General features: G+C 33.1%; 1 long non-coding RNA gene across 1 annotated transcript; it reads left to right on the plus strand.

The window, feature by feature from the left end:
* The first annotated feature begins 36,315 nt into the window (after positions 1 to 36,315).
* Positions 36,316 to 95,042, plus strand: LOC141564873 (uncharacterized). Its single transcript, XR_012488770.1, has 2 exons — positions 36,316 to 36,417; positions 94,775 to 95,042. It is a non-coding gene; the product is annotated as an uncharacterized LOC141564873 (long non-coding RNA).
* Positions 95,043 to 144,179: the final 49,137 nt, after the last annotated feature.

Consider the following 144,179-nt stretch of genomic DNA (forward strand, 5'->3'; position numbering starts at 1 on the left):
TTTATGTCATAGAAGGAATTTGGCAGGACTCATTATTACCTATTTTTTTCAAAGAGTTTACATAGTATTGAATTAATTGTTTTTTTAAAATATATGGTAAAATTCACTTATAAATCTATCTGACTCTGGGATTTTTTTCTTAGTGAGTTCATTAATGGGTTATTCAATTTCTATTTCTAAATGAGACCATTTAAGTAATTTATTTCCTCTTCTGTTAATCTCCTCAGTTTGCATTTTTGTAAATATTTATCCATTTAGGCAAAATAGTACCTAATTATTGCTATAATTTCTTTTTTTCTGTGGTGGTAAGTTTACTCTTTTCATTTTTATGCTGGTAATTTGTTTTTTTTTTTTTCTTTTTCTTTCCTTTTTCTAATCTAATTAAGCAAAGGTTTATCTATTTTGCCAAATTTTTCAAAAATCCATTCTTAGTTGTATTAATTAGCTCAGTTCATTTCAATTTTATTTATCTCTCTTTCAATTTTCTTTCCATCACACCCCACAATGCATGGGAGGAAAAAAGAAAAAGAAAGGAAATACATTTCTCTGAACAATTATGAGTTGTTAAATAAAATCCCTCAAACCCTCAAACACACACACACACACACACACACACACACACACACACACACACGTGTGTGTATTTATGTTTATTTCTGTACCTTAAATACCATCACCTATATGTAACTAAAAGCATGTTTCATTCCTGGGTCTCTGAAAAAAAAGAAATGAATATTAAACATCATATCATATAAATATGTATACATTGATATATGATATATAATTTACATAGTATATATTATCACACATAATAGCTAACTTAATATATATACTTTAATATATTTATTTTATTTATATACATGTATATTCTCATATTTATAAATTTTGAATGTGTTAAATTATATTTTGGTATTGAAATGAATAATTTAATAAATTTTTATGTATCCTACAAAACTGATCTATGAAATATGTATTCATAAAACTAAAGCCTGAGGGTATAGATACATTTATTTTAGTTTCTACTAGGACATAAGTTCCTTGATGGTAAGGGCGACCTTTATTCCCTTCAGAGTCTAGCAAACACAATGAATTGTATATTCTAGTCCTTCTAAATATGTATTGAATTAATTTTTATTTAGTATTTTCACATAGCAAGTTCTTAACATGTATGTGTATGCATATATGTGTATGAATGTATGCATGTATATATTAGGTCTCATTTGCAGTCAATTTTTCTTAAAAAGTAATTTCTTCCTTAGTAGGTCAATAGGTGAAACAAACCAATCTTTAACAAAAAACACCAACTCAGTTTTATTTACCAAAATGACTTTCCCTCTTAATAACCACTCATTTTTCTCAAATATATGTTTTTCTGAGCAAAGATCAAACATTTCTCTATATCTTGAATAGAAAAAAATTAAATTATTTAAAATACAACATAACAACACAACCATTGTTCTTTTTGGGGAAAAAATGAATTGTAAACATCAAATGTAGGAATTTGATGAGAAGGGTTTTCTACTCAACTTAATGAACTCATAATGTGCTAAGGCTTTGTTTTGAACTTTGATTGTATTTCATAGATTGGGATGAATCTGTAAACTCTAACTGCTATAGATGAGTGTGGGTCACCTCTTAATTTTAAGCTTATAAAATAGGAAATTGCCTTCAGAACTTTTTTTTTTTTTTTTTTTTTTTTTTTTTTTAAAGAGCATCTCAAAGTTCAACAAAACTAAAGCTTCCCTAATGCAGGTTACTTTGAAGCAGAAATAAAGCACAATTACATATGCTTTTACACATATAACCTGATAGAAGAGTTCCTTGAGTCTAACTAAAATAATTTAATTGTCTAGGAAGAAGAAACAAATACTGGGCTACACCACTGTCCGGGTTGCTATTCTAGCAGATTCAAATGGAAGAGTTTTGGATCTGGCCTTTTTAATGAGAGAACAGCAGTTTCTGGGCTTGCATTAATCATTAGATGAGGTCAGAAGATCATAGAGTCTAGCTTTCCAGTTGAGGACATAGAACCAATGTTTGTGAGTCTCTGCCTGCCCCCCCCTCTCTCTCACCTCCTCTATTCTATCATTTTCCCACTGGATGAGTAGAACTAGAAATCACATAAATTATTATTTGAGTTTCTTTTTTCTCTTACATGTGTGGCCACCCAAGGCCACCCTTATCTTCTGAGGTTTTCTTCCTCACCTCACTTGCCATACCTCTCAGATCCTACTTTCATGAGAGAGTTAAAATTCTGGCCATCTTAACTTTTCTTCTCTCCAAAATTCATCTTGATCGCTTGTAGTCCCTTAAACTGAGATTTCTAGAAACCAGTTCCAAATATATCTATCTATGTATGTGTGTTTGTATACATATATATGTGTATACAAATACACATACACATGCATATATATGTATAAATAGATGATTAATAGATGGATAGATAGCTCTATTAGAAGAGACAAAATATATAGAACACTAATAAGAAGATTTTTAATTTTTTTTGAAAATTGCTGTCATGGCAATGATCATAGTAATTATTAGTAGTAATGATGTTTATTTTTGGGTGGGCACATTTATAGGAGAAATTAGTATGATAGGAAGTATCAGAGAAAAAACAAGTTGAGGAGGTAAAAAAGAAGTGAGGTTATGAAGCATTTAGAGGGGATGAAATCAATGACATAAAGACTTATCAAATGATGAAAATCAAAGACATAAAGGACATAAAGACCTTAGATAGCCTCCTCATCCTCTGAGACTAGAAGAAAAGGAAAGGATCATTGAGAGCATAGAGACATTTTGTAACATGGAGGATAGGAAAAAGAGCTCATATTGGATAGCCTCAATCTTCGCAGGCAATTGGAATTTGAGACCATTTGCTAAGATAGCAAAAGGACTTTGAAGAGAAAAAGAATAATCAGTATGTCTCTTTACAGTCTTGCTTTTCCACAAAGAACAATATTGTCTTTGTCTTTTAATAAAGTCTCTCACTATCATGAACCTTACACTACCAAACAACTCTATACTAATAAAGGGCAAATTTTTCAGTGTTCCAAGGCCACTTAATACCCTCCTACTGCACTAAGTAGTTCTGTGGAAATTCTAGCACAGAAACTGCTTTTCTATCCCAGATGTACCTGAAATGAAGCTGGCAGGTGAATGGAAACACCTTCATTCACGTCTTCCACTCAATCCCCTATCTTCCAAAATTCTTGAATAATTCCAATCTTACAACTAGATAGAATGCATAGCTGCCCACACTGTCTGGTTTGAGGAATCCTAGGAAAGTTTCTAATAGATATAAGATCATAGAAATAATAATCCTAATTATCAAAATATTAATAACTAATCATAATAATAGCATTTATATAAGCACTTTAACTTTTGCAATACATTTTTCAAATATCTCTCTTTTTTAAAATCTTCACAATAACCGTGGGAGGAATATACTATTATTGTTCCCATTTTATAAATGAAGAACATGTAGGAGTAGTTAATTGACTTTGCCTAGGGTCACACAGCTATCATGTGAAGTCACATTCGAACTCAGGTCTATGGGATTACACTTACAGCCTTCTATCCTATATGCTACATAGTTACATTTTAAAAATTATTTCTACTTCTTTGTTTTCTCAATAGGGGATATGAAGCATTGAGAGATTACATGATTTGCTCAGTTTTCTAGTGACATAAGTATTGTTTGAATTCTCAATCCAATGTTCTTTTCATTTCACAGGACTGTTATTCTCTTCTACACATCTGTGCCACGGGATGCTCTAGAGTAATACCAGTTTTCATTTCCTTTTAGTTCTTTAGTGTTTTGTTCCTTTTGAGAGCCAATCTGTAGGCAGCAGCAATTTCTAGGACAAGACTTTTCCCGGAGTAGTTTTAGCAGCAATAAAATCAGTCATGTTGAAGGTCTTCTCATTCTATGCCTATTTACTAGTATATGGCAGAACTTCCTTCCCCATTTATTAGTGCAGCAGAAAACAAAATAATTAAACTAAGGAAGAGAGGAAGGAAAAGAGGGAGAAAAAAAGAAAGGATGGAGAGAGGGAGTGAAGGAAAGAGGGAAGGAGGGGAAGGGAAAAAGAATGAAAAGAAGGACAGAATAAAAAAGGGGAAAAGGGAAGGAAGAAGGGAGGAGAGGAAGGAATAAAAGGAGGAAGAGAGGGAGAGAAGGATGAAGCAAGGGAGGAAGGGGGAGAGGGAGAAGAGAGAAAGGAAGAAAAGAAGGAATAAAGGGAAGGAGAGAAGGGAAAAAGAGGAAGAGAAGGAAGAAGAAAGGGAAGGAGGCAGGAAGGAAGGAAGAAAGAAAAGAAGGAGAAAAGGAAGGGAAGAAGGGAGAGAGGCAGGAAGGAAGCTACATATAGCATCTAAGCTATATAGCATCTACCCACAGCTAGTGTCTTTAAATGAGAGAAGGTATAAAATCCTTCCCCAGGATTTATGACCTGGCCTTTCATGATCTGGCAGGTACAAAGCTACAGATGAGAGAGAAAAGGACAGAATAGGTGAGCATCTGTACTAGGACCCAATGGATGGTATTTTATTTTGATGGCTGGTATGTTTTTCAATCCATGTATTTGTGTACTCTAATGGCATAGCAGCCTTTCAGGAAAGACAATCATGGAAGTTAGTGTTGTGTCTTTTCCTTTCCTTTGGGCATCTTGATTTCTAAGTTATGTATTTTTAAATTAGTATTCAGAGGCTATCTCCCTCTCAGCCTCTTCTTCTGTAAGGATGTGCTTGGTAAGATTTTTTAGTGTAACAATATTGTGACACCAAAAATGTGTTTAAAGATTTGCAATTTGTGTAACATCATTGTAGGATCATAGATCTAAAGCTACAACAGATTTTAAAGACTGTCTAATCCAAATGCTTTATTTTACAAATGAAGAATATTTCCAACTGAGGCAGAAAGAGTTTAAATGACTTGCACAATGTCACAGAAATCATAACCATCAAAAGTGATATTTGAACATGGCTTCAATGCTATTCCCCTTATACCACAATGCAGTTCATAAAATACCATTGTCAGGAGTGGTAGGACATAGACTTTTGTGACAGACTGTCTGTGGCCTATTCATCCTTTATCTGATGTAGTTCTTTTATTTTAAAAAGTGTTTTTTTTTTATTTAAAACTTTAATAGAAAATTTTAAAAAGAAAAAATGAAAAAAAAAAAAGGGAAAAATTGTCCTGTACATCAAAATATGAGAGGATTCGAAACATGAAACAATAAAATGCCATTTCCAGCCCTTTTCATAATGGCTAGAAACTGGAAATTGAATGGATCAATTGGAGAATAGTTGGGTAAATTGTTGTATATGAATATTATGGAATATTATTGTTCTGTAAGAAATGACCAGTAGGGTAAATACAGAAAAACTTGGAGAGACTTACATGAACTGATGCTGAGTGAAATGAGCAGAACCAGGAGATCATTATACACTTCAACAATGATACTGAATGAGGATCAATTCTGATGGAGGTGGATATCTTTGGCAATGAGAAGATCCAATTCAGTTCCAATTGATTAGCGGATGAGCACAATCAGCTACACCCAGAGAAAGAACACTGGGAAATGATTGTGGACTGCTTGCATTTTTGTTTTTCTTCCCAGTTTATTTTTACCTTTCTAAATATGATTTTTTCTTGTGCAACAAGAGAACTGTATAAATATGCACACATATATTGTATTTAAGATATACTTTAACATGTTTAACATGCATGGACTGCCTGCCATCTAGAGGAGGGTTGGAGAGAAGGAAGGGAAAAGTTGGAACAGAAGTAATTGCAAGGACAATGTTGAAAAATACCCATGCATATGTTTGTTCTGTCAATAAAAAGCTATATAAAAAAATAAATTTGCCATTTCAAGAAGTCTCTCTCTCCTCTCTCTCTCTCTCTCTCTCTCTCTCTCTCTCTCTCTCTCCCTCTCTCTCTGTATATATATATATATATATATATATATATATATATATATATATATATATATATATATATATATATATATATATATATATATATATATGTAATTACCTCTATAATCATGCACATACATGCACATATATATTCATATATATCTATGTAAAGCTTTACTATGCTTTCTTGTCCTTTGTTTCTCTGGAGGTGGATTACATCTTTCTTCACTAAGTCAAGTTTTCCCATATTGTTCTAACTCCATGAAGTCATCATTTCCTATAGCACAGCAATTTTGCAATCGTATGCTATCTAGTTATTTTAAAGTCTAAAACAATATTGATTAATATGTCTGATATATAGTGTACTTTCCTAGTTTTCCTTTTTTGATTAAATCTATTTTAGCTTTCACTTTGTCTGAGATCAATGATTACTACCTTGCTTTTTTTCTAATAAATTCTACTCCTGATCATTATTGTTTTGTATATATTTTGTTTTTATTCCTGCTGACTCATCTGCTTTATTTATATCTGCTACCTATTATTGTTATTACTGAAGCTACCCTACAAAGGATCTCTCCTTTATCCTCTTCCCCAATCCTTTCCCTCCCTCTTCATCCCATTCCCATTGACCACCTTTCTATAACCCTCCCTTATCTTCTTCTTCCCTCCTCCTCTTATTTATAAATTTAGAAGACTTTTATACCTTTCTAGATAAATATGCATGATGTAATAGGATTACAAAACTACCAATTCTCCTCCCACATCTAATTTTTCTGTGACAGTTCTTCCAATTGTACACAACTTGTATGCCATAATTATTCTTTTTACCTTCCCCTATGCAGTTTTGCTTTTTGGAAATCACATCATATTCAGCTCTATCTCAATCTTTCTTTCAAACAACCAATCTTAGACAAACGGTTTACATTTCAACATATAAAACCTACTTTGTGCTTATTGTGTTCCCTCAAATTAGTCTTTGTGTTTACATTATATTTCTCTTGGGAATGATATGTCAAATTTTTTATTAAGTTTATGTCTTCTTGCAACAAAGTTCTGGATGTCTGGTAATTCACCACTTGTCTATTGTCTTTTTCATGCAGGATTTTGCTTAGCTTTGCTGGTTTTGACATTTGGGGCCTCAACACTAGGTCTTTTGCTATTTAATAAATAATATCCAAGACCTATGGTCTTTTAATATAGTTTCTGCAAGATGTTGTGTGATTCTAATTGTGGCTTTGCTATATCTGAATAGTTTTTTTTTTTCTTGTTGCTTATAATATTTACTCTTTGATCTGAGGGTATAGGAATTTGCTTATGATATTCCTGCAGGTTTTCTTCCTAGGATCTCTTTCAGAGAGTGATCTGTGATTTTTTTCTATTTCTCCATTTCCCTTTAGTTTTAAAACTTCAAGACAATGTTCTTTAATTATTTCTCATATTATTGTACCAAGATTCTTTTTTTAAATGATAGCTTTCAGGTATCTTGATTATTTTTGTGTTTTCTCTTCTTATTCTGTTTTTCAGGTTAATTGTTTTTCTCATTATCTTTTATTTTTTATTCTTTGTATTTTGTTTAACTGTTTTATTTCTTGATCTCTTATAACTTTGCTGGATTCCCCTAGCTCAATTTTAATTTTCAAGAAGTTATTTTCTTTCTCTAGCCCACAATGTCTATCTGTATCTCTTTCTCCCTATCTCTGCCTTTCTTTGTCTTTCTATCTGTCTCTTTCTCTGCCTAGCTGTCTCTTCTCTAGCCCTCAGTGTCTGTCTGTATCCCTATCTCTGCCTTTCTCTGTCTCCCTCTTTCTCTCTTTTTCCCATTCATTCATCTTGACCAATAAGAGAAATTTTATTGAAACTTAGAAATTGAACCTACATGAACTATTGCCACTATTATTGTGGTATAAGGGGAATGGAGTATATCACACAAGGCCCAAATTAAAGGGCAAAACTGTGATAATCAGCATGATGATCAGATTTTAAACCATTGTTGATAACAGTTAAGCAAAAGGACAAATAACGTTGACTCAAGTGAAAAAACTAATCATTCTTCTATAGTCATAACAAATGGTGAATTAGAATCACCTAATATCTCTATATCCAGAATTATACTCTGGATAACATGCAGACATACACAAAAAGAGGCAGCCTCATACTAGTTGATAAATAATATTACACAAGAGGAGAAGAGTCTCCATGTAAAATGTTTGACTTCCATCAAGGCTCAATTTATATGCCATTTTCAACAGAAAGGCTTTTCTAATTTTTCTAGTTATTAGTAATAGATACAAAAATTATTCCAGTTACACTTTTCTGTGTAAATATTATATTGCACAAATGGAATGTAAGGTCTTTGAGAGCAGGGACCCTCTTTAATTTAATTATCTAAGCCATTCAGCACCTAGTTTAGAGTTTTACTTGTTGTAAGCACTTGATAAAATATTATAAGATATAATTGTATGCAAGAGATGACAGTCAATCATCATCTTAACATATCCATGTTTGTGTGCATGTATGAGGTGAGAGACAAAGAGAGACAGAAAAAGAGAAAGACAGACACAGACAGAAAGTGGAGAGAGGGAGAGAAAGAGAGGGAGAAGAGGGAGAAGAAGAGGAGGGAAAGTGAGAGGGAGGAAGGGAGGGAGGAAGAAGTGTGTTTTAAAGATAGTACAAGTTACTTTTCTGTGTTTATTTTATAAAGTTTGAGGTTGTGAGCTGAGGTTTTTTTTTTATTGATATCAGAGAGTTTAAAGAGAATTTAGAACTATCTAGTTCAATAAGGTAATTTAACTTTCTTTTACAAATTTGGAAGCCAAGGCCCAGAATTGATTTACTCAATGTCAGTCCCCAGAATGTTGGACAACAGAGCCCCACTTTATTGCTATTTATGCTATATTATATTGCCTCGCAATCTTTTCTGAGGATCACTCCACCTGCTCAGTTGGTGCTTGCTTTGATCAGGGGGAAAAAAAAAAAACAGCTTTAATAAAAACTCTTTTTTTACTGCTGTTTCTTCAAGTAATGTTCCTTCATGACATCATTGATTTTGATTTGGAAATGACCTTAGAGGTTTTATATTTTCGTGGTTTATAGATGAGAAAACTGAAAGCCAAAAAGATGAAGTTACAGGTAGGTTACACAAGAAATAAAATTTCAAAGCCAGTATTTGAACCCAGGTCCTTTGACTACAAATCCATTGTAATATACTGCCTCTTGCCTTTGTCAAAGGTAACTTTAGCTCTGTTTTGTTGGTTATTCCTCAATACAGAACCTAAAGATTCATGGGAAGTATCACTTCTAAATTATGTTTAAAAGACTATAGAGATAGATGTGTCTTCCTGATTTACTAAGTCATCTACTTCCTTTTCCAGCTGAGCTAACTAACTTGTGGTTCTTGTCTCTTCTTCTAGAAAATATACATTAAACCACTGACCCTTGTCACATAAAGCAAGTCTAGCTGACATTGCACCAGCTTTGAGACAAGATAGGAGATTCAGGGTTAGTTAAAATTATCTCTGTGCTCAAATTATCCTAGGTTAGTACAGTCTTATGACTGAGAGTGCCTGGCAGATAACCTCTGTTAATGTCAGAGTTGATTTTTTTGGCATACTATTAAAGTCTAACAAGATCCAGAAATACTTTTTCCATAGTTATGTGAATGAATTATAAAAAAAAAAAAAAAGAAAAAGAAAATTAGGAGGCATTTTATAGGTAAATAAAAAGGAAAAAAAAAAAACAATAGCACTCTAGCTGTCTTCATCATTGCCATCATCATCTTCACCACCCTTATCATGATCACTATCTACATAATTGTTATTCTTATTAGGAACATTTGTTTTACCCTCTACTACCCCCTTGTCATAACAAAAATAGTTTAGAAATATTGAAGGGAGAGATTCTTCCTTTGGGATAGCTGTATATAATAAGAGGAGAGAGAGAGACAGAAAGACAGACAGAGACACACACACACACAGAGACAGAGAGAGAGAAGGGGGAAGGAGGAAAGGAGGGAGGGAGGGAGAGGGAAAAGGAGATACAGGAAGATACAGAGAGTCAAACAGAGACACACAAAGACAGAGACAAAGAGAATTAGAGTTATTGACAGAGAATATAATTAAATAATAGATATTCTTATATACCACATAGAGAAGTGTTATTCCTGCTCCTGGGGATCTTTCAATCAAAATAAATATTCTTTCAAAAAAAAAAAAAGACTGTTTAACATTGTATAGGAATTTTATTAGGATCCAAAACACATCTCATTCTGATACCTTATTTAGGCAAGGAGTATATGGATGTTCTTTATAGGATATGATAATTGACCACAAGTTTTGGTGATGTCTTATACTTCTGTTTTTGAATAGTGGACCAGCAAACTAAGGCTGTAGACTCCTTACTGGGCTGGCCATAGGATACTGAAATTTTTGAAAAAAATTACCTCTCAAATACCATTTGGTAACTTACAGGATATTTGTGATATATATATACTGTCACTGACTAAATCATAGGTCTTTAAATTATTGAAAAATATATTCATGACAAGAAAATATTTGACACAGTTTCACAGCCACTGATCATTTAACCATGACTGACCTTTATCTTCCCTAAAGAAAGTAGAGCAATTACAACGCTAAAAGTAGGCAAAAATAATACTTATTGGAGAATTTAAAATAGAAAAAATTGTGATAATAATGAACATTTTAATGAAAAATGTAATTTTGATAGTCACTTAATCCTCATTGTTGTTGGAAAGATTTTTATAGAAATTTCTCATTTTCTGAACTATATAAGACTTCAAATCTGGTCACATTAACAGGCTAATTTGCTGTCTAAGACCAACTAAGTACAGATATGTGCATTTACAGAAGGTTGATTATTAGGTGACTTTTTTATTATTATTTTGAGAGGGTAAGGACATGGAAATCATATACCATTAACAGAAAGATACGGATGACTTGTGCTCTCTATGCATAGAGAGACTACTAATACTGATAATATCATAGGTCCTTTAATATTTGTAACTTGGCTTGTTTTCAACTGCAAGGAAAAAACATATATCCTTTTTAGAATAAGTTGATCATGTCAGATCTCATCATCTTCCCACCTTCCACAGCCTCCTCACCCCTCTGATTGGAAAGCTGGAGAGTAGAACAAAGCCTTTCTTTTCAATAAAGAATATAGAATCTGCAATCTCACTTCAAATCACTTTGCATCTTCAGCTTTGTTTCATTTTCAACTCCCAGAACAAGATACCATCCCCACGCTACTCTCCTTTCCAACTTCATTTTGTTCATGGTCTTCAATATTGGATTAAAAACTCCTTGATGTCAGGGACTGTCTTTTCTTGTCTTTCTTGTATCCCCACTGCTTAGCAGTATATCTGACAGAGAGTAAACACTTAATAAATGTTTATTGAAATTGAAAAATTGAAATTGAATTAAAAGAACTTATTTGTTAACATTGTGGAAAGAAAACTGGGTCTTAGAGTAAGGAAAACCTGAATTTTAAACACTTAGTTACTAGTTTTGTGCTCTGCTGTAAGTACATCTTATCTTTGTCAGTCTGTTTCCTCATCTGTAAAATAAACAATAATAATAAACACTTTCCTCATAGGGCAAATGTAAGGATCATATAAAACTATTTCTTTAAAGTGTTTATAAACCTTAAAGCACCATGGAAAAGTTTATTTCATTTTTGTTAATATTTATTAAGTACAAGTCACAGTGGAATAGAAACCAGAAGATATAATTCTATATTTTTTTGACTTTTTGAAGTTCATAGATTAGCAATTATTTTTTCATATACAAAAGGAAATGGTTGCATTCTTTTCTCCTCATTTCTATTATTTTTTCTCTCATAAAATTCTATAATTATAACCAATGAGGTGCAGAATATGCAGATTTTATTAAGGAGTAAATATTTTTGTTTTAAGGAAAAAATTTTATCATACAGGAATTATAAGATTAGGTAGAGCATATATTTTTCTTACAATTACTTAACATGCATATTTGCATAGCTGTTGAGGAGCCATACTCCTCATGTATTTTCATAGAATAAGGCTAATGCTTTACTATATCACTTTCTAGTTACCAGATGCATCCTACAATTTAAAAAAAAATTGGTGATGATTTCAATGGGAATACATGTTTTTATTTTGGTTTTTCATTTTTTAATCTTTTCATCAATAACACTATCTCACTCGTATTTATTTCAAAATACCATAAGCAATAAGAATGAAGATAACTAAATTGGAAAAAAACAGCTATTGTTCTCCATAGAGTCGAAGAATAAGCCACTAGTTGAAAGAGCCACTATGAACAGATACACTAGGTATGTTCTGTTCTCCATGGATTAAAAAAAAAAAATAAAGGAAATATGAATCAATTGAGTATGTTTTCTTCATTAGTCCTCAAAGCATTAAAATAAGACACTATATAACTTTTTAAACTTACATATGCTTTTTATTTAGTAATCGATGGAGTCTCGTGTATTTCTACTTGAAATACCACCAAAGACTAGAAACAACTCAGAAAAGGAGCATTCATCTTAGTCCCAGTGAGTTTTAACAAAATCTGGTTGATATGTCATTCTAAAAAGCATAACTCTCTTTTAATTGGAATTTGAGATGTTCAGGAAATGAAGACAATGCTGACTCTAGAAGAATTTAGAGTCCTCAGAGAAGTGTTATGTGATTGTTAGCACAGTTTTTGGTGGTCTACATTTGACATATTAAAGAATACAAACTATAAAGATATTATAGATCACCTAGCTATATGTTTTCCTTACACAGATGAGGAAGGTCCCAGAGGAGATGAAGTGACTTGTTCCAAGTCCTATATTAAGTAGTAGAACCTGAACTAGAAGCAGGGATTTCCTACTTCCAGTTTACCATTTTTACTATTACATCATGCTTTCCCATCTTAATTCTAGTAGATAAGAATAATTCAATTCTTTATTAACCAAGATACTTGGTTGTCCAGAACACTCCATATTTTTACTCTCAGAAAAGAGCAATTTTAATGAAACTACAATTGTATTCTGAGCCAAAGATTTGCTGAAAACTTTATAAAGTAACCATACTTGAAAAATCTAAATATCATTAATAATGTTTGTTGTCTATGTAGGAACATTTAAATGCATTTTGGGGAACTAATTTTGGTTATAATCTCACAGGACATATATAAGTTCACTGAAAAAACACTATACATTTAAAATAGGAAGGACATATTTAACCAAATACAGCATTTAGTGGCTTCTGGATTTTTGAAACAAACTCTGACCTTCTGGGAATTAAATAAGTTAGCATACTCTTCCTGACAAATCACTCCTTTTAGAGAAAAAACCCTAATATGAGCTTGTTACAAGAAACCAAAGTTTCTTTGCTTTCCTTGCTCATCAAAGAGAATTTACAAAATAATTTATTCCCAAAATAAATAGAAATGATGTAGCAACATTAAAGTATAACTTCCTAGGAAAATAAATAAGGGGTTAAAGAGAGAAAACAAGGGGAGTAGAGCTTAGAAAACGGCCCTCAGGTTTCTACCAAAGCAAAATTATTGTGCTTTTTAAGATGATTGACGATATTTGAAGAATGTAAAAAAGACTCTTAGGCTCATGGTAAAATGCCATTCAACAACCAGCTACTCATAAATGCAAAAGTTCATCTCTTTCATCTCAGACTACTATCTATATAAGTTTAAATGATTTTTATAACAGGTTCTTTCTTCCTGCAATACCAAGACAAGAAAGCAAATAATCTCTTTGGTTACATAGTCTAAAAGACTTGACCACAATTATAAGAAGAAACGTTTTATAAAGACTTGTCTTTAGAAACAGCAAGGATGAGAGTTTGATTCTTCCCCTTTTGGCACTTGTCTCTGATGTGCCTGTAAGGAAGAATAGAGGCAATGAAGGGAGTGAGAGAAGGAATATGACAGAGGGAGATTAGGTATTTATCAGCCTATAGAGGGAATGCTTTAGTAGGCTGGCATAAGAAGTAGGGAGAAAATGTTTGCACTAACTCTTTTCAAGGCTCTCTGCAAGGCTGGAATAAACAGCTCTATATAATGCCCATGAGTTGAATAAATTTCCTGCATATAGATTAATAAGAACTTGGCCTTCAAGGGGAAAGCAATGTACTGAGCTTTAACCCAAGAAAAATGGAGCATGGTTTAATGAAAAGGGTCAGAGGAAGCACATCGTTTTTAATCTCAGATTTGCCATTTACTACCCATGTAAGCTAGGTTAAGTCACTTCACCAATATGGTCCTCAGTTTCCTCATCTATAAAATGAGAAGCTAGAACTTCATGCCATTTTTTGCACCATTTTAAGGTAATTTCCAGCTCCAAAATTACTATGAAATTACTATGACAAATCTTACTGGTAAATATTCATAAAAATTTTATGTCCATGAGTAAATCACTTAACCTGTCAGGTTCTTGTTCTATGGACCATATATCTTCATTGCTCTATATTTTGTTTGCATTTTTAAAAAGCATTTCTGGACTAGAAATAAGAAATGATTCAATTCTTAAGAAGAGGATTTATAAGGATTTCTAAAGACCCTTTCATCTCTCATGTGCTTCTATATGATAATCACATCTAAATTCATTGTCCTTAGCAGTACTACTCTTTTACACGTCAATGACAGACATGGATTTAGAAGTGTAGAGGAGAGATTGGAAACCATAACATAACAGTCTAAGTTATAAATGAACTGCTCAAAAAATTTTTATTGTGTCTACTATTTGTTGGCAACTGTTTTAGGTTGGAGGGGCACAAAATGAAAAAAAAAAAAGTTTTTTTTTTTCATAACCCTAGATTCTTCTGTATGAAGGCATATGTCACATAAGTGAATCCCAAATATATAGAAAGTAAATATTAGGTAATTTCTGAGATTCCTGGGACGGGAGGCCCAAAATGTTCAATAAATCTGAAAAAAAATTAGGAAATTATGCTTTTTTAAAAGCTTTTTTATTTTCAAAACATATGCATTGATAATTTTCCAACATTGACCATTTTCCCTCTTTTTTATTATTAAAGCTTTTTATTTTCAAAACACATGCATAGATAATTTTTCTTTTCTTTTCTTTTTTTTTTTTTTTTTTTTTTTTTTTCCTGAGGCTGGAGTTAAGTGACTTGCCCAGAGTCACACAGCTAGGAAATGCTAAGTGTCTGAGACCAGATTTGAACTGCGGGTCCTCCTGAATTCAAGGCTGGTGCTCTATCCACTGCGCCACTTAGCTGCCCCGATAATTTTTCAACACTGATCCTTGCATAACCTTGTGTTCCAAATGTTCTCCTCCCTGCCCCAAACTTCTTCCCCTGATGGCAAGTGATCCAATATATGTTATATATGTTAAAATATATGTTGTTCCAATATATGTAAACATATTTGTACAATTATCTTGTTGCCCAAGAAAGATCAGAACAAAAACGAAAGAAAATGAATAAGAAAACAAAATGCAAGTGTACAACAACAAAAAGAGTGGGAATGTTATGTTGTGATCTACAATCAGTTTCCACGGTCCTTTCTCTGGGTGTAAATGGCTCTCTTCATCACCTTATTACTGGCCTCAATCATCTCATTGTTAGAAAGAGTCACATTCATCAGAATTGATCATTGTATAATTTTGCTGTTGCCATGTACAATCATTTCACTCAACATCAGTTCATGTGAGTCTCTCCACACCTTTATGAAATCATTCTGATGGTTATTTCTTACAGAACAATAATATTCCATAACATTCATAGACCAGAACTTATTCAGCCATTCTCCAGCTGATGGGCATCCACTCAGTTTCCAGTTTCTTGCCACTACAAAAAGGGCTGCCACAAACATTTTGGCACATGTGGGTGGGTCCCTTTCCCTAGGATATAGATTTTGCTTAAGCTGAGCACAGAAAGTAAAAGAATTAGGTATCTAAGCATGGGTTTGTTTAGTACTAAGAAATACATGACCAAGAGATGGATTCTTCGCCATGGAGTGAATGAAGGAGGGTAATGAATAATGAATCTAGAAAGTAAGGTTTCAACAAGGTTTTTAAGATTTTTAAAGTTAAGCAAAGGGATTTGTATCTAATCCTATGGATAATAGGAGCTGTTGAGTCTTGTGAACAGAAGAATGATGAGTTAAACCTAATCTTAGATTTTGGCAATTGTATGGAAGATGCATTAGAAAAAGGAGAGACATGAGACAGAGAGATCAATTTAGGAATCTAAGATAATAATCCTGTTGAGTGATAATGAGACTCTGTAGTAGGGTGGCAGATATGTTAGTGGAAAAATGGAACCAATATGAGAGTTCTTGATGAGATAGGAGCAAACTTTGAATGTCTTATTAAAAGTGAATCTGGAAAAATTAATTTTATAATTATTTAATTAGTTGATAAGTAGAGGACACTTGGGTGGTAAGGGGAAGATGGGAGATGAAGAAAATGTATTTAATCTAAATTTTAAAGGAAACTAGGGAATATAGGAATTATATTGGGGGAAGGAAGAGAAATTCCATTTATGCATGAAGGTCAGTGCAAATATATTTAATCGGGAGACTGAATATTTTTTGGATAAAGATTCAACAAAGGAGACAAAGAAGGAGCTCTCAGAAAAGGACAAAGAATAGCAAAAAAATTACAAAAAAATTAAAGAAGAGAGAATATCCAGGAGGAGAGGGCAATCAGCACTGACAACAGCTATAGGAAGGCCAACAAGATTCAATAATAGGTATCTATGTTTTATTAGGTTTCATATTAAAAATATTTAAAGGTGTTCAATATTAAACATGCTGTAAAAATTAAAGTCCCTTTTAGCAGTAAAGAGTCAAAATTAAACATCCATTAAATGATTCATGAAAAAATTGGCAGGTATTGAGTTTCTTGTAAAATGTTGGAGTAAGATTCTTGTGATAAGGATTCAAAAGTAAGAGTATAAAAGGGTAATATAGAAATTAAATTATTCAAATACCTCACTGTAAGAAAATAACATAGAATTTGTATGTTTCATGAAAATAATAAGAAAAGCAAAACTTCTGTTTCTTTTCTCCATGTTTCACCTTCTCATTTCAAGGATAAGGGATGATAAAGGACATAAGATTTAAGAAACCCCTCTGTAGGCCTGAAAGACACTTATAGAAAGAAATAGAAACTGAGAGGTTAAGTAGGATATTTGGTAGAATAAACCCATAATTAAGAACTCAGTGCCAAGAGAAAACAAGTAGCAATAAGCCTGGAGGCTTCTTCTTCCTCTTTTTATTTTTTTCAAACTTTTTTTTTTGTTGTTATAGCTGAGGAACAGCAAGCCCAGAAGAAATAAACTTGATGCCTCCAAGAACTAGAATAGCTAAAAGCTGTCTATCATTCCCAAAGCTGTGAGAGACTGCAGGAGCTATCAGAACACTCAGTTCTTGGGGTGAATTCAACCCTAGAGATTTCTCTGTCTTAGAGAAAGGAAACAGACTAAGATTGCTAAAGGTCTGTGAGTATATCAGAGTTTGAACTAATAAATAAATTCAACAGTTAAAATAAAAAAGATAAAGTCCCAGTTTAAGCCTAGTTTTTATCTTAGTAAGTTTTGCTTTGAATCAGTCCTATTTACTAGACCCTTTTTATTTATTTTTAAATTCTGAAACTTTAATAAATTTGAGGTAATGTAGATCCTGACATATTCTGTGTCTTCTCATCTTGTATGATTCTTATGCATGCTTTTCCATAAATCTTGCCTGGTTATTCATCCACCAATATAAAAGTTAATTTCATCTAGTTCTTTTAAGTACAAGGGAGTTCTCCATCTAACATGCAACTTACGTGTTGCATATCCTGCCTACTTCCTTGTCAAATTTCTTTTCTCTTTGAAGACATCTTTTATACCACTTCTTTAATTCATTGATTCTTTTATTATAGATTCATAGATTTTGAATTAAAAGGACATGTGCGTGGTAGCTAAAATTTAAAGAAATTAAGCATTTGCCCAAAGTCACAATAAACAGTAAGTTACAAAATCACCAATTATTTTCACCCTTCTGTTTCAGCACCTTTCTGGATCCCACAGCAAGTTCTTGCTATCATTCTTTTAATGTTCAGTTTGTGATTCATTTATGGATTTAGCTCAGTTACCTTTCTATTCATTTATGGGTTTAGTTCAATTTCTGTCTTGTGAGAAAATTTTAATACATGGTTTAAACCTTGTGGCTGGAAAGTTGCACCACCTCTACTTGTAACTTAGTGACTCTTTGCTAAGCACCCAGGTTAGCCTAACCAGAAACCCAGTTAGAACTGAAGATTGATGCAGGGAGTTTTCTCACAATTATATATTTCAAGCAACTCATATGTCTTATCTGAAAACTGACCCCCATACTGATCAATCAGTTATTATTTTCTTGTTGCTTTGAATGAAGACAGACCACTTGGGAAGAGTGGGACATCTCTTTTCCCCTCCTGATTTCAGGAAATTGCAACCATTTGCTCTCCCCCTTCCTACCTGGAAAGTCTTTAATCTTTCCTTCAGGTAGAAATCAGATTACTTAATTTTACAAACTGGTTTATATTCTGTTGATTGTTTTCTTTTAACACATCAAAATCGGTCCCCCTTAGTAATTGGAATATTGTACCAAGGTGAAGAAATCCAGTTTAGATTTGTTTTGCAATTGGCCTGCATTACTTAATAAATCAATATGCCTGAAAACTAAAATCTGTGTTTCATCAGTCATTTCATCAATCTACATGCTACATATGCCAAAAGTTACTACTAAATCAGTGTCCAATGCTATTTCTAGAAACCATCTTTGACCATATGATCCCTTATGGATCCTCTGAATTTCTTGAATTCACCAGATTGCTTGAATATTCGTATTTTATAATAATCATTCTTCAAAGATCAGAAAAGAGTAAATATAAAGATACAGAAGCAGATATGTTCTCAGTTATATCTCCCCTATTCATCCCTCATGTAAGTACCCCAAAGCAAGTACTACATCATCCTAGCCACAAAAGAGAGGGATGGAGGAGTAAATTATTCCTTTTGAACACTAACTCTGTCCCATCTCAATAAACTATACATCAATTCTTCTAGAATTGTAACAAATTAGAAAACAACACAAAGTACCAGTCCATATGAATCACAGCCTCTCCTCACATTTTCTCATGCTTTCTTGGAATGGAACCACGCAAAGAATTTTTGCTTATATTTTCACAACAGTCCCTAATCTCCCATAGGCCAGTTCCCTATATTGACTGTGAAGGATTCAATTCCAAAACTGTGTTGATTCATTTGCCATTGGATAAGGATCACATGTTTAGGTTGTCAACAATTTAGTTAGTGTTTTATAGATAGCTAAAAAGAAAAATATTGTAGGATTTTGAATATGCTCTGCTAATTTTCTCTTTTAGTATGTCACTGCCTAAGGAAAAACATGGGTGGAGCACTTAGAACTAAAGTTGTTTTATAATTTTAAATATTTTAGGGGTTTCCATGCCCCAATAATTCATAATGCACTAGCCAGTTTACAAGTAAGGAGTCTTCCCATGGTTAATATAGACAGTGTTCACAACATATAGCCAATCACATAGATCAGAATTCAAGATCTTTCAGGAAATTAGATAGTGCCTTCAAAAATATGTCGCCATCTTTACATCTATGGGGATGGTATCAGAGTAGAACTTTTGTAAAGATCCTTCCAATATAGTGGGAGTTAGAGGATATTAATGTTATTGATAAAATGCAGAAAATTATTTGAGGAAAATGAGACCCAAAGAATTTAAATAATATATACAGAATTAATATTTTATAATGATTAATAATGATGTTTTAAAGAATATATTAATAAAAAGTAACTATAGAATATCTTCTCTGATAATCTAAAAACTCACCTGAGGAAGCATTGACTCATGGCAGCTATACAAATTATTGTTTGAAATCTAATGGTGATTTGGAGGAATGAATGAACAAACATATTTATTTTATTTTTTTTTATTTTATTTATAAATTTTTTGAAAGTATATATGCATGAGTAATTTTTTAATAACATTATCCCTTGTATTCATTTTTCCAAATTATTCCCTCCCTCTCTCTACTCCCTCCCCTAGATGACAGGCAATTCCATACATTTTACATGTGTTACAATATAACCTAGATACAATATATGTGTGTAAATACCATTTTCTTGTTGCACATTAAGTATTAGATTCCGAAGGTATAAGTAACCTGGGTAGATAGACAGTAGTGCTAACAGTTTACATTCATTCCCCAGTGTTCCTTCTCTGGGTGTAGTCATTTCTGTCCATCATTGATCAACTGGAAGTGAGTTGGATCTTCTTTATGTTGAAGATATCCACTTCCATCAGAATACCTCTTCATACAGCATTGAAGTGTACAGCGATCTTCTGGTTCTATTCATTTCACTCAGCATCAGTTGATGTAAGTCTCTCCAAGCCTCTCTGTATTCCTCCTGCTGCCATTTCTTACAGAACAATAATATTCCATAACCTTCATATACCATAATTTACCCAACCATTCTCCAATTGATGGGCATCCATTCAACTTCCAGTTTCTAGCCACTACAAAAAGAGCTGCCACAAACATTTTGGCACATACAGGTCCCTTTCCCCTCCTCAGTATTTCTTTGGGATATAAGCCCAGTAGTAGCACTGCTGGATCAAAGGGTATGCACAGTTTGATAACTTTTTGAGCATAGTTCCAAATTTCTCTCCAGAATGGTTGGATTCTTTCACAACTCCACCAACAATGCATCAATGTCACAGTTTTCCCACATCCCCTCCAACATTCATCATTATTTGTTTCTGTCATCTTAGCCAATCTGACAGGTGTGTAGTGGTATCTCAGAGTAGTCTTAATTTGCATTTCTCTGATCAATAGTGATTTGGAACACTCTTTCATATGAGTGGAAATAGTTTCAATTTCTTCCTCTGAGAATTGTCTGTTCATATCCTTCGACCATTTATCAATTGGAGAATGGTTTGATTTCTTATAAATTAGGGTCAGTTCTCTATATATTTTGGAAATGAGACCTTTGTCAGAACCTTTATTTTTAAAAATATTTTCTCAATTTGTTACTTCCCTTCTAATCTTGTTTGCATTAGTATTGTTTGTACAGAAACTTTTTAGTTTGATGTAATCAAAATCTTCTATTTTGTGATTAATAATGATCTCTAGTTCTCCTCTGGTCATAAATTCCTTCCTCCTCCACAGGTCTGAGAGGTAGACTATTTTCTGTTTCTCTAATTTATTTATAATCTCATTCTTTATGCCTAAATCATGGACCCATTTTGACCTTATCTTGGTATATGGTGTTAAGTGTGGGTCCATATCTAATTTCTGCCATATTAATTTCCAGTTTTCCCAACAGTTTTTTCCAAATAATGAATTTTTATCCCTAATGTTGGTATCTTTGGGTTGGTCAAAGATTAGATTGCTATAGATGTACCCTTTTTTGTCCTTTGTACCTAATCTGTTCCACTGATCGACTGGTCTATTCCTATCTAGCTAATACCAAATGGTTTTGGTGACTGCTGCTTTATAATATAGTTCTAGATCATGTACAGTTAGACCACCTTCCTCTGAGTTTTTTTTTTCATTAGTTCCCTTGCAATTCTCGACCTTTTATTCTTCCATATGAATTTTGTTGTTATTTTTTCTAGGTCATTAAAATAGTTTCTTGGGAGTCTGATTGGTATAGCACTAAATAAATAGATTAGTTTGGGGAGTATTATCATCTTTATTATATTCGCTCGACCTATCCAAGAGCACTGAATGTCTTTCCAATTATTTAAATCTGACTTTATTTTTGTGGCAAGTGTTTCATAATTTTTCCTCATATAATTCCTGACTATTCTTTGATAGATGGATTCCCAAATACTTTATACTCTCAATATTTGTTTGGAATGGAATTTCTCTTTGTATCTGTTGCTGTTGCATTTTGTTGGTGATATATAAAAATGCTGAGGATTTATGTGGATTTATTTTGTATCCTGCAATTTTGCTAAAATTCTGAATTATTTCTAATAGCTTTTTAGCAGAGTCTTTGGGGTTCTCTAAGTATACCATCATGTCATCTGCAAAGAGTGATAGTTTGATTTCCTCATTTCCTACTCTAATTCCTTGAATCTCTTTCTCGGCTCTTATTGCCGAGGCTAGCAACAAACACATTTATTAAGTCCTCATTATATTCCAGGAACTATATTTTAGAATGGGAATACAAATACAAAAATAAAGAAAAAGGAAAAAGGAAATCCTTGCCCTCACAAGCTCAAATTCTAAAAGATAAAAATTATCTTAATATCTCTTAGTTTAGTGTCCACTAAATATCTCTTCAGAATAGATCATAAGACCATAGAGACAAGCTAGTGCAATCCTAATTTTATCTGATGTTAAAAGTGAGGAAAGCAATTCATTCAAAATCCCATGAGTCATACATGTGAGAGGTGGAATTTTAACCCAAGATCTTTAATTTCAGATCTAGTATTCTTTCTATTATCTAAGTTATTAGGAATATGGTAGATAAATATGGTATGCTCATATAGGGGACAATCTTGAAATTGAAATGAAAATTAAAAAAAAAACAACTGTTAAGAATAGAAACATAACTGGAAAATTTTCAATCTTTTAATGTTCAAAAATGGTTCTCCACTAGGAGGACCTATTTGCTGAGAAGAAATTTCTTGTTGATGCCTTTATATGTTGGCTACTGCTGAGGTTTTTGGACATTCTTTCTTTTTTTTTTTTTCCTAAAGTCCTCAAATTATCAAATGCACCAGTTGCTAAATTGGTTTAAATTGGTTTGGAATTCTCGCTACAAGGAGTAGTTCAAACTACCAAGAGGACATTTAAATGTTTGGCCAGGGTTCTAGATGACAGTAAAATTAGTGATAAAATAAACAGCTTTAATGAAATTTTCATATCTCTATGCCAGGAGGAATGCTTTGATGTCTGCAGGTATTGCAAAATTAATATTTTTGCTTCCTGTAAGGACATTATTAACATCATTATTGTTTTTATTATTGTACATCACTACCATAATAATCATTATCTTTATTATTTATTTTCAGAAATAATATTCTGGCTAATGGGAACTCAGGGAGTTTGATGTAATCTCTGCCCAATGGTTTTGAATGTCATCTACAACAACAGACAAGCAAAAGACTTAATGATGGGGAAAATACACAGAATATAGTGAGAGCCAATGGGGATACATTGGGGGAAGGGCAGATAATAGCATGGAAGAAGGAAAAGTCACTTATAAAACTAATATTCCAGACAATTTACAATGAAATTTAATGACTGTCATGAATGTTAATTTTAAATTTTTGAGCATTTTACATACTTCTATATTTGAAACCTTAAGTTCATCTTTCATCTTTGACATGATCATGTACATCAAGTATCTGTAAATTTCTGAAGGAAATTAGTATATAACATAGTTGAAAAATTTGGAATAGTAAGAATTCATCCCTGGATAGACTTCAAGAATTTTAATGAATATCAATGAAGTTTAATTAATGTATATTAGGGAAAAGGCAGATGCAGTATTAATTTGCAATACTCTCAAATGGGTATATAGACTTTGCAGTGAATTGGGAAGGTACTAGGAGTTTTAACATACATTGCAAATCAATTCCTTCATTTTCTTGTGCTTCAAGTAGAATATGAAGTTTATAAATATATGTTTCTTGAGAAGAGGGACTTTTATTTTATCTTGTGCCCACAATGCTTAACACGGTATCATATGCATGGTAAACATGCTTGTCCAATTGATCTGAGTTGAATAGAACATAAAAACAGTGCTTACCTGTGCACTCATTTAATGGTGCTATATTCTCATATCCTCAATTAATAATCCCATTGAAAGTTGATGATAATTATGAAAAGTATCTAGTGATGAATGAGGTGAATTCCATCTGTATGTACCTTAAAAAATCAGCAAACAATGATGTATATTACATGCTTTTTCCATGACCAGTACAAAAATTCTATAGCAGTTTCAAGATGGAACTATTTATATTGATAAGTTTATCTTCCCATGTGTATGTCCTTAAATAAATGCTTTTATTGAAATTCATTCATTCATTCATAAACACCATGGCATTTTTAAAAAGCACTGAATGTAGAAAGCTGAATGAGGAGTCATAGGATCTTAATTTGAATCCGTGGTTCCCACACTTACTACCTGTCTAACGTGACTGTGTGTCACTATCTGATAAGGTTATCATTGAGCTCCTTCAAGTTGTGGCTCTTTGCAGGCAAAACAAATATACTTCAATATATCAAAAGATCTGTGCTTTCATTTATGTGAAATTCACCGAATTAATTAGAATTACATCCCCCCAGTTCAACAGATAGTTACCACAGATTTCTGTGCACAATTTATGGTAGTGAGCTTTCTGGAACTCAAGTTGGTCCTTTGTAGACATCAATGGGCAGGCAATACAGATTTTTCTATTATACTGATTCATTCATTTGTACATTGCAGGAGGCAGCAATGACATATTATGGACAACAATTAAATGTCAGGAGGCAGGGGAGAACTGAAAGAAGTTGTCTATCCTATTTTTCCTTGGACAAATTTAAGAGCTTGTTGTCCAAAGAAACACTGAAACTCCGAAGATAGTAAGAGCCAATATACTAACTTGAAGTTTTATTCCTCTCTTCACTTGTGAAACATGGGTGAAAGCTAAATGGCAGAGCCTAAAAAAGGATGGATAAAATAAGTGCTCACAGACTCTTGCATAATTCTTGGTCCATTTGACTTACTACAAATGTCATTACAATGATTTAAAATTGATGGATGTATGAATGTGTATTTCAACACCATAAATATCTAAGAACCATGTCAGATAGTTTAGTAATTATGAGATTTCTTAATGTCTAACATAATTCAAAAGATTTGTCTTCTCTAAAGAGCATTACTTTGTAGATTAGCAGATCATAGATCCAGAGCTAGAGAAGACTTTAATATTTACCAAGTCCAATTCTTTGATTTTATAGATGAAGAGACTGAGCCCCAGAGAGGTTGTGAGAAGGTTTAGGTGAGTCAGGTTGTTGTTGTTATTTGTCCTTTCTTCCTGAAAAGAACCATGACATCAGGTAGTTCATGTTGTGACATACAATTGAATTGGATTTAAGTGAGGGAGAGCTGTGTAAGGTCATCTGCCTTACTTTCCCCTCCAGAGCCATGTGGGTTCAGTAGCCAGGTATAGGTCTGGATGACTGGAAATAGCCCTGGATTGTCTTCAACAAGTCTCAATTTGACTGAGGTGACATTCATTCATTGATTAAGAAAGACAAAGGAGTTATTGAGGCAAAGAATGACCTCTTTCACCTAGAATGAATGAATCTGGGAAGGGAAAACCCTCCCAATTCTGGCTAAAGCAGAAAATGACTGTTATGCATATTCAATCTGAGTCAATCAGGACCCAAACAATGATCATATGGGGTCAGCAGGTAGTAAGACACAGTTAGGTTAGACAGGTAGTAAGTGTGGGAACCACGTATTCAAATTAAAGTCCTATGAATGACTCCTCATTCAGCTTTCTACATTCAGTGTTTTTTTTTTTTGTAATGCCATGGTGTTTATGAATGAATTTCCATAAAAGCATTTATTTAAGGACATACACATGGATAGAAATAGAAAAGTAAATAAAAACCTGCTCTTAATGATTCCCATTCTAATGGGGAGAGGCAATTCATTTCGGACCTTTCATCCATAGAATGGAAGAGTCAAATAACCCTTAGGCTATAATAAGAACAGAAATAGTTCTATTTCTTTTCCAAAACTTCATCTGTGAACCATTTGACTGTGCTAAAGATTTTATTGGCGAGAACCTTTTCTGTATATTTTATTTTATTTATTTAATTTTTCTCTTTGTATTCCCAATTTTTAGCTCAGTGCCTGATATATAATAGATATTTAATAAATGAATGCTTTCTGAATAACTAGGCTGCTAAAGACTCAATGATTGTATCACCTGAAGAGAACATTGTATTGTTTTTTTCCAAAAGGATTTCTCCCAAAGATGATGGCAATTTTTTCCCAATACTGAAGTTTTTAGGTTACTGGAGTTTCTCTGTAACTTAGGAAAGACTTATTTTTCTACTCTTCTCATATAAGATATTTTTTCAAAATTTTCTGTAGTCCCCAAATTCCTTGCTCAGTAATCAACTTTGCCCTTTCTTGAAGCCAGTTTGGGAGAATCTACTCAATTTGTACATCACTAGCCCTGAGTTGTTCCCACATCATTTTGAGTCAAACTGTAAAATATATCTAATAAATATACCCCCATAAGTATGACTCCTCACTCAAGTTACGATTTATAATATACTCTCACAGCAGATAACTAGAGCAGAACCTCCTAATAATTAGCAAATAATTCTTTTGACAATATATTAATGAGAAAGTTCAATAATGTTTCATTACTCATTTCTGAGTGACAGTTTACAAATTGCTGAAAAGAAGTTCAAAGTTATCTATCTACCTCTCTCTCTCTCTCTCTCTCTCTCTCTCTCTCTCTCTCTCTCTCTCTCTCTCTCTCTCTCTCTCTCTCTCTCTCTCTCTTCCTGGTCCTCCTCCTCCTCTTCCTCTTCTTCCTCTCTTTTTCCTTAAGGAAAACAATGCTGTAACTTACCAAATCTAACACAGTAGAACTTCTTTTGACTTCAATTATCCCTGAGTTGTAACTCCTGCTGATAGCCAAAATATTTCTAGGATACCTATACTGATTGTAGTAGACCATGAAATTAAAGTTGAGCAAACAAATTTATCAAACTTGGGAAAATATTAACCAAAAGAAAAGACAGAGGAGAAAGTAAGCATTTTCTGAATTCCTCCCAGTAGAAATGTGAACTATTTCTATAGAATTGTCAATAGGACACACTCTAGGCTTACTAAGGCCAGAACACTACAGAAATGAAGGAACAAGTTTAACACATGAAGATTATCATTTCTGGATATAAGTTTTCTTCCACTGAAAATGAATTATTGCCTTGACGAATATTTTGGGGGCTATTAATGTCTTACTTTTCTACCTTTCTCATCCAAGATATTGTGGCAATGTTAGAAGAGATTCCTTGTGGAAAGAGTCTGTCAGTCAATTAGCATTTATTAAAAACATATCATGTATTTTAAGAATTATGATAATCACACAGTGATAAACATTGATGCAGATGTATAATTAGAACCATGAAAAAATGTACATATGAGTATGGGTACACACATGTCTATATCCACATATTCACAAGTATATATATATATATATATATATGACATCTATGTTGTTCCTTACCCTCTCTCTGTATATATATACATATATACCTAAATACATGTATGTATATATTGGAAAAGTAGTAAAAGTCTCCCAATCAGGTTCACCACATATAATTGAGTCACTTATACAAGATAGCATTTAATAAAGATAATGCATTTCAATTTCTTTGTCCGTATCTCCTATCATCCTCCCCCACAAAAAAAAAAAAATTGGACATATTTTGTATCGAACAACGAATCTGACAAACCATGATTTTGTATCTGACAATCATGACATACACACAGATGCACATATTAATTCAGAGTAAAGAACTAATTTCTTTACAATTTATTCTGCTGTTAGGTAGTTTAATTTTATATGTATGTATGTATGCATTCATGTGTCTATATATAGAGAGAGACACACATATATAAAATTATATATAACACATCATATTAATTTAAATGAGAACTATCAGACAATGAAAAGAATGGCTGAGTAAACAACTGAGTTCTTTATCAATGCAATGGTCAGAAATTGGGCTACTCTTTCCTTGCAATGTCATAAAAAGAGTTTCTCTTTTGGGAGAAGAGTTGGATTCTGAGATACCATATATCTCTAAGATTATATGATTTTAAATAATTAAAAAAAAAAAAACTTAGGACTTATTCCATTGGGAACTGATTGAAAACTTCATGCCAATGTTTGTTTGTTTGTTTTTTCTGTTAAGATGGCTAACTCTTTGCATTACCAACAAGACCATTTAGTTCCTTATGATGATGGCCTCAGAATGTTAGCCAAATCAGGTGTTTACCCTTCGAATTATTATTGTTTTTTATTGAAAGAAGATCTGAATTCATTTCCCTATTGCAATCCCTGATTACATGCCTGTTTCCAAATGTGAGATTGAATTTTTTTTGTTTCAATATTAAAGAACATTAAGAGAATATGTGTAGGAGGGATAAGTGCAAGGGCATTAATAATACCTTGCATTTCTATAATACTTTTTATTAGAAAGTTCAATTATTTCTTTATCATTTTCCCAGAGGACTAAGTTTTATATGAATAAAAAAATAGCTTTGCCTATGATTTTAGAATCTGAATAAAAGGGATAAATTTAGAGTTGTTAGCTTTCTGGAAGTTCATCTAATCAATTTCCTTCATTTTACTTATGAAGAGACTGAGATCCAATGAATGACATATCTTACCTAATAATATACTGATAGTAAATAATTGTGGCTAAATTTAAATTCTCCTGGCTTGATTTCCCAATGCGTTTCAGAAAGAAGTAAGGCATAGTGAAAAACAAACAAACAAACACAAAAAAACCCAAAAAAACAAATACCCACTGCCTTTGAAGACAGAAACAATAGCTTTACATCCTGTCACCATTTCTTACATAAGGGCAAACTTTCCTTTGGTTAAGTTACAAAAATTCTGAATCTCAATTTTATCACCTGAAAATTGAGTGGTTTGTAATAAATAGTTTGTAATTAAGATAATGTCATTTTCCTCATAGGTTAAAAAAAATAAGTTGGGCTCCAAAGGTATTCTTGTTGAAACACTGGAATTCCATCTTTTATTCTTGTTTCTTCTACAGGAAAGGTGGACATACTTTGTTTTTAAAGAGCACTTCTTCACATGCAGTTTTCACTATTTCTGGGTAAGGAGGGTCAATTCCTCTGTTTTTGAATTCTTAATTTTAATAATACATGTATCTTATTCTTTTTGCTTCTGGTTATACAAACTTGGGAAAGGTATTTAATATCAAAAGCTGATTCTTAATTTATAAAATGGGAAGTGCTTTCCTTCTAGTATTTTCTCTCTTTAAATTACTTCCTATTTATCCTGTATATATCTTGTTTGTATGTATTTGTGGCTTATTGTCTTCCCCATTGGATTGTGAGCTCCTTGAGGGTAGGAATTATTATTTGCCTTTTTTTTTTTTCTTGTCTCTCCAGAACTTAACACATGCTTGGCACATAGTAGCTTTTTATTAAATGTTTATAAAAAGATCATGATTCTCTACCTGTTTTTTTTTTTTTAATTCCAAAATGTAAGGGAAGGGCAAAAGGAAGGAATAAGCATTTACACACACACACACACACACACAAACACACACAAACACACACACAGACACACACATATTACCTATTGCATGCCAAGCATTGTTCCATATATATTATATAAATCCTCAAAAACTTTTGTGTTAGATGCTATTGTTTCCTCATTTTAAAATTAAGGAAAATGATGTAAATAGAAACTAACTGACTTAATCATAGTCACACAGCTAATAAGTATCTAAGGATGGATTTGAAGTCAGATTTTCCTGATTCTAGGCCCAGCATTCTATCCATTGTACCACCTTGCTGCCTCAGTAATGAACTCAGTAAAATAATAATGCCTCAGTAACATACATGATAGGAAGAGAAAGAGAGAGAGAAAGAGGAGAGCGATCACCATATCTATATCTAACTATAGAGAGAGAAAGAGAGAGAGACCAAAAGCATTCATATTCATAAAAGGTGATCTCAGAGGAAAAGTATTCATAGTGCACAGGAATATCCACACTATTTTTAGTCTTGCATATTTGCCTAGAACACTAAAGATTAAGTGCCTTAACCATGGTCACAAAGCTAGACTTATGTCAGAGGCAGACTTTGAAACCAAGAATTCCTGATTCCAAAACTTGCCCTCTGTCCATTCCACCATGTAGTTTCTTACATTCCAATAAACCCTTCTTAAAATGCTGATCAAAATTCTTTAAATACTATTTTAAAAATCTATTCAGGTATGAGAATTTAGTATCTCTGGACTATTCTTTGTCTTTGCAAATGATTGTTCCTTAGTATAAAAGCCCTCAGTAGCAATGGCCGTGTCCATTTAATTGGCTTTTAAGTGCCCAGTATAGTTCCATGCACATTTAGGCACTTAAATGCTATTTGATAACAATGATGACCTAGGAAACCTACATAAGCAAGCTCTTCAAATGATCTTAACAGAAGCAAGGGCACAAGAAATGGACCAATTACCAGCTCATTTAGAGGCTTCACAATATATAGGGATGTTAGTTTAAGAAATCTCCAAGGAGTCTTCAAGTTAATATGCTACCCTCTACCTAAAGTCAGCTGTTTGAAGGCATTATAGAACTCTTTACAATATTCTAGGAAGACAAAATAAACATTAAGGGGAATGCAATTCAAATTCTTTATGGGATGCTTACTTAGACTTAGAAATACTTGATCCACTATCTTGGGATGCTTGAGATGGCATTATTATTGTGGCTGCCAGCTCAAGAAAGAACGTCTCAGGGCTGTTTAGGATCCCATACTTTATTTATGTAGGTGTATTGCATTATCTCTTTCATTTCTGAAAGGTGAGAAAAAGGGTTTTGAAAGACATTAGGGAGCATATTATCAAAGATGCATCTTGGAGTTGTAGTTTCATCTCATTAGCCCTCACAGAAGTTTTATGAGTAAAGCCATGATATGTACTTTGTAACTTTACTCATTATTAATAATCTAAAACAATGGTTCAAAGAAACATTTCAAGTTCAAAGCAAAACATAACAACAACAAAGACAGCTATGTAGGCACAGTTCTGAAAAATTGGATACCTCATGATGTGAACTCTCTTTAAAACTTTGTAAGAGAATAGGCAAACAATCCTGAATTTGAAGTGACACTTGATAAATATCTTTACCTGGCTAAAATAGGCAAGCTATTCATCCAATATGCATTCCCTCTTTAAGATTTATATTCTGCTTATGTAGTTTATTATATATTCCCTTTCAAAATCACGGTCTAGCCCCCATCTTATTGTTCTCTCCTCACACACATATTTCCTCACCTGTGCAATTATGGTTATATGGTTATGGTATCTTTTGAGAATTCTTAATGTATTGCTGATTGTATCACTTTTTCTACTTAAAAAACTTCAAGAGCACTCTATTACCTACTTAATAAAGTGTAAGACACTTATTTTGGCCTTCAGGGTCTGACCTATCTTTCTAGCCTTCATATATTCTATGTCAAAAGCAATAAAAAAACTGTATAGTCTTCATTGTCTTTGTACATACTTTCTTGTTTCAGTTTTCGCACACACCATCAGTAATGGCCTTCATAATTTCCAAGTTTTTACTAGAATATAAACTATTGTTATCTCTATGAACTCATGAAACACTATGAACTCAAGGCCTGTTATCTTCTACTGCTAATACTGAGTACTAATACTACAGTGATGATGATAAGGATGAAGAAAAATTATACAAAGATAATATTTCTACATATTGTACCTCCTAGATGCCTAACAACAATAATAAAATTGATGATGATAATGAAAATAAAAAAACAACAGCAATAATAAGTATGTATATGAGGCATAAAGATTTGTGAAGCACTTTACAAATATTACTTCATTTTCCCCCTTACAACCACCTTGGAGACCACCAAAGGAGAAACTGAGCCAAACAGAGATTGCTACTTACTGGTGACTACTTACTCTCTGGTAAGGAGGAGAACTGGTGTCTCCTTCCTTTCTTTCTTCCTTTTCTCGTCCTTTCCTCTCTTCCCTCCTTCCTTTTTTCTGCTATTTTAAGTAAAAATATATGGAATAAATGTTCAGGCAAGAAGAAATTTAATATGTTGTCCCTGCTTTGAAAAGTTTAAAATATCTATGGGAGATGAGAGTATATTTTTAAAATATTATTTAATATCAAAAATATACTAAAATTGTAGTGCATGTTAGAATAAGGTCATTACAAATTGCTGGGCAAGGACTAAGGAAGGAAGTATCATTTCTAAATGTGAGGTTTAGAATCCAATTCTTGTAGTAGTAACAAGAGCAAGAATTGTTAAAAGTATGTTGATATATGAGGAACTCCAAGAGTTTATTACTTATAAGTTATATAGAGAAGACTTTTGAGAGTTCCTGGGACACCAAAGAGATCAAACAGTCAATACTTAAAGAAATTAATTCATAATTATTCATGGGAAGATCAAATACTGAAGCTGAATCAGGTCTACGTGCTAATAAATTTAAGCAAAAGTTTAAATGCTTATGCTTAAGGAAGGAAGGAAGAGAGGGAGAGAGAAAGGGAGGATAGCAGGAAATGAAGAAATAAAGTAAAGAGAGAGGGGAATGGAGGGAAGAAAGATAGAAAGAAATGGTATTGGGTAAAATCATCTGTTTCATAGCTTATATGCTAAGATAAATGGAGATTTCTGAGTTGATTGTTCCTTCTGTATGGTCATGTTCACTTATCATTGTAGGCATAGATCCTACTGGTCAAGAATATTTTAGTAAGCCAGGAAAACATGAGGTTTCCTTAGCAATCAAGTAGAATGCTTTCTGAGCCAAGTGGATTTAGGGGAAGTAAGCTAGAGTTAATAAGAATCAAAATATCCCAAGAAATACTAAGGGTAAGGACTATAGAATTTTTGAAGGATAGAACAGAAAGGAGTATTGATAATTCTGAGAAGGAGATGAATACTCAGTCAAGTCTCTCAGTGAACTGAAGGAAAATAAAATTGTTCAAATACTTATGATCAAAAAAAAAGTTCAATTTGGTCTCTCTTTGGGTGAACATGAAGATAGGGATATGAATAAATATGTAGGTGAATCAGTGGCTTAAGTGGATTTGCACTCAGGAAGACATGCATTCAAATTCTTTGTTTTTGTGCAAATTGTTCATACATGTCAGACTCTTCATGACCCCAGATGTAGTAGCATATCAGGCTCTTTTTATTTTCCACAATCTCCCAAAGTCTGTCCAAGTTCATGTTCATTGTTTCTATTACACTATCCATTTCATCATTCTATCCCCGTTTATTTCCTTTTGTGTTCAAACTTTCCCAATGTCATGGACTTTTCCAATGAGCACCTTCTTCTTATTACTTGGCCAAAGTACTTAGGCTTCAGATTAAATTCATCAACATGTGGATCTGATTCAGCTTCAGTATTTGATCTTCCAATAAATAGTATAAATTAATTTAAATAATAAAATAATTTAAGTATTGACTGATCTGATCTCTTTGGTTTCTAAGGGACTTTCAAAAGTCTTCAGCTTGACAATTCAAAATCATCAATTCGGAGGTGTTCAATTCTTCTTATAATCTAACTTTCACTCATATGTTGTTATTGGAAAAAACAAAAACAAAAACAAAACTATAGCATTGCCTATTCATGATCCTTTGTTTTCAAGATTATATGTCTGCTTTTTAGTATTTGCCATACAATTTGCCATAGCTTTCCTTCCAAGAGCTAGCATCTTTTAATTTCATGGCTGTAGTCATTATCTGCAGTAATGATTGAATCCAAGAATATAAAATGTGGCACTACTTTCATTTCTTGTCCTTCTATTTGTCAGAAAGCGATGGAACCAATTGCCAAGAACTTCGGTTTTGTTTAACAAATATTAAACTTCAAATTAGCTTTTATAATCCCCTCTTTCACCTTCATCAAGAGGTTTCTCAATTTCTCTTCAGGTTCTACCATCATGGTGTCTTTTGTATATCTGAGATTGTTAATTTTTTTTTTTTTGGTAAACTTAATTCTGACTTTTGATTCATCCACCCTGGCATTACACACGATGTATTCTGCATATAAATTTAAATTTAGCATTAGACAATTATTAGCTTTGTGATCCTGAGCAAGTCATTAAATATGTTTGTCTTGAGGTCCTTTCTTGAACCGAACTGCCAAGCATTCCAAATCTCCTGCAGAGAGCACAACTCCATTTAACTAGTCACAGTGTTAGAATGTCAAATGTATGCTCGCCAAAAAAGATTATTTTATGGAGAATTTACACAGAATAAGTGCTCATAAGATGATCAGGAAATTTGATACAAAGACACTTTCAAGTTGTCTCTAAGAAGAGAGGAGCCAAGATGGCAAAGAGTAGACAGGACTTTGCCTGACTTCTTCCTAGCTTCCTTCACAGTCAACATTAGATCAAACTTCTAAAAGATTTTGGAGTAACAGAACCCATAAATATTTGGAGTATAACCAATTTCCAGAAAATATCTTACAAGGACTCCATGAAAGGTCTGTCTCAATTGGGTAGGGGGAAGAGGGGGATGCAGGCCAGTGCAAGCACAGTACAAGTAAGGCAGGGCAAAGATGCATCACACAGGGAATATAATGGCAGGCTCTTAGGCAAAATACAACAGTGTTGGCTACTCTATTCTAGTTCAGAAGTCCAGGACATCAGCAGACTAGCTGCAGATGACAAGTTGTGAGCCCCTTAACTTAATAGGTGGGAATTGGCCATGCCCACCCAGCATAATTAGATTGCTTGCAGCACTGGCTCTAGCTTAGCATGAAGACAGTATTTCCCTCACCTAGTAACAGACTTCAACTTTTAAAAATGACCAAAAATACAAAAAAAAGCTCTGACCATAGAGATCTATTATAGAGGCAGGAGACAACAGAAGAACAGACCTCAAACCTTGAGGACACTAAAGGCAAAATGCCTCCAGATGAATCCTAAAATTGTGATATGAGTTGGTCCCAACTCAAAAGGCTCTCTTGGAATAATTCAAAAAGAATCTTAAAAGAGAGAAGAAAAATGGGGAAAGGAAATGAGAGTTTTGCAAGACAGTTTAAAAAAGGAAATAGAAATTAACTGAAGAAAACAACTCCTAAAAAAATACATTTGGTGAAATTGAAAAAAACAAACAGAAGAAAAACACTGCATAAAATAAAATTGTAAAATAGAACTTTAAAGTTTATTGTAGGACAAAGAAGACTTTGGCACAGGATTGCCAAGCATGACATGCCTTTGTGAGAGAAGGTGCTGTGTTCAATGAGCAAAACAAAATTGATTTATCTCAGAAGAAACACAAGATTTTCAAAAGTTAATAAGTTTACCCCAAAAGTTCATATGGACTATTGGTGTCTGACCTGTTCCAAGATCGTGTTCTTCTGATCAGCCACAGTCGGATACACTGTAACTCAACTCTAACATAATGATGTCATTTTGGTCTTTTGTGAGAATGAAGGAAACAACCAAGCAACTAACCAAGCAATGTGTAAAGTAAATGGGAATTTTTTTTCATTCTATTGTCCTTTCAGTTTCCTTTTGTTATTGTCTTCCTTGATGTGAAAGTTAAGTTCCCTGAGAAGAGACTGATTTTCTTGTAATTCAATTAGTATTCTCAATATTTAATACCTGGTGTAGAACATAGTAAAAGTAAAGACAACTTGGTGGTTCAATGGATAGAGAGCCTGTCTTCAAGTCAGGTAGACGAGACTTTCTGATTTCAAATCTGGCCTTAAATATTTACTAATTGTATTACCCTGCAAAAGTCACTTAACTTTTTTGATTCTATTTTTTTCCCCTGTAAAATAAGCTAGAGAAGGAAGTAACAAACAACTTCAATATCTTTTCCAAGAAATTTCAAAATGGGGTCCTGAAGAGTTGGCGATAACTGAAATAATCCTCATTGACTTGCTCTGATTTATATATCTAGTTCTACAAGGAGAAGATGAAAAATTCAAATACAGTTTGTTTTTCTCAGTACTGAGTTTTATTTGCTTACCATTTGATTTAATAACAATTTTGTAATAAAGAAATGTGAATACTATTACTTAAGAATAATAAATAAATTGAAATATATAGATGGAAATTTAGCAATAGCAATTCTCCATGTTCTCTAATTCATCAGATAAATACACATTTTACATTGTAAACTGAAGATAATATATTTAAGATCTATGCAGATTCATGCTTGATGATCAATCCTGTTTTATCAATCACCCCCTTACATTTTTTTTTTTCTGAGACAGTTGGGGTTAAGTGACTTGCCCAGAGTCACATAGTTAGGAAACGTTAAATATCTGAGGCTAGATTTGAACTCAGGTCTTCCTGACTTCAGGGCTCATGGTCTACCCACTGTGAAACCTAGCTGCCCTTACCCCTTACTTTTAATAACAAATACATAGCTTTAGCAGTGGTTAGTTACAGATACAATGAAAAATGGTTATTCTTAAGAAAGAAGCAGGTGGAGAAGGGACCTCTGAATAAACTTAGTTGTATTTCATATGACTTACTAGAAAAACAAAACAGCACATTAATATGAAATAGAATCTGTAGAAGGAAAAAAAGTTCTTAATTAGATTTTTCCCATTTACAGTTATATTTGAATCCTACAAGAAAATCTAATCTACTTACCAAGAGTTCAAGTTCAAACGTCATTGATCACAAATACAACCTCCTGCCTGCCTTCAAAGTACATCTGAACTGTAAGGGACTATATAAATATAAAGTAGTATTAATTTTTTCCAAATTGTTTGAAAATACAGTTTTTGTTTTTGAGTGAATAAAAGAGTTAATATTCTACACAATATGATAACTTAAAAATCATGGAAAGACATGACGTTCTTTAGGTCATACATCAAATAACATTTTATAAAAATGAAATTGTACATTACAAAAAAAAAAAAAAGAAATCAAATGAAATATGTGACCATTTTTAAACCTGATGAGAAATTTATATTCATTGAAATCCAGATATTCCTTCCTTTCTTTTATAGTGTTTGTATAGTGTGCAAACTGCTAAAATATTTAAATAATGAAATGTAGGAAAATGACTCACTGACAACCAATCACAGGGATTTTTCCCTAGAAAATTCTCCTCAAGATGGAAGATCAAGTCTTTTGAATCAAGCCATCAGGCAAGTACTGAAAACAATTTAAACATTTTGACATTGACAGTATGCTAGTTTATTTCTTGTCAAAATATTTGTTTCTCAGCACGTGGACTCTGACTGCAAAATGAAAATTAGTTTATTCATGATATCTCTTTAAATGATTCAAAGGGGAAAAAAAGAGCCACACAAAGAAGACAAAAAATAAATGTAACCAGAAGATGATTACTGGTAATTTGCAACATGACACAAAAGTACTAGCAGAGAAATGCTCAGTTAATTATCAAATATTTTATACATTCATGATAATAAAGAATGTGATTTTTTGTGATTGAGCTTGAAACTTTATTTGTCATTTGGTTTGAGAAGACAGAGTTAGATGAGAGGACAGGGAACGTTCATGAAATTAACAGTATAGTCAAGAGAGAAATCTAAATTTTATGAAAAATGCAGTCTAATCCATGCATAGATGGAAACAAGAATTCTCCTTGGATATTGGAAAAAATGGGGTGGTTTGAAATAAGTAACCACAATCATCCTTATCCTGCCAGGATGTAAATTTATGAAAGTCAGGATCAAATTAGTTAAGTTCAAGGAAATTGAGGGCTTATTAAGGTATTATAATACCTTCCCAACTCCTCCACCATGATGAACATTTGCCTGGAATGAAAGCTGAATAAAATGAAATGTAGGAAAAACAAAAAAACGAAAGGAATCTTACTGGAAAATGTTGTCTTGATGTTACCATGTGTATTTGTTTTCCTTAGATAATTCTTTTTTTCATCCAATACTCTGTCCAAGTTCCAGCCATGCTGTTTTCTTATGTCTAGTACCCACTTCCTTAATCCTTGCCTCTTCAAGATTTGTAAGCTTAAATTACTCATCAAATAACTATCCTTTTCCTAGTGAATGGCACTTCTCTGTTGCCTCATCTTTAAATATATCATTTGCCTTCATCTTTGAATGGCTCTCATACTTGGAGTGAAAATAAACCAAAAAGAGCAGAAAATTGGTATAGTGATGGTCAAGCCCTGGAAGAGTTCAAGGTATACTTCCTCCTCTAGATCTGATTTGAAGAATACAACCAGATGCTCCTTGAAGATATCACAGAATGCATCTTTTCCCTGATTTCCCTTTGTAGTATTTTGGAGGGAATCAGTCTAGGGTATGTATTTGGGAATAGTGGTGGAAGACAATAGAAAGTTATCCTATTCCTTGAGGTATTATCTCCTGGTCTAGTAGTAAATGACTCACTTAGGTAGCACAATGAATATAAGACAGATATCAGAGTAAGGATGAACTAAATTCTTATACTGGTTCAGATTCTGACTTAGCTATGTAATTCTCGGTAATCTTCATCTATGACATAGGAATAATAAGCATCTACTTTGTATGGTGGTTATGAAGATCAAATGAGATAACATATGAAAAGTGCCTGGTAAGCAGTTTCGCAAATGTTAGTTGTCTAAACCTCTCATTCTGTATTCCCTTTGGCATTTCCAATTAAGCCACATAGCCTTCTCTTATTTATGTCAATTTATGAAAGGGTTTGAAGTTTTTATCAGTTGGTAGTCAATCTAATTCCCTTTTAAAGCTCATTTAGTTTCAGTAAAGGATCCCAGCAAGAGAGAAAGAGAAGTAAAAAGAAAAGAGGATGGGATAGTAGGGGAGATACCAGATCCCACTAACCTACCAAATTCCTTATTTCTTATCTTTCCTTCACCATAACAGTATTATGTCTTGATATACCTTTTTAGAGGAGGAAGGGAAATCTAATATGGGATAATGATAAATGAAATGATTTTTTTTTTTTTTTTTTTTTTTTTATTTTTTTTTTATTATTTATTTTTATTTTATTTTATAATTATAACATTTTTTGACAGTACATATGCATGGGTAATTTTTTACAACATTATCCCTTGCACTTACTTCTATTCAGATTTTTTCCCTTCCTCCCCCAAGCCCCTCCCCCAGATGGCAAGCAGTCTTATATATGTTAAATATATTACAGTATAATTTAGATACAATATATGTGTGTAGAACTGAATTTTTGGTTGCACAGGAAGAATTGGATTCAGAAGGTAAAAATAACAGTTTACATTCATTTCCCATTGTTCCTTTTCTGGATGTAGCTGGTTCTTTCCATCATTAATCAATTGGAATTGGATTAGCTCTTCTCTATGTTGAAGAAATCCACTTCCATCAGCATACATCCTCGTACAGTATCATTGTTGAAGTGTATAATGATCTTCTGGTTCTGCTCGTTTCACTCAGCATCAGTTGATGTAAGTCTCTCCAAGCCTCTCTATATTTCTCCTGTTGGTCATTTCTTATAGAACAATAATATTCCATAACATTCATATACCATAGTTTACCCAACCATTCTCCAATTGATGGACATCCATTCATCTTCCAGCTTCTAGCCACTATGAAAAGGGCTGCCACAAACATTTTGGCACATACAGGACCCTTTCCCTTCTCTAGTAGTTCCTTGGGGTATAAGCCCAGTAGTAGTATGGCTGGGTCAAAGGGTATGCACATTTTGATAACTTTTTGGGCATAATTCCAGATTGCTCTCCAGAATGGTTGGATTCTTTCACAACTCCACCAACAATGCATCAGTGTCCCAGTTTTCCCACAGCCCCTCCAACATTCATCGTTATTTGTTCCTGTCATCTTAGCCAATCTGACAGGTGTGTAATGATACCTCAGAGTTGTCTTAATTTGCATTTCTCTGATCAATAGTGATTTGGAACACTCTTTCATATGAGTGGAAATAGTTTTAATTTCATCATCTGAAAATTGTCTGTTCATATCCTTTGACCATTTATCAATTGGAGAATGGCTTGATTTCTTATAGATTAAAGTCAATTCTCTGTATATTTTGGAGATGAGGCCTTTATCAGAACCTTTAACTGTAAAAATTTTTTCCCAATTTGTTACTTCCCTTCTAATCTTGTTTGCATTAGTTTTGTTTGTGCAGAAACTTTTTAATTTGGTGTAATCAAAATGTTCTATTTTGTGATCAATAATGGTCTCTAGTTCTCCCTTGGACACAAACTCCTTCCTCCTCCACAAGTCTGAGAGGTAAACCATCCCATGTTCCTCCAATTTATTTATGATTTCGTTCTTTATGCCTAAATCTTGGACCCATTTTGATCTAATCTTAGTATGTGGTGTTAAATGTGGGTCCATGCCTAGTTTCTGCCATACTAATTTCCAGTTTTCCCAGCAGTTTTTGTCAAATAATGAATTCTTATCCCAAAATTTGGGATCTTTGGGTTTGTCAAAGATTAGATTGCTATTTTTATTCACTATCTTGTCCTGTGAACCTAACCTATGCCACTGATCAACTAGTCTATTTCTTAGCCAATACCAAATGGTTTTGGTGACTGTTGCTTTATAATATAGCTTTAAATCAGGTACACTTAGACCACCTTCCTCTGACTTTTTTTTCATTAGTTCCCTTGCAATTCTCGACCTTTTATTCTTCCATATGAATTTTGTTGTTATTTTTTCTAGGTCATTAAAATAGTTTCTTGGGAGTCTGATTGGTATAGCACTAAATAAATAGATTAGTTTGGGGAGTATTGTCATCTTTATTATATTCGCTCGGCCTATCCAAGAACATTGAATGTCTTTCCAATTATTTAAATCTGACTTTATTTTTGTGGCAAGTGTTTTGTAATTTTGCTCATATAATTCCTGACTCTCCTTTGGTAGATATATTCCCAAATATTTGATACTATTGACTGTTATTTTGAATGGAATTTCTCTTTGTATCTCTTGCTGTTGGATTGTGTTGGTAATGTATAAAAATCCTGAGGATTTATGTGGATTTATTTTGTATCCTGCGACTTTGCTAAAATTCTGAATTATTTCTAATAGTTTTTTAGCAGAGTCTTTGGGGTTCTCTAAGTATACCATCATGTCATCTGCGAAAAGTGACAATTTGATTTCTTCATTTCCTACTCTAATTCCTTGGATCTCTTTCTCGGCTCTTATTGCCAAGGCTAGAGTTTCTAGTACTATATTGAATAGTAATGGTGATAGTGGGCAACCTTGTTTCACTCCTGATCTAACAGGGAAAGGTTCTAGTTTATCACCATTACATATGATGTTTACTGAAGGTTTTAAATATATGCTCCTTATTATTTTAAGGAATAGTCCATTTATTCCTATACTCTCAAGCGTTTTTAGTAGGAATGGATGTTGGATTTTATCAAATGCCTTTTCTGCATCTATTGAGATGATCATATGGTTTTTATTACTTTGATTATTAATATGGTCAATTATACTAATAGTTTTCCTAATATTAAACCAGCCCTGCATTCCTGGTATAAATCCCACTTGGTCATAGTGTATTATCCTGGGGATGATTTTCTGAAGTCTATTTGCTAATATCTTATTTAAGATTTTAGCATCAATATTCATTAAGGAAATTGGTCTATAGTTTTCTTTCTCAGTTTTCGATCTACCTGGTTTAAGTATCAGTACCATGTCTGTGTCATAAAAGGAATTTGGTAGGACTCCTTCAATCCCTATTTTTTCAAATAGTTTACATAGCATTGGAGTTAGTTGTTCTTTAAATGTTTGGTAGAATTCACCTGTAAATCCATCTGGTCCTGGGGACTTTTTCTTAGGAAGTTGGTTAATAGCTTGGTCTATTTCTTTTTCTGAGATGGGACTATTTAGACTACTTACTTCTTCCTCTGTTAATCTGGGCAAGCTATATTTTTGAAGGTATTCTTCCATTTCATTTAAGTTATCAAATTTATCGGCATAAAGTTGAGCAAAGTAGCTCCTAACTATTGTTCTAATTTCCTCTTCATTAGTGGTGAGTTCACCCTTTTCATTTTCAAGACTATCAATTTGCTTTTTTTCTTTCCTTTTTTTAATCAGGTTTACTAAGGGTTTGTCTATTTTGTTGGTTTTTTCATAAAACCAACTCTTAGTTTTATTAATTAATTCAATAGTTTTTTTACTTTCAATTTTATTAATCTCACCTTTTATTTTTTGAATTTCAAGTTTTGTGTTTGTCTGGGGGTTTTTAATTTGTTCCTTTTCTAGCAATTTTAGTTGTAAACCCAATTCGTTGGCCCTCTCTTTCTCTATTTTATGCAGGTAGGCCTGTAGAGATATAAAACTTCCCCTAATTACTGCTTTGGCTGTATCCCACACATTTTGGTATGATGTCTCATTATTGTCATTTTCTTGGGTGAAGTTATTAATTATGTCTATGATTTGCTGTTTTACCCAATCATTCTTTAGTATAAGATTATTTAGTTTCCAATTATTTTTTGGTCTATTTTCCCCTGGCTTTTTATTAAATGTTATTTTGATTGCATTATGGTCTGAAAAGGATGCATTTACTATTTCTGCCTTACTGCATTTGATTTTGAGGTTTTTATGCCCTAGTATATGATCAATTTTTGTATAGGTTCCATGAACTGCTGAGAAGAAAGTATATTCCTTTCTGTCTCCATTTAGCTTTCGCCAAAGATCTATCATATCAAACTTTTCTAGTATTCTATTTACCTCTTTGACTTCTTTCTTATTTATTTTGTGGTTTGATTTATCTAATTCTGAGAGTGCAAGGTTGAGATCTCCCGCTATTATAGTTTTGCTATCTATTTCCTCTTGCAGCTCTCTTAATTTCTCTTTTAAGAATTTAGATGCTGCACCACTTGGTGCATACATGTTTAATATTGATACTGTTTCACTATTGATGCTTCCCTTTAGCAGGATATAATGCCCTTCCTTATCTCTTTTAATTAGATCAATTTTTGTTTTTGCTTGATCTGAGATGAGGATGGCTACTCCTGCTTTTTTGGTTTTGCCTGAAGCATAATAGATTCTGCTCCACCCTTTTACTTTTAGTTTGAATGTCTCATCCTGTTTCAGGTGTGTTTCCTGTAAACAACATATAGTAGGATTCTGACTTTTAATCCAGTCTGCTAACTGCTTCCTCTTTATGAGGCAGTTTGCCCCATTCACATTTATGGTTAGAAGGACTAATTCTATATTGCTTGCCATCCTATTAACCCCTGCTTATGCTTTTCCCCTTTCCTTCCCTTTTACCCTCCTATCCAGTATTAAACTGGTAAACACCACTTGCTTTTCACAGCCCTCCCTTTTTAGGATCCCTCCCCCACCTTAAAGATCCTCCCCTTATTTTATCCCTTTTCCTCGAAATTACTGTATTCCCTTTCCCCTAGCTTACTCCTTCCCTTTCACTTTTCAATGAAGTGGAAGAAGTTTCACCATAAATCGAATATGTCTATTGATACACGCTATGTTCATCTCCCTCCTTTCTTTCTCTCAGATATAATAGGTTACCTTTGCCTCTTCATGAGATGTAGTACCACCACTTTATACTTTTTTATGATATAATCTCCTTTCCACCTCTAGTTTCTAAGACAAATTGTACATATGTTCTTTACATATTTTTTTGACAGAAGTATAGTTCTCAAGATTTCTTTTTACCTTTTTTAGAAGTCTCTTGAGTTCTGTATTTGAAGATCAAACCTTTTATGTAGGTCTGGTTTTTTCATCAAAAATAGATGGAATTCATTTATTTCGTTAAATGTCCATCTTCTTCCCTGGAAAATGATGCTCATTCTTGCTGGGTAAGTTATTCTTGGCTGCATACCAAGTTCCTTAGCCTTTCGGAATATCATGTTCCAGGCCCTGCGTTCTTTTAATGTGGACGCTGCTAGATCCTGTGTTATCCTTATTGTGGATCCTCCATATCTGAATTGTTTTTTTCTAGCAGCTTCCAATATCTTTTCCTTTGTCTGATGGTTCTTGAACTTGGCCACTATATTTCTTGGCGTTTTGATTTTAGGGTCCCTTTCAGTAGGTGTTCGATGAATTTTCTCAATGTCTATTTTACCCTCTGTTTCCAAAACGTCTGGGCAGTTCTCTTTGATAATTTCCTCGAAAATGGTGTCCAAGCTCTTTTTTTCCTCCCATTTTTCAGGGAGTCCGATTATTCTCAAATTGTCTCTCCTGGATCTGTTTTCCAGGTCTGTTGTCTTTCTGGTAAGGTACTTGACAGTCTTTTCAATTGTCTCATTTCTCTGGTTTTGCTTGACTCCCTCTTGGTTTCTCCTTGAGTCATTCATTTCTACTTGTTCCAGTCTAATTTTCAATGATGTATTTTCTTCACTCACTTTTTTTATATCTCTTTGTAATTGTCCAATTGAGTTTTTATCTTCTATGGAATTTTTTTCCATTGTATTTTTTAGAGAGCTGATTTCTTTTTCCAGCTCTCTAATCCTGTTTTCCTTGGAGTTGTTTACCTTTTCCAGCTCACTAATCCTGTTTCTCAATGATTTGATTTCTTTATCCATTCTGTCTTTGAATGCATGGGATGACTTCTCCAGGCTCTCTTGCCAAGCTTCCCTTTCCTTTTCCCATTTCTCTTCCAGCTCTCTTGTGAGAGCCTTTTTGATTTCCTCTATGAGGTTCTTTTGTATTGAGGAGCAGCTTATATCCCTCCCAGGGGATACATCTGGGGACATTCTGTTCCTAGTCTCTTCAGCATTTGAAGTCTGCTCCCTCTCCACACAGAAGCTGTCAATGGTTAGAGCCCTTTTGAATTTTTTGTTCATTTTGTCAGAGTAGGAATCAAAGAAAACAAACTGACAAGAGAAACAATTGGTCTGTTTTGCGGGGGATGGGGCCGGATGGTATTAATGGGCTTCCTCTACAGACTGGGGGTAGGGCAGCAGAGAGCCACTAACAGAACAGCAATGACTGTACTGAGTCTGTGCTCTGAGGCTCCGAGAACGCATCAAGTCAGTCCAGGTGGGGGTTGGGGGTGGCCGGGCTCTGAGAGACGCTGGCTTTCTGGGGTTTTAATCTTCACCTCCAGTGTTTACACCCTCTCCACCGCTCCTGGCTTGCTGCCAAGACGGAGCATCCACACTGGGGCAAAAGCCCTTTCACAGAAACGGCAGAGATCACACCCCTCCCCCTCCGGTCTGAGCTGTGTGAGCTGCCTGTCTTGCTCTGGCTGTCTGCCCTCAGTCTGCGCCCAGTCTGATTGACCCTCCCCCGAACAAACACAGACCTTTTCTGGCGACTTTCAAGGATGTCTTCTCTTGGTGATAATTTGTGGATTTCTTTCTGGGTCAAGCATTAAGTCAGAGGCTTGTCATGAAGTAAGTTCTGAGAGAAAACGAGGAGCTCAAGCAGCTGTCTGCCTCCACGCCGCCATCTTGGCCGGAAGTCCGAAATGATTTTTTTTTATAGATTTCCTTCAGTGTTTATAAATATTATTTTGATCATATAGGGAATTGTTTATAATTGAATGAGCTAAGCATTATTTTCTGAAGGTACAAATGTCCCTATTATCATGATGGATTTATAATGTAAAAGAACACAAGCATGTCACAATGAGTTTTTTCTTATTCTCTTTTGAAAGAGCATGCACAAGAACAGGTTTAGTTTGGTTTGTCTCAGAATGTAAAAACATCATATGTTGCCAGAAAGACTGCTTAAAAATTACACCCAATATATAAATTCTTTGAATAGGAGCAGTTTTTCTTTTTGTCTACTTGCTTTCAATTAATAGTACTAAGTTTTCCCCTTTCCAAAAATATATATCCTTCCCCACTTAAAAAGTGGAAATCCATTTTTATATCATTTTGAGAGACATGCCAAATATACTACAAAAATACTGACTTTATACATATATATGTAAAATTAATAATAATGTGATTTATCAATAAGGTAAATAGCCACCTATAGAATTATGGTAAGCAGGACTTCTGTCTTGTGATTTAGAATAAATCCAGAAAAGAGAATATATTGAATAGAGATGGATTTAAATTTTGGCAAGGACTCAGACTCAAATCCTCAGAGAAATACAATTCTAATTATGGGAAAAAGTATATAAAAGGTCTATAAAAAATGGCATCATTTTAATTCAAGAAATACCATTCAAGTTCTCTGAGCCATATCTTCTAGGCCTTTCCTAAAGACAAGTTGACCTGAAATGAATAAGAATTTCTCAGGTTCTCTAGCTGAATGCATCTCTAACTGTGATTTCAATTATGTTTCTTCACTATGGGAATCATCATCAAAATGGTATAGTCAGAGATATTTTCAGTTAAAATATATATCTCAATAATATTTGTCATTGACTCTACTGTTAAAGTATATTATCCTTGATATTATCTCAACTTTAATCATAAAGCAGTATATACATTCCCATCAATTAATAATCTCTTAAAATATATTAGGAAGACTAAGTTTTGCTTATTAGAATATAACAGCATAGTTAATTAAATGGAGGGAAAGATTTCATAGATGACTGTGATGTGTTTATGTTACACATGTAGAGAGAACAGAATAAGAATATAACGTTCTTCTTTTTATCAGTCAGTACTCAATAAATTAAATAATAAAATTATTTTCTTTCCCATTTATCTGTAATAATGCTTCACTTTTTATTTAACACAAAATTAATATCATGTTCCTGATTTTCAGGGATTTTAATACTGATCACTGTTATTTCTGGGAACATTATAGCCAAGAAAAAAATCTTAGTTCATAATCTCTGAATAGTTTTTTTTAATGTATTATAAATAAATTGCATACAGTTTTCCTGGCAGAAAAAAGAAATATGAGGAAAGACAAAACCATTTATTAAAACTATTATCTATATTTTCAATTATATATCAATACCTTGTTCATTAGAATCTCTTGCTTTTCAGAATTTAACAAGCACATTTCAGCCTTGAAATTTTATTTCAATTTCAAGAGAGTGAAGAGAATTCCGTGGGAGATTCTTATCCCTAGACAGGAACACCAGGATTTACATGCTATCCCTAGCAATCAGTAGTTGCATCATAATGAACAATTTACTTTTCTAAATGTTGTTTTTTCTCATCAACAAAATGGGGTAAAAACTCTTGTAGTTACTACTTTTAAGGACATATGTGAATTTCAGTTGAAGCCAAAAGTATTAAATACATTGCCAACATAAAAGTAATATCATCATCATCATCATCATCATCATCATCATCATCATCATCATTATCATCACAACTGGAGATGATTACTTACTGCTGCCACTGTTATTGATAATTCCATCTCTACATCAGTCATAGATAGTCTTTTGAAATTAAATATGAGAGGTCTCCCACTGCATCCAGGGCTGTCTCTATTCATCCTGATACATATCTTGTTACTGAATCCAGATGGCTCCAGAGAGTAAATGAGGCTGGTGTCTTTGTACGGCCCTCAAAAACTTAAATCCAATTCTCTCACATGTCATGGCATCACCTTGCTGATATCATGGTCCTCTTCAAGAATGAAGGAAAAACAATAAATCAAGAATATGATTATATTTTTTTGCTCCTAAGTTGGAAATGATTTTGGCCACAAAAAAGTTAGCTAGGTATTTAAAGAAGTAAAATACTACCATGTTTGTGTGCTTTCTCTCTCTGTCTCTCTCTCTCTCTCTGTATCTCTCTGTCTCTGTCTCTCTCTCTCTCTTTTTCTCTTCTCTCTCTTTTTTCTGTCTCTTAGCTCTGGGAATTATTAAAATAATATTTTATTATTGAATACAAAATTGATCATTTTGATTATAATAAGTTCAAAAGTTTTTGTACAAACAAAATCAATGCAGAGAAGTTCAGAAGGGAACAATAAAATGGGAAGACATTTTTACATTCAACAGTTCTAATAAAGGTCCCATTTCTTTCTTTAACTTTTTATTTTTCAAAAGATATGTATAAATAATTCTTCAACATTAGCCCCCGCAAAACCCTGCATTCCAGTTCCACTCTTTTCCTACTCTCCTCCCCTAGATGGCAAGCAGTCCAAGATGTGCCAAAGATAGTAGAAATATATATTAAATCCAACATATGCACACATACCCATAAAATTATCTTGATGTACAAGAACAATCAAATCAAACTAGAAACGAAAATAAAATGCAAGAAAACAGCAATTAAAAAGAATGAGAATGCTATGTTGTGAACCACACTCAATTCCCACAGTGCTTTCTCTGGGTGTGAATGGCTCTTTTGATCACAAGACCACAGGAACTAGTCTGAATCATCTCATTGTTGAAGAGAGTCAAGTCCATTAGAATTTATCACTCCATAACACTGCTATTGCTGGGTAGAATGAACTACTCATTCCACTTAGCATCATTTCATGAAAGTCTCTCCAGGACTCTCTGAAATCATCCTGCTTTTCGTTTCTTAAAGCATTCATATATCATATATCATAACTTATTCAGCCATTCTCCAATTGATGGGCATCCAGTCAGTTTCCAATTTCTTGCCACAAATATATTTTTTTTTCACATATGGTTCATTTGCCTCATTTAAGATCTTTTTGCGATATAGGCCCAGTAGAACCACTGCTGAGTCAAAGGGTATGCACAGTTTGATAACTCTTTGGGCATTGTTCCAAATTGCTCTCCAGAATGGTTGGATTACTTCATAATTCCACCAATAAAGTATCAGTGTCCCAATTTTCCCAAATCCCCTCCCATGTTCTTCATTATCTTTTTCTGGCATCTTAACTAATCTGAGAGGTGTGTAGCAGTATCTCAGAGTTGTCTTAATTTGCATTTCTCTGATCAGTAATGATTAGAGCACCTTCTCATGACTAGAGATGGTTTCAATTTCTTCATCTGAAAATCATCTGTTCCTATCCTTTGACCATTTATCAACTGGAGAATGGCTTGAATTCTTATAAATGTGATTAATTCTCTAAATATTTTAGAAATGATGCCTTTTTCAGAACCTTTAAATGTAAAAATGTTTTCCCACTTTATTGCTTCCCTTCTAATCTTGTCTGCACTAGTTTTGTTTGTACAAAAACTTTTAAACTTAATTTAATCAAAATTATCTATTTTTTGATCAATAATAATCTCCAGTTCTTTGGTCACAAATTTCTTCTTCCTCTATAGATCTATGTTTCTAATTTGTTTATGATACCATTCTTTATATCTAAATCATGAATCCATTTCGACCTTATCTTGGTATATGGTGTTAGGTGTGGGTCAATGCCTAGTTTCTGCCATACTAGTTTCCAATTTTCCCAGCTGTTTTTGTCAGCTAATGGGTTCTTATCCCAAAAGCTGGAGTTTTTAGCGTTGTCAAAAACTAATGACTAGATTATTATAGTCATTGACAATTTTGTCTTGTGAACCTAACCTATTCCACTGACTAACTACTCTTTTTCTTAGCCAGTACCAAATGGTTTTGATGATCACTGCTTTATAATATAGTTTTAGATCTGGTACAGCTAAGCCACTTCATTTGCATTTTTTCATTAATTCCCTTAAAATTTTTGACTTTTTGTTCTTCCATATGAATTTTGTTGTTATTTTTCCGAGGTCAGTAAAATAGTTTCTTGGAAGTTTGATTGGTACATCATTAAATAAATAGATTAATTTAGACAGTATTATCATTTTCAATATATTTGCTCCACCTATCCAAGAGCATTTGATTTTTTCTAGTTGTTTAGATCGGACTTTACTTGTATGGAAAGTGTTTTTTAATTGTGTTCATGACTTTTCCTTGGCAGATAGATTTCCAATATTTTATACTATTGACAGTTATTTTAAATAGAACTTCTCTTTGTTGTCCTGTTGCTGTACTTTGTTGGTGATGTATAAAAATGCTGATGATTTATGTGGATTTCTTTTGCATCCTACAACTTTGTTAAAGTTGTGGATTGTTTCTAATAGTTTTTAGTTGATTCTTAAAGGTTTTCTAGACATGATTTCCCTTTATTACAACTTTGGCTACATCCCACAATTCTGTAATGTTGTCTCATTGTCATTCTCTTGGAAGAAATTATTGATTATGTCTATGATTTGCTATTTCACCCATTAATTCTTTAGGATTAGGTTAGTTTGCAAATTATTTTTGGTCTGTTTTCACCTGGCCTTTTATTGAATGGAGTTTTTATTGCATCATGATCTGAAAAAAATCCATTTACTATTTATCCTTTTCTACATTTTATTTTGGGGTATTTATGACCTAATATATGGCCAATTTTTTTATAGATTCCATGGACTACTGAAAAAAAAAGTACTCCTTTCTGTCTCCATTCATTTTTTCCAAAGACTTATCATACCTAACTTTTCTAATATTTTATTTACCTCTTTAATTTCTTTCTTATTTATTTTGTGGTTCCATTTATCTACTACTGAGAGAAAGATTGAGATCCCCCACTATTTTAGTTGTGCTATTTATTTTGTCTTGAAGCTCTCTTAGCTTCTTCTTTATGAATTTAAATGTTATACCACTAGATGCATATTTGTTTTGTTTTGATATTTTTTGTTGTTGTTTAGCTCTGGCCATTTTATCAGAAACAAATAGAATTCACCTGTTTTATTGACATTCATTCTCATGAAGAGGCTAATAGAAGGGAAAAGAGAAAAAAAGTAGGGTGAATTCTTTCAATGAATTCTTATAAATTTGAATCAATTCTATGTATATCTTAGAAATGAGACCTTTAGAAGATGGCAGGGATGACATACATCCTTTTCTGATTCTAAAATATCATGGTAGTTCTCTTTGATAATTTTCTGTAAGATAATGTCTAAGTTCTTTTTTTTTTTCATCATGCTTTTCAGGAAGTTCAATAATACTTATATTATCTCTCTTAGATCTATTTTCCAGTTCAAAAAGTTTCCTACTTAGGTATTTTACATTTTTTTCTATTTTTAATTTTTTTTTTGTTTTGCTTGACTGATTCTTGATGTCTCATTGAGTCATTCATTTCCATTTGTTCAGTTCTGTTTTTTAGTGAATTTCTTCATTTACATTTTTTAGTTATTTTTGCATTTGGCCAATGAATTTTTAAATGAGTTTGTTTTGTTCTGTGATTTTTTTTTTTCCATTTCAAAAATTCTGTTTTTTCAGGGAGTTGTTTTCCTGATTCTACTGGCTTGCAACCAGGGCAGAGTAGCCAACAATGATATAGATTCCTCCTTGTAGATTCTCCAGTGTGTGCAGCCCGCTCCCCTCTTGGTCCGTGCTGCTTGTGCTGGTATCTGTGCTCAGCCAGCTTGCACTTGGCCCACCACTCTCCATTCCCAATTAAAACAGACCTTTTCTGGAGATCTTCAAAATTATCTTCTGCTAGTAATTTGTTACACTCCCAATATTTGTGGGTTCTATTAATCCAGAACTAATTCAGAGGCTGAATTTGCTAGTTATCCTGAGGGTCACAGAAAGAGCTCAGAAAAGGATGTATGTCTTCACCATCATCTTCTAAAAGTCTTATTTCTAAAATATATAGAGAATTGATTCAAGTTTATAAAAATTCAAGCCATTCTCCAATTGATAAATGGTCAAATGATATAAACAGATAATTTTTAGATGAAGAAATTAAAACCATTTCTAGTCATATGAAAAGGTGCTCTAAATCATAATTGATCAGAGAAATCCAAAGTAAGACAACTCTGAAGTACCCCTATACACCTCTAAAATTGGTTAAGAAGACAGAAAAATGAAGAGGAAATTGGAGAAATAATTAGGAGTTACTTAACCCACCTTTATGCCAATAAATTCAACAACTTAAATGAAATGGATGAATACCTTAAAGGAGTACTACCAAATTCCTTTTATGACACAGACATGGTACTGATACCTAAACCAGGTAGGTAGAAAACAGAGAAAGAAAATTATAGACTAATCTCCCTAATAAACATAGATGCAAAAATCTTAAATAAGATATTAGCAAAAAGATTACCGAGAATCATCTCCAGAATAATACACCATGACCAAGTAGGATTTATGATAGGAATGTAGGGCTGGTTCAATATTAGGAAAATTGTTAACATAATTGACTATATCAATCACCAAATTAATAAAAAGCATATGATCATCTCAATAGATACAGAAAAAGCATTTGATAAAATCCAACACCCATTCCTATTGAAAACACTAGAGTCTATAGGAATAAATGGACTTTTCCTTAAAATAGTCAGTCCCATCTATTTAAAACCATCAGTAAGTACCATACATAATGATGATAAACTAGAAACATTCCCAATAAAATCAGGATTGAAACAAGGCTGTCCACTATCACTATTACTATTCAATATTGCATTAGAAATTCTAGCTTCAGCAATAAGAGATGAAAAAGATAGTAAAGGAATTAGAGTAGGTAATGAGGAAACCAAATCATCACTCTTTCCAGATGATATTATGGTAAACTTAGAGAACTGCAGACATTCTATTAAAAAGCTATTAGAAATAATCCACAACTTTAGGAAAGTTGCATGATACAAAATGAATCCACATAAATTCTCAGCATTTTTATACATCACCTACAAAATCCAATAGCAAGAGATACAAAGAGAAATTCCATTTAAAATAACTGTTGATAGTATAAAATATTTGGAAATCTATCTGCCAAAGGAAAGTCAGAAACTATATGAGCAAAACTACAAAACACTTTTCACACAAAGTTAGATTTACCCAATTGGAAAAATATCAAGTACTTTTAGATTGGCTGCGTGAATATAATAAAGATGACAATACTACTTAAATTAATCTATTTATTTAGTGCTATACCAACAAGAATCCCAAAAACTATTTTAATAACCTAGAAATAATAACAACAAAATTCATCTGGAAGAACAAAAGGTCAAGAATTTCAAGGGAACTAATGAAAAAAAAATCAAATGAAGGTAGTCTAGCTGTACTTGATCTAAAACTATATTCTAAAGCAGCAGTCACCAAAATAATTTGGTATTGTCTAAGAAACAGACTAGTTGATCAGTGGGATAGGTTAGGATCACAGGACAAAATAACCAATAATTGTAGCAATATAGTGTTTGACAAACCCACAAACCCCAACTTTTGGGATAAGTATTCATTATTTGACAAAACCTGCTGGGAAAATTGGAAATTAGTATGGCAAAAACTAGGCATGGACCCACACTTAACACTGTACACCAAGACAAGATCAAAATGGGTTCATGATTTAGGTATAAAGATTGAGATTATAAATAAATTAGAATAACATAGAATAGTTTACCTCTCAGACTTGTGGAGGAGAAAGGAATTTGTGACCAGAGAAGAACTAGAGATCTGTACAAACGAAATTAATGCAGAGAAGATTAGAATGGAAGCAACAAATTGGGAAAACATTTTTATAATTAAAGATTCTGGTAAAAGCCTCATTTCCAAAATATATAATTGACTCTAATTTATAAGAAATCAAGTCATTCTCCAATTGATAAATGGTCAAAGGATATGAACAGACAATTTTCAGATAATGAAATTGAAACTATTTCTACTCATATGAAAAGGTTTTCCAAATCATTATTGATTAGAGAAATGCAAATTAAGACAACTCTGAGATACAAATATACAACTATCAGATTGGCTAAGGTGACAGGAAAAGATAATGATGAATGTTGTAGATGAGGTGGAAAAACTGGGACACTGATGCATTGTTGGTGGAGTTGTGAACGGATCCAACTCTTCCGTAGAACAATTTGGAACTATACTCAAAAAGTTATCAAACTGTACCTTTGATCCAGAAGTGTTACTACTGGGCCTATGTCCCAAAGCGATATTAAACAAGGAAAAAGAACCTGTATGTACAAAACATGTTTTTGCCAGCCCTTTTCATAGTGGCTAGAAACTGGAAATTGAATGGATGCCTATTGATTGGAGAATGGCTGGTAAATCATGGTATATGAATGTTACAGAATATTATTGTTTTGTAAGAAATGACCACAGGATGAATAGAGAGGCCTGGAGAGACTTACATGAACTTATGCTAAGTGAAATGAGCAGAATCAGGAGATCATTATATACTTCAACAACAATACTATATGAGGATCAATTCTGATGGAAGTTGCTATCTTTGGCAATGAGAGGATCCATTTCAATTCCAGTTGATCAGTGATGAATAGAACCAACTACACCCAGCAAAAGAACACTGGGAAATGAATGTGGACCACAACATAGCATTTACACTCTTTCTGTTATTGTTTGCTTGCATTTTTTTCCCCAGGTTATTTTTACCTTTCTAAACCCATTTTTTCTTGTGCAAAAGAGAACTATATAAATATGTACACATATATTGTATTTAAGATATACTTTAACATATTTAACATGTAACATGTATGAGACTGCCTGCCATCTAGGGGAGGGAGTAGAGGGAAGGAAGAGAAAAGTTTGAACAGAAGTATTTGCAAGGGTGAATATTGAAAAATTGCCCATGTATATGTTCTCTCAATAAAAAAGCTATAATAATTAAAAAAAGAAATATGTAGAGAATAATTAATTGCACGTGTTTAGCATATATTGGATCACTTGCCATATAGGGGAGGTATTGGGAGAAATGGAGGGGGAAAAAATTGGAACACAAGGTTTTTCATGGGTAAATGTTGAAAATTATCCATGCATATGTTTTGAAAATAAATTAAAAAATAATATAAAAAAGAAAGAGAAGAGGAGAAAAAAGAGAGGAAGAAAAAGGTGAGTTATAATTCTAGCAAATTATGTTAATGATTTAGAAATGCAAATGAGATTAATTTGTCAATTAAAAAAAAAAAAAAACTTCTTTAAAAACTACTATATCCAAGGGATCATACTAGACTGTGAGTCTACAAAAGCAAATTAGAAACAGTCTCTGTCCTAAAGAAACTCACATTCTATGGTGTTCTTTTCTCTTATAAAATAGACTATTTCAAGTTTTATAAAAATGCATTATTTCATTTTATTCTTATAAGAACCCTAATAGTCCATTGTCTTCATTTTGCAAATAAAATTTTATTAGAGAAAAAAATAAAATAATGTTTTAAATTGTGATCTCAGGATCACTGTATAATATATAATATATACATATATATATATATATATGTCATATGTTAACCAATATGAGAATTTCTCAAAAAAAATACCTGCAGATGTAGATATTTCTTTAGTATGATTAACGGATGGTATGCATACAACAATTCAAATATTTTTTTTAAATAAAATAAAATAAAATACTCATGTTTTGCAATGTTGAGCAAGAATGTGTTTATATCATTTACATGACACTTTGTGAATTAAGAAATATTTTTACTAATTCACAGACTGGTTCATTGAGATAAATCAGTGATAGAAATCCCATCTTTACATTCCTGATATTAATGGAGTTTTGGAATATATAATTCCAAATAAATTTCAATTTCACTTAACCTTAACTTATTGGCCTTGTTGACTGAGGTGAAACAAATATAAAATTTTTGGATTTGTTATTTATGTGATACCTTAATATTTCTCCCTTTAAATATGGTGGTGGGGATAGTATATATATCACCTTAGAGATAAAATATGATTAGGCTGTTGTTAATAATAATAATGGTAATGTTAGTTGGATAGAAACTAACCCAGATCTTGAGAGACTTTACTTATTTTTCCAGCAATGTCTATAATCTTTTTCAGCAAATTTGTAATCAACTGTACAACTAAAAATACTCCAAAGAACCCACAGTGATCTCATATGTTTTTTTTCATTATTTCTTCTCCTTGACCACTGAAAAATTTGACACTTATATAAGTCTTCTTCTTAAATTAAAATTTATTTATTTTGCCTTTCGGATATTATAATATACATAAGCAAAACATCTCTTTGAAAAAAAATTAAGATAATGTGATGCCTGTTATCTTTTTTTTTTTTAACGGAAGCAATTGGGGTGAACTGACTTGCCCAGGTCACACAGCTGGGAAGTGTTAAGTGTCTGAGACCAGATTTAAACTCAGGTATTCCTGACTTCAGGGCTGGTACTCTATCCACTGTGCCATCTAGCTGCCCTTGTTATCAAATTTTAAAAGATTTGTAAGGAATTTAATGATATTCTCCAAATTAAGTAAATTTATGTTTTATCACTGAAAACTTCAAGCCAAAAGTTGAAACCTAGAAAGATGAAAATTCATGTAGCATAACTCAAGAACTGTATAATATCTAGATTCTGAACCCAACTTTTCCTCTTATTTCCTATGCAACATTGAGGAAGTCATTGGATCTCTTTTTGACTACTCAGAAACCTCTTGTGTTTTTTGGTATTATCTACTTTCTTAAAGAAAAGAATCAGAAGGCCATGAACATGGTAGGTGCCAAATGAGAATCAAAAATGAAACAAAGAAGCAAACAAAAAAGAGATTTGAGGAGTAAATGGATGAATGAGATAGATAGATAGATAGATAGATAGATAGATAGATAGATAGATGGATAGATGGATGAGTGACGGATAGATACATAGATAAATACATAGATACAAAAATAGGTTCATAGATACATATATATATATATATATAGAGAGAGAGAGAGAGAGAGAGAGAGACAGAAAGAAAGAGAAAGACAGAGAAAGAGAGAGACAGAGAGAGAGAAAAAGAGAGAGAGACAGACAGACAGACAGACAGACAGACAGACAGAGAAAACACAAATAAAATAACTGAAATAACAGAGATACCTAGGAGACAGAGTGGATGAAATTCCAGGCTTGAAATCAGGAAGATTCATCTCCTGAGTTCAAATCTGGCCTCAGATACTTCTGAAAAAGTCAAACCATGTTTCCTCAGTTCCTCATCCGCACAATGAACTGAGGAAGGAAATGGCAAACTAATCTAGTATATTTGCCAAGAAAACCCAAAACAAGGTCAGAAAAAAAAAAAGATGGGACCATCTAAAATGATCACACAAATGAGACAACATAATTTATTGAACAACATGCCATTTGAAATAAGAATGAATTCAGATTCTATTTCAGTTAATATATGTAATATATATTATGTAAGTTGTCATTAAACTTGTCATTTAACTGTCATTAATGCTGGTTCTCAGTTTACTCATCTGTAAAAAAACAAAACAAAAAAAAAAGAGGAGTTATATGTGATAATCTCACAATATGTAAATATGTAAAGCCAAATATGTAAAGTTCTGTTGTCTCCAGAGACTGCCAATCACTCTCTGGGAAAAGATCTGCTGTCTCAACTCAATCTCTCCGCCGCCAACTCTCACCTGGAAGAGAGACTTCTCTTCCTCCAGAGAGCTGCCCCAGGTCTGGCCCAGACAAGACACCATAAGAAATGGTTACAGATCTATTAGCCGCATAGGAATTGGTTAGTGAAAACAACATAAAAAAATAGAAAATTATATATAGCAATTACAGCAACTTACTCAACCTCTTAAAAAAAAAAAAAAAAAAAAGTTGTCAGTTGTAAAAATTGTAAAAATGTCAATTGTCAGATTCCAGGAACCTAAGGTTACTAGGATTCCTATAGCTTCAGTCACACTTATTCCAAGATCATAAGAAATTGTGGAAATATGGTGTAAAGAACAATTCTATTTCCTATGTCATAATGCCATGACAATTTAATACCAACAAACCACTCTTTTTCTTCTCTCAATATATTGGCAGCTTGAATCCTAGCATGATTGAGATTTCCCCAGGGATATGCAATGAGAAACCTGCCCAGGAATAGTATTCCCTTCCCACTCCACTTCAGCTAAACACCAAAGCTACAAACATACCACAAAATTTCAAATGCAGAAATGTTCATCAAATACTAGATAGGCAGATGCCAAAAGATGGAAATAATGTGGTTCAGTAGAAAGACAGCTGGGTTTGGAGTGAGAGGTTGTGAGTTCAAATTTTACCTGTTCTAACTGCTATCTAAATAACCTTATGTGCAAGTTAGTTAACCTCCCTTAACTTTACTTTTCTCATCTGTAAAATGAAAAAAGATTAACTGATCTCATTTCCCTTCCTATTTAAAATCTATGATTCTGTGAATGAAAACTTTAGCACATCACAAACAAAAATAACTACTACTATGGCTGCTACTGTTGCTATTCGTTCTCCCCTCCCCCCTCCTCTTTTTTTTTTCTCCTCTTATTGAGTTAAAAAAAGAAGACTGAGGAGAAATTGGCACGAAATCCAATTCACTTCCATTGTATTCATAAATGAAAGCAAGAGTATAGAAAATAGTTATGAACTGAAGTAAATAAACTATACTTGTCAATAACAATGAAGGATTCACTATGTTTTGTCTTTTGTCACTTTGGAACCCAAAGTCTTATGTGAAAATGAAAAAAAAAATATTTTTTTAGCAAGTAGAGTGGTGAAACTGGGAAAACCCACAGGAGTAAAGTGTACTGATTGATGGGAGCTAAATTTTAAAACTACTAAAATATTAAAATGAAGTTTTTCTTTCAAAAATTCAAATATAGAGGCTTCAAACTAATGGAAAGAGTAACCAAGAAGAAATTAACTACCAACATATCTGCTTACTTTCTTATGTTAATACAATCTTTATGAGAATATCCTATTGATGTTCTGAAAGAATAGTCTTATGATAACATGGGAAAGGAATAGCTAGGCGCTCATAGAGAATTTTCTCTACTATAGCCATCATAATAGTCCCAAACCAGACCAAAAATTGTAAAAGATAAAATATTTCATATTTCTTTCTTAAAGAAAAAATTTTCTAGGTAGACCTAAGATGGCAGAGAAAAGGCAGGGATTCACCTGAGCTCTCCAAAATTCACCTCCAAATACCTTCAAATAATACCTTTAAACAACTTCAAAAAAGTATATGATAAAACATTTTTCCATCCCAAGAAAAATGAGAAAATTAAAAGGAGAGGTCTGTCACAGTAGAATGTGTTGGCTGTCCCAGCATAGGTCCCACCTAGCATACCAACAGCTTTAGGGCAACTGAATCAGCAGTAGCAATGAAATGTCCAGAATTCTCAATCAACAAATAGTAGCATGATTGGACAACTGGTTAGAGATTATAGGAACTCTTTCTTGAGAAGGGTACTGGACTCTACAGTATATTAGCACCTAGTTCTCAATCTTGGATCCCAATCTTAGGGCAAATAAGGCATTCTCTGTAGTCACAGGGAAGCAGGAATATTAATTCTAGGAAGGAAAAGAGTACTTAGGGCCATTTCTAGAACAGAAGACTAATAAACACAACTCTATATTAAACATTGTTAAAGAACTGAAAACATACAGATCTCCAGAATTAGCTCTCAAAACAGTTAGAAAAAATCCTGACACTTGAGACAATACCCCTATCAACTCTGAAACATGGCCTAACGTTGACACCAAGTTAAAAGAAATGAGCAAAAAAACAACAAAAACAGAGAAGATGACCATAAAAAATTACTATCATGACAGTGATGATCAAAAAACAAACTCAGAAGGCAATTAAGAAAATCAAAACAAATATATTGAATATTTCAAAAAAATAAAAGTGAATTGGTTTCAGGCCCCAATGGAATTCCTGGGAAAAAAAATTAAATAAAAATCAGAAAAGAGGGGTAAAAATCAGAAAAAATGGAAAAAGAAATGAAAATGATGCAAGAAAATATTTTCTTAAAGCTTACAGCCTGGTAAAGGAGACACAAAAAATAAGAAAATAATATTTTATGGACTAATTAATAACACTAAGAGTTGGTGTTATAAAAAAAAAAAAAAAAAAAAAAAACAACAACAGAAAAATAGATAAATCATTTGTTATTTTTTTAGGAAAAAGAAGAAAAACAAATCACCAGCATCAAAAATGAAAAGGGTAAGCTTACCACTAAAAAGAAACAAAATAAAGCAATAATTAAGAGCTATTTTACACAATTATATAGCAGTAAATCTGACAATCTAACTAAAATAGATGTATATTTGTAAAACTATAAATTTCCCAGATCAACAGAAAAGGAAATAAATTATTTAAATGGTCTCATTTTAGAAAAAGAAATTGAACAAGCCATGAATGAACTCCCTAAGAAAAAATCTCCTGGGCCTGTAATATTCTTCTCTAAAACGTAATCTTCTCTGGGAGCAGGTTTCTTGGGGGAGCTTGGGGGGGTGGGGCAGCCTTCCTTTCAGTTTAGTAATCACCACATGAGTAGCCAGGACTTAAAGTCCAAATCCTTTATTGTCTCCTTCAAAGTCTTGTCTCCTTCACTTGGGGCTTGGCTAGTTTTTCTGGAGGCTTTCTGGATCTTGGTTTCAGTGGAAAAGTGAAGGAGGACAGCCTGCCATTACTTCTCTGGTCTTCCCTCTTTCTGATTCTGGCTGAGCTTGTCCAAGCTTATATGGTCTCTTATCAAAGGTGTAAATCTTGTAGAACTATACTAAGTATTAAGTACATGTATTGAACTAAAGAACTGTAAAGCACCATGCTAAATAACAATTGTCTCTATCCATCCACTGGCTTAGCACCTTATTTCAAGTTCTGGCCCATAACATGGGCCAGATGGATTTACAAGTGAATTCTACCAAACATTTAAAGAACAATTAATTATAATACTATGCAAACTATTTGGAAAAAATAGGTAAAGGAATCCTGCCAAATTTCTTCTATAACACAAATATGGTACTGATACTGAAACCAGGAAAAGTTGAAACAGAAATAAATTTACAAACCATCTACCTAAGGAATATTAATGCAAAAAATTTAAATAAAATTTCAAGTTTTCCTGATGAAAAGACCAGATCTGAAGAGAAAATTTGATTTTTCAAATATAGGATTCAGGAGAAACATAAAAAGATAAACAGGATAGAGAACTTGTATGAGATTTTAAAAGGTTAAACTATTTACATTCTTACATGAAAAGATGATTCTTGCAATATCCAAGAACTTTCTCAGTATTAGGATAGTCAGAAGGAATACACATGGATAGATAGAAGGAGTGTGAGTTGAATATAATGAGATGATATCTAAAATGAGACATATAAACAAATAAATAAAAAGGTGAAAAAAAAAAGGACAGCCCCTGGAAAAGTGGAAAGAAGAGTAGAATGGATAAATTATCTTACATGAAAGATGTGGAAAAGAAGTTTTCTAATGGAGAAGATAGAAAAGATGGGGATGGGTTGCTTGAACCTTCTTCTCATAAGAATTGGTCCAAAGAATGAATAACATATATACTCATTTGGGTATAGAAATATATCTCACCTTATAGGAAAGTAGGAGGGGAAAGGGACAAGAAAGGAAAGGGTTGCTAAATATAAAGGAGAATGGCCTTGAGGAGGTAGTAATCAGAAGCAAAATATTTTTGAGGATGGATAGGGTGGGTGAAAGGAGAGAGTAGGAGAATCAGGGAAAATAAAATAGTGGAAAATAGCTAGTAATCATCACTGTGAAAAAATTACATCGTTTCTCTGATAAAGCTACTCTGATACCAAACTCAATCAAATTTATAAAAATAAGAACCATTTCATAGTTGATAAATGATCAAATATATAAACAGGCAGTTTCAGATGAAGTAATCAAGGCTATATATAGTCATATTTTTAAAAAGTTTTACATCACTCTTGATTAGAGAATTCCACATGAAAATAAGTTAGAGTTATCACCTTACATTTATCAGGTTACCCAATAGGACAAAAAAAGAAAATAACAAATATTACAGGGGATATGAGAAAATGAGACTCTAATTCACCATCAGTGGAGATCTGAACTAATTCAACTATTCTGGAGAACAATTAGGAGATATGGCCAAATGACTATAAAACCTTGTATACCTTTTAATCCAGCAATACTAGCTCTATATATCAAGGAAATAAAAAGCAAATATATATACATATACATATATGTATATATATTATATACATATGTAGGAAAATATTTATAACAACTATGTTAGTGTTGGCAAAAAAAAAAGTATAGATCTTTTTTTCTGCACGAAGACCAAATGAAGGAAAGATTTCCTATTTATGGAAAAATTCTTCAAAAATTACTATTTGTGGATAGTTTAGTAGGTTCTAATTGTATTCGTTGCTGCAAAAGAATAAAACCTTCTTAGGGAAAGTCAAAATAACATGAGATCAATTTAAGCAACAACAGTAACAAAACACACACACACACACATACATATATACAAAACAACAATAATATTTAACAGAAGTAGTGATAAATGACAGTAATCCTTGCCATTAGGGAAACTAAATCTGCTCCTTCCATTAAGTTCAGGAATTCTCAGCTGCACTACGATTTCAGTGTCAACTCTAAGTGTAACTCCAATATGGTAAACTCCTAGGAATGAAGTTGCCTTTTGAAAGGCAAACTGGTCCAGTTTAGAAATTTACCAGATCATGCTGATCATATTGATTTTAACAGATCATCAATGAAACTGGGATTGTGAATATCTGTTGCAATGCAGCCTGGGAAAAATCAGGAAAACCTACTATAAAATAAATCAAAGTGAAATAAAAACACAATGTATTCAAATTATGACATATAGTATGAAGGAAATCTATTTGATTGGTCCTTTAATATTAAGAATTTGAAAAAGCCTATATGTAGAAAACATATAGGATCCAGTACTAAATAGGATTTGAGTTGAAGTAGATGAAACATTTAAACTGAATGGCTTTGTCGTTACCAGAAGACTAAGCTATTCCTGAAAAAAGCCATTTATCTATCCATCTATCTATCTATTCATTTATTTCACTTTCTGCCAATTAATTATTTTATTTATTTATAATATTATCTTACTGATGCAATATGGCTTTAAAGGTGGAGTGCAACAATTTCAAAATATTATTAAGCACAAAAAAATCAATACAAAGATATATGTTTGTTATGAGCAGGCTGTTGTATGTGACTAATGAATGACATCCAAGTAGCTGACAGGATAATGATAGCATTAAGGATATGCTAAATTTTAAAAGGAAATGAGCTGGTCCCAAATGAAGAATAAAAGGCAAGATTAAAAAAACACATCTTTGAGCCATCAATATTTTTAAAAAGAAAAAAAAAGTATCCTTTATTAAATTGGATAGGTCTTTCACTGAGGATATTGATAAAATATGGACAATAATCTCATAGGGTGAGAGATCATAGAGAGTATTATTATGGAAAATGTGAGAGGTAATGCCTATACTAATGAAATCATAGATGAACCAAACCAAACAAAATGATTTTATTATAATTGTGTGTTTACCAGTTATAAGTTAATTGGCAAAACAGAGAAAACTCTCATTCTAAATATACAAATGGAGCCTAGATAACCATTTTCTGGGGATACAACTGAAGAAATTCATGTATGAACTTGCATTACAGAACATGTGAAGTTTCTTCCAACTCTAAAATTTATGCTTCTAGGCTCCTGAATCTGAAGTTTTGATTTTTGTTGTTGTTGATTGGCTTAAGTTTGATGATATTATAGACAGTTGGTATGTGGCAATAGAAGCCATACTTAAGAACAGGGAAATTGTACTTATACCACAGCTTTGATGGATCTATGTGTGTGTGTGTGTATATATATACATATATATATATTTTTTTGTATATGTGTATCTCTCTTTCTAGCTATACATCAATCTATTAGCTAACTACGTTTTATGGGTATTGGCAAGACATTTAACATATCAAAGCTTCAATTTTCTCATTTATAGCAAATTTGGAATAATATATTTTTTATACTTATTCATAAGACTGTGATGTTAAACTATTTTAAAAATTAAAATATGTCAATAAACATTATATGAATAGTTTTGCATAGTGAGCCAAATACCAATTTTAGTGTTAGGTAGCCATGTTTCTCAGTTCTGCCTCTGACAGGTAGCAGCTATTAAATTGTAGACTGTTGATTTTGTAATCTCTTAATACTCCAAGTTACTTTCAATCTCAGCTTTATAAGTAAGTAATTGGTTTAAGTTTGGTAGAAGGAGTTTCCATACCAGAACTTCCCTAGGAAAACATAAATTGAAACTTTCCCCAAAATGAAAAAGAATAAATAAATCAATGAATGATTAGACTGTAATAATGGCAGTGATGATTAATGTGTTCAAAAAAAAAAAAAGGAGGAGGGGGGAATGCAGACTGAAATGAAAGAACTTCAAATTATTTATTTCACCAACTTTTTGTATTCATTTCTAAAGATCAAAGTATAAGTATTCCAATGGATCTAGCTAGAATAATCCTTGTATGCAAAGGTGACTTTCCAAAGTCTTCCTATTCTATATTCGGACCATACACATCCTCCTCTTCCTCCCTTCCCTGGACTGTCTTTGCCACTTCGGGGCTGTATTCCAGTGAGATGGTCTATTTGGGGTTTTCCCAGAAGACCCACTCAGATTCATTAAGTTATCTCATCTGTGTCTTACTGCCTCTTGGGCAGGGCAAGGCAGTCTAAGCAACACCTGGGCTCTGAACTTGTAGCCAATTCCTTTCCTTTTGCCTATTGCAGCTTTCATTTATTATTTATAAAGTTCTGAATGTGCTGGGACCTAATTATTTCTGAAGCTGCTTCATCCCCCACACCATGTCATGTCAGTTGCAGCTGGTTTCCATGCTATCTATTCTTAGACTCAAAATCCTCAAGTAGGGTATTTATTCTCAGTGGAGGATCTTTGCTTCCAGAATACACTTCCCTTGTAATCTATCTAAGTGCAAATATGATAGTTTTTGGGTCATGATTTATGGCACTTCAGTTCTCTTTGGTATTTGATTAATTTGGTCTTTTTCTGGGACAGAAAACAGTAGGATATTTAATATCATGTTTAATATCTTTTGGCTCTGATGAATTCAAGTTTAATATAATGCACTCTTAATCATTTATTTTTAGTCCTGTTGTACATAGTAATACTATCCAAAACCGAAGTAGTCCTTTTCAATTGGATAAAATAATTTCCACTTAAAATAACAACATTCAATTCCTCCCAATAATATTGAAGAGTGCCTACTATTTAGCACTGTGACTCTTGGAATTTTCCTTAAAATGCTTTCATTCTATAAGAAGTCTCATTATTAGACTAGATGCGTAGATAAGTAATATGTGCAGGGAGGTGGTAGTGGATAGAGCACCAGAATCAAATCTGGACCGAGACACTTTCTAGCAGAGAGACCCTTGGCAAGTCACTTAAACCCGTTTGCTTCAGTTTTCCCACCTGTAAAATGAGCTGGAGAATGGAATGCCGAACCACTCCAGAAACTTTGCCATGAAAACCCCAAATGCGAGCATGAAGTCAGTAATGACTAAAATGATTGAACAATAAGAAAATATCTCTACCTCTATCTCTTTTATGCCAAGCAATATGTAATGCTATCTTATAGCACGCACGTAATAGATATTCAATAAATATTTATTAATTGAACTGCTTAGATGTGGGAGATACAGGAAAGAGAAATAGTTACAGAATAGCAAACCTGCTTTATTTCCAATTTTATATCATTAAGTATATCATGAATAGGGACTCCTTAAGAAAGCATCTATAAAAGCAACACAAAACAAAAACAAAAATAACTTTTTAATTAAATCATTGGAAAAGAATAATGAAGATACGTAGTTAGATGTGGCAATTCACTCTTATTCAGTATGTAATTGAAAGGGGGAAAAAAAAAAAAAAAAAAACTTCTATTTCCACTAGGATTTGCTGTAGGAGGAAGGAGTCTGTTAAAAGCTAAAAATACAGATATGAGAGTTTTCCATCCCTCTACATTTTTTTCTGCAGTTCTCTTAAGTGAACTAAAGAGTACAATGACTATATTTTCAAAACCCAGAGCTAGACACATGACCTGACAAAGGAGTTTTTTGCCTCCTGATTTATGAATGGTTTATAATATTTGAAAGGGGATTTTTTTTCTGGAAAATCTGGGACACGTGGTCCCTTGTAACTAGTGGACACACGAAAGGCAGAAAGGAATTTGAAACAAGCAAAGAGAAAATACTGAAGAAATGTAGAAACTAAAGTCTGAAAAAGTAGGGATCAAAGAGTATGATATAATTAGTTGGAGAGCAATTGTAGGAAAGGAAAGTAGCATGAATGAATGTAGGAAAAAAGTAAAAAGTAGAATTGCCACAAAACAAAGAACAAAAAAACAGATGGGTGATGAGTGCTCTGAGGAAACTAGTTCAAAGTCCAAGGACTCATAGCTGAATTTTCCTTCCATTGTTAAGACTTACTAGATAAATAGTCTGAAGGGAGAAAATTAAAGTGGAGGTATTACATCCCCTCAATGTTATGGCTCAAAATAATCATCTGTAATATGTGCTTTTCTGACTAGTTCATTATTATTTGAATGACATCATTTACAATCATCAGCTTTAATTTGTAACTTGCTTGTTTTCATTTTTGTTTTATTCCTTGGGATACCTTGAATATTATTTCCCAAACGTAGTTTTCAAAATATTAGTCAAAAAGATGAAACGGGATGAAACTATATTTTTATTACCTTTTCTTGCACAGCTTCTCCAACTCTAACCACAGGAAACATTTAATATCAAAAAAACACAATGAATTCAGTGACCACTGAACAAGTGAGGTAGGGTATGACTAAGTAGGTAGGCATCTCTTCTGAGCCCTATACCAGGTATCTGAGCAACTAGTCCCACAGATTTCTGCTTCTTTAATGAATTGTGTCTATTCTTCAGTGCCAATGTATCATGTTAAAGGAGATTGTTCTCTAATGGAAAAGTATACATTAACTGTTCTAAATTTTAATTTTTTCTTATCTCTTAAGGAATATTAAAGTCATGTTTTATTGTAAATCTACTGGCAGATCCCCATGATGGGGTCCTAGCTATCTTCTGCAATAGACCTTTTCACTTTTTGAATGGCTCTAATCATTAGGAAGTTAGTCCTTACAACATGCTCAAATATGCTTCTCTTGTTATTTCTGCTTACAGATTCTACTTATGCTCCCTGGGGGCCAGGCAGAACAAATTTAATCCCTCTTCCACATGACAGTTTTCATGCCACCTCCCTTTTTTTCCATGCATTTTTTCCCTAGGCTACACATTCTCAGTTCCTTCAACCAGTATTCTGATGACACAATTTCAAAGCACCCCTCTGGAGCCAATGGATACTGCAACACATTTAATTTCATGTTATTCCTCACAAATACTCTGCTATAGCATACTATCCAATTATCTGAACTTCACAGATAAGGGAAAGTATATTGAAGAGTCTTTCTGTCTCTGTCAATTTTGTCTTTTTACTACATTTAAAAATGTCTACTTATCCTTGATATTTGTCAAGGTATTAGGGACAACCAAAGCAAAACCATGCTTCTCTTCTAGCCATTCATTTTTATTTTATTTTATATCTCAGAACATTTCTAGATATTTTGTAACTAATTCATCACAGATTGGGAATTTAAAAAAAATCAGAGAGAAGGGTTGAAACAGAACGTTCCTTTTCTTCTTCTTTAAAGAAGAATTGGAGAAAAGTAAAATAGTATGATCATTATCATATTTTTTCCCTTATGCCCTTCACCCAGGAATATCACTTTTAAATCATTAAGCTCTGTTAAAGTTGAGCTTAATTTGCTCTAACTAAACTAAGAGAAACAGGAAAGGACAAAATTTCCAAATGCTCTTTCTTGGATTTTCTAGGAAGCAGAATGTTATATCCCTGATAGTCATAAAGAAGTATCATAAGTAACACCACCAAGTAAAATAATGAAAATTTTGTACCAAGTTGGTCTTGTCATTCCTGATTTCATCATTGGAAAGTGGATAAAAATTACTTGAATGTGCTCACATTGTTCTCTGCCATTATAACCAAAAGTACAATTACATACTTAATGTTGAAGACTTCATATTATCAAAATTTATTGTATAAATATCTGAAGTCTAATTGTTAACTAGGTGAGTTTGCTATTCTTTTGAATCCAATCTGATTGGTGGTCCTAATTCATTTTATCCTGGTTGGACTCGCAAATAGACTATTAGATCTTCAAAACTCTCATAACTTCTGTTGAGTCTTAGACACTTTGGGTAAAATATCTTAACATATGTTATCACCCAACTGTAGTAGAATAAAAATGCTACACTCTCAGTAAGTAAAGATATATCTTCCATGAAATCTCCTGCAAGTAATTATATCATAACTTACTTTGCTATATGGAATAGTTATTTGTAGTCTGTACCACATGACTTTATTAAAATGGATTAAAATAAAAGTTACTATTTAGATGAAGGGAAGAACAAGAATGTAATTTAAAGATATTGTGTTTGTTCTTGGGACCAAGAGTGATTCCAGAGAAAAGTTTGCCACAGCAAAGACTTTATTTTGTAATATTTCTATTTGTGTCATCATTTATTTCTTCAATTAGACTTTTACATTTCTTAATGATGAATGTTGGAGGGGATGTGGGAAAACTGGGACACTGATACATTGTTGGTGGAGTTGTGAAAGAATCCAGCCATTCTGGAGAGCAATTTGGAATTATGCTCAAAAAGTTGTCAAACTGTGCATACCCTTTGACCCAGCATTGCTGTTATTGGGATTATATCCCAAAGAAATACTAAAGAGCGGAAAGGGACCTGTATGTGCCAAAATGTTTGTGGCAGCTCTTTTTGTTGTAGCTAGAAACTGGAAGTCTAATGGATGTCCATCAGTTGGAGAATGGTTGGGTAAATTGTGGTATATGAAGGTTATGGAATATTATTGCTCTGTAAGAAATGACCAGCAGGAGGAATACAGAGAGGCCTGGAGAGACTTACATCAACTGATGCTGAGTGAAATGAGCAGAACCAGAAGATCACTGTACACTTCAACAACAATACTGTATGAGGATGTATTCTGATGGAAGTGGAAATCTTCAACATAAAGAAGATCCAACTCACTTCCAGTTGATCAATGATGGACAGAAATAACTATACCCAGAGAAGGAACACTGGGAAGCGAATGTAAATTGTTAGCACTACTGTCTATCTACCCAGGTTACTTATACCTTCGGAAGCTAATAATTAATGTGCAACAAGAAAATGGTATTTACACACATATATTGTATCTATGTTATATTGTAACACATGTAAAATGTATGGGATTACCTGCCATCGGGGGGAGGGAGTGGGAGGGAGGGATAATTTGGAAAAATGAATTAAAAAAAAAAAAAAAAAAAAAAAAAACTTTTACATTTCTGAAAGGTTTTGCATTACTATAAAATCCAAACTAATAAGACTTAAAAAGAGACTAAACAGTGTAAATGACTGACTAATGCATTCTCCTCCCCATCTTCAAACATTAGCTGAATACAAAAAACTGCTTCGTACTTCTTTAAATTGTTATGAGAATGATCAGAGTTCACTTTGCTTCAAATGTTGGTCTATAGTTTGATAATTTTTCTGGAAGAGCCATGTCCCATGTTCTGCATAAGAAATCGGGAAGATGAATAGAAAAAAGAGAAGGAAGGGGTACAGAAAGTAAGGAGAGAGAAAAGAAAAGGGAGTTTGTGAGAGAAAGTGGATTTTTTTCTTCTAATTCTCTTCTTTAGAATAAGAGAAGCAATTATATCTCTTTACTTGTCTTCCCTTAATCTTTTACATTCATAATTATATATCCCCTATATCACTCTCTCCCAATTTTATTATTTTTATTTTATTGTTATTTTCCAACTACATGTAAAAGCAGTTTTAACATCCATTTTTCCAAATTCTCTACCTTCCTTCTCATCCCATCTCCACCAGAATGAGAAGGTAATCAATTTGATAGAGGTTTTACATGTGTAGTCATATAAAATATATTTCCATTTTAGTCATGTTTTTAAAAAAAAAATGAAAAGAAAAGAAAAAGATATTTTTTGAAAGTATGCTTCAGTTTAGATTCCATTAGTTATTTCTTTGGAGATAGAATAGTATTTTTCAGAATAGTCCTTTGAAATTGTCTTGAATTATCAAATTGCTCATAATAGCTAAGTTATTCACAGTTGATCATTATCCTATATTGCTGTTACTATGTACAATGTTTTCCTGGTTTTGCTCATTTCACTTTGAATCAGTTTTTATAAGTTTTTTCTAGTTTTTTTTTTTTTGACAGTATCCTACTTGTCATTTTTTTTTACAGCAAAATGTTATTCCATTGCAATAATATATCAAAATAATTCCTAATTGAAGAGTATTTCCTTGATTTCCAATTCCTAAGTACAAAAAAGCTCTTAAAATACTTTGGAATATATAGGGTTTTTTTTCTTATCTTTAAAAAATCTCTTTGGGATACAGAAGTAGTAGTGGTGTTTTGGGGTCCAAGGGTATTTACAATTTGACAGGTGTAGGTACAAATTGCTCTCTAGAATGTTTGTTTCAGTTCAAAACTCCACCAACAGTGTTTTACTATCCCAATTTTCCTACATCTGCTTCAATATCTGTCTTTTTTGCTTTTGTCATATTAGTCACTCTGATAGGTGTGAAGGAATACCTCAGATTTTAACCCATTCTACCTCCCCTTTCCCTATGCTCTCAGTGTATCCTCTTTCTCATGTCTTTAATTTCTTATATATAATTTCACCATAGTCAACTCTAACCCAAACTTTTTATGTATATACTTTAATAACAATAAAATTTTCCTGAACAACATGTATCAGCTTCCATATATTAGTGTAATAGAAGCCTAAATGAAAAGTCCTAGAAATGTTACAATCAAATTCTAGAGCTCCCAGGCCAAGAACAAAATATTAAAATCAGTCAGAAAAAAACAATTCAAGTATCATAGAATCACAGTCAGGATAACACAAGATTTAGCATCTTCTACATTAAAGGAGCAGAGAGCTTAGAATATGATATTCAGATGGTACAAGACCTAAGATTAAAATCAAGAAATCAAGTACCCAAGAAAAGGTAATATAAACCTTTGAGAGGGAAAATAAACATTTAATAAAATTGAGTATTTTCAAATATTCCTGATGAAAAAAATCAAAGCTGAATAGAAAATTTGACTTGCAAATACAAGATTAAAAAAAGAATTATAACAAGGTAAATTGGAAAGAGAAAAAAATGTGCTTCTTTTACCATTTGGCCTATTCTGTTGTGTAAGGTGTTAATTTCTTCAGTTTGTACTTTCTTTATCAAATTATTGACTCTTTTTAACATGATTTTCCTGCTTTACTGATTTCTTTTTTCTAATTTTTGCTTTATCTCGCAATAATTCTTTTTTTTTTTTCCCCTGGGGGGATGGTGTTGGGCAACCTAAGGTTAAATCATCATTTTCTTTTAAGTTTTCAATGTGATTATTTTGTCTTCTTCTAAGTTTGTGTCTTGACATTCCCTGTCACCCTAGTAACTTTCTTTGGTCACGTTCTTTTTGTTTTTGTTCTTTGCTCATTTTCATAATCTGTTTCTTGATTTTTTATCTTTATGTTAAAGTTATCCCCTGGAGCTGAAGTAGATGGGGCATTATCTCAAGTTTCAAGTTTTTTTACACAGCTATTTTGAGTATTAGGATAGGGATACTGAAAGGTTTCAGTTCTTTTAAGCTGGCATGTAGATATGGAGAGATATGGTCACTGCTCTCCTGGTCTGTACTCTGGTCTATGAGTGATCATAAGTATTTTTTCTCTTTCCTGGAACTTTGTCTCGAGTCCCCTTCCCCTGTAGGTACATGCTCTAGCATTCTAGCATTTTTCCTCTTCCTAGGACTGTGATCCCAGAACCATGTATGGGCAATGTCACATAATGCTATACCAAGTGCCAATAAAAGGTCCCTTGTAATCTTCTTCTGATAAGTTATCCAATCCCCTTACTATTTGTGTCCTGAGAGCCCCAGAAACCTCCACAGGAGATTCAGTCACTCCCATCATCACCCCTAAGGCTGGCTGCAGACTTGACAACATGTAGCCTGCTCTAGACTGTGTTCCATTCTTACCCCAGTAAACCTTTCTTGTCAATCTTCTAAGTTATCTTGGACAAGAAAATAGTTTTTCCCTTTTCTTTTGTTGTTTCTGCTACTCCAGAATTCATTTTGAGGTGTTATTTTAAAGTGCTTTGGAAAGGTATTTGTGAGAGCTCAAGCCTTTATTACACCATATTGGCTCTGACACTCCAGTTTTATTTTAAAATTAAATTTTTTTCATAAGGATAGAAAAAGAGATTGGTTATTTGATTTCATTTTTATTGGAAACTTCCAGACTGGAAAAAAAAAATTACCTTTATCAACTGCACCTTCTCATCAACTTAAATCCTTAGAGACCATAGGTAGCTACCCCTACACATTTCTCAGTTCACCCTTATGCTTTGGTTTTCCAATTGTAATGTCAGCTTTTTGAAAATGAGAACAATTTTATTTGCTTACATTTGTATCCTTAGAAGCTTAGCATAGTGCCTGGAACACTTTAAACACCTGAAAATATTCTTTCTATTTTTATAGTGGCTGAAAGCATTGGGATGTTTAATAACTTGTCCAGAGTCATATAGGCAGTATGTCAGAAAGCTAGGCTTGAACACAGATTTTTTTTTCCAACTCTAAAGCCACTTTCAAACAATTATAAGCATATTTTGTTTTTGAGTTACTGAAAGTTATTAGTATTGTCTCTCTTATTCAATAAAATTGTCACTTCTTAATAACATTTTAAAGATAAATGTGAAGGGGGAAAATAATTCAGTGACATGAATCTATATGTTAATTAAGTTGAAGAGGATATAGCTTTCCAAACTCTTCTGCAAAGTAGATAGGTATATTCTCATAATTCTTACAGGTCAAGATGGTTACTGTAATTATATAAAATTCAGCTTAAATTTTCTTGGTAGTTTTTATTTCCATTTATTTTATTCTAGTAATAATGTATCTTGTTCACTTGACTGTACTTGTTTCATTTTGATATAATTAATATTACATATATTATGCATAATGTATATATAAATTATATATAACATATGTGTTATATAACATATAAATGATATAAATTAATCCATGCTTTTCTCATATTCAGTGTTTCTAACAACACATTAATATTTTATCACATACATGAGCCACAATTTGTTTCATCATTCTTCAATTGATAAGCTTCTGCTTTGTTTTCAATCTTTTGCAAGTACAAAGTCTATGACTTCCTTAGGACTTATGACCAGCACTTTGGTAAAAGATCTTTGGTAAAAGATATAATTATTTTGTCACTTAACAAAACTTCAAGTTGTTTTCCAGAATAGCTGTTTTAATTCACATATCCACCAGCAATAGAGTAGAATATTTATCATTTCACAATATCACTGTTCTTTCCATCTTTACCAGTTTCTAGTTGTGGGATGATATGTCAAAGATGCTTTAATTTGCATTTATATGAATGATTTGAACTCATTTGAAACAATCTTTCTTGTGGTTATTAAAAATTATAATTGTTTTCATTGCTATTTTTTCAAATCCTTTGACCACTTATTCAGTGAGAATTTGTGACTTTTATTTTAATGCATTTGTCATAGTTCCTTAGATCTTAGACATTTATCATACATACTTGATGAAAGTTAATTTTCACAATTAAATGATTCCTTTCATGTCCTAGTTGTATTGATTTTGTTAGTGCAAAAGCATTCAAATTTCACTTAACTCAAATTATCTGTTTTAACTTTCATGCTCAGTTTAGTAATTGCCATGAAAGATCCTGATCTTATTCCTTTTTTAAAAATTATTGTGACATTTTGTATTTAAATTGCATATGAATTTTCAGTTTCTTGTGGTATGTGATATAAAATGTTAGTCTAAATGATTTTTGTCAAATGTTTTCCAATTTATTTGGAAGTTCTTATTAAACATAAATTTCTTTCCCAAGTAATTTATGATATCAGAATGTTCTAAAGTTGTTGAATGTTCAATTGATTCTGATTCATTCCTTTTTTTTTTTTCTTTTTCTTACTTCTTAAAATATATAAAAATATTTAAGGGATCATTTTAATTATTTTCTCTTCTATTCAGTTTGAAAAAACAATAATATTTTAAATTGTAGTTTTTAAAGTACTTTTTATTCTAAGATGAGAGTATCTCAAGAGATACTCAATTAGGAAAGATATTATCATGCTATTTTAAAAGATATTAAAACATGACTTTCAAAGAGGTTATTTGTCCCAAATGTTCCCATACATTATTCTTTCCATAAAATCATGTTTCACAATGACATAGACTGCTGATTTCATCTCCTCTCTTCAAGCTCTTCACTCTTTTCTTTCCCTCTCCTTTTCTCTTCTTCCTTCTCATTTCCGCTCATGTTTTTTTTCCTTCTTTCTCACCTCTCCTTTCCTCTAAATTCCTTCCTCCCTTTCTTTTTTTTTGCTTAATCTCTTTATACCCTTTTTCTATTGCTCTTTCTCTTCTTATTTCTACTCATTTTCATTTAGATTTTTTTCTGGGTACAATCTTCTCACTTCCTCCCCCTCAAAAAAATTACCCACATAAGTAAAGACCCTCAGCACTCCAATGGCTTTTAAAAATATATTTTAATCCTTTATATATATATATATATATATATGTATGTATATATGTATATATATGCATATATATTAATATAATCACATACATAGAAATGAATTTTTTCTTCACTGCAGATGGTAGTCCAAAATTTGTCCATCTTTATAAGAACTTTAACTACTGGTTTATGAACTGTCTATTTATAAAGCATGTATGTATATACATATATATATAGTATGTTTCTAATACATAATACACATATGTATATGTTAATATATTAACTTACTGATGGTCTTTCAATATGATTGAATTAATTGATAATTTTTTTGCACTTAATTGTAGGCATTTAAAAATATTTTTCTGAGAATGTGTTCACAGATCTCAATAGATTGTCAAAAGGTTCTAAAGCACATGCAAAATGTTAAGAATTCTTGCTTTATAATAAATTGAAGTTGGTTTAATGAAGAGATTGGGTGGGCAACTGTCCATAATGTTTACATGATACCTAAAATATTGTTCATGTTCATAGTACATGAAAATCTATTATTAGAGTTATTTTATGGAGAAGATATTGAACTATTTTATCCATGAGATTACAACTAGAAATGATATATATTAAATGAGAAGGTAACAGTCATTAACTTAGGACATGATGTGATATTAATGAAAGGTCAATGGATGGGGATACAGAAAAAGTAGGTGGTCCTCTTAGCTCTTCCATATTTTACTATGTAGCTTTAGTTTATTTTTTTTTTGGCTTTTTATTTCCACTATTTATTTATTTTTGTAGCTTTAGTTTAAACACTTCATTTTATTTCTCCTAATTTTTCTGAATTTTTAAATATGGCACTTAAAATAGACGGTCTTTGAGGTTCCTTCTTGCTTTCAAATTTTTTGATGTTATAGATGACTTACCCCATGTAAATCTGGCTATCGTTTTCTAGAGTCAACACTGAGAAAATAAGGCACAGAAAAGGTAAATACTTATAACACCAGGAAGTCAGAATATTTCTTAACATGTACTATTTCCCAGTCTTAACTGTTTGATAGATGATTTACGAAATTGGAGGAAAACTCAGAAACATGTATTCCAGTCTGTACCAAAAAATGAGTTTCTTCTACATTCCTAACAAATGCCTGAAGATAATCATTGTTCACTTGAAGAACATCAACGATAATCAACAATAAGATGCACTATTACATTCTGAAGATATGGATTCCACTTCTGGACAGCTCTACTTGTTAGGCATTTTTCCTTTTCATTAAGCCCAAATCTTCTCCTTTGAAAATTCAACTTAATTCTGCCTTGCAAATTCCAAAATGCTCTCCCAAGTAGTTAGATCAGTTAACACTTTTACCAGTTGTGTATTAGTTATTAGTTTTTCCTGATTTTTCCTCATCTGCTTCAACATTTGTCATTTTCTCCCATTATTTTAGCTAATTTGATCCATCTAAGATATTTCACAATTATTTTATTTTACTTTTTTCTAGCCAATAATGATTTAAATCATTTTATTATAATTATGATTAGAGAGAGAAGAGAAAGTATAATGCTCCCCATATTGTTGTTGTTGAGTTGTTTTAATCATGACCCTAATTGGGGTTTTCTTAGCAAAGAAAGTAGTTTGCCATTTCTTGCTGCAGGTAATTTTCAGATGAAGAAACTGAGACAAACAGGGATAAGTGAGTTTCCCACAGTCACATAGCTAGTAAAGGTGCTAGACTGGATTTGAACTCATGTTTTCCTGACTCCAAGCCCAGCACTCTACTTACATAGCATTGGTAAGTGTAGCTAGAACCAAATAAACGATAACTTTCAAACACACGTTTTCAGTTGATCTCTTCTACGCAATGATAGCATAATACAGAACAATTTTTTTTTTCTGATGACATTTTCAGTCTATCATTTCACAGAGAATATGTGTTCTTTTGTCAAACTAAATGTGAGTAAAACATTGAACTATAATGACCTAAAACAGCCATATATTCCATCTGACCAAAGTTTAGAGAAATATTCCATAGGTATCTGATGAATCTAAAGAATTCAGACTGACATTCTATCTTTGTCTGAGTTATTTGAACTAAAAAGCATTAGCTTTTATTTTTAATACTGCTACCTGGAGTCCTGACATTATTACTTCTTTCATCATTCTTCTACTTTTCTAAGCAAAGCCCATTCCCTTCATAAAATACTACATATGTCCTTTTGGTTTCCTTTGTGCCTGCTGGTTCCTATCTCATCATGTTAAATGCTTATTTCTTATGACCAAATTAGCTTCCAATTCAATCATTTCTTATTCAAAGCTCAACACAAAGTCCTTTTCTTATTGAAATTTGGGTGACTAGCACCCAACATGGTCAGGAATAAAATGAACATTACTATTGTTCAGTCATAGCCAACTTTTTATGATCTTTTTGTGATCTCATGGACTACACAGCTCACTACTTTATCCAGGGGTTTTCTTTCCTTCTCCTACCTTCCCATTCTCCATCTACTCTCTTCTCTCTCACTCCCTTTCTCTCTGTCTCTCTCCGTGTCTCTGTCTCTGTTTCTGTCTTTCAGTCACTCTGTCTCTGTCTCTCTGACACCTGTCTGTCTCTCTTTGGGTCTCTTTCTCTCTGTCTCTCTCCGTGTCTCTGTCTCTGTTCTGTCTTTCAGTCACTCTGTCTCTGTCTCTCTGACACCTGTCTGTCTCTCTTTGGGTCTCTTTCTCTCTGTCTGTCTCTCTGTGTCTCTATCTGTCTCTGTCTCTCTCTGTCTCTGTCTCTCTGTGTGTCTCTCTGTATCTCTCTCTGTCTCTCTCTCTATCTCTCTCTGTCTCTCTTTGTGTCTTTCTCTGTGTCTCTCTCTGTGTGTTTCTCTCTGTCTCTCTGTCTCTGTCTCTCTCTCTCTCTCTCTCTCTCTCTCTCTCTCTCTCTCTCTCTCTCTCTCTCTCTCTCTCTCTCTTTCATGCCTCATTAGTAAATGATCACCTTCAGAGAAAAAAATAAGAGTCACAAGAATGGATTTGAAACTTGGCTTTCTTTGATGGCAAAAAATGATTTCCTCCAGTTCCAAATAGTGTAGGTGAAGAATGTATTTAAAAAAAATCTGAGAATGATCCTTGGTTTGGAATCAAAAGATTGATTTTTTTTTTCATTTGTTTCAAGAAGCATTAGACTAATTCATTTAGGGAATATTAAGTCTTTATTTAACCCTGAGAAATCTTGGTGAAGGAGTAAGATTTGATGTTGTATGTTCTGGTGCATTTCCAACCATAGTCTCAATATTCATCGTTAAGACTAATAGGAAGAAGTTTAATTTCCTGACAACTTTGCTTCATTTTTCTTTATTTGTAAAATGATATAAAAATGCCATATTATTACTCCAAACTCTAAAGCATATAAAAAGGAACAATACAAAGAAATTTCATAAATTGTGTAAGAAAATACATATTATATTATTTTTAAAAGCTGAATTTTAATTTTCTCACAAGTTTTCTCCCTTCTCTTATTTTGACCTATATTTTATATTCAAAGAATCATCTTAAAAGGAAAAAAAAAGTACATTTATTTCAATTATTTGCCATTTTAAAAATGCATTATTTTCAAAGTTCTTTCATGAAACTAAATACTAGTATTTACAAGAATTGGGTAAGAAAAAAAAAAGTTTGATGGCTTTTCTAATCAACAGACAAGAACTTAATGCATTTAGACAACTCTTGAAAATTAGTTGAATGTGTCCATCTTGTTGTTTCCTTCTCTGGTATTGATTTCAAAACACTGAATGTAATTTATTTTGCAGGACAATCACACATACTAAAAAAAAAAAAAAAAAAAAAATCCAGTAATTGTTTTCAATTGATATCCTTTATTCACACACAAATATAGCAGAGGAATGGACATTTATTTAAAAACCTTTTAATGACAGAGTTTAAAAGATTGAAACTCTCTTCTTTCTTCTACCCTTACAAAATGATTAGGATGATTTTATTCAGCTTACTGATTTCTTTCTTGTTCAATAATTGAGTCTTTTAAAATTTTGCATCTAGATCTGCCAAGGGGGCTGTAGTTGAGAAATATAATAATGATATTTACAAAATGCTTTATAAAGTATCTTTTATTTCTTTCTTGTTATCCAATCTTCTCAAATTCAACTTCTTAGATTTGGCCTAATGTCCTACTCCTTTGCTGGTTGGAAGTAATAATAACAAGAAGAAGAAGAAGAGAAAGAGAAGAAGAAAAAGAATGAGAAGACACTTTAGAATTAGGGAAACTGAGGCACAGATACATTTATGACTTGCTCTGTAATGTGGAGAAACTGAGCAAGACAGAGATTAGAGAGTATTCAACACAGAATTTATTAAATGGAGAGATTTACTGGGACCAATAGATTCATGGTTGGTCCCAGGGCTGGACAAAGAATCCAGCACTGAATATTTGATACAGGATTTTTTATAGGTTAACATAATGGGGGAGGTACTTGGATGGAGATGACCTAATGGGGGGAGGCATAGGATGACATGATGGAGGGAGGTCCTGGAGAGGCTCCTGATATTCTAATGAGGTCTAAAATGGATAAAGACCTTTATCCCATCAAACATTAAGAGGGAATATGTATAGCCTAAGGTCTAAGATATAAGACCTTTATCCTGAGGCAGAGTAACTAAATAGGACAATTAGGGAAACTGGGTCTGGACATTAAAAGAGAACTGTGACACAACAGCTCTGGATCATATAACAGCAAATATCTGTGACCAGATTTGAATTCAGGACTTCTTGACTCTGAGTTCTATACTCTATTTTCTATACTATTTTAGCAGCCTAAACTAACCTTAGCTAATGTGGTCATAGGTCATTTGTCTAAATCAGTAATTAAGAAAGTAAGCATTACAGGACCAAATGAAGATGAACATCACTGTACTAGCAACTTCTTGTGAGATTTTTCTGTTTGGCTTTTTAATTAAAATAATTATGATTCTTGCTTCATGGTAGCTATTCTGTCTTCTGGACACATCTTAAAACTTTTCTTACCACATGATCATACTCCTCTTCCTCTAACTTCTGTGCCAAATTGATTCTATAGGTAAATTAGATTATAACAGTATTTTCTTCTATTATCAGCATTTATAAGTAATTAATTATTTTTCATATCATTCCTTATATTGGTGCCATCCTTGAAGATAGGGATTATATATACAAACATACACACATACACCCTCACACACACCTCTGACTTTCTATATTGCACAGTCCAGTGTTCTGTACATAAACAATGTGCTCAGCAAACATAATTACTTCACTGACCAAGTCTCAAATTCATACAACATAGCCATGTTTCCAGCCAATCAAGACTCCTTCCTTATTTGAATTAAATAACTGCTTTGACCTTTTACCTGAGGTTCAACAATGCAAAGAGTACCCTGGCCAAAAGGGAAGGGAAAATGCAAATATGAGATCTTTTGTGGAAAATCCAACTCTGGCTCTATGGAATTAAACTTTGAAAAGGGTAGCTGGTACACTTAATTGCTGTGCATTGCATAGGGAACTAGGTGAATTCTAAGTCAATGGATGCTCAGATTTTATGAGGCTTAACAGATGAAAATCAGCACCTGAAATCCAGACCATAATGAATAGCTAACCAGTGCAGATGGAGGGGCTTCTGTAAAATACATGTTTGTGCTTAACATTTCAATTAATAAATTAGTATTTGCTCACTACCCAGGTGGTTTGGAAAATGGGTTCTGCGTTCCTTTAAATTAATATTCTGTAATTTTCACTTGGCTATGTCATGCATTTATCTCTGACATTACATAAGCTGATCCTTCTCTGATTTTCCACCCCACCCTCCATGCTTCTGCATTGCAGATGAGCTTTCTCCTCTGCTTTTCCTATTTCCCACTTTACTGGAACAAAGACCTAGTTGCAGATACTCTACTCCATTCTCAATCCCACACAATCCACAGCAGCATTACTGCCTGCTCCTTTCTCTACCTCAGAGTATGTGAAAGGCATTAGTTGTAAAGTATTGTTGAGTTGACAGGTTTGAAGTTGCTGCTGACACTGTAGAAAAAGACTTCCCAAAAGGTTAAAACCTACATTTTATCAAAGAAAACAGCAATGGAAGATTTGAACTGCTGTGTCTTGAATTATAGCTCTCTGAGATTCTATACTGAATCACTTAATCCTTTTAATACCATCCTATTTTAGCTTTTATATAAGTATCTGCTCATACAAAGTCTGCATCAAACTCCAAATCCAAGAACTATTAGAATTCCTTGTAAGACCGATGGACTGAGCTGGGAGGTGGGAAAAGATTCAAAAAATAAGGAGAATCTGTATCTCTTGAGCCCAGGAGGTACAAAAGCTCAGTTCCTCAGATTCTTAGCTTTAAAGCTTCTCACTAACAGGCCTTTTTCTAACGCCAGGGAGCTTCTTATACAGAGGAACAAAATGGTGTCAAGAAAGCCAAATATGTTGATATAATTATTTTTTAAGCTGCTCAGTCTATTGATTGAGACTGTCATAGGGAAAATACTTGAGTAGCTGTTGTGCCACATGACTTTGAAATCAATTATACTTGAGTTCTTGTCTCCTGTGACAAAACTAATGGATTTGATTGATCTGTTTGGTGTAAGGTAAGTACTTACTTTAATAGTAACTGTAATGGTTTGATTTTGTTATGTTACCGGTAGGCTATGTGAGAAAAAGAGCAGGCATGAGAATATGCCAGAGTTTGTATCACTTTGAAGTAGAAAAAGCCATGAAAAAATGTCAGCCATTCCACATTCTGGCCCCCTGGGACAGATGAGAGACCCAGAAAATTAAAGAGGCATGAGTCAGTGAAATAGGAAACATCAAGTCTTCCTCCTCCACAAAAATAGAGAATAATCTCAAGGAAAATGAAGTTACCTACATAACTTAAAAGAAAAGTCATTTTTGCACTGAAAGGTAAATTCCCTCCCCATTTTGCAAAATATTTTAAAACGCACCCTTCCTATAAAAATAAAAATATTTCACTGAATTCTTCCAAATAGATTCAGAATAATGACTTAGATTTAGGGAGAGACTCTAGAAGAAGCAGCAACAAAATACTGAGATTGTATGGAAATTCTTCATGTATAGTATCTATCTGCTACTCTCCAGTAATAAGCAAGATATATCCTGGCAGATCATGTAAACAAGTTAGATCTATTAAAATAATCACTGAAAGCAATCTTGATTTTAATATTGAAAGCTTCAATTAAACAAATGGAAAAATGTTTTTTTTTTCCTAATATCAAAACTCTAATTGGCATAATGAATAATGGTAGCTTCAATAAATATTCTGACACATGATAGAATACAGATGTAAAATGATGAAAACACCAGGAACAACCAATATGTTGATTATTTTATCATGTGTCATTGTTTTTAGTCAGTCTTTAAAAAATAAACTTTTATTATGTACCTAATATTTGTCAGGCACTGGGAATAAAAGAAAGATTTTCTGGGAAATTCAATAAGAAATTATAGTTATATGAATAAAAGTTATGTTAATAAAATATTTCTTTCATTATATTCTTCTATACAAAGAACTCAGAAGTTCCAATCCTAGATGTGTGCGTGTGTGTATGTAGATATTTAACATAAACCAACACTCTAAATAATATCTATAGAAGTGTAATCCCTATATTTTACTGTCCTGATTCTCCTTCCTTATTATCTTTATCTTGTACAAATTATTAACATTTACTTTTCATATTCAGTACCTTCCCTGAGCACTCATTGCATATGTCTTTATGACAAGCATTTAATAAAAGTTGACATTTATATAGCACTGTAATATCTGTAAAGTGTCCTTTACCTTCCATCTCATTTCAGCTTCAGAGTCACTCCATTATGTCCATACTGCTTATATTATCACCATATCTATATTATTATCACTGGGTAACAGATTGAGGCAAGGATAAATGACTTGTGCATAGTTATACATCTGGAAGCAGAATTTGAACCCAGATCTATATTACTTTTGCATTTCCACATTAGCTATGACTGTCTCATGAGAACAAACTGAATTCTATCCTTGTATTATTTATGCACAATCATTTCCATGGATTCTAACTGGCAATCTCATCCTCTCCTTGCAGTATTAGGTTTCATCAATATATGAAGAATCCAGATTCAGATGCTAGATAAAATCTCCATACATGAAACAGGAATAAGGAGTTAGAGTTTTCATAGCAGTCTTTCCTTTGCATTAAGCATAAAAGTGTGTTTCATAAGAGACAAGATAAGGATCTTCAGGCATAAATACTTTAAGAGGACACCACCTAATCACTTACTTCTTCATAAATAACCCAGGGAGACATTCCCTCTCAATCCATAGGCTACCACATAGCTTTCTTTCTAAAAGAGAAACCTTGCCACTTGTAAACGATTGTATATTGTGTAATGCAAATACAATTTGGACATTCATTAGAAATCCATGAGGCATAAAAAGTCAAAGAGCCACAAATGATTCATTCTGAAATAAAAGTTGGCATTGTTCTACAGTTAAAAAATGGAAATCTTAGATGAAACTGAATAGTGGTAACTAGTTAATCTCAGATGAATACAGGTTTACCTGAAAATGAAATGTGACAATGCCTTTACATTTTTCCTGGTGTTCCACAAAAGAGTAAAAATGAATAATTCTTCTCAAACTAAAGTGATTTCTACTCACAGTAGACTGAATAATAGAAGTGCTATTGAGACACATTATTTTCAGTAAAAGTGATGTCAAAGTGGACAGCCATTTAAACATGGACCTGATAGGCAAAGATTTTTTTTTTAATTAAAGCCTTATTTGAGAAATATCTTAAAACCTCCAAAGTGCTATATATTCTGACTCAGAAATAGAAAAAGAAAGTACTTTACATATAAAAATAAAAGGCTTTATATAGTAAGTCCAATAGTAGAAATCTGTTTTTATGTGTCAGAATTTGTTGACTAGCTTTAGTGCTTTCCAAGTCTAGATTCTGAAATTTACCCTCAATCTATTTGAAACAGTTTTTTAAAGGTAGAGATCTATGTTCTTGTTATATCTAACTGCAATCAGATACAATTCGGGTTTTAAAACATGGTAGCATGAAAAATAATAAATAATTAATGGATTGATTCCATCTAAACACATATGGGAAAAAATGATTAAAGTAAAATCCTTTCATTCCAAATTCTCTTTCTGAGATTAAAGAAATGACTCATCATTTGGATTGATAAAGCTTAACAAAATCCCTATATTAATGTGCCATCATTACCCAGTCATTGTCATATTCTTCAATATTTCACATGTAGAAGTATATATAATGAAATGTAAGTTCAGAAGCACTGTGAAAGTATACATATACTCACACATCTCTCTCTCTCTGTGTGTGTGTGTGTGTGTGTGTGTGTGTGTGTGTGTGTGTGTGTGTGTGTGTATTTAAATACTGGGGCAGACCTTTTTCTCTTTGTGTTTTTCCTGCTGCTGAGTTTGTATAGAACACGTTCTTTGACTCTTGGATTTGGTTATATGTATGGATGCCTTAAACATACTGAATCCATTACATCAAAAGCCACATCAAGACCGATAAAGTTGTCTAAATTTTTTTTTGAGGGGGGGCAGTATAGTGGGCAGAGATTATTATATTGAAGAATTTTCAATAGAAATAAGTAAAAATGCATTGATTACTATCTAGTAAAAGTAATTCATTCATTCCTCCAGACATCTGACATATTTGGACATTTTAATATCCAAAATTAATTAATTTATCTAATAAAAAAAAAAAAAAACATAAATCAAGTACCTTGCTAGATTCCAAGATGGAGAGAAATGCAAAATTTAGATAAGACCTTTTTCTTACACTTCTGAAACATGCTGTCATGTCAATGGACATACAATAGTGAGAAGATACAAGCAGAAATAAATTTAATATATAGAATTAAATGATAATTGAAGGGTTTTTTGGCATGTGTTTCTAAACTTTTATTGAGAATATCCTGTTGGTATTGCATAACCTATATCACAGGTGCAGTTGTAGTGTTAGGATGTACTTATGTCTATTGGTCCATGCCATTGTGCAGATATGAGACATTATTTTCCTATTGCTTTACACTGTCATAACCATTCTAGTAGCTCCTAAAACTACTCTGTATACCAGCATACACAATATTGTGTCCTGCATTACTATTGACACCATTTTGAGTTTTTGCCTCTATATCTTTCTTAAGCAGACTAACATAACCTCTGTCATAATTTTCCATTTCTAAAGGTATTAAATCTATTCATTTTGCCCACAGAGAACAACTTTTAAAGATACACCATGAAATTTTTAAAGGATAAGATTATTCTTGCTTGTGATAAGGAAAACTGTTCCAGAGGAGACCACTTTTGAAATAAACTTCCAATTGATAGAAATTCAGCAAGAGGGAAAAGCCTTGGTTGGTACAGGGAAACACATTTTAGTACAAAGAGCCTCATACGAAAGAGTATGCAGGCAGACAGAAGCAAAGCATCTTCGGAAAGTACAGCAGGAATAAGAACTATTTGACTATAGCATTCAGCTTAAAGGACAGATATATGAAAAGACACTTAAAATACAGCAAGGCATCAAACAGGCAGGTTCTGGAATGCCAGGCAGTTTGATAACTACTCAAAAGACAATAGGGAGCTATAGAATATCTTTGAATAGAGGAATTCCATGACTATATGAATTATATATTTATGCAAGGAATATCAGTCTTCCTTTGAAAGTCTCAAGCTATTAATCGCTTAACATTTTAAAATGATAACATAAAATTCTTAAAATGTTAATATTCATCTATTATTTGATGTTCAAAGCCCTTCACAACTATCCATCCTACATTTCCAGTCTTCCTACATTATTTTATTCCACTTCATTCGGGTCCCCCTCACCATACTATATATTCACTCTACAATCCAATGACAACATCCTGTTTGCTCTTTCTTGCACAAGATATTTCACTTCCAGACTTTGAGCATTTTCATAGGCTGCTTGTCAGCCTGGGATTCTCTTCCCTCCTGGATTCTCTTGTTTTCTTCAAGTGTCAGCAAAAATTTCGCTTTCTATAATAAGCCTTTTCTTATACTCTTAATATTAGTGCCTTGAGATTCTTCTTCTCTCCAATATATTTTGAATATATCTTGTTTTTACAAAGTTGTTTCTGTGTACTCTCCCCCATTAGATTATGAGCTCCTTTGGAGCAGAGACTATATATGTGTCTTTCTTTTAACCTCCAGTAATGACCTAGGACTTACCTGGCATAATGTAGGTACTTAAATATACTTGTTGATTAAATGGCACTTGGAATATTTTTGTCAGAGCAACAAAGAAAAGTCAGAATATAGATCTAAGAATGTACCAATATGCCCTTTTGTACTTGGCTGTCTATGTCTATGATTTAAAAAGTTAGGAATCCATTAGACTGATTTGGTAACATCTCCTAAGAGTGTAAGGGATTAAAGATTTAGGCTGCAAAATTAATGAGTTGCTGTGTTATTCTGAGTGCTTCTTTGATATTGATTAGAAAATGAGTAGTTAAGATATCTAGACTAAAAATTATTCTTGCTAAGCCTATATTGACCTTGTATATGAAAAAAGCTATTACGTATCATACATTTTACCACTACTTATTTTTGAATGATTGAATTTAAATCATTCTTAGATATAATCCGCTTCAATTTTATCTTTGTAGAGAAGCTAAGAAAAGGTTCAAAGAAATGAATTGATTAAAATTCAACTGAGTTTTCAACAACCAAATACATAAAACACAGAATCAATCCAGATTTTCTGAATCCAAATCAAAAGTTCTTTTTTACTAAACATGTGACTTTTGAATAGGTGCAATATTAATAGACTCGATTATAAAAACAAATAATAGCCCTGGAATTGTCCTCCGAAAGTATGTGTGTGGACAGAGTTCCAAATCTATATCACATTTAATTCTTTGGATTAGTTATTAAAGTTAAATTAAAGTCTCTTAAATTCCAAAGTTTCCAAAGAATTTTATTCTTACTCTTATTATTTCCAAAAGTATGATATAAAAAATTGCAGGATTTCTTATCTTCTAGCCATTGATGAATACATTTTAAATATCTCTAACACATATTTATATCAATTGCTCCTATTTTGTTATAAATCAGTGATAAAACATAATTATATCTCCAATGACAATTACTTAACAACATAATTGGAAGTAAATATATCTAAATTGCAGCCTAAAATGGGGTTATAGGCTTGTTTCTTGTTTCCTTAGAGAGATAAACCTTTCATTATGCTACTTATTCCCTGAGAAGGTTAAGCTGTATTTAATATGGTAGAAATCTGAAATACAGCCAAAAAAATAAATAAATAAATAAGGGGTGGGGGACGGAAAGTGAATGTTTTTAAAAGGAAATATCTCTAAGATTTAAATTCAGCTTTCATTGGACAGTTTTCTCTATGGTCATACCCTGGTCATAAAGAGCCATGTTTGGAGACCAAATGCAAAATAACCCAGAATAGAGTATTATTTCCTCTTATTTCTTCTGCTCTTCTGAGAAATGACTACTGAAAATTATCTTCCACTCCAGACCTTTTAAACTTGTCTAAAGTAATATCTTATATTTTAATTCATCCCATGATGAGGAAAAGGAGGATTGTGTAAATATTTATTTCATCAGCCTATTCTACAAATTTCTTTTTTTGCCCTAAACCTTGAAGTCTACCTGAATATATCACTGTCCCCTCAACTTTACTATATGCAACTTAATTCAGTATTTACTGCAAATAACTTTTTTTCATAAGTGGAACTGATAGTTTTCCTAAGTGTCTACTTGTTAGCCTTATCATTATCATTTAATGACAAATGCTTCAGAATCTGTTCTATTTTCTATTTTCTGTTTTGTTATTTCTTGGTCTCTCATAGCTTCACTGGCTTTGCCCAATTATAATTTTCAAAGTATTACTTTTATCTTTGAGATTCTGTACCCCCTTTTCTAGTTGGTTAACTTTTTTTCATAATCTTGTTTTTCTTAGATGGGTTCTGTTTTGTTTTTGTTTTTATTCAGTGAATCACATTTGATTTAAAAAAAAATTTTTTTGAGTTCTTCTATAAATTCTTCCTAGGTAGAGAGGCATTTCAAATTACTCTTTGGGGTAAAAGCTTTTTTAATAGTAGTGTCCTCCTCTGAAGATAAACCCTGGTCTTCTCTGATATATTTCAATAGTTAGATTCTTTCTTCTTTGCCAGTTCATTTTTAAAAAAATAAGAGGTATTAGCGTAAACACCTCTAATCCTGGGGTAGGGGATGGTGCCTCAAGCTTCCCTTCATCTTGACCAGGAATCCCTAACCAGGGCTCCACTTTTCTGCATGTGCCATAGCCAGCAGTCTCCCTGCCTCTCTGCTTCTGCACTCACTGGACCTTCTCACACAGGGCTGCTTCTCAGCACCTCAACTGGGCAGGCATTCCCACTCAGGTGAGGTTTGCCTCATCCTGATGGACTCAGAGTCTGACTCTACAAAGATTTTGGGAGATAAAAGTTTGTGCCATTTCTGCAGAGGCTACAGCCACACCCAGCTAGCCCCAGGCTCCCTATTGGATGTTCCTGTGGAACTAGCCTGGAGGCGTTTGCACATCACACACATTAATACCCAGCCCAGAGTCTTTTTTCAGATCTCTGTTCTGTCCCAAGTCTTCCTGATTTTTCACCAGTATATGTTCTCCCTGTATGCAAATTTGTTCTATTTATGGAGCAAATCAGGAGAGCTTGAACTTTACCAACCGATCTGCCATTTTGTCTTAAAAAAAAAAAAAAAAATTAACAAATGGTTTATCTTTTATTTATGGTTTTTCTTAAAAGTAACTCCTAGTTTTATTCATTAGTACAACACTTTGTTTAATATTTTCAATTTTTATTAAATCTTTTCTTTGATTTTCATTATTTATATTTTGCTGTTTCATTGGTTTCATTTGATTTCATTGGTCATTGGTCATTTTTAATTTGTTCTTTTTTAGTTTTTCTTTTTAGTTGAATACCCAATTTTTAAATTTGATTAAAGATAGAAAATTTTCCCTAAGGACATTGTGTGGGAAAAGGTAAAGAATTTAGAAGATTAAGCACATATTGATCAGGGACTGTTATCTAAAGCTTTAAAGGCCTCAGTTTAGCTGTGATTTTAGCTAAGGCCTGGATTACATTCCACTGTCCAAAAGAGGATCTTTGGTGAGAAAGCATGTGATTTTAGATAAGGTCTGGACTATATTCTATTGTTCAAAGAAGGACACTCATGAGAAAGTTATACATCTACTACATTCCACTAACCAAATAGGGGAATAAAGACTTATGTGACCAAACACACCATATAGAGGGTGGGTTTTTGGAGGTTCTTTGTCTGAAATGTATAAAAGCTATGAATACTCTCAATGGAATGGCTATTCTACTGTGGGCACCTTTACTGTCCTTTCAGGCCCACAGGACAGGATAGTCCGCTCCTTGAGATTCTAATGAATTCTTTCTGTACATCATTTGGAGCAACTCCTGAGAAGTCAATTTGGGTAGGTGTAATAGTCCTGAACAACATTAACTGCATCCTGAAAATGTTGTTTGTTTTTTTTTTCTCATTGTTTTTACTTATCTTTAATGCAATTATTATTTCTGTAATTTGCTCTTTGCCCAAATCATTTGAATATTTGTTGTTGTTTACTGGTTTAATTATGTCTGACACTTCATGACCAGATTCACTATTGTATACTAGATTCTTATTATCTCCTGAAGTCTGTCCAACTCATGATTAGATTATTTCATATCCAATTAATTTTTGATCTATGCTTCAATTGCTCTTTATAGAATATAATTTTTATTGCACTGTGATCTAAAAATGATAGATTTAATATGTCTGCTTTTCTGCATTTGTTTGTGAGGTTTTAATACTTTAACATATGGCCAATTTTTGTGAAGGTACTGTTTCCACTTCAGTTTTCTCTGGAAATCTATAATATCTAATTTTTCTAAGATTTTACTTATCTTCTTGACATTTTTCTTGCTTATTTTATAGTTAGAGATACTTAGTTTTGCAAGGGAAAAATTGAGGTCTCTAACTTCTATAGTTTTGCTTTCTATTTTTTCCTGTATTTCATTTAACTTTTTCTCTAAGAACTTAGGTGTTATGGTATTTGGTACATATATGTTTTACATTTTTATTAATCTATTGTCCAGATTACTTTTTAGCAAGATATAGTTTTCTTACTTGTCCCTTTTAATTTTTTTTTTTTTGCTCTTGCTTTGTCTGAATTCAGATTGATACTTCTGTTGTTGTTTTTTCTTTAAGTTTAGCTGAAACATAAGTTTCAGTTCCAATTCCTTATTTGTGTATGTCTTCTTGTTTCAAGTGTGTTTAAAAAAATATATTTATATATATATATATATATAGTTGGATTCTGGTTTCTAATGCTTTCTGCTTTCCACTTCCATTTTATGAATGTATTTAATGCCATTTTCAATCACTATTATGTTTACTAACTGAGCATTTTTTTTTCATTCTGTTTTTTTCTCTTTATCCTTTTTTTTCCTTTTTTACCCTGTGCCTTCTCAAAGTCTGTTTTATTTTATTTTTTGCATTTGGCCAATTGTATTTTTTTGAGAACACTGTTGACTCTCTCACGCATATCTCTCATTTCCTTTCTCATTTTTTTTCTTCTATCTCTCTTCTTTGACTTTTAAAATCTCTTATGAGCACTTCCAAGAAGTTTCTTTGGGCTTGAAACCAATTTATCTCACTCTTTGAGATTTCTTCTGTGGACATTATGTCCCTCTGAGTTTGTGTTTTGGTCTGCCCTGCCACCACAGTAGCTTTCTGTGGTAAAAGCTCTTTTCTGTTTCCTGCTCATTTTCTTTCCTTTTCTTTGGTTATTTCCTTTTTTTTTTTTTTTTTTTTTTTTTTTAAACTTTATAGTCAAACTATGCTCCTGAATATCTCAAGCTAAGTCTTGTGCAGCTCTGAGCCTTGGCTTTGAGCACAGGAGCCCCTTGTGTTTGCAGGAGGTAGATTTGCCTGCTCTTTTCAGGAAACAGCCTGGCTTCCTAGATATGAGCTGGGACTTGAAGCTGCCCCAAATGATCTTCTCTACTGAGTCAGGACTGAGAATCTCAGTTGCTGATGTGCTGGGATTAAGACCCTATCATTGGCTTTCTTGAGTCCTTTTTAACTGTGCTGAACACCCTTTTCTTGCTAAAAAGTAATCTGGACAATAGATTAATAAAAATACAAAACATATATGTACCAAATATCATAACACCTAAGTTCTTAGAGAAAAAGTTAAATGAAATACAGGAAGAAATAGAAAGTAAAACTATAGAAGTTAGAGATCTCAATTTTTCCCTTGCAAAACTAAGTATCTCTAACTATAAAATAAGCAAGAAAAATGTCAAGAAGATAAGTAAAATCTTAGAAAAATTAGATATTATAGATTTCCAGTGAGACTAACCTTTCTTGAAGTCCTTACAAACTATCTTGAGCTGGAAAGTGCTTTCATTCTGTCAAACTCTGTCTATAGGCTTGGATTCTTATGGTTTTTGAAAGATTGGGAGAGCTCAAACAGCTTCCTTTTCACTTTGCCATCTTGGCTCCACCCTCTCATCTGTTTTACTTTTGACAATTGTCTTTCTTAATCCAATGTCCCTTTTAGCTTTACTCTTTCCTTTATCCCCTTCTCCATCTTATTTCTTGTTGGGTAGAATAAATTTCAGTTCACAACTGAATTTCAGTTCACACACATACACACATACATACAAACACACACACACACTTTTGAGTCAGTTGAGGTGACAATGTTTCCTGCCTTCCCACTGCAAGTTTTTCCTTACACATCTCTTTAATATGAGCTTATTTGTCCCATTCTTTACTTTTTACTTCTTCCAGGATATAATTTTTTTAGATCATCTCAAAAACATTGGTATACTCCTGTGCCTTCTGCATATGTAGAATACTTCTAACTGCCCTAATAATGATAAATTTCCTAATGTCATCTTCCCAATTAGGAAAGTAAACAATTTTAACTTGATTTTTCATTCATATTTACCTTTTCTTAAGTCTTCTTTTTGAAATTCAAATTTTCTATTCATCCCTTCTCATCAAAATGCTTGAAAGTTTCATGAAATAATCTTTTTTTTTTTCCTCCTCCTGAAGGATAATGCTGAGTTTTTCTGAATAGATAATTCATGCTTGTAATCTTATCTCTTTTGCTTCTGGAATATTATATTCTAACTAAAATCTCTGCTTTTTAAGATGGTAACTGCAAAATCTTATGTGATCCTGACTGTGGCTCTATTGAGTATTGAATGGATTCTTTCTAACTGTTTGAAATATTTTCTTTTTGATCTTGAAGCTCTGTTGTTTGCTTCTAATATTCCTGGGAGATTTCATGTAGAGATATACATTAGGAAATGATTGGTACCTTCTTTCAATTTCCATTTTATCTTTTGGTTCTAGGATATTGAGTGGTTTTAATTAATTAATATTATTTTTAAAATATGTTATTCAAACTCTTTTCTTAAAAATATTGTCTTTTAGGTGATCCAATGATTTTTTTTTACTATTAAATTTATTTATTTTTAAGACACATCATTTTATGAATCATGATGGAAGAGAAAAATCAGAGCAAAAGGGAAAAACCATGGGAAAAAGGGGGGGGGGGGCAACAGAAAAAAGAAGTGAACATAGCATGTGTTAATTTACACTCAAACTCCATAGTTCTTTTTCTGGATGCAAATGGTATTTTCTGCCCAAAGTTTATTGGGATTGCTTTGTATCATTGAACAACTGATAAGAACCAAGTCTTTTCATCGATGATCATTGCACAATCTTGCTATTATTGTGCACAAAATATTCTTGGTTCTGCTTGTTTCATTCACCATCATTTCATATAAATCTTTTCAGGCCTTTCTAAAATCAGCTTGTTCATCATATTTTATAGATCAATAATACTCCATTATCTTCATATTCCACAACTTGATTAGCCATTCCCCAAATGATGGGCATCTACTTATTTTCCAATTTTTTGCTACCACAAAAAGAGCTGCTAGAAACATTTTTCCACATGTGTTTCTTTATCCCTCCTTTATTATTTCCTTGGAATACAGACCCAGTAATGACACTGCTGAGTCTAAGGATATGCAAAGTTTTATAATCCTTTGGGCATAGTTCCAAATTGCTCTCCAAAATGGCCAGATCATTTCACAACTCTACCAACAATGCATGAGTGTCCCAATTTTCCTACATCCCCTCCAAGATTTATCATGATCTTTTCCTGAGAGGTGTGAGGTGATACCTCAGAGCTGTTTTACTATGCATTTCTCTAATCAATAGTGATTAAAAGAATTTTTTTTTTCATACAGCTATACATGGCTTTAATTTTGTATCTGAAAAAAAAATTGCCTGTTCATATCATATGATCATTTATCAATTGGGGAATGACTTGTACCCTTATAAATTTGACACAGTTCTTTATATATTTTAGAAATAAGACCTTTATCAAAAAACCTGGCTGAAAAGATTTTTTCCCCAGTTTTGTACTTCCCTTTTAATGTTGTTTCTGTTGATTTTGTTTGTAGAAAAAAAATTTTAATTTAATGTAACCAAAGTAATCCATTTTATCTTTCTTAATGTTCTCTAGCTTTTCTTTGGTGGCAGTCCAATAATTCTTAAATTATTTCTTCCAGTTCTTTCTTATGACATTATTTCCCAAAGATTTTTTTTTTAAATTGAGCTTTTGTCTACTATTTCATTTGACTTAGGTCTAAGGTCTGATCTACTCCATCTCATAGACTTTTTTGAGAAAACTTCACCTGGTCCCATTCACTGTTAATGTGTCACTGCCTCCAAGGCCCACAGTTAGGTTCCAGGCCAGCCCCTGCCAGTGTGTCATGGATCTCTCCTTCCAACTCATAAGTTATCTTGCACTGGGAAAATGTCTCATACTGATCTTTTCTTGATTCTGCCTCTGCACAATTTAATTTGTTGTGTTATTTTAAAAGCTTTTTTTTTTTTTTTTTTTTTTTTTTGTGGAAGTAAGTTTTGGGAGAACTCGTCTCTTTTCCTTCCTCTACCCTGTCATATTGGCTATACTCCATCCTTACTCATTTTTAAAGATAAAGACACTAATCCAAATAAAAATCAGCAAATAAAGCTAAAGGGAGGCAATGATTAAAGGTGTTATTTCATATATTTTTGTTTTCTGACAGGAAAACAAAAGAGTTAAAAATAAATCCCCCAGTTTTTGAAAGCCTATGTATTTTATTCATTTGTCTCTAATTCAAAATTGTCTCAAAATACTACATTTATAGTCTGAAACTGAAGGTATTTTTCTTTAATAGAAAACTGTTATTTTCTATTTCTGCCATTTAAATAGCATTTTTCAGTTCTCTTTTTGTTTAAGCAGTCACTATATAACAGGTGGGAGTTTAAAGTCTATTCTATCTACAAAGATCATTAAAAAAGCTTCGTAAGGCCAGAATGTTTTGAATGTAGACACTGAAAAATAAGCATAAAATTTTGAAATAATTAAAACTTTCAATATTCAAAGGATGAGGGTGAGAATACAGTTTATGAATATTCTCTCTATCCATTCCTATCTCCAAACTTCTCTAGATTTCCCTGTTCTTATGGAGTTGTCATTTCCTTCCTTAATCACTCAAGATCAAAAACTCAAAAGCACTCATTATTTCCTCCATAAAATGAGCTGCCCAGACCTATACATTCTAGCTCTATCTATTGTGCCTATTCTCTTTCAATTATTATGTCTCATTTCTGACACATACTGGTTAATAACATCAAAGCTTTCCACAGCATCCCAGAGGTCTTCCTTGATTTTTCCCAACCCTCCAAAGTTAGCAGTGGTCCACTCTGGCTGTCTGCCTCTCAACTGCTACTTATCATCATTATCATCACATCATTTTCATCAATACAATTTACGTATCATTTTAAAGTTCACAAAATGCAAATATTATCTCATTTATCTTCTCATCAAGCCTGAGAAGTAGGTGCTTTTAAATTTCACCATTTCATAGGTAAGGAAAATGAGGGAGATAGGAGTTAAATGCACAAGCCAAATTTGAACATAATTTTCCTGACTCCAATCCAGTGCTCTATTCTCTATTGTCACCACCTGCCATGTGATTACTGCATCCTCTCTTCTTATCACATACTGACTTGATATCAACATTTTCTCTTGTTCTTCAGAGTTCTCTTTGGCTATTTTTTACAATCTTTCCTTCCTGGCCTCCTCTTCCCCCTCTCTAAGACAGCAAGCAGTTGTGTTGATTACATATATGTGCAGTCATACAAAATATATTTCCAAATTAGCCATGTTTCAAAAGGAAACACAGATTTTAAAAAACACAAGAAAAATAACGTTTAATAAGATATGCTTTGATCTGTATTCAGACTCCATCACTAGTGTGCTGTTTTGTTTTGCCAACTGCAACTTTTTTTTCTTTTTCCTTCTCTCTATATCCTCTCTTTCAAAAACTAACTCCCTGGGTAAGGAATAGAGAGAGACATATCATAGCATGAGGTGGGAAAAAAACAATAAATGTAACTATTTAAAGAAGGTCATGTAATGATTTCTCACATTTATATGCTGTTTTGACAATTAGGAAATACTTATAGGTACTCAAAAGATTAGGATCTTTTAACTAAATATAATAATAATTTAATTAATATAATATAATATAATTTAATATAATAATAATTAATCTCTATTTTAGAGATTAGGAATCTCTAAATTGTTATTTACAGAATTTATTTTGCAAATGAATAAATTGAGAGACTCTGAAGGGTTTTATTTTCCCCAGGTGATAGAAGTTGGACTTGAACTCTGACCTTCATGGAACCTTGAAACCTAAGCAACTTTTCTACTACAACACACTGTTACTAACCTATGTCAGTGAGGATTACAGATCTCCGAATGAATATCTGAAACAATATCTTCAAGAAAATATTAGAGTGGATCTCATAACTGAATGACAAATTGAGTTTGGAGGTTTCTGCATTTTTTACTTGATCAATTCTTTAATGCTTCAAATAAAGCCATTTCCCATGGCACTTATAATGTAACATCCATTACTTAGTTTCAACTGTGCTGCTACAGTTTTTCAGTTAGCTCTAAGACTTGATGGAAATAGTCCCTTATTTAATTCTTTACTTTTCTAAATTAAGCCAGTGACAAATAACTATAGAAAAAATATTTGGAAAACAGAAATTTCCTACATATGGTATTTAATTTTTTCCATTATTTAGCTATAAAAGTTTTGTTTGTTTCTATACAGAATAAACAAAACCTCTGCATTAATTTTTCCACATTTCAAATGATCTTTTTTGGCTTCCATGTCATTCATGTTGTTTTTCCTAACGTTTATACCATTTAATCAGTCACAGAAGCACTAGTGGGTGGTTAATAAGTTATTTACAGGCAAAATGAAGCAAATAAGCAATAACGAAAGACAGTAAACTGACATTCACTGAAGAAAATGTGATAAAACTTGACTACCTAAATGTCTTATAATCATCAGCTACACGGGATGTCATAGATTATAATTCAGTGAACATCATTCACTCTACATTGCATTCTGCTCTAAAACTTTCTAATGGCAGCAGGGGAGAGATAGCAACATTTAGGCCTTCAAAGTTTTTGCACCAGGTAGCAGTCATAGGACTAAATAAATTCCTCTAATTTCTGGTATCTGACCATGTTGTCAGTTGATGAAAGGGATATTAACCTTAAACTCAGTTCTACACTATATATTGAGGGATGTAAAGGAACTGCTAAGCTTTTCCAGTCCTTGGAGTTCACTTATGTGTACTAGGAGAGAAAAAGGAGGAAACATTGGAAGTTTTCCTCTGTCATTAGTTCTTAGGATGGTTTAATAAAGTTGACCTGAAAATTTGTGTAGAGGGAGTTAGAAAGCTAACATACAAGCAGGAATATAGAGTCTCTGTACCACTTATAATTTTCTTTCCTGCTCTGAAAAAAGAATCTTTTCATCACAGGCCTACAGGGAGAGTCCCAGGTCATTCATCCACTATTTGATCCCCTGCTACAGGGCATGCCCCTTTTTAATTTAGTTCAGGACTTTGTTAATTATCAATTTATGAATACAAATATCAAAGGGGATTTTGAGTCCTTTGTGCCAAGAATGTTAATAATGTTTTATGCATAAAATAGTTGGGAGTCTAGGGTGAAATAAATTCATTTTCCCAGGATTCATGGATGTACATAATGCCAAGAATTATGGTCAAGGTTGAGTGATCTGTTATCTTTTCAGTAGCAGGAAAAGTTATTCTTTCTTTTTCACTTATTGTATTGGTCAAGCATTTATTTTATTTTTTTCTGATCCAAATCCATGATTTCACCAGAGTAGAAAAATCCTAGTATGGAAGTTCCCTCCATTGGTACTAATTGGCAACTTGTCCTTAACCTGTGTTTTTAAAAGTTGCTTAGAATACTAAGAAATGACATAAATTATCCATGATCATGAAGACAGTATGTGGCAGTCAAGATTTGAATTCAAGTCTTCTTATTTCCAAAAATAGAATCCTCTATTATTCCAACATTAAAAATTGTGGTTTTTGCCTTTATACTGAAGGACCTTAGACTATGTAAAAAATCATGAAATATATTATCTTGATTTTTGACACTCAATTTTACAATCAAGTGATTATATTTTGTTTGCAAGAAAATTGCTTACTTTTGTCATTACTTTTTCAATGATTAATTTAGTAACTTAAGAAAATACAAATATGCCAAATTCATTGACTGTTGATCAAGGCATATTACTGGCAAGATATTGATAAAATATGAATATTTCTTCATTTACATTTTAAGGAATAATGTTATATTAAAAAATCTATAAAATATTATGATTTATATAAGTGTGTCATTAAAATAGCATTTTAAGGCATTTTTGAAAATCACCCATTTATTCTTCCTAAATTTATTAGCATTTTCATTATAAAGATTTTACATTTTGAAGTCAAACTTATACTTTCTTAATATAAAAAAGGTAATTTAATTTCATTTAAATGTATTATTGCTCTTTTTCATTTGGCTTTGATGACTAGGTTGGTGTTGGAAGATCATAGATGAAGAATAGTTTGGTCTACTTTGTTCTGTGGATGTCAATTAAGGCTTGTGTGATCTTCAGCAACCTTATGATCATTTTCCAGATGCGTTTCTACTTATTCAGGCCATTACACTGCAAAGAAACACTTCCTCTTCTCTGGGAAGAGAGAAAATGGAATAATTTTTAAATTTAGCTTAAGGTATTTTGGAATTTTAAAGCTGTAATGACAAGATTTGGAAGACCACTGCCCAAAGGACATAAAGTGATTAAAGCTGTCAAGTCGAATGTGGTTAAATGAGTGAATATAGGTGGAAGCCTAAGAGAGAAGGGTTGAAGACAAATTGGGTTTGGGGCACTTATAGCATTTTTGTTGTGTCAGTGAGTTAAAATCTGGAAATGTTCCCCTGATGAGAATCAAAAATTTATACTGTGGACTAAAATGGAGTAGAGGTTTGAAACAGAAAAGGAAAAGTACTATTCTTTTGTCTCTTGAAGGGGACTAATAGAATGCTAAATAAATTCCCAATGTAACTTGAGTCCCCTAAAGTCCTTTCAAAGGATCCAGACTATGGAAACCCTTATTGTTTTTCACATGTCCAAAAGGCAGTTTTGGGAGTAATAAATTATACAAATCTCAGCTAAAGTTTCTATTAGCACAACACTCCCTATTCACCATTCAGACAAAAGCTATCAATATCAACCATGCAAAATAAATAGTCAATAGATTGACAATTGAACCCTTCTCAGTGATAAAATATGTGATTGGTGGACAAAATTAGTATTTTGGTATTGTCATAGAGATATCCTTAGATCCTTGAAACTGGATTCATCTTGGCAATGCTTTGCAGTTACTTCTTTGTTGAATTGATCTCCTAACTTTTCATATCTTTAGCTTCCAGGGACCAAATGAACCAAATGATCACTTGTTCCTTAGGACATAGCCAAAGGTTTCTCTGTCTGAATATAACTTTTTTTTTTTTTCATTTGATTCCCTAGACAAAAAATCATCATCCTGGATCTATTTTGGCAAAATTTGGAAATATGACAAGGAGGATGCTCTTTGTCTACAAATATAGGACCTTATTTTTCATTTTTCTCATCAAGTTCCTTAACAAAGCATCTATGTTCAAGATGGCCCTAATTCTTCCTTTCAAATTATTTTTGTTTGTATTAATCTTTCTTATAGGCCAGAACTCTGAACCTGAAACAAAGGATGCTTACAAGGTACTAAGTGGAATTGATAGAGACAATGGTTATCTAATTTAGCATGTTTCAGCATGATAGATTTAATCTTATAACAAATAATGGTTTCCTAGTGATATAATGATTGGTTAATACTCAGTGTAGAGCATATAAGCTAGGAGCCTCAACCAGGATTAATTCAGAGAGATTCAGAGGGCAGAGAAGACAGGCCGGAGCTCAAGGAAGGAAGGAGAGAGATAGGTCTCTAAGAAAGCTTACTAGGCTCCAGAAAAGGAGAGAAGACTTTGAAAGAGATAATTAAGGATTTGGACTTTAACACCTGGCTGTACTTGTGGTGATTACTCTGAACTGAAATGAAGGCTGTTCTCAGAGACCCCAAGAAAACCAAACCAACAGAGAACACTACAATCTTCGCTTTCCAAATTCATATATTTTGATCAAAAGTCATTATCCCTGGACATTTCCATTGGACTTTGTTATGCTGAGGTTTTCCCTTATTTAAAAAAAAAAAAAAAAAAAAAAAAAAAAAGAATCAGGGAAGAATCCTCTGTAGTAATCTATTGTTCCTCTAACATGCAAGAAAATTGAATCAATCATCAAGGCTAATAGGAAAGTAGAAAAAATTAGGATGAGATGTAACTTTATAAATGAGGATAACTTAAAATAAAATGAAATAGTCTAACTTCATTGAAGAATGAAATCAGGCTGAAAAACCAATAGGTAGGATATAATGTGGAACAGGGTAAAGAACCTATGCCTTTGGAATCACAGGATCTGGCTTAAAATCCACTTCTGATACATATTAACTTGGCCAAATCATTTAACTATTTTGTCCCTCAGTTGTAAAACCAGGGATTTAGATTCAGTGGTCTATGAGTTACTTACAAATCTAATCTTTCATTGTCACTGCTCAGTCATTTCAATCATATCTGACTCTGACCATATTTGGGATTTTGTTGGCAAATATTGGAGTAATTTGCCATTTTTTTCTCCAGCTCTTTTTATAGATGAAAGAACTGAGACAAACAGGGTTAAGTGACTTGCCTAGTGACAGCTAGTATCTGACCTAGTTTTGAACTCAGGAAGATGAATCTTCTTGACTTTAGGCCTGATGCTCTATGAATTGCATCATGAGCAAAAATCCATTTCTCTATTATATTTGTAGGAGTCAACATAACCTTTTTCCCTCAATACTTCCTAGGCCTTTCAGGAATATCTCAATGATATTTAGACTACTCAAATGCCTACACAGCGCTAGCTGCTCCTAGATCTAAACTATTGTCATATAATTATGCTGCAATTAAATCAAAATGCCTAAAAAAAGCAGGATTTCCAAAGCAGGAATGAAAAAGTTACTTGAAAGTTTGGCATAAAAGAATCTTGGTGTTCAAAAATAAATATCTAGGGATAGTAGCAAGGATCCTGAAGAAACCACAGAATTAGTGGTATACAGAAAGATAGGTTTAGAAAAAAACATGGAGAGGATTCTAGAAGATTATGAAAAAAGTTAGCCAGTTAAAAAAGAGGTCCAGAGTGTTAAAAAAAAAATAATTCTTTGATATTTAGAATTTGGTAAGGGGAAGCCAGTGAGGCTATGAAACCAACAAATAACAAAACAAAATATAAAGAATGAAAAAAATAAACCAGAAGGAATGTGAAATGTCTTTTAAAAAAGCAACAGAGCAAGAAAACATAAGAATAATTGAACTGCCTGAAAAAGAGAACCTTGACACAATAATGCAAGAAATAATATTGAAAAATTGCCCTGGAGTGAGAGACAATTTAAATTTGGGGATAGTAGAAATAGAAAATATCCACCAGTTACCACCTGAAAGAGATCCTACTTGAAAAATACATAGGAATATTATTGGCAAATTTAGAAAACCTCAAATCAAAGAAATAATTTTATGAGAAAGAAAGAAATCAATTTAAAAAAAAAGGAAGGAAGGAAAGAATAAAGAAAGGAAGGAAGGAAAGAATAAAGGAAGGAAGGAAGGAAGGAGGAAAAGAAAGAAAGAAAGGAAAAAAGAAAAGAAAGGAAGAAAGAAAAGAAAGGAAGAAAGAAAGGAGGAAGTAAAGAAAGAACAAAGAAAGGAGAATTAGAGAAAAAAAAAGAAAAGAAAGAAACATAATTGAAATATGTTGGAGTACAATTAGAACTGTACAGGATTTATCAGCAGTTACAATAAAGACCACAAGTTCTGGAATGATATATGTTGACAATCAAAAGAACTAGACTAATGGTTGAAAATGTCATATTTAGCAAAACTAACCTTGTTATTAAATGAAAAAAAATGCACATTAAATAAACTTGTAGGTTTTCAGGACTTTGTCTCAACCAAACCTGAATTTAACAGAAAATTAAAAAAAAAAGACTTAACATCAAAGATTAATTTTAAGGGACTCAACAAGGACAAATCATTTATGTTTTTTACATGGAAATATATACCATGTGTTTAAGATTAGTATCAGAAATGGGGTAGTTCAAAAGAAAGACTGGAGCATAGCTGAGTATAATCTGATTCTAAAAAGCAAAGCTGACTATGAAAAGGTAAAAATAGTAATTATACTATACCCATGATCCAAGATGGAGGACTTGAGAAGTTGCTTATTATTGAAATATTTGAAAGAAGATGTATAATGTGATTGTTCACAAATTTATTTTTCCCAAACCTGAATTCCATCTTCAGTAACAGAATAAGGATTGTATTAAATATCAGTGATAGGCAATATTATTATTAAAGTAATCACTTGAAAATATTTAACTTAACATTAATTGTCATTAGTAACACCATTTAAATCACAATCACCAATAATCTTCATCACTCAATTCACAATCTCAATATGAGATTTGAAATTTAGATTTGAAATTTAGAAAGCCTCCATAAACTTTTATTAATTTTGAAAACTCAAATGAAACCCCAAGAAATTAAAATGAAGATTTCTATTACATTACAATGGATTGCCATTTAGCAAATACACATAATGTATAACATCATTGGAAATAGTATACAACAATCTAAAATAACTATTTTGAAGAATACAGCCCTCATTTCAATGTGTGAAATTTTGTATATTTCCCAAAATATAATTCATTATTTAAATAATTATAAGTCACATTTGTATATTATTTTAAGATTTGTGATCTTTAATAATAGCATACTATTATTATTCTCATTTTATAGATGATGATCTAGAAGCTCTGAGAGTCTAAGTGATGTGGTCTAAATCACACAGCTAATAAGTGTCTGAGGTAGAATTAAAACCCAGTAATCCTGAGACAATAAGGTGCTTTCTAAAGTACCACACCACATAATATTAGTTATGTGAAAAGGGATAGAAGAAGATGGAGACTGTAACTTACACAAATTCTCTGGTTTTAATTTCCTTGCATGTAAAATTGATTAACCACTTAAACTTTGTTTTGTCAGGTCCCCAGTGGTTGGTTTAGTTTTAAAAAGTATGGAAATATTCAGAAAGCCCTTCCTCCAGCTTCACATTGTTAGTCTGGGATGCACTGTAAGCATTACTTCTTGAACGCTAAGGTATTAGAATACCCTCCTAATTTATCTGACTCTGAGTGGCAATGAAATTGAGGAGATTGATGAATAAATATAAAGCACTTCTTTTGTTAGCAGCTGTGTCCTCACTTATTCAATCTCATGCTGCGTAGGGGAAAAAAAAAAAGACAATTGTGACATGACACCCACAAGTGCTTATTATATTATCCATGGTATTGAACTAATGATAACAAAAAAATTCCATTTTTATCAAGCACCCAGGGTGCACAATAAAATATTCATTTACCTTTACACTGCATATAAAGTCATTCGTTTCAACACTCTTTCTGATATAAGATTGCTGTAATGTGGCTCCCCACTACATTAAGCACCAATGTAATTATTACCCTCATTGTATACAACCAACTAAATTAAACACCATTAAACGAAATGCTCTCATAAATACTGTATATCTTTATAGAACTATTATCTACATTTTCCCAAAATACCGTGCTCAATTGGTTCATCTGAATTAGTGTTTTGTTCTTATAATAATATGAACAAGCCTAGAGTTTCATCGGGGGAAAGAGCCCATCTGGCTTCTAACTCTTGGGGGGGAAAAACAAACTAAATTTCTCAGCCTCTGCCTTCTCTGGAATTGTTTTTGTTCTTTCAAGACAGCTTTTTCTTAGGTGTTCTCTTCTTAAGAGGAAGTCTTTTATTTCTCTTTAGCCATGATCACATAGAATAGTTAACCTTGTTACTAGGTCCCTGTATTTCTTTTTCTTTCCATTCAGAAATTGGTTCTTGATCACAAGGCTAATATCTAAGAGAAAATTGCAAAGTGTTATCATTGTACTTACTTATCTGTCCATAACTGTAAGTGTCAAAAGTTGAGGGAAACTATAAACCCCAAAGATGAATTATATACATCTCAAATAGCCAAAAATGTAAAGAAATATCTAACATGAAGACATTTTCCCTAATGACTGAAAAAGCAAAGTTTTTTTTTTTTTTTTCTATATTTCTTTTTATTTCTCTTAAGAAATTAAAATAGAGAAAGCTTGGAGAAGTCAATTCTAATGATCTTGATTGCATAATATTATATAAACCATTAAATATCTTAAATTTAAATAGCAGGAAATTTATTTTTCTTTCAAAAGGGGCTCATATTTTAAACCAACGAAACACAAGAGATCACAGAATCATCAAAATACACTTTGAAAGCCAATGACTTCAGTGTCAAGGCAGGCATAGTAAGGGACTCTGATCCATATGTTTCAAAAGATGCTTCTAAAGTAAGAAATAAGATAGAACAAAGATTTTGCAAACTATTCAAATCTCTCACATCAAGAGATATAATAATTTGATTAAGGAAAATATCAGGATGTATTAAACATAATTATTACTGATGTGGGAGTTATTTGCAAATCAGTTTCTTTGTATATTCAAATCATGAATTCAGGAAACTAGCTGGTACAAAGTACTCTGGATCTGGAGTCAGAAATACTTGAACTCATATCTGACTAGGAAAGTCAATTAAATCCTATCTTCCTCCATTTTCTCATCTATAAAATGCAGAAACTAATACTTCATTTATGTGAGAATATTCAATGAATAAAAAGAAGACAAAGTAAAGGAGTTGTAAAAAGGTGCTTTGTAAGAGTAATTATTTTAATAAATGCAGAATTGGGAAAAGTGAGATGAAAGCTTGCTTTGTTAAGCATTTACAACTTGAGTCTTGCTGAGTTGGGAGCTATTTTACAAACACTGAAGTGCTGCAAGCTGTGTTTAAATTAATCCCTCAAATAAGGGTTCAAAAAATTTGGGCTGTTATATGATCATGTCTTTCTGATATAATTCAATCATTTTAGGATATTTGATGAGAAAGTGTATAATACAATATTATGGAATGGCTCAATGGCTTTTCCAATTATATTCAAGATATTTGATTATAACTATACTGAATGTGATTCAGAATCAATACTGAGGTGGTAAATTAAGTACATTATACTAATAACTAACTAACTAATACATTATACTAATAATTGCTGGTGTCATGTTTTTTAGGAGTTTATTCAGTCTTATCAAATCGCTCCCCCTTTCACATATTTATTATTAACTAATAATGTTAATTGGTAAAAAGTAATGCAATTAGTATAATTTACCTATAAAATTAATAACATTATTCACTCCTATGCTATAAGAAATGATGATCTTGGTGCTTTTAGAAAATTTGAATTTTCAAGGAATAAATAAGGGTAAAATGAACAGAACAAAGAAAATGTTGTATATGGTGACAGCAATACTGTTTTAAGAACAACTTTGAGCAAATAATTAATTTTGACTATTATAAATGCCTATATTAACTACAATGGACATATGAAGGAAAATGTACTCAGAGAAATAACTGACAAATAGAAGTATGTAATGAAATGATTTTGCATATGTATATATATTAAAAAGCCAATGCAAAATGAAAATACTATAAATGAAAGACAAAAGCAGATAGGTTATGCAATTTAAAATAAACTGACCTATTTAAACAAGTTGTTAATGCCATAAAATTATAATTGGATAAAGGAAAATATATCACCAATGAATATAATCATTACATAAGGAATATCAATCTATGTAGATCATATATGGAGTCCAAACACAAGGAAAACCGAGTAGCATAGAAGCTGTTTCATCCAGTAAAGACTAGATCTTCTTGCCAAGCAAATAGGGAAGCCAAAGGCAATATCAGTTAAATTGCAAACAGGGTTTAAAATCTTACAGAGAGTAAACATAAGGATTATAGCATCTTATATACACATACTAATGGTAGTCATTTCTAGATTAGATGAGGAGAAAGAAAAAGGAAAAATAATAACATGAAAACTTTATTGTATCTAAAAGGAATAGCAAGTTGTACATAACAGATTTGTAATTTTATTTGTAAAAAGAAAAAAAAAAGATTATTCTCATAGTAAAGCATAGAGAGTATGCTTGGTACTGGATATTGATATATAAAAAGATGTCTTCTTTACCTGGAAGCAATGTATTTAAAAAATGAAAAAAAGACAAATGCATAGAAATGGACATAAACAGACATAATGGTGACAGAATTTTGGCAAGTGCTATAAGGTTGGAAGGTAGTGAAATGCACAATTATTTTTCTTCAGCATAGATCTTTTCTCTACAGCTATGAAAAGTAAATACATTATGTCTTCAAACAAAATCCTTAGAATTTGCCACTCTTGTGCAGCTAAGTGAGAGAGAAATAATAATAATAATTAATACACTTGCAGTTTTGAATCTGATCCTCATTTTTTGATATTAAACATTATTGCATCATTTTGACACCAAGTAAGAAATTATTTTAAAATCTTCTGATGGGTTTTTGAATCAGACTCAGTCTAATGTAAGCGAAGTTTCCATGGCCTTGGAATTAGAGATTCTGACACCTAAGCTCAAATGCCACAAAACACTAATCATTTGATCTTAGGTAAGGCACTTAATAGAATCAAGAAATCTCAGAACTGGAAAGGAACTTAAAAGCCCCCTACTTTAATATGTATATGAATAAAAATCATCTTTATGATACAGGTGATAAAGATCTTTAGTGAGTGAGAAATCACTAACTCATGAGATAATTGTTTGAACTTTTGTGTAACTCTTGCTAATCTGTGTTTCCTTTGTGCCTTTGTGTTATGTCCCCATGACATTTATATCCACATTTACATTTATATTAAAGCAATTCTTGTCCCTTAGCTATACCCCTGACACTGTCCCTTTGTAATACCCCACCCTTACTGCCTAAACATATGCATTAGTTTCAAATAACTAGAACAATGACTTAGAGAATAAAGGATAAATAAAGGACTATGTTGAGTTGCTTTGATAGTGTGTCCAAAAATCAACACAAAGCACCCATCTTCCCCATAGAGCTGGTCATATCGTAATGGCATGCTCAAAATAAGTATCTGCAAAAGTGCCACCATGAAAATAATAGCTTTTTTTTGTGCCAAGCCTGGCTACAGAGATTAAGTATGAAGAAATATATTAAACCTCTCCAAACTGAATGTTGATGCCAAAGTAGGAAGAGAGGGTGGGGAGTGATCCATATGTGAGAAAATATGCTTCAGAAGTAAGAAACAAGAGAGGCCAAATATTTTGCATACTACGCAGATGTCTAACAAAAGATATATATTTCATCAGGAAATGTATTAGGAGTTTCTGGGCATAATTCATTGTTGGTATTGGAATTATTCCCAAATCCACTTTTTACACACACACACACACACACACACACACACACACACACACACACACACACACACATATATATATATACCATTGTTATGGTTAAAAGTATCAAAGCCAATACAAAAATGAAAATACTATAAATGAAAAACAAAAGCAGATATGTTATGCAATTTAAAATAAACTGACCTATTTAAACAAGTTGTTAATGCCATAAAATTATAATTGGATAAAGGAAAATATGTCACCAATGAATATAATAATTACATAAGGAATATCAATCTATGTAGATCATATATGGAGTCCAAACACAAGGAAAACCGAGTAAAGCTGTTTTATCCAGTAAAGACTAGATCTTCTTGCCAAGCAAATAGGGAAGCCAAAGGCAATATCAGTTAAATTGCAAACATGGTTTAAAATCTTACAGATAGTAAACATGAGGATTATTAGCAATAGCATCTTAAAGTTCTGAGAAACAGCAAAGAGAAATAATTTAAAGGAAGCTTGGTGAGATATCTAATTAGGCACAGTAATCCCAAGGGCAATTATAGATAAATCTGGACGGAGACCAAGGAATGGCTGAAAACTAGAAAATATCTATAAAGGTTTTCAAAACATTTTTATCATCAAATATCATAATTCACCTTCATTTGAACTTTTAAATTGGAATTCCATATTGAGAATTAATTAGAAGTAGCACAGAGGAAAATAAAATAGTCAGATAAAACTAAATAGACAAAGAGGTCTATGTTCTTGAATTCTGAGTTTTTAACGTCATGAATGATCACTCCTGAAAGTATCTGAAAAAAAAAAAGAGCTAGTAATAAAACAGATTAAAATCTTCCGTCTTATTATTTCAAAAAAGGTAAAATATAGAATACTAGTTATTGACTCATATGTATTTTCTCATCTAGACAACAGGCTTTTTTGGCTATAATCATTTCTGTTGTTTCACATATATTGATGAGAGAATGAGAAAGAATAGAGAGGTCTTACAAATAGTATGCCTTGGTAGATCACAGTTTTATAAAACCTTGGTAGATCACAATTTTACAAAACCCTGTTGAATAATAAGTATTTGATAAATGTCACTAAGCTCATTGCTTTGTTATGTATGTATTTTTGAAGTATTTGATTTGATTGTATAAAATGATTTAAAGTCCCACCTTTGGTAAGATGGCATCCATTTATATGTCAATATCATATGTAATCTATTGAAAGAGGCAACTTTTTTGATGACTGATTACTAATATTAAATACTGCATAAAATATTTTCTTATTAAAGAAGCTTCCCAGAATCATGGGTGATACCAGCCCCCAATTGAAAATTGAAAGATTCTCTGAAGATAATTTTCCCACATATTTCTAGGTGTGGATACATTCTGCTAATTTCAGCTATTTCCCATATGCTGCAGAGCCTCCAAATCTCTTTAAAAAGTTCAGTGGAATGATCTTCACAGAGAGAAAAAAGACTGTATGAAATTGCATATGATATAAACCAGAATAAGCAGTTACATGAATAACTCAAAAGGTTCATAATCAGTCCATGAATCTGGAACACATAACTGGACCCAGAATTGAACATACAGAGAAGCCATGTTGAATTACATTTTGGTAGCATAACAGTACTTTTTGTGATTTCTGAGAAAAAGACACAATTTTATCATCAAAATAGAAGATTCTCAGAATTAAAGGATTTGTGAATTGAAAGTGGCTACTTGGAAGCCATTAGTATTGCTACTGATCCAGAGTTCTGACTGGGATTGGGACTGGGATTGGAACTGGGACTGGGACCAGGGCTGGAGTTCCACTTGTTGCCACAGACCTTTTCTATTGACCCACCAAGTTGCCCCCAGCTGGAAAATGTTCTACTGCATCCTGTTCTTTGTTCTGATGCTCCAAACTGTGTTCAGTCATCACTCAAAGGAATCTGAAGCAATTTGGGGGAGAAACTAGGCCAGTTCCTGCCTTTACTAAATTACTGCGGCTCTGTGTCTCATCTCTGTATATTTACACAATACATCTGAGATATATTCACCCATTGACTCTTCCTCTTAGAAAATCAAAAGCCTCTTCGTTAAAACTTTACTGACATCTGACACTGGTAACCTTCTCTTTTTCCTCCCAATTTCTTTTTTTTTAAGTCGACAATTTTTAATATACAAGATGTAAGAACCAAAGGTTAAATACTCTTTTATAACTCCAAAGACTCCAGCTTTTGGAAAATAGTATGTCACAGACTTGGCATAGAACTATATCTCACACCTCATACCAAAAAAAGGTCAAAATGGGTACATAATTTAGGCATAAAAGGTGATGCTATAAACAAATTAAGATAATAAGGGATAGTTTACCCATCAAATCCATGTGGAAGGGAAGAATTTATGGCCAAAGAAAGACTAGAGAACATTATGAAATGCAAAATGGATAATTTTAATACATTAATAGTTTTTGGAAAAAAAAAAAAAACAAAACAAGATAGCCAGGATTAGAAGGAAAGCAGAAAGCTGGAAAAGTATTTTTTTTACGGGCAGGACTTCTGATTAAGCCTCATTTTAGAAATATAGAGAACTGAGTGAAATGTCTAAGTACATATAATAATTTTATAATTTAGAAGAACAAGAGCAATTTCCCAATTGGATAAATGGTCAAAGGATATGTATAATTTTCTCATGAAGAAATTAAAGCCATCTTCAGTTATATGAAAAAAATTGCTCTCAATCACTCTTGAATAGAGAAATGCAAATTAAAACTCTGAGGTACCACCTTACACTTATCAAATTGGCTAAGATGACAAGAAAAGATAATAATAAATAATAGAGGAGATGTGGGAAAACTGGGACACTAATGCATTGTTGGTTGTGAAATGACCCAACCATTCTGGAGAGCAATTTGAATCTATGCCCAAAGGGCCGTAAAACTGTGCATATTTGTTGATCCAGCAGAGTCACTACTGGATCTGTATTACAAGGAAATAACAGAAGACTCACATGCGCAAAAAAAATATGCACCATTTTATGGTGTCAAATAATTGAAAAATGAGTAAATGCCTGTCAAATGGGGAATGCCTGAACAATTTATGGTATATGAAAGTAACAGAATATTATTGTTCTATAAAAATTGATGGACAGAATGATTTTAGAAAAGCCTAGAAAGATTTATATGAACTAAAGCTGAGTAACACAAGCAGAACCAGGAAAACATTGTACATGGCAACAAGATTGTGTGATTATCGATTATGATAAGTTTGGTTCTTCTCAACAATTCTAAGGCAATCCCAATAAACTTTGGATGGTAAATGCCAATGGCTTTCTGAGAGAGACCTATGGAGACTAAATGTGGATTAAAACACACTATTTTCACTTTTTTTCCCCTTGTTTTTTCTCTTTATCATGATTTTTCCCTTTTGTTCTGATTTCTCTCTTCCAAACGAATTCAATATGTAAAAAAACAATATACATGTATTACATTATCTTTATCTTGCCTCTAATGTCTGACACTTGATACAATTGATATAATTCTTCTGGTAAATGTTTCACATACATCTTTGCACATAATAGAATTTTTTTTAGATAAAACCCTTACACACAGAAGATGCATAATAAATGTTGACTTGGCAGAGCTTCTAAACATGCCATGCTATATTCTATGCCATACTATGCCAAGGAAGCCTCTGCTTACTGGATAATGTTCTTTTCCAGCGCTATCTATTTTTCCCCATAGAACAAAACCTCAACCTCAAAACTTAAATTTGAACACTGATTAGATTAGCTGAATTGGGAATCAATCTCCCTCCACCCATAAAATCTCAGTGCACTCTTAAAGTGCCTTCTTTTTTTTCCTTCAAATCCTGAGATTGATTCAGATTTCTGCCCTCAGGCAGAAGCAGCTAACCAAGACACATCCAGTGGAAGTGTCTCTTTCAAAGCTGAAACTCCTCCCAGCCTAAGGAGAAACCTGGGACCCCCTCCTCCAACTTTTCAAGGATCCAAGGCCAATATACTAAGGCCAAAACTGGAGGAGCCCGTTTTCAGCCCTTGACGTTTCTCTCACTCTGCTGTTACAAATAGCTGTTGTGTTTTTATTTTTATTTTTTAATTCTCTCACCTGAACTAAAACCTGGGACTCTTTTCTCCTCTGGGGAACTTCTGCCTCCTAGGAAAGATACTCAGAGCAGAGGTGCCCTTTTAATGCAAATCCCTCCTAGATTTAGGACAGGAACCCCAGAGGTTCATGCTGTAGGTGTCACGGAAACTGTCTGAGGAGACCCCAGGCCCTGTCCTGAGTTCGAGCAGGAGGAGCACTAAAGGGACTGCCTTTCCACAGGGGTCGAACTGTCACCCCCCAGTGTTCTGCTTTCTGGTAGGAATTTAGGGTTTGGCCCAGTTCCCCCTTGCCTTGCTCCATCGGGACAGCCTGAACACCTCGAGGGTGATAAACTAGATAGGACTGCTACTTTATTCATGCTCTGGCCCTCTGGTCTCTTCCCACCTCTCTCCCATAAAGAGTGTCGATAGCAGGTCAGGCTCAAGATCTTTGCCTAAGCCATCTTGGTGATTTTATGGTGAGATTGAGGAGTCAACTCTCTCTTCTCAGACCCCCACAAGGATGTTTTTAAAAACATAGACAGTTAAGAGATTTGGAAAAAGCTTAAACTGCATTCTTATCTTGATTTGCAGCCCTAGCCAGGCAGGGACATGCCCATCTCCTAGGCCCTGCCTCACAAAAAAAAAAAAAAGAGCAGTGGCTGTTTTTAAATGAAAAAGTCTCTTAATTGAAGAGGTCTAAAAATTAACCCTGGGATAGCCATTAACCCCTGGAGTTGGGAGCATTAAAAAAAAAAAAGCCAATAGACATCAGTGGCTTATTGGAAACCTAATAGATATCAAGGCCTCCTATTTGGCCTTTCTCTGAGTCCCTCACACTCTTAATCCCAGCCATCCTGACCCCAATCCAGGAGAAATTAGCTCTCCTGGAAATTGGAGTGAAAGGTCTAAACTCTAGGCTACTTAACACTTTCACTATAGACAAAGAACTTTTTGCTCCTAGCATTTTCCCTTCTACTTTTCTTAGGTATTCGGTATTATTAGGTGGGCTATTGGCATTTTTAAATGCAGCCCCCTGACAGGACCTGATGCATTTCCTGCAAAAGGCCCCATTCCCTAATGTCTTCATCTCATCCCTGGATGACACACTACTTTTAATCTGCTCCAGAGATCTGTTTTCTCCAGGTTTCAAGCTTTCGATTTTCAACTGCTCTTCAGCCAGGAGAACATGGGACAATTGACAGGGACAAGCACCCCTTAGATGCCCTGCTACTGTTTTCAAACCTCACACCCTCATGCCTCACCTCCTAGGATTTACCCCCCAAAATCTCTACCATCCTTGCCAGTTCAAAGCAGTTACATGAAGAAGAGATCTTTGCCCCTTTATCCCAAGTGCATTTGGGGGTGACTGCTTGAGGGGGGAATGAAGAAGGGACCCTAAAACTCTAAAACTCCTTGAAGGAGAATATCTTCAAGTCTGTCTCAGTGAGGGACCCCACCTGAGGGAAATAAGACAAACAGCTTCATTCTGTTATCTAGGTGGGGTTGGTTCAGTCCTGAGCAAAATAATTCCAACCCTATTGAATTAAAGAAACTCATTCAATTCTATTCAAATTCCAGCTGAAACACAGCTTGTAGATGAGCCAATTTGGGACTTTACCCACTAACTTCAGCTTGTAGCCAAAGGTCCTATTTTATATATATATATATATATATATATATATATATATATATATATATATATATATATATATATATTAAAAAAAAAAAAAAAGCCTATCTAAAATCCTCTCTTTGCAGAGCTTCTAAACATGCCATGCTATGCTATGCCATGCTATGCCAAGGAAGCCTCTGTTCACTGGATAATATTCTTTTCCAGTGTTATCCTCTTTACCTCACCTATTTCCCTAATTAGACTTTATACCTCTCTGAAAGGATTTCTATTCCAATCCCTATAATAAACCTCTTTTATCAATCTAGAAAAAAAAAATGTTAACTTATATTGAATTAATACATCTTCAAGAAGTTGGAGCCTGATTAGGATTTATTGCCTCGTTTCCTAAGCCCATGAAAGACCACCATTTCTTTTATTAAACACCATATGAATTTTTTCACTCAAGAAATAATGAAGATTCTGTAACAAAGGCTTTTTTCCCCCTCTGGAGGTAGTTTTGGGGTCTTAAGGTTGGGGATGTTTATCAGGGTATAAACTTACACAAAATTTGGCTAATTCTAAATATCAAAACACTGCACATATATTTTCAGCTTAATTTCAGAATCATGGGTATAATCATAACTCTCTTTTACTAATCCCCAAGTATGAAGTCTTTCGCTATACTTTGTCAAGTATGAATATTTTCTGAGTGACTGTGCCAGTCATTAGCTGTTTTCTGCTGCCATTGATAAGACAATGGAGAATGAAATTAAATTGCATTATAAGGCATTTAGGTGAGGCATTAAGTAGAATTTTCTAACTGATGGGAATTAAAAAAAAAACCCTAAGTATCTCACAAGGGGAAGCCTTTTAGGCTCTAGAGATTCAATAAAGTTATAAGAAGAAATCTCTCTTGGGTGGTTTGAAGAAAGGCTTATCCTGAAACAGTGGGGTGGATAAGACAATCTCTTTTTCTCTCTGTAAGCTGCAAAAAATTCTAAAAATTCTAAAAACTAAAAATGAAAAATCAAGGCTTTGCAGACTGCATTAATTCCTCTTGTATCTGCTGACTTCAAACCATTGTCTCTTATGGAAGCCTGCTTTTAAAAGTAACAGTTGCATATTAAATGGTAAAGGGATTTCTTATTTTGAGATTAATGCCATGCTATATACCCCAACAGCAAAAGTGGTGTCTACTTTCATAGATTTAAGATATAAGATCAATCAGGTCTTACTTTCAGCACAAAGTAGACAAAGTTATATGTGAAAAAGATGGAAGAAAGCAGAAAGAGAGAAGCTACCAAAACTAACATTTCTACTACATTATTGAATAGTAATGGTGATAGTGGATACCCTTGATCTTATTGGGAATGGCTCTAGTTTGTCCCCATTACATATGATTGTTGCTGATGGTGGTAAATAGTTGCTACTGATCATTTAAGGACAAGACCATTTATTTCTATACTCTCTAGTATTTTTAATAGTGTTGGTAGGTATTGGATTTTTTCAAATTCTTTTTCTGCATCAATTGAGATAATCATATAATTTTTGTTACTTTGGTTATTGATATAATCAATTATGCTAATAGTTTTCATAATATTAAACCAGCCCTGTATTTCTGGTATAAATCTTACTTGGTCATAGTGTATTATCCTGGATATGACTTGCCATAATCTCTTTGCTAATATTTAAGATTTTTGCATCAATATTCATTAGGAAAAAATTTCTTTAATTTTCTTTCTCAGCTTTTACTATTCCTGTATTGGATATATGCCTCATATCTCTGTCATAAAATAAATTTTGTAGGATTCCTTCTTTCCCTATCTTTTCAAATAGTTTGCTTTGTATTGGAATTAATTTTTCTTTAAATGTTTGGTATAAGTCACATGTAAATCAGTCTGGCCCTTGAAATATTTTCTTAAGGAACTGATTAATAGCTTGTTCAATTTATTTTTCTGGTTGCACATGTGGGTCATTTTCCATCTTTTAAGATCTCTTTGGAATATAAGCCCAGTAGAGACACTGCTGGATCAAAGGGTATGCACAGAAGAATTTCAAATTTGGTATTTACTTGCGGTTTTTTATTTGTTCTTTTTTCTAGCATTTTTAATTGCTTGTCCAGTTCGTTGATCTTTGCTTTCTCCATTTTATGCAAGTAAACATCTAGAGATATGCAATTTCCTCTAATAACTGCTTTGGCTGCATCCCATAAATTTTAATATGTTGTCTCATAGTCATTCTCTTGGAAGAAATTATTGATTGGGTCTATGATTTGTTGCTTTACCTACTCATGTAATGTTCTGTTGTCTCCAGAAACTGCCGATCACTCTCTGGGAGGAGATTTACTGTCTCAACTCAATCTCTCGGCCACCAACTCTGACCTAGAGACTCTTCTTCCAGAGAGCTGCCCTCTTTTATCCTCCCAGAGAATGGGCGTGGAATAACTCAGGGGCTTCTGGGAAAAAATACTTCAACCAATGAACTTGCTCCTCTTAAACATTAAGCTCCTCCCCAGAAGTTTAAAGGAGTAAAACTCCCTTTAAAGGCCAGAACTAGAGAATTGTTAAGTACCAACTTAGCACTTAGCAAGAACCTAATATCTCATTATCTCATTAGCACTTAGTAAGAACCTAACACACTCATACTTTAGTATAAAATTATTTAGTTTCCAATTAATTTTTGGTATTTTTTCCCATGTCTTTATTACATGTGATTCTTATTGTAGCATGATCTGACAAAAATACATTTACTTTTTCTGCCTTTCTGCATTTAATTTTGAGGTTTTTATGCTCTAATATCTGGTCATTTTTTGAATAGGTTCCATGTATTGCCAAGAAGAAAAAAAACTACATGCCTTTCTGTCTCCATTCAATTTTCTCCAAATACCTAACTTTTCTAAACTGCTGTATATCTCCTTAACATCTTATTTACTTTGTGGTTCCCTTTATTTAGTTCTGAGAGAGCAAGATTAAGATCTCCCACTAGTATAGTTTTGCTGTCTATTTCTTATTATGGCTCTTTTAACTTCTCTTGTAGGAATCTGGACCATATTAAAACCACAACAAGAATCATAGGGACAAACTAGAACTATTCCCAATAAGATAAGGAGTGAAACATAGTTGTCTATTATCACCATTACTATTCAATATTGTATTAGAAATGTTAGCTTTGGCATGAGAAGAAAAAGAGATTAAAGGAATTAGAGTAGGTAATGAGAAAAACAAACTATCCTTTTTTGTAGATGATATGAGAGTATTCTTAGAGTACCCTAGAAAATCAGCTAAAAAACTACTAGAAACAATTCACAACTTCAGCAAAGTTACAGGATACATAATAAATCCATAGACACCATCCATATTTTCATGTATTACCAACAAAGTCTAGCAGAAAGAGATACAAAGAGAAATTCCATTTGAAATGACTATAAAAATTATAAAATATTTAGGCATCTAATGCAAAGGTAAAGGCAGAAACTACATTAACACTATTACAAAATACTTTCTACACAAATAAAGACAGACTTAATCAATTGGAAAAGTATCAAGTGCTCAATGTTAGGCTGAGATAATGTAATAAAAATGACAATACTACCTAAATTAATCTACTTTTTAGTGCCATACCAATCAAACTCCCAAGAAATTATTTTACAGGTTTAAGAAAAATAACAACAAAGTTCATCTGGAAAAAAAAGGTCAATAATTTCAAGGAAATTAATGAAAAAGATGTCAATGAAGGTGGCTAGCTATACCACACATAAAGCTATATTATAATGTATTGGTCATCAAAATCATTTGTGTCTGGCTAAAAAATATAGTAGTCATTCATTGCAATAGCTTAGGTTCATAGGACAATATAGCCAATGAATACAGTAATCTAGTGTCTTACAAACCTAAATACTCCTTCTTTTCAGGTAAGAACTCATTATTGACAAAAAAAAAAAAAAAAAAAAAATGCTGGGAAAATCGGAAATTAGTATGGCAGAAACTAGGCACTGACCCATACCTAATACCATATACCAAGATAAGGTCAAAATAGCTTCATGATTTAGACATAAAGAGTGATATTATATGCAAATTAGAAGAACATATTATAGTTGGCCTCTCAGATCTGTGGAAAAGGAAGGAATTTGTGACCAAAGAAGAATTGGAGGTCATTACTGAACATTAAATAGATAATTTTGTTTCTATTAACTTCTATATAGCTTCTATAAACAAAATTAATACAGAAAAGATTAGAAGGAAAGCAATAAATTGGGAAAAAACATTTTTATATTTAACGGTTCTGATAAGACCTCATTTCTAAAATATAAAAAAAGTATGTAGAATTTACTCAAATTTATAAGAATTCAAACCATTCTCCAAATTGAGAACCTGCAGATAGTGGAATAATTCTGGGTAAGGCATACTTGAAGCAGGGATACTTACAGCAAAGTGCTTATAGTTAAGCACTTACTCAGTGTAATTGATGAGGTAATAGTCCTCTAGTTCACATATACTTAATGTGATGTAATGATATAATCAGACTGAGGTATTTAAGGGCTGACAGGACTGGAGATGAGAGCTGTAGCTCAATTTCAGACTTAGACTGGGACTCAGACACAGAGATCCTCCTGGTGGCTCTCCTGCCTTCATAACTCCTCCACCTAAGGCTCATCTAGAGAACCTCTAGAGACCTAGGCCAGACATTACTTTTTGGCACATGCTCAGTTGCGGTAGTGATGTAATGGTTCTGAGGTATTTAAGGGCTGAGAGGACTGATATAGGGGAGTCTCTCAGCCACAGACACAGGGAAGACTTCAAACTCTGGACTTCTCTTGCCTTCATCACTTCTCCTCCTAAAGACCAAGGCCCCTACAGAGATTCAGAAAGTTAGCCTGGACATTGCAGATGCATATATATTTAATATTGATATTACTTCATTATTTATGGTACCCTTTAGCAAGATATAGTTTCCTTCCTTGTCTCTTTTAATTAGATCTATTTTTGCTTTTGCTTGATCTGAAATTAGGATTGCTACCACTTTTTCTTTTTTTTAAATTCATCTGAAGCATAATAGATTCTGCTTGAGCCTTTTTACCTTTACTTTGTATGTATCATTCTGCTTTATATGTGTTTCTTGTAAGTAACATATTGTAGGACTCTGGGTTTTAATTCAGTCTGCTATCTGCTTCTGTTTTATGGGAGAGTTCATCCCATTCATATTCACAGTTAAAATTATTAACTCTTTATTTCCTGCCATCTTTTTTCCCCTAGTTTTATCTTTCTTTCCCCCCTTTTCTTCCTCCCATTATTTTGCTTCTGACTACCCCCCCCCAAAACAACTCTCTCCCCTTTTACAACCTCTACCTCTTTCTTATAACTTTCCCCTTTTACTTCTGTTCTCTCTTCTATTAGCCTCCCCGTTTCTTTTCTTTTTTCCCCTCCCTATGGGGTGAGAAAAGCTTTTCTGTGAACCTAAACGTCTCAGATATTCTCCCTTTGAGTCAAATCTGATGAGAGTAACATTAATACATTGCTCATCCCCACCCTTCTTTCCCTCACTTTGAATGGGTCTTTTTTGCCTCTTCAAGAGATATAATTTACCCAATTTTAATTCCTTTTCCTCTTCTTCCAGTAGAATTACCTTTCCTTGTCTACTTTTTTTTTTAAAGCATCACAATAAAATCAAATTACACCTGTACCCTCTAAGTATACCCATAACAGAGAGATAGATCTCAAGAATTAAATCGATCATATTCCCATATGGGCATGTAAGCTTTTAAACTTTTAAAAGAAAGTTATTTTTTATTTCCTTTTTACCTTTCTATGCTTCTCTTTATTCCTATATTTGAGGATCAAATTTTCTATCCAGCTCTGATCTTTTCATCAGAAATGAATGAAATTCATCTGTTTCATGGAATTTCCCCTGAAAGATAATGCTCAGTTTTGCTGCATAGTTGGTTCTTGACTATAGTTCAAGTTCCTTTGCCTTTCAGAATGTTAGATTTCATGTCATTCAATCATTTAAAGTGAAAGCTGCTAGGTCCTGGGTTATCCTGATTGTGGCTCCATAATTTTTGAATCGTTGCCTGCTGGCTACTTGCAATATTATCTCCTTGATTTGATAATTCTGAAATTTAGCTATGATGTTCCTTGAAGTTTTCATTTTGGGCTCTTTTTCAGGAAATAATCAACAAGTTCCTTCAATGGCTCTTTTACCCTCTGGTTCTAGGGCATTAGGGCAGTTTTTCTTGATGATTTCCTGAAAGATGATGTCTAGGCTCTCTCTCTTTTTTTTTTTTTTTTTTTTTTTTTTTTTTTTTTTAATCATGGTTTTCAGGAAGTCCAATAATTCTTAGATTATCTTTCCTAGATCTATTTTCCAGGTCAGTTGTGTTACAATGAGGTATTTACATTTTCCTTCTACTTTTTTATTTTGGGGGGGTTCTTTGACAGATTTTTTTTTAAATATTAAAGCTTTTGATTTTTCAGAACATATTCATAGATAATTTTTCAATATAGGTTCTTGGATAGGCTTATGTTTCAAAATTTCCCCTCCTTTCTCCCACCCCCTACCTTAGAGGCAAGTATTCCAATATATGTTATACATATAAAAATATATGTTAAATCCAATATATGTAAATCTATTTGTACAATTATCTTGCTGCAGAAGAAAGATCAGATCAAAAAGGAAAAAAATGATTAAGAAAATGAAATGCAAATGAACAACAACAAAAAGAGTGAGAATGTTATGTTATAATCCACACTTAATTCTTGTAGTCCTCTCTTTGGATGTATGTGGCTCCTTTCATCATGAGATATTGAAACTGGCCTCAATCATCTCAGTTGTTGGAAAGAGTCATGTCCTTCAGAATTGATCATTGTATAATCTTGCTTTTGCAGTGTATAATGATCTCCTGGTTCTGCTCATTTCACTTACTATCTGTTCATATAAGTCTCTCCAAGCCTCTCTGAAATCATCCTGCTGGTTGTTTATTATAGAACAATAATATTCCACAACATTCATATACAATAACTTATTCAGCCATTCTCCAACTGATGGGCATCCACTCAGTTTCCAGTTTCTTGCCACTTCAAAAAGGGCTGCCATAAACATTTTGCACATGTTGGTCCCTTTCCCTCCTTTAAGATTTCTTTGGGATATAGACCTATTAGAAACACTGCTAGATCAAAGAGTATGTACAGTTTGATAATTTTTTGAGCATTGTTCCAAATTGCTCTCTAGAATGGCTGGATCCATTCACAGTTTCACCAACAATGCAGTAATTGTCCCAGTTTTCCCACATCTTCTGCAACAATCATCATTATCTTTTCCTGTGTTTGACTGATTCCTAAAGGCTCATTGAGTCATTCACTTCCATTTGTTCAATTACTATTTTTTAGTTAATTATTTTCTTCAGTTAGCTTTTTAATCTCCTTTTGCATTTGGTCAATTGAACTTTTAAATGAGGTGTTTTGTTCATTGCATTTTTTTCCATTTCACAAATTCATTTTTTCTTATCCTGGTTTCTTTTCCATATCTATTTTGTAAAGAGCTATATGCTTTTTCCATTTCATCACATCTATTTTAAGAAGTTTTCTTCAGATGATTTCTGTTTTTCCTTTTCCAAACTCTCTTGAAATATTTTCATTTCCTTTTACCATTTTTCTTCTAACTCTCTTTTAAGATCTTTTATGAATTCTTTTAAGAGAGCCTTGTGAGATGGACACCAACTCTTATCACCCTTTTGGGCTTCATCTGGAGCTGATTTGCCTTTAGGATCCTCAGGGTTTGAGGTCTTTTCTTCTCTTTCTCCATAAAAACTACGTACGAGTACAGTTCTTTTTGCTCTTTTGCTCATTTTTTTTTTTTTTAAAGGCTGATGTCTGTTCTTAATGCAAAGGGAAGATTGTCCCAAGACAGATACGTTAGCTTTCCTCGGTGAATGCTGATGACTAGGAATTGCCAGGTCCCTCATTTTTCTGGGGTTCAGAGTCATTATCTGCCTTTTGTATTTGCATTGGATGGCTCAGCTAATCTACTGATCTACTGACTTGTAGCCAGGACAGAATAGCCTAAGAGCCTCCAAGGAGTTCATACCATGCATGGAAACCACAATGCCCTGGCTTTCTGTGCTGCATCTGCAATTGGTTGCCTCCCCCCATGCTCAATTGAAACAAATCTTTTCTGAGGTTCTTCTAAAGTATTTTCTGCTGGAAATTTGTTACACTAAGTATGTGTGGGTTTTTTCACTCCAAAACCAGTTCAGAGGTTGAAATGAGGGGTGTGTCTACTTTCACCATCTTGGCTCCACCCGTGTCTTTATTTCTTCAGTTCTATTAAATTTTACTAAAAAGATTATAGAATTATGTGTAAGGTACTCTGCTGGATATTAGAAATACAGAAAATGAACAATATTCATCTTCTATGACCCTATAATGCAAACAGGTTGGAGCCTTATCTATGCACAAGAAAGAGTATTATGAAAAGATCTAGACAAAGACTTTCAGAAAAGGTGTCAAAACATTTCAAAATAGCCAAGAGGAGGAAGAGAAGGAGGAAGAAGAGGAGGAGGAAAAAGAGGAGGAAGAAGAAAAAGAACACTGAGAAGTCTCATGACATACCCATATTCAGGGAAAAGAAGGTGAAAGGTGAACCAGTAAAGAAGACTGAGTAAATTTCTTATACTTATAGCAGTGATACATCATTTCAATTCTCTACTGTCATAATGCATAGAATAGGGGCAGCCCATGAGGGAAATTCTCTCTTAACTGGTTCATTGCCAATACATTTTGCCCATCAACTTAATAATTACTTTTTTTAATCCCTTGTGAATGATATTACACTGATTTCACTTTTCTCCCTGGAAACTGAATTCTAATGAGAAATCACTGCTTTAGGGGCCAAGGAATAACATATTACTAATGAAATTGCTCCATTTATTCATTAGGTGGGTAAAATCACTTGTATATGAGAATATACCTGCAAATCTAGCCAGTAACCTCTATTAAATGAAATATTACTAAGCTAAATCTGACTATGAATATTACTATGACCCCAGAGGACTGAATGAAATTTCCCAGGCCGAGGAATGAGTCTACTTCTACAGAAGACAAGTAAAACTTTTAATAAATTATAAAAATGTATCCATGGTACCAGAAATATATACGTATGGACTCTTTATGCCTCAGTCTATTGATTTTGGGGGAAAGAAGGTATGACAGAACAAAGGAAAGAAAGGAAAGGCTTATTATTAACACTTTTAATTTACTTTAATAGAAAGTAAGAGAGTGACAATTTTACTAAGGGTTAGGCTTGCAGACAATATAAATGATACTTAGTAATTATAATTGTTTTGTTTATCTGAATGTGAAGAAATGATTTGCATACAAGTAGAACTATCTATTTAACTATAGATTTATAAAAGGGATGGGGAAGGGATAGGAGAAACTATGCCTCTGATTTCTTTGGAGCATACAATTTGAGGTGAGCACTTTTCCTTTAACAGTATTGACTATACTTTTCTATAACTTATAATAGAGAATTTCCTGTGGCACTAACCCTCAGTCATACAGCCAATATGAATCAGAAGCAGTACTTAAATATAGAGCTTCCTGAACTGAAGAAACTCTCTTAATTTGAGTTACTAGATCTTAAAGATGTAAAGGTACAAGGCCCATTTACCTCCAGTAATTTTGTAACTTCATGAGGTAAAAAATAGCTTCCACAATGGAGATAAAATAAGTCTTCTTAAGCAGAAGTCAAAAGAATTCAGTGGTTACAAGTAAACAAAAAGCAACACATCCAATTTTTAGACAATAAATGAATGAATGAATAGCATAATAAATAATTAAATGAATGAATGAATAAGAGAATAGAGAAAAGCCATCGTAGAGCATATTTAGTACCACATCAATGCCTTAGAATCCTTTCCAACAAATATAAGTGGTAATTTTATGTAAACTCTTTTCTCTGCATTCTCTGTGTAAAAATGTGTGAAGAGTCTGATAGATTTTACAGTTTTTAAAGAGGAAATAGACCAAGGATTTTAACGTCATGTAGCGTGAGTGACTCATCTCTCACAAAGAGGAACAGTAGGAGTGAGGACCCAGCATCTGGACTACACAGCAGAGGCAAATTCCTGGAACATTTATTAAAATCAATGGCATGCTTTGTGATAGATTTTCTTCCCCCCCCCCAATATTGATGCAAAGAGACTGACAATAAATATCTACTGTATTTATATAAAACTCTACTTTTAGAGAATTCAAGAAAAATGGTCTTATTTGCCTTCTCTATCTCTTAAAGAGGGTAATGGGGACAAAAAAAAAAAAAAGTGTCCCTTGTATTAGAGTTGGTACAGCTGAAGCACACAAAGGTGAATCCACTGGTCTAAGCATCCACAGTATCAGGAAATAAAGCAAGAAACAGAAACAAAACAAAACAAAACAAAAACACTTTGCCATTACCCTGCTGGGATTCCCAGGCTACTCTCAATCATGATGTTTTATAGCTCCAATAAATATAGCATACAAAACTGTATCTCTACAAGGAAATTGGAAAAATTAAATGATTATCTGGATAAATCCAAGAAAAAAATGCATGTTCTCTTCCTTCATTTGGTTAGTGCAAATGATAATATTCATTTTACCTTAATTTTCTCATGTATAATTTCTTTTTCATAGGTAAACATGGAGAATGCCTTGTGTTATTAGGATGGAGTAAAGAGGTAGCTCTTTAATCCCAAAGACCTAAATTCAAGTCCTTTATCTCTCATATGTTAACCATATGACCATGGGCTAGACATTTACCCTGGTAGTCACCCACATCAGCCAAAAAGTTGAAAAATAGTTATCAATTTTTATTGATAGAATTTTCTTGATGGCAAACCACTTATACTGTACCAGTATAATGGCAGGTCCAGCTTCCACATCCCCATCCTATTCCTCCATCCCTTCCCCCCAAGTTTTTTTATTGTTGTTGTTGTTGTTGTTGTTGTTGTTTAATATAGGGATTTTTTTTAATAGGAAGGGATTGACATGCTCAATTATTTCATTAAATCTTTTGTTGTAAATTCATTTATTCTACTCTTTTGATAAGAGGTTTCTGTCCAAAGTATGTTTCCTGTTGTATAGACAGAATCAAAAATGATTTATCAAGCAAGGTTCTAATTGTTAATAGAAAGAATCATTGCAATATTATAAGTAGAGTGGGAGAATAGGTGTTGTTTTCTAGTATGAAGAAATTATAATTATTCAGTCAGTATTTAAAGCCATTGAAGTATCTGACATTAACACCTACAACACTTGTCATTCAAAAGTACAAGTTGAACAGGGAATCTACTTTCCTCTGCTCTAATTAATGAATTGGCAGTTAATGCAACTCACTGAATACTTCCTGTGTGCTCTACATTTTTTTCTATAGGTAGAATATCCTCATTTTTGTAGATTTATGTGAATTATGTGAATTTATATCTATTTTTTTCCAGAATTATTTGGGATCCATCCTTGAGCAGTAGGGAAAAGAATAAGGAAATGGCATATTTCTGGACAGTGCATCTCCTCTCTTGCTTACAAAATGATAATGAACAAGATGATCCATAAAGTGGGAAATGGTATAGGAATCATCTTAAATGTAATTTTGGAGCTAAACAAATCCATTTCATGATTTTAGATGGCTGTTAGACAATAATATTAACAAGCAAAATATATGAGTATAACTGATCTCTATGCAATTTGCGTTGGATACAAATTTAAATTTGAAAATGCTGAGTTGCTATACTTTAGAAAAATACTATCAAGAAATGGGCACATTTTGTAAAATGCTGCTTTTGAGTTAAATGACACTTCTTGTATTTTCAGACAATTTGTTTACATTATGGCTTGTTATTAACAACAAAAACACATTGTGTTGAGAAAGAAGGAAACATTGTGACAAACAGTTGTATGCTTTCCCATAATCCTCCTACGACAGTATAATTGCTGTTTAGTTAATAAGCTTAAGTACCAGTGATGAATGTAGGTTTACGTATGGCATATTGATGATAATATCTGAGTAGGGTATGCTGCCAAATGAGAGGCAGCGAGAAAGAAATATTGCAGCCCAAATTGCATTTCAAATAACTATTTTTCTCTTCATGCAATCAAAATTGTATAGAGTACAGTTATTTCCATAAACACACATTGGTACTGTAGAATGAAAATAATAACTTCCTGTGATTCATAGCAGATGCTTGTGACACAAACCAACACACCTGTGGAGAGTCGGATTTAGTAATCCCACCATGATTAAGGAGATGTGTGCTTACCTCTTTGCAATTACAGTGGGATGTTTACCTTTTCTATTAGACCTATAATTAATCATCAAGGCATGATATGCTTGATACCAGGTGGATTTCTACATCCTAGGATGGCTGTTAAGTGGCAATGTAGATTGGATACTGATTATAATGCCAACTAAGAATTGTATTCAAACTAATACTTCCTTCCTTGATTTTCAATATTGAGGGTAAACTGGTCCTCTGAGCAAGGAAAGAGAACAACTCACACCAAATCAATTGTGAGAAGTAGATTCTTTTGAGTTTCTGGGGTATTATTTTATGCAACACCATATGTTTTTTTTATTAGTTGCAATGTTTTAACTTATCTATTTTGCAATTATTAGTGAAAGAATAAAATGACTCTATACTAATTTGAGGAAGAAAAGAACACTTTCAAAGATAACAAGATAATAAAGTAAAGAAGGCATAGCCTAGGACTGTATTAGGAAAGCAGTTAAGCTGCAGTAATTCAGGTGTCCTGTGAAGGGAAGCAAAAGCTCTCAGCTAATGAAAGTAAAAGGTTCCAAACAGACTCTTTATCCAGAAGAAAATGTGGATAAAGAACTCTCTCTCTCTCCTGGTAATATCAAGAGAAGAGAAGAGAGGTAGACAGAAGCATTAAAGTTTATATATTGTCTGTGAAGTTCTGCTGTGAATAATAATGAAGTCCCTTGCCTTAAAAGCCTTATGAAAAGGTGCAAACTATCCCTCCCAAATTGTTCTTCACACATTATTTAGTAGCTTAACCCCATTATTGAACCTCCATGATGTAGGATGGTTACTACTATACTCTGTCCACATAAATATTTTAATAAACCACCTAGGTGAACTCACTTGGATGGAACATTTTTATAGTCGAAGAATAGACCAGTCCCTCTGAGCTCTGTATTGAGCTGTCTATTGGCAAAGCAAATCCCTGAAAGGTAAAAGGAAACTGGCCTGTTTTATCAGATAACAGCTAGTAATTTGAAAACCTTAACCACTGATAGGAAAAAAAATAGAACAGGTAACTATTTCTCTCAAATCTGGCTGCCATGAAAAGCTTTGGAAGTAAGTAATGATCACAGGTAACTGATGTCAGGTTCACAGAGAGTCAAGTCAGTCGTCTTGGCTGAACTGACCAACTAATTCAGCCAAGACTACAGCCAGATCTCTGCAACATTATGCAGACAGGCATTTTTTTCTGTAGTCTTAACCAGCTGGAGATAGTTTGATGAAAATAGCTTGTGAAAAAATAGAACAAATCAGTCCTTGACATTTGTGACAACACAGGGGATATATTAGCCTTTGATGACTATAAGCCATAAACTTTCAAATACTGAAAAAGATCTGCAAGATCAAAACAATATATGGATATATTTGAATTTCCACATGAACCAAGAGAAAATTTACATTTTGTTAATTAATTGACTTGTAGTTTTCAGACTGATTCAAAAAAAACTTTTTAAAATATGTAGTCAAGGAAATTGTGTAGTAAAGATATATTTTGGAATTCAAAGTTCAATCCCTTATTTGCCAACAAAAAGACTTGCTTAAAAAAAAACATAAATATCAAAAAAATCAAATTGAGGGGCCTTATTAAAAATAAATCCAGTCAGTTCCTTCTCAAATTCTAAGGCATTGAGTTGAAATTTTTATGCCAGTTTTCCATATAGTGGAGCTGTTTACAATTGACTAGCCTTAGGATAGTATTAAATTATTCCAACAATGTGCACCTTTGGGGCTGGTAAAAATCTGCTTGAGAAACACAAACACATACAATGGTGCTCATGAGTAACAAAGGCATAAAAAAGGTGCTTTCCCCCCCCAAGAAGTTTTTTTTCAAGTTCATAAGCCACATAGACACAAAGAAAAAAGAATCAACTGAGAAAAATAAGTAATGATTGGACAGAATACACATAAACAGTAATTAGACTTGTGGGGTTTCTAAGTGGGTATTTGTCCATCAGCTTTACTTTTGCATAGTCATTCAGAAATTCCTGAAAAGTTGTTAGTTTAAAAAAAAATGTAACTGAGCAATTCCAATGTGTCTAATACTATATAGGCTCTCTGACTCTAACAAAAAACATCACTTATGAATAATCTGATAGTTTCTTTTAAGGAGATTTCATAAACCTATATATAATATACATACACACAAATATAGACATATGAGATCAAGATGTATGAGAGACTAAGATAAAATAGAGAGAGAGAGAGAGAGAAAGAGAGAGAGAGACAGAGAGAGAGAAAGAGACAGAGAGAGAGAGAGAGAGAGACAGAGAGAGAGAGAGAGAGAGACAGAGAGACAGAGAGACAGAGAGACAGAAAGAGAGGAGAGAGAGAGAGAAAGACAGAAGTAGAGCAGAGACACACATGCATACACACACATATACACTCAGAGAAACAGAGAGAGACAGAGACAGAGACAGAGGCAGAGATAGAGATAGAAAGACAGAGACAGAGAAATAGAGAGAAAGGGGAGGGAAGGAACAAATAAAGGTTGGTGGGAAGGAAAGACACACAGAGGCAAAGTCAGTCAAAGAGAGATAAAGAGAAGAGACAAAGAAAAAAAGGAAATGAGAGAATTAGGGCAAACTAGATTTTATAGTAAGGAAGACCTGGTTTCTGGAAATGTATCTTGCATCTATTGTTTTGGTGATGCTAGCAGTTAACTTCTCAATGTCCTAGGAAATTTAGCAAATGTCTAAGAACATAAATTACACAGGGATCTTCCTCGTGGAGAGTTTTCTAGTAAACATCAATGAAGTCACAAATTGCTGTCTAGCAATTTGTCATATTTATACATGTGTATATATGTACATGATTGTGCATAGTCATATATCATATGTGTTCAGATATACACAAGATTAAATGATTGATAAATAATCAAGAATAATTTGATAAAGTATCAGCTAAGATAAATAGTTTTTAAATTAATCAAGCCAAGGAAAAAATGGGTTCAGCCTCTTCCCTGCTTCCCCTCTTTCTTTCACAGTAGATACTAAACCCTCTTAGAAGTCTGCAAATTCTCTCTGTTCTGTAATCTTACTTGCCATTTGGAAAGGAAAAAGGATACTATCCTTTCCCCTTTCCCTAACAACATGTGCTATTGCCATGCTTAATACAGGTCTCTCTCCTGCACTCTAATTATCAGCTTGACCTTGAGGGTGTCTCACAGACAATAAGGGAAACAAAACCAACTTGTGTTTCAAAACTAGATAATGAGGCTGTGCACTCAATAGGGACATGAGTGGCTCCATTTTTTCCTTCTTTACATTTTCATTTTGTACAGACTGTTTTTGGCATGTATTTTTTTCCCCAAAAAATCTTCCAAGATTTTGTATTTGAGCATTGAGAGAAAGTATTACCTTTTTGGTAACAAAAAAGAATTTAAAACTTGCAGCTCCTGCATAGGATTCATGTGCAGCAAGTTATTTGGAATTTCACTCATAAGAACTTAAAACTGCCTTTTCATATCACACACACACACACACACACACACACAGAGAGAGAGAGAGAGAGAGAAAGAGAGAGAGAGAGAGAGAGAGAGAGAGAGAGAGAGAGAGAGAGAGAGAGAGAGAGAGAGAGAGAGAGAGGGATAGACATACAGAAACAGAGAGACAAAGAGCAAAGGAGGAATCCTTTATCAGATATATTTTACCCAAGTCTTGAAATATAGTCCTCCCAACCTCCTCTCTTTAATTCTATTTATTTTGAAATTTTAATAACAGGTTATGTAAAATAGAGGGAATCTGCAGATCTATTTTTGTTACAATGTAAAGATGCAAATGAAAAATTATGTAGTCTGAATAATGCATTAAACACTTGGGCAGTCATTTTAAAAAGGCATGACTGCAATGTGCTTATACCCTTTTGTATGAGTGTTTTGTTGACTAGATTGGAACATCAAAGAAACTCACAGGAACAAGAAACACAAGGCATTTGGATTTTAGTTCCTACTTACAAATTTGGGAAAATGGACATTACTTCTTTTTTATGTATAGCCCACTACTTTTTGTTTGTTCTTTGAGTAGCTAAGAGCTATTTTAGAATTTTTTTTTTTTTTTTTTTTGGCTTTTTGGAGCACAATATAGGCAGGATATTCTTCCCGTCATACCTTAATCTTAAACTTCTTTTTATCTTTTGAGGTTGATTCATCATTTCTGCCTATTTGCCAGTGGATAATCAATGGACTGAGTTAGATTTCAACAGAGGATGACTTACTCATTTCAAAGTTATTCCTTTGCTTGACACTTAGGGATGAAAAACATCACAATGAGTAAAAATCCTAAATTATAGAAAGAAGTTTATGGAAGTTGTCATATATTTCATGACTAATTGTCATGCTTATTATACTTACAGTATTATACTTGCAGCAATGACATTTTCTGAAACAAAAATGCCAACACATCCTGACAAAGGATTTGCTAAGTGTCATTTAAATGCATACACACACATATACACACACATGATTTCTTGCTATTGGTACTATATGAAAAATTTTAGACATATGCTAGGTGACAGTGAAAAGATGATAGATTTGTTGTTGGGAAGAACTCAACTGTAATCTGGCCTAAACTATGTACTATTATTCCTGAAATTCTAGGTAAGTCATACAACTTTTCTCAGTTTCTATTTCCTCATCTACAACATGAAATATTTAAAGTACTTTTAAAATCTAAAGGTATTAAATAAATATAAATGTTATTATTATGCTTAGCCCCTACTTATATCTTTGAAACCTAAATATAGAAATAGAGATTTGTAGCTCTCCTTAGAAAGTAGGGAAGTTCATGGTGCTATGCACCAGAAAAATATACATTTCATTTGTTTTCCTATCCCACACAAACCAATACAAGCTACTAGGCTCTAGTTCATTAGAGTAGGAAACCATACCAATAAATTGCTGCCTGGATGGCTTTCCCCTTCTCCCTGCCCTGAACAACATGCAATCTAAAGACTACATTGTACCAAGAAATATTGGGGTCAAGACTGTTCCTTTTGAATGGGTATAAAGTTATTTGTCATTCCTTAGTGGTGTGTGTATGTGTGTTGGGAATAGAAATTTGCAAAACAAGATTAGCCTCTCTATATAGCTTATTAATAATCTACTCTCATATATGTGGTATTTCATGAAGGGAAAAATCAAAAGAAGGGAAAATAAATTTCAATTAGAAAAAGATTGTTATTCAGTAAGAATTTAGTTTTCTTAATATGTGCCTATCAGAGTGCTAAGAACTACTGTTACAAAGCAAAACTGAACACTGTAAAAGAGCTTATATTCTATTGGAGAAAAGATGCTGTTATTGTTTTTGTCCTTTAGTCTTGAAAATGATAGCAAGGAAGTGATGGCATGACATGCAAGTGAATTAGGCTCGAGGGGGAGGGCTATGCAAGGTTGCAAGCCTCACTTTCTCTTCTGGAACTATTTGGGTCAGTGGTCAGATATATATGGGATGGCTGTAGATGGTCCTGGATACATTGGGAGACCTTGGCCTTTTTAAAGTAGAGTCTTTAACAAATCTCAGTTTGACTGGGGCAGCTATTTATTCAGTGATTAAGGCTAGGGAAGAAAGGAATGAGATAAAGAAAGATCTTTTTTTACCTAGTCAAAAAAGAAAGAAAGGAATCAATCTGAAAAGATGCATATACTAGATATAAATGACATACATGTGAAATATAGACAAAGTGATTTTTTGACGATAAGGATACTTGGGTAGGAAAAACTTCATGTGGTATTTTAATTTAGTCTTAAAAGATTCTAGCAATTATAAAAGGCAGATGTGAGGAGAGAGTAAATTTCAATGATGAAGGACCAGAATTTCAAAGACATGAGATGGAGAATAAAGAACAGTAAGAAGGCTGGTTTAGCTGAACTATAGAGTGCATAAAGAAGTGCTATGTACAAGTCTAGAAAATTTAGTGGGAACCAGGTTGAGATGAACTTTAAAGGCCAGAAATAAAAGTGCTTAAAAAAATTCCAAAAGAGGAAAAGCAATTTGAAATCATGATGATTTAACTATCTTTTTACCTAATTGATTATTTGCCTAAAGCTATGGAAAAATGATATAAGGGCCACAGACACAATTGAACTTTGTGATAAAACAATTTGCTATAAAGTGACATAGAATAGACTGTCCTTCTAAGCTCCCATTCAAAAAGGTTTATTTACTGAAATACTAAATTGATCTCAGTATCTTGTATTGTCATCTAAAAATAGCCTCACCAAAAATCCCCTAAAGACATTATTTTTAGGTTCTAGTATCAGTATTTTAAAAAATGATTCAGTTGTTGCATAAGTAAGTGTACTCATCATTAATTGGTTCCAAAAGGCATGGCAAATCACAAAAATGACTAGCATTATACAAGTTTTTCCCAGAAGAAGTACATATCCAGTCTGCAGCCTTACCATCCCTCCCCACTCAATTCCCTAAAGAGCCAAGTGGGACTTTCAGCTGTAGAGAAACAATCCCGTCCAGCCCAGCCCAGCTGAGTTGCTCCCTTCTTGACCTAACTCGGTTTTCTAAGAGGAATCAGGAGCTCTATACTCTACCCCATTCCATGCCATCCAAGCTTCATTCAAGAGAGGCCCCTGGGAGTCTTAGGGCTGCCACAAATCTTCTGCCTTCCACCCCTGCTGCTGTTGCCTCTGCTCAAGCTCCCACCACTGTTGCTCCTGCTCCTGCTTCTGCTCTTGCTGCTCTATTCCTATGAGCTTGCCTTCCTATACAGGACAGCTCATTTTGAGAGCCAGGAGCCTATTTGCTGCAGCTACATCATCCTGTAGGAAATACGCCCAACTTGCCCACCCATGTATACAACTTCAGCATTGTGGGCTCCAACCTGGCAATCCTGCAGCCTCAATGGGGAAAAGCTGCCCATAGCCAAGAACAATAGTAGCAAGGGCTGGGGGTTGAGGGCTGAATAGTACACCTGGCCAGCCTCAAACCCCTATTGTTCAAGCAAGAAGACAACCAAATACAAAGAATACCAAGCAAGAGTCAAGTGCTGAAACATTTTTTCTTATTAAAATGCAATATACCTACCAGGATATCTTGGGGTTTACTGGGTAAATTTCTTTCTTAATGACCAGGCCTTAAAACAAAACCAACCTGATTCTAATTAGCCACCAATAGGTCCTTGGTCAGGCTCCATTTAGACATTGTGTGGGTGCTGACAGACTCAGATTGAATGTGAATGGCTGTAGTTTCTCCTTTGGCCAGAAACTCTGGTTTTCCCCTCCTAGATTTATTTATTTAGATTTTTTTTTTTTTAATTTTTGACTAGGTGAAAGAGTTGATTCTTTGCCTCAGTTAATTCCCAGTCTTAATCACTGAATGAGTGAAGCTTCAGTCAAAATGAGACTTGTAGAAGACTTTACTTAAAAAGATCTCCCATTACTCTAGAGCCATTTCCAGTCATCTTGATCTACATCTTCCCCGCCCAGATGCTCTGGAGGAGAAAGTGAGACAGGTAACCTTGCATAGTCCTCCCTCACTTAAAACAATTCACTTCTTTGTCATGGCACCACCTCCCTGATGTCATGGTCATATTCGGAACAAAGGAGAAATAACAATAGCAACAGCACATTTAAATGTTGGCTTAGTGTAAATAGTGTTCTCCAAAATTTCAAGCATGGAGTAATTTTTTAAGCACAAGAGTGAAATGCTGAGGAAACCATCTCTTTCAAAACCAGGGGTTCTCAGACAGGGGCGTTCACTGTCCCTCAGACTGTGGGAGGGCAGGACTATAGTAAAAACAAAACCTCACACTCTGTCTCTGCCCCTCTGCCCATTTGCCATAACCAGGCAGGCCGTATAAACATACTCAGCAGGCTGCATATGGCCAGCGCGCTGTAGTTTGAGAACCCCTGTTAAGGTATGATGTGAACCTTACTATCACCACCATCAAGGACACTCTGTTTTCTTGTCCTGCTCTCTCTCCTCTTCTTCCTCCTCCTCTTCCTCCACCTTCTTGTTCTTGTTCCTCTTTTCTTCTCTTTAACCCCCTTTTCCTCCCTCATGTTCTTCATCCCCCAATCTGTGATTTCATTCATGTATTAAACTCCTTAGTGAAGAATCTCCTTCTGCCAATGTAGATTGGTAGCTGTGTTCTGCAATTTATATTATGGAGGATAAATAGAGGATAACTAATCCAAAGTCTTCACTAGTATTCGCTAGAGGTGAGACTTGAACACAGGAATTACTTTAAAACCTATTCTCTCGATTAGTGTTCATTTAATGACTTTCATCATCATCATCACCATCATCATCATCATCATCACCATTAATTTGTAACTGTTAGTTCTATTACTGTCAACTGTTAATAACTGTTAATTTTATTCAGTGAATAGAAGGCTGACTTCAGAATTGGAAAGACCTGTGTTCAACTGATAAATATGATGCATACTGGCTGTCCATCCCTAGGCAATTCTTTTAACTTCTGAATTCCTTAATAATTATATAAGATGATCAGTTGCAGAGTGGCAATTTATATTAGTAGAGGAAGTTTCCATATCTGGGGGTTCCCTTTATTGATGACATCAGGTATGCTGGTTTTATTATCCCTGACCTATTATTCACATCAGAACCTGTAGAGTTCTTTTTTAATGCTGGACATTTAGAAAAAGAAAGAAAGAAAGGAAGAAAGAAAAAAGGAAGTAAAGAAGGAAGGGAGAAAAAAAAGAGAGAAAGGAAGGAAGGAAGTAAAAAAGAAGGAGAGGGAAAGAAGAAGGCACACACACAAAATTATTTTCATAACTTATCCCAACTTGATGATAATTTAATGATTTCGGTGCCCTTATTAAAAGCTACTTTAATCTCTAATATCATTTTTTATCTATGAACAGATAAATCTACTGTCAACCAGTCTTCTAGGACATTCCCTCTAGATATTTTCTTTTGCACCCTATTGGGGCTATTATTTCCATTTCTGGCCTACTCCCCTAGACCGTGATCTCTGTGAGAACAGAAAATTATTTCTCCCCATTTTTTCTATCAATAGAGCTTAGCACAATGCTTGGTTCAGAGTAAACACTTGGAAAATGCTACCTAAATGACTAAAACCAGACCATTCATTTGGAGCCATCTTAAGCTTTAATAGTTCAGCTTTGGACTTCATTTCACATAGTCTCACATGTTTTCCAAGACACCTCCAAATATCTCACCATAAATGTAATATCCTCTCTACTTTCCCTTTTTTTATTCTTCAAACTTTTTTTTTTTTAATGTATTATGTTTCCCTATTAGAAAGTAAGTTCTTGAGTCAAATTCTATTCTATTTCTTTTTTTATTTATATCCCTAGCACTTATTATAATGGCTGGCACAAAAAATGTCTTCCTTCCTTCCTTCCTTCCTTCCTTCCTTCCATTCCTTCCTTCCTTCCTTCCTTCCTTCCTTCCTTCCTTTCCTTCCTTCCTTCCTTCCTTCCTTCCTTCCTTCCTTCCTTCCTTCCTTCCTTCCTTCCTTTCTTTCTTTCTTTCTTCCTTTCTTCCTTCCTTTCTTTCTTTCTTTCTTTCTTTCTTTCTTTCTTTCTTTCTTTCTTTCTTTCTTTTCTTTCTTTCTTCTTTCTTTCTTTCTTTCTTTCTTTCTTTCTTTCTTTCTTTCTTTCTTTCTTCCTTCCTTCCTTCCTTCCTTTCTTTTTCTTTCTTTCTTCCTTCCTTCCTTCCTTTCTTTTTCTTTCTTTCTTTCTTTGTTTCTTTGTTTCTTTGTTTCTTTCTTTCTTTCTTTCTTCTTTCTTTCTTTCTTTCTTTCTTTCTTTCTTTCTTTCTTTCTTCTTCCTTCCTTCCTTCCTTCCCTTCTTTCTTTCTTTCTCTTCCTTCCTTCCTTCCTTCCTTCCTTCCTTCCTTCCTTCCTTCCTTCCTTCCTTCCTTCCTTCCTTCCTTTCTTTCTTTTTTTCTTTCTTTCTTTCTTTCTTTCTTTCTTTCTTTCTTTCTTTCTTTCTTTCTTTCTTTCTTTCTTTCTTTCTTTCTTTCTTTCTTTTCTTTCTTTCTTTCTTTCTTTCTTTCTTTCTTTCTTTTTTCTTTCTTTCTTTCTTTCTTTCTTTCTTTCTCTCTCTCTCTCTCTCTCTCTTGCTACCTATATATCTAGTTACCAACAAAGAAACACAAATGAGGCTTTTAAAAAGCTATATTTTGTTCAATAAAACCTTTTTCTTAAATAAGGTGAAATATTCCTTAACAATGGTGCTCACAGTTTTGAGCACTGTAATATCATTATCTCCTGTACTGTCTTCCCAGTGTTTTCCTACAGCATGTTCACTCAGAGCAATGAGATACTCAACAGGGTTTCCTTTGTTCTGCAAACAAATCTGCTTGCTTCAGATCTCCTTTTGAATCAGTTGAAAAAGCTTCTTATAGGAACACAGCAAAGCAGTTCTCCTTCCTTGAAATAAATACCACAACTACAATTAGTGCCACAACTAGGAATCAGTCAAAATAGAATTAGAGGTGATTCAGAGGTTGATTTTGACAGCCTGGCTATGGTAGTAATTGAACTTAAGCTTCTACTAAAGCAGAATTCCCTCCAGAGAATTACATCACTATTAAGTTTGATTTTCCTTCTGTTTCAACCCCTTCATACTTAGAACAACTTTTACTAAAGTAAAACTACATTTAAAGTTTTCAGGAGGGTTGAGGGCAGATAAATGACATTTTGAAATTATTCTCCAAATAAATAACAATACTTCATGCTTGCTAAAGACCTCATAAAGATAAAAGTAACATATGTTCTTACCCTAGTGCATTTAAATTTCTCTTTCTGAGTCTTCAGAGAACATAATTAAAGGGGTCAAAAACTGCCAGAAAAGAGCTTAGGTTTTCTATAATAATCATTTGCGAAGAATCTTTGCTTTCCCTTCAAAGGATAATCAAGAATAAAGAAATAAACCCTTCTACATAAGGCATGAAGGAGTTTAACAAGCTAGACAAGAAAGTTGTTGGCAGCAAGGTGCCTGTTCTAAGAACCAAGTAATTGCTAAGTGATACTTAGGTGCAGTTATTCTATCCTCTCTGGAACAATTTCTTATCCTGTGAACTCTGTAGGAATCTGGTATAAATGATGTCAAGTAAAAAGGTATTAAGATATATCATGTAGATACACCTTTATTAGACAGAGGGGAGTTTCATCATTAAAGCTCACATAGATCCTGAAAGTAGCCACATAGCTGGTAGTCAATTGAATTCCTGATTAGATTTTCATTTCTGCAGTGAAATTTTGGTGAAGTATTGAAACTTTGAAGTGTGTTTGTGTATGTGTGGGAAACCAAGTTACACAAGAGAAATCCAGCTAAAACCATAAATTAATAGTCTGAGAAATTATAAACTTCAATCAGAAAAATTACTTATTTAGGTAAGATTAAAAGAAAAAAAAAAAAAAGATGTTGGGGTTAGTATTTTCTGGGCAGAAAAGAAAGTTGAGTTGATGAAACCAATACGAATGGTAGAGTAGTTAGAGAGCAATTAAGCTGTAATGCCAGCCCATGGTCATTGAAGTAGTTTAGCAGAATTAAAACCAGCTACAATTGAATTCTTTCTTTATTTTTTTCTAACTGAACAATGGCAGTTTTCATCCTAGCATTCCAGTGAAAGACTTTGTCAATAAATCTTCTCCTGACGGGGCATTATTCACTCTCCAGTCTTGCATCTGTCATCCTGACTAAATCCAATTGGGAAGTTACTGGTTTTTGAGTGCTTGCTCTAGCATTTTCAGTGTTTATTTTCATTAATTTATAAATGTGTGAATACTGAATCTAAGTTTGAAACAAACAGTTTGCCCTTGTCCTTTTATAGCATACTTGCATATTTAATATCAGCTCTCAGGTATCAATTATATCCTAGTTTATATGCATGCTTCTATGATGACATAATATCTATTAGTACTTCAAGAGCTAAGATCCCTAAGTAGATATCTACATGATATCTATATGGTATATCTCTTGAATATCAAGAAATTGATCCTTATTCAGATAATTTAAAACTAAGCATTATGCATGTGAAAATAGCAGTAGTCCCTGCCCTTTAATTCAAGCAATCAATATCTGGAGGGTGATTGCTCAAAGACAATAACAAAAATGTATTTGATGATCAGAATTCTCTCTCTCTCTGCTCTTTCTAAAAACAGGCACCACGACATAAAAATCCATAGCTTTGCTTTTTTACTTGCAGAGACAGAACAAAAGACAGTGTTTTGATCGTTTTCTATTGTTTTAACTACTTATAATGTCCAAAATTTTTTCACCGAAACCAAATTGGATGGAAAGTCATTTAAATAAAAGACAACCAACCCTGAGAGCATTTTTGGATTCTTAAGTATTTATAATAAAGTATTCAAATAAAAATTATTTTTTGATTTTTAAATAAAAAAAAAAAATGAAGGGGGAAATTGGAATCAGCTTCCAGTGGGAACAGGCATCTTGTGAAGAAACCATATTGATTTGATTATGGTCTTATGAACATGTCAGGTTGTAATTAGGTGTTTACTGAGCTACTTTGGCAGTAAAATTCTGCATGCTTTCAGTTATTCTGTGATACTATAACCTCCCGGTCAGTATCCACACCTCAGGCCTTACTAAATATATGACCTGGGAAATTCTCATTATTTATGGCTCATCAGTAAAATAGTATTTGGAAAGATTTGATAGCCCCTTCTGTCTTTTCCATATCAAAATCTATGAGATGATGATGGAGATAGTGATAAGGGATAGTATATTAGGAAGGTATTTTGCAATAAAAAATTAGGTAAAGATTCCTTAGGCATTGTCTTTCCAGTGGCTGAAGGGCTGTGTCTTCCGCCAATATCCAGACTCGAGAATCTTGGTAACTCACCAAGATCAATGTGAAAACTAACATTAATAATGACCTTGAGTTATGCAACATATAAACCAGTATCTCCTCTCAGTATAAATTGGACCTGGGCAAGTTTATATGGAGGTAGAAAAACTTTTTTCCTCCTTCAATCTTATCTCCTCTAATTGCTTTTATTGAATAATAAAACTAATTAGAAAACTTCTGAAAGTGTTGATCTGGTTTAAAATTAAAACAGGTTATAAATTCATTTCTTTCTCTCTCACACTCAGCTCATGTGCTGACTCTTTTTTAACTTCTTTCTTGACTTTTTTTGTTTAAAAAACACAGAGTAACTGATGTCTCTCACAATAAGAAGGATCTAGACTGTGTTTTATTCTTGAACCTGACACACTATACAAGCAGCAGAGATTCTTAGCCCTCAAAATTCTTCATATATACATATGATTTTGATCATGTTTCTTAATTTGTCCTCCTCTCCTAGGTCTAGTGTGAGGCATTCAAAACTATGGCAGTACAGACAGTCACAAGTGTTGAAAACACAAACTACCTCTTGGGAACTCAATCACCATTTGATTTAATGTTGACTGTTTAATCATATTATAAACTTCTTCACCAACAGGTTTGTGTAATTGCCTCTTTAGCAGAAAAGAGTAAACAGCTTACCTTGCAACTCCTATTCCGTTAAATAGGCTATTACATTCCTGGAAACATCCAAAGGTTGTCAGCACTTTCATTATCAATTTCCATTTTCTAGAGTTGATAGTATGGCCATAAAATTTTACTCTGGGCTGAAAATTGGCATATAATGTCTTAACCTTGAAGTAAACATGGTGGTGCTGGCATTTTAAGTTTCTCTTGTTCCCAGTTCACATTAATCATATTCTTATTTCCCAAAAGATATCAACTAACATCATGGGACCTCTAAGTATATTCTTTCCAGTGCAGAAATCAGGACAACACAGTTGACAACCAAAAGTAGGATCTTTACAGTTCAACAGTCACCCTGTTTTACCTCAATTGCCAGAGGCGACTGTCTGTTTCATAGCCAATTATAGCTCTCCTGAATATTGTTGCTGCCTATTTTGAAGAAGAATTATATAATGCACATGTAAAGGTATGTTTGTTTATATAAATATATAAGAATTAGAAAAACATATTCTCATATGACAGATGCTATGTTTATTTAATATATAAAATAGGAAAAAAAAAGAATGTATCAATAAGTATTTGAATCCAAAATATAGATTAATTGGCGTAGGTGTTATAGTCAAAAGAAGTTATCAAATCTTAGACTTCATTGGTTGCAAAAACAATTGGTTCTCACAGATGCTCTTTTTGACTTCTTCAGCAAAAATCCCGTTAGGCTTTTTTTCATAGAGAAAGTTTATGCCCCTGACAACTAGACTAATGTGACAGATCAGATGGCTCATCATGTTGGAAATCCATTTTAACTTACTAATACATCGAAAATAGTTCTGTGAATAAGTGCTGAACAGTGTTGATGGTTCTGCTAATTCTATTCTATCTTGACTTCAGGGGCAGAAGCACATTTTAGAGGCAGAAAAAAATATATTCATTTTAAAGAAAAGAATAATTGCTTTAGCCAGAATAGAATGAAACCTGGCTACTATTCTTTTCTTTTCTACTTTTGCATTCACAGCCATCATCATCATCATCATTAAAAATTTAATGTGTATCCCCTAGATACAATGGTGATGCATATTTCTTAAGGACACTGAGATATGAGAACCATAGACACTATCAATGTGACTGAATTGCATGCAGCATTATCAGCATAGTGTTTTAAATATGGTATTTTCTTTTTTTTTTTTTTTTTTTAATTTTTTTTATTATATATATATATATATTTTATAATATTATCCCTTGTATTCATTTTTCCAAATTACCCCCCCTCCCTTATTCCCTCCCCCCGACGACAGGCAATACCATACATTTTACATGTGTTACAATATAGTCTAAGTACAATACATGTGTGTGAATATCATTTTCTTGTTGCACAATAAACATTAGAATCCGAAGGTACATGCAACCTGGGCAGACAGATATTAGTGCTAACAATTTACATTCCCCTCCCAGTGTTTCTTCTCTGGGTGTAGCTACCTCTGTCCATCATTGATCAACTGGAAGTGAGTTGGATCTTCTTTATGTTGAAGATTTCCACTTCCATCAGAATACATCCTCATACAGTATTGTTGTTGAAGTGTACAGTGATCTTCTGGTTCTGCTCATTTCACTCAGCATCAGTTGATTTAAGTCTCTCCAAGCCTCTCTGTATTCCTCCTGCTGGTCATTTCTTACAGAGCAATAATATTCCATAACTTTCATATACCACAATTTACCCAACCATTCTCCAACTGATGGACATCCATTCATCTTCCAGTTTCTAGCTACAACAAAAAGAGCTGCCACAAACATTTTGGCACATAAATATGGTATTTTCAATGATAGACTGAAATGACTACCCAGTTATTTGAGCTATGAAAAAATAGAAATACAACATTGACCAAAATGGGGGCTGTTTTTATTGTTTAAAAAATGACCTCTTTTGTAGCTTTAAAAAAATTTGTGCGTATATTTGTATGTATGTGTGTGTGTGAGAGAGAAAGAGAGAGAGGGAATATAAACTAATATACCATCACCATAGTTATTAACAAGTACAGTCAATGCTTAAAAGAAGCTGGATTATCCAAATTGAGGGTGGGGACAATTAAAGAGCATTAAATCTATGTTTCTTTTCAAAAAGGCTAGATTGGTATAGCAAGGATAGCCCTAACATCAGACATAGCAGAACTAGATCCTACATTTGAAAACATTGTAAATGAGTAAATAATTCCGTTTACAAAGTGGGGGGTGTTCATCCTTGCACTATCTTTCTCCTAGAGGCATCCTGTGTAAAGTGCTTTGTAAATTTACAAGTTCTATTGAAATGGGGACATGCATAGCATAAACACTAAATACATATTAGGTTAACTTGAAGATAATCTCCTCCTACTATATTTCCTCATGTATCTGGAAACTCAGCAGAACCTCCTGGTGAATAGTTTGTCAAAATATTTAAAAAGTCTTTTTAATCTGCAACTTTTGTAACTTCCTCCATTATGGGAAAGATATGAATTGGAAATGCAGTGCAAAGTGCCATTGTAGTGAGATAAATATGTACAGAATAAATATTTAACTCAAAACTCTGAAACTGTAGTCTTTTCTCAGAAAAGCCCACATAAAAGATCATGGATAGAGGCAGTTGAGAATATGAGTTGAGCTATGACAGTCCTGTATGAGTGATTTCAAAGCTAACATGGGCTACTCCACAGATTGATGTCTCAGCTGCTAACTCATCACTCCCCATTTGGATGGTTCTCTTATCCCAGGCTGTTCTGCTCCTCTTCTGGGCCAAATCTACTAAATTGTCAAGGTATTCTAGTGCCTTTTGCATTGGCAGACATTTTGGAGAAATTTACTTTAGGGCTGATCTAAAAATAATAAAAAAAACCAAACAAACAAACAAAAGCAAAAAAATAGTGATTAATGATCAGCCTGTGAAAAGCAAAGTTATCCCTCAATGTGCTCAATGTTTTTCCACTCAATGTTTTCTTTTGAAGGAGCCTTGTCCTGATCTCTCTTGATCTCTGTTTCCTCCCTTTCTATGTCAGCCTTCCATCTACTATACATGTATCTTGTATATACATTATGGATATCATAGGATCTTAGAAACCTAGACTTAGAGTTGGAAAGTATTCTAGCTTCAACTCCCTCAAGACACTGATGACATAAAAGCATAGTTCTTAATGCATAGAAAGTCATAAATGAATATTGATTGACTGAGGGACTGATTGAAGATAAGACACCAGAATTCAAACCAAGGCTTTAGTCCTTGGAAGCAGATTTTCTAAGATTCATATAAATAGTGATTGAGGAGTTTACTTAGTTAAAAGAAAGTTAAAGAGTTTTGTTTTTGCCATTGAGTTTGAGGTGATTCAAAGATATAAAGGTAGGAAGAGCCTATGACCAAAAGTCAGTGTGAATAACCTTTCAGAGAAAAAAGTACTTAAATTTTTACATAATCATTTAAGGTCATTTGATTCACAGAAGATCTAGAACCTAGATGTTATTATTCCTAATGTATCCATGAGAAAAGTGAGCCTGAGCAAGTTAGGGGACTTTCTAGGGTCATACAACTAGCAGATGGCTGAGGCAGGATTTGAAGTCTTCTTGACCCCAAGTCCATCATTGTATTCCCTATTCCACCTACAAATACAGTTGTATAGTCCAGAGCAATATCCATGATTGACATTCAATAAAGGGAAGCTTATAGAGTAGAATACACTAGTATCAGTCAAAGAATTACAGAAGAAAATTTGAAGATGACAGTAATATAAAAGTTAGAGATGATCTTGTATTTGTTTTGTGTGATTTGTGTATACATGTAGGCAATCTCCTTAAGGATAGGAACTATTGTCTTTGTATTTTTTATTACTAGTATTTATCTAGCATTATACTAGATACTTCATAAGCACCTAATAATTTTTGACTGATCAAGCAAAAAACAAAGCAAAAAACCTCATGTGTTATAGACACAAAAATTATACAAAGGTATACATATATATATATATATATAAATATAATATATTGTATGTATACATATAAATAATAAGTATAAAATATTTATTTGAATATAAATATTAATGTTAAATACTAATGTTATTAATGAATAAACATAAATAATATATAAAGGTACATATACATGTCTTGATGGATGAAAGAATTAGAATAAAAGTGGGTATCCATTAGTTTTGACATGGTTCATGAAATGTGGCATATATATGTAATAGGATAATCTTTTGTTGTAAGGAACAACAAAGATGAAGAATTCAGAGGAATAGGAAAACTCACATGAACTAAGACAAAGAGAATTAAGTAAAACCAGAAGAATAACTTATATTATATGCATATATATGTATATATATGTATGTATGTGTATATATATATATATATATATACGTATATGTATATATATATGTATATGCTAATGCAAAGGAAAACAACACTGAAAGATTTAAAAACTGATTGCTCCAATGAACAATAATGCCAGGAGACTACTAGTTTGACATGCTTTCTGCTTCTCATCAGAAAGATTGTGGAAAGTAGGTATAGAATGAGCATACATTATCAGACATGCCTGATGTGTTGATTTGTTTAGTTTGACTTGTACATCTTTTTTTTGTAAGTGATGGTGATATGAAAAAAGAACATCAATAAAATATTGAAAAACAATAAATGAAGTCAAGCTATTTAATAACATCATAATTACTTTTCCAAAATCTATGGAACTTGGCAATCATAGGAGGAAATTGGATCATAAAAGATTTTGGTCCTCGTGAGGTTATGCTCTTTTTAACTAAATCCATATAAAGTCTATTTCTGCTGTTCCTTTTTAAAAATTGATCTTTCCTTTAGTTTTACATCTCCCCTAGCACTTAATATGGTTATTTTCCTGATTTCCTTACCATCTCCACTACCACCCCACTAATGACTTCTCCACAGTGATACTAAATAAGTGTTTATCAAATGGAAGATCATAATTTTTTGTTGTTTTGTTAGCACAAGAACCTTGTTCAGTTTCTTCATTTTATAAATAAGGAAACTGAACCCTAAATGTCTAAGTCATTTATCCAAAGTCAGATACTTAGAGACAGAACTAGAATTCAGATATCATTTGACTCCATTCAACTTATATTAATAGCAGAACCTGTGTTCAAATTAAGTTACTACATTAGGTGTTAAAGGTAGTCTTAAAAATTTTGTTCAGTGCTTTTTTCTACTATTTTAAGAGTTATGTCTGTTTACTTCTTTATCTTTGTTTCTAAAGTAAACAATGCCATCAGACTTTTGATATTTTATACCATTACTAGTTCTCCATTAATTCTGAGAGAAAATACAAAATGACTGAAACTACTTCAATCAATTTCTTCATTCACCAAATTTTAGTTACTGAGGCCTTCAGGACTGAATCCAATCAATTCCCTATATGCTTTAGTGAAATCTTTTTTGCTTAACAATGGTTTTTAGCCCATCCATTCATTACAAGTGCTATTTCCTTCAATAATTAAGGCATATTACTTCAATATTTTGTTTTTGTTTTTTTTGGGGGGGAATTATAAAGACAGGTCAAAATCCTAGGTCTTAAAGACTACCTATTAAATACCAACATTTAAAAGTACTTTTATCCCTGCTCCTTTTTTTTTTTTTTTTTTTTTTTTTTAAATAAAAGGAGTACAAAATATAGATAGTCTTGGACACTTATGTCCTTGACTGCTGTAAAGCTCCTTATAAAGATATTCATCTTCTTAGACAAATATTATTTACTCTCTAGTTGTGTTCTCACTAACTGATTTTCTGTCTTTACTAGAATTTGACCTGGATAACTCAACCATTTTTGGTTTGGAACTTCCTCCTGGAACCTCTGCTATCTTGATTCATAAGTATTTTTGAGTGGTCTACAGTATTTAGGAAATAATTTCCTATCATTCATGTATCATCTGTCACTTTTCCATGTTCCATCAAAACTTTCCAGTTCTGGAATCATATCAAATCAATGCTAGCACCATTTCTACTAGAAAAGGTATGTCACTCTACTCCCTTGTAATATACTTAGTAATCTTATAAATTTACTTTCTTTTAAATACTTTTCAATTTTTTTCTAAAATTGATTTTTTTATCCTGACTTTAAACACTATATAAAATGGATATTTATGTATTATTAAATTATTTTAAAATGTCTATATATACACATACATAGATACATACATAATGTATGGAAATTGGGACTGTGGAAGTGTTGAACCACCAGCATATATTGGGGTTCCAGAACTCTTCTGATACAGATGGTGGAGAGTTGAAGTTTTACCCCAAAATAGATTTTGGGGTTTCAGGCTGGTGTGAGATGTCTCAAAAGTATTTGTAGGCTTTTACATCTCCAAATCAAGAGGTAAAGATTTTTTATTACACATTGACTTGTGGGCTTAAGTTCCAAAATGAAGTTTTAGCAATTAACAAGAGAAAAGACTTCACTATGGTAGACTAAATTCCTGATGAACTGACAATTGTGATACTTAGTGAGCAAGATAAACATAAAGGAGTTAACCATTGTAAAGCTAATAAGCAGCCTTTAAAAAGTTAGCTATAACAAGGAGAAAGACAGGATAAGTTTAGCAAAGTACTTAGAGAACTTGCTTCAGTAAGGTAAGCAGTTCCTGATGAACCTGCAAAGAAGTGAGATAGATGCTTTTATAGGAGAAAAATTAGTTTGAAATCAAGACTTGGCCTTCTAATTGTAAACTGCCACTCTGGGGTCAAGGAATTGGACAAAGAATTCAAACTGG

This window comes from Sminthopsis crassicaudata, chromosome 3, assembly GCF_048593235.1.
Source record: "Sminthopsis crassicaudata isolate SCR6 chromosome 3, ASM4859323v1, whole genome shotgun sequence".
Classification (NCBI taxonomy): domain Eukaryota; kingdom Metazoa; phylum Chordata; class Mammalia; order Dasyuromorphia; family Dasyuridae; genus Sminthopsis; species Sminthopsis crassicaudata.